The following is a 123143-nucleotide window of genomic DNA, read 5'->3' as shown; positions in this document are numbered from 1 at the left end:
ACTACTAGAGACCATACTCCCGGGCCTCAGGCCCAGGGCTCAGAGCTGGGAGAGCTGCTTTCCAAGCTTGTGTCTGTAGTAAACATGGAGATGACAGGCCCCTGCCTCCTAGGGTTCCCACCTGGCCCAGATTTGACTGGCCTGGCCGGTTTTTTGTGGCTTTGCCACTTGCCAGAAAAATAATTGAATCTGCTGGGTTTTTTAGGGGTGGGTGTACAGATTTGCATTATTCTCCCAGTACACGGAGACGGGGAAAGTTTGTGTGTCCAGCGAGAGCCTCCGCAGTGTTCGCGCTACCGCAGGTTGAGCGAGGACAGCTCAGAACTGTTGAGAACAGGGCGGCTGCCTGCCCCCGCCGCGCCAGCCCGGCCTGGGGGAGAGGGCTTGAGCCACGGGAGCGTGAGGAGCCGGACGATGTTCTCAACCCCCTCTGTCTGGGGGCTTTCGCCAGGTCCTGTCTGGGCGGGGGCGGGTTGTGGCCAGCGCCCCCAGGGAGCGAGCCCGGACCCGGGCAGGACACAGGGGAGCGAGCCCAGGCGGGGCCAGGGGCAGGACCCCCAGGGGAGAGAGCCGCCGGGGGGGGAACCGGGGCGGGGCAGGACCCACAGAGGCTGGGGTGGGGGGAGCCGGGGCGGGGCAGGACCCCCAGGGAAGCGAGCCGGGGCGGGGGGGAGCTGGGGTGGGCAGGACCCCCAGGGGAGCGGGCCGGGGGGGGGAGCCGGGGCGGGACCCCCACGGGAGCCGGGGCAGGCAGGACCCCCAGGGGAGCGGGCCGGGGGGGGGGAGCCGGGGCGGGACCCCCAGGGGAGCGGGCCGGGACCCCCAGGGGAGCGGGCCGGGGTGGGGGGGGCCGGGGCAGGCAGGACCCCCAGGGGAGCGGGGCGGGGGGGGGAGCCGGGGCGGGCAGGACCCCAGGGGAGCGGGCCGGGGGGCAGGGCCCGGCTCTCGGCAGGTGCAGCGCCCCCCGTGAGCGGAGCTTTTTGTCTCCCGCCCGCCCGGCTCATTTCTCGCCCGCCGCACGGACTCCGCGGCCCGAGGCTGCCCCGGCGACTCTGGCCAGGGCTCCTCCGCCTTGCCCCGCCGCGCTCCCCCGCAGGCCCCCCGGCTCGGCTCTGCCCCCCCCGCCCGCAGGGCCCCCCGGCTCGGCTCTGCCCCCCCCCCCGCCCGCAGGGCCCCCCGGCTCGGCTCTGCCCCCCCCCCCGCCCGCAGGGCCCCCCGACTCGGCTCTGCCCCCCCCCCCGCCCGCAGGGCCCCCCGGCTCGGCTCTGCCCCCCACCCAGCCCGCAGGCCCCCCCCCGGCTCTGCCCCCGGGCTCCCCGGCTTTGCTCCCCGGCTCGGCTCGGCTCGGCTCCCCCGCCCGCAGGGCCCCCCGGCTCGGCTCTGCCCGCAGGGCCCCCCAGCTTTGCTCCCCGGCTCGGCTTTGCTCCCCGGCTCTGCTCGGCTCCCCCGCAGGGCTCCGCGGCGGGCCCGCCCCCTGCGTGGGGCGTTTCCCGGCTCCCCCGCCGCCGGCCGCCCTGGGAGCCCGCCTGGTTCGCGGCGGCGGCTGGCCGGGACGCGGGGCTCGCCCGGAGGGGCCGGAACCTGGGATCGCCGCTGCCGAGAGGGGCGCGCCGCCGCGGGAGCGACTCTGCCGGGCGAAGCCGCAGCCAAGGGCCCGGGCTTGGCGGGGTCCGCGGGGCGCTGCGAAGGTAGGAGCCGTCGGCGGGGGCGGGCCGCGCACCTCCGGGCGCCGGGCATCGTGCGAGCCCCGCGGCGCTGCGGGCGATCGGTCCGCGGCAGCCAGCGGCGGCCGTGAATGCTCAGTCTCCCCGCGGCATCCCGCCCTTCCTGTGCCGCCTTCCCGGGGCATCAGCGGCCAGCCTGCGTGCCCTGGGAATGGACCCGCGTTTCCTTTCTCTGTGGATGGAGCTGGCTCCGTAGCTTTGCCTGTCAAGAGCTCAGAGGCTGTTCCGGAGAGGCAGCAGCCAGCCCGCTGGGCACGGTTACAGAGAAGGGGTCAGGCAGACTGCCTTGCTGTGGCTTGGGGCTCAGGGAGGCTGGCGTGGTCTGTCGGGTGGGCTCCCGCCAGAGCGAGGGGAGGCTGCAAGTGCTGGCTATGGCGATGATGCGCTTTACCGGTGAAGCGCAATGATAGGCTTGTGTTCTGCGCTCCTGGGAGAATGGCCCTGCCTTGTGTCTTGTGCCCTGCATGAAGCTGGGCAGCGCCAGGAGTCTGTCAGCCCTCGTGCTGAGTCCCTGCCCTGGGACCCGGGTCTGTGCTGCCCCTCAGAAGAGGGGACTGACTGGGGGGTCTTGCCTCATGTCACTTGTCCTGCCTACCACGCGCTAATTATTCCGGAGGGCCAGAGCCCTGGTCCTTTGTTGACAATGCTGCAAGTAAAGGGCCTAGGAAAAGCTCAGTGACCAGTGCAAGGCTAGAGACTGATTCCCAAAGACCTTGGAAGCCAGCAGCCCTGGGGGGCTTTGTGGCTCCTTTTCTGACAAGTGCCATTTCCTTGCTACATTTGTCGTACCAAATGCAGGGCTTGATGGGGCTGCACACATTTACGCAGCTGAAGACCTGGGCCAATGTATTAGTGGAGAACTGTGTCTGGGGAACACACGCGAGTGTACAGGCATAGGTACGCGCGCACACAAACTGTACACAGACCCGCACATTTGCTCTCTCACTCACACACGCTACACGTACACACACAAGCAGGAACAGAAGACAGTATCTGGTGTATATGGGGGTGGGGTGAGTGGCCTGTATTCTCTGTGGTGCAGTGGCCTGATGTGAGCAATGGGCTCCCCACTTGCTAAATTCAGGACCAGCATTTCACCTTTTTCTAGACGTTGGGCTTTCTCTTTTCTGAATTAATCTCCCAGAGACAAACGCTGTCTGCTCTCTGCTCCTCCAGGGAGGTGACTGGTGCACCTGAGTGAGGAGGTAGACAGCCACTCTTCACTTCTCTGCTGTGACTCCGGCTGCCGGCCCTTTCCATGTAGGGGCCGGGTACAATATTTCTGCACAGAAGAGTCCCTGTCCCCATGGTGTAGCTGCCCTTTGCCCCCGGAGGCGGCTGCTTCTGGATCCTACCCAGCTTTTAGTTGGTCATCTGGGTGGGACTCCAATATCCGGTTCTCTGGGATCGTTAGGTGGGTTTCTCAGGAAGCAGAGCCATGAGCTGCAGTCACCGGTTCAAGCTGGTGGGTCGGCCGTTATTTGTCCACGGTGACAGGTCAGCTGTTACTACTGTCAGTTCAGATTCTTGGCACAGGCTTGTGATAATGTCCTTCGCACTCTTCTGGTCACTTTCCCAAGGGTCTCTACAGACATGGGAACGTTGCCTTCCAGAAGCCCTGGAGGAAGGGGGGGCATAGCGAGTGAGCTGCAGGCAGAGAAACTGGCTGGTCCAAGGTTGTGCAGAGAGTCCCCCACGATTAGGAGCATGCAAAGCTGGCTGTGAACAGCTTCACCAGCCCAGGTCCCATACTGTGTGTAGCTTGGTCCCAGACCCCCCAGATGCTGCCTGTTGGGCTCTGCTTGCTGCTGTTTCTCAGAGGCAGGACACAACTTAATGCTTATTTTAAATCCAGCTCAGAAGCTGCCCAGTGACAGGCAGGGAATCCTAATGTCTAATCAACAGTCACCTCTCTGGGTGAGGGCAGTCATGCCACCCATCCACCTGTTCCAAGGGGTCCAGTGCAGTGGCAGCTAGTGCTGCCTTGTTACCATCAGTGCCAGGCACCAGGGAGATGATTAGCAGAGCTGGGTGAGTGCAGAACACAGGTGTTTCACTAATGCCCCTTCCTGCTTTCTGTAGTCAGTGCCAGGGCATTCCTGCCTCCAGGACAGCTTGGTGGTATGAGGAGGATGGAGGATTTACTGAACCCCTGATCCCGATGCAGCAGGCCACACGCAGCTCAATGTACTGCCCTGAGAAGGATAAAGGAATGAGTTGACCCTGCCAGGATTTGAATCTTTGGCTCCAGGGAATCTCTGTATATGATCCCCAAGGCTTTTGAACGCTAAGCAATCCCCTCTGGCAGAACAGCAGAGACATCGGCGTGCTTGCTGAAGGACCCTGGGCTGTAAGGAGCTCACTCCGAGCTTGACTTTGCAAAGTGCTGCTGAGTAGCTTTTAGAGGGTGCTCATCACTGTGCAGGATCAGGCTCCTGAGGCCGTGTGGAATCGGGGGTGCATCGTGTGGATGGGGTCTGCAAAATGTTCAGTTCAATTAGGTGATGTTTGCTCCTGGAAGACTCGAGACGTCTGTGGGACGCTCTCAGCACTGGGGTCAGTGGAGATGTGCACAGGGGAAGCGGGATTGTGTAGTAAGAATGAAGCAGCTTCTTCTGCATTTCCTGTGCCTGCAAAACCGCTGAGGCAGGTGTGTGGCTCAGTCCATTTTACCATGTGATACTCTTTTGGGATTCTTCCTCCAGTTAATTCCAAGTACCTTTTTACTGTAGCCATTACTGGCCCAAATCCAGTTACATCGGTGTGACCCCATTGACTTCACTGAAGCTGCAGGAGCATGGCTGTGGGCAGAATATGCCCCATGGATTTCATAGCAGACATACAAAGGGCTCCCTGCTGCAGATGCATTTGTAACATAAGGCAGAGCCCCTGCTCTGTCAGCCAAAAGCAATAACTACTGTGAAAACCCTCAGGAAAAGTGCAAATGGCCGAACAAAGTAGTTCTGACCAGCACTGTGCAGCCTGTGTCTTGTTCCATTCTCCCCCTCCATCATACGTGGTGCTGGAGACCCTCCTCGCCCCCCGCCTGCCTTTCTGTGGATGGCAGCAATGGCACTCCCAGCTTTGGGCTGTTGTATCTTTGTGTTGTGTTGTCTCCAATGCACTGACGTTAATGGGAGTTTTGCGACTGACTTCAGTGGAGCCAGGTTTTCATCCATAATTTTTAAAAAATCCCCAAGGAAGTCAGACCTGCTGCTCTGCTCACATTACAGTCACAAGGGCCTAATCTCCCTCCTCCTCACCCAACCCTCCAGGAAAGACAGACTCTACCAGCTGACTCGAAGGCTCTTTCAAATGCACTGGGATGTTCTGAATTCGGAGCATTGCAGCTTTTTGTGGGCCTGAGCTAGGTCCATCCCAGTCTGTGTGAGCTCTCGCACCAGCACTCCTGTATGTGGAGCACACGTGTGCCACTGACTTGTGAATCGTGTGGAGCAGTGGTTCTCAACCAGGGGCACACATATCCCTGGGGGTACGCAGAGGTCTTCCAGGGGGTACATCAACTCATCCAGATATTTACCTAGTTTTACAACAGGCTACGTAAAAAGCACTAGCAAAATCAGTACAAACTAAAATTTCATGCAGACAAAGGACTTGTTTATATTGCTCTATGTACCATACTGAAATGTAAGTACAATATTTTATATTCAAATCCATTTATTTTATAATTATGTGGTCAAAATGAGAAAGTGAGCCATTTTTCAGTACTAGTGTGCTGTGACACTTCTGTATTTTATGTCTGCTTTTGTAAGCAAGTCGTTTTTAAGTGAGGTGAAACTTGGGGGTACGCAAGGCAAATCAGACTCCTGAAAGGGATACAGTAGTCTGGAAAGGTTGAGAGCCACTGCTCTGGAGAATAAGGATGATTGCTGTTCTCCAGGGCACTCTGTGTAACAGTCCATCAGTGAAGGTTTCCGCAGAGCTCTATCCCCTGCACACTCTGCCAGCACGATGCCCTCCCCTCCCCTAGGCCAGGATCACGGTCCAGTCCATGGAACACAGGCACATGGCCATTCTACATCAGACCAGCCCGCCGTCCCGCCCTGAATCCTGTCTCTTATGCCAGCACCAGCTGCTTCGGAGGAAGGTGCAGGTATCCCCATAACGGACCATTAGGCAATAACCCGGCAATCGGTGACATTTCAGCCTGAGCCTAGGCAGTTTGTGTTTGGCTTCTGCCCTGAAGCACAAGGGCTTATATCTGTTCTGTTTTAACCCGCTTAACTCTTGGACATGTGTTAGCGGCTTATTCCTTTACCCACTCACTTCCCTGGTCCTTCTCGCATGAACAAAGAGCAACAATACCCGAAGTCCAAAGGTGCAAACAATTTGATATTTATTGGGGTGAACTTCCAGCAAGCATGATTCCAGTTTCCTTCCTTAGTATCCTCCTTCCCAGCTCTGACACCACAAAGCCTTACACCTGTGTCCCTGTTCCCATTCCTGCCCTTAGCCAAACATGATTCCAATTTCCCCAGCCCCATTCCCTGTTCCCATTTCCCCTTTTAGCAAAACATGATTCCAATTTCCTTACCCCCATTCCCTGTTCCCATCTCCCCTCTTTAGCAAAACATGATTCCAATTTCCTTACCCCCATTCCCTGTTCCCATCTCCCCACCCACACACCCATCCCCTCCCGCCCACGCCCACTCACTTCCTCATTGACTACAGATTATATAGTAAAACTTGAGTTCTGCTTAGCTATACCTTAACCAATCATTTTCCTGAAATTTAACTAACCAATCCTAACATATTGTAACATGATTATGTAACCAATTATATCCCACCACCTTAATTAGTTTACACCCAGCAAAATTAATTATACAGCAGACAGGAACAATCACAGAACCAGACAGAGATTATACAGACAAACAATAGCAAAGTGGGAACTATAATGACAAAACAATACAGAAGTGAGGATTTCACATCCCAGTATTGATAAGTGAGTTCTTGCCAGACAGGATGCTGTTTCCTTGTACATTTTCTAGGCACTTCCCTTTCTCTGGAGGCGATAGGCATTATCAGGACAGGATTGTATTCCTAACAGCCCAATAGCACCTTCTTTCAATGTGACTAGTTTGGAATGTGAGGATGTGACTGTCGCTTCCTAGCTTATGGCTGCCTCTGCTGCTTAGCCAAAGGCCTTAGCCTAAGCACAGGGCCTCAAACTGTCACAGTAAGAGAAGGCCCTTACACCGGCAGACAGTGATTTTGATTCTTTCTTTTGTACCTCTATAACTAGCCAAGTGATAAGAATACACCTAAATTCTTAAAGTACAGGCCTTTGCAGACAGGCCTGAATATCTATATCCTAACAACATGGTTGAGAGATTGTGGCAATGAGTTCCACAGACTGATTAGGCATTTCTATGTATCGGTTTGACACACAAGTTCCCTTTTAGTTTCATTGAATGTCTCTTCTTTTCTGTGTTGGAAAAAGGGTCCGTAGGAGTGGCCCAGTTACCTTTGCTGTCCCATTTGTTATTCTGTCGATCTCAGCACGTCCTCGCTCATTTGTCTCTGCAGCACTATTCAGCCCTCCTCTTTTCAGTCTCCCTTGAGAGGGAAAACGCTCTAAGGGCCTCTGATCGTTTTTGTTGAATATCTTTGGACCCCTTTGATTGTCTCTTGATCTGGGGTGACCATCTCTTGCTACAGGAAGGGGTGAAGGAATCATTGTTTTATCCTTAGCCACCTGGAAGGCCCTATAGCGATGCTTTGGATTTGGAGAAGGGGAAAGGGGACATATTTTAACCCAAATCAAGGTTATTTGCAGCAGGTTCGTTCAGCAAATTAAAATGTTTGCAAAACAAGCTCCAGCTCCATCAATCAAAGTCATTTCAAATTCCTTCAGTCCACTAGGATGTGCCAGCAAATCAATCCATGTCATCCTGCCTATCTAAAGAGTTGCCATGGAACCTGGACAGAAATATCTTGGAAAGGCCCAAGCCCCCATCCATCTGTATGCACAAAGCCTCTGCTCCAGCTAGCTTGTCTGTCTACACTGTGATCCCAGCCTGAATCCCAGTTTCGAGGCAGAAGCATAGCAATCAGGTCCATTTCATCTCAATAACTGGGCTTGCAAGTGCTGTGCTTGTGGGAGCTGCAGGGTGAGCATTGGGAGAACTGCACCCTGGAGCTGCAATGAGCTGCTCCCTAGTCACTGTGGACTCTGAGATACTGCCCCACCCCGCTTAGGTGATGTGCATTTGAAGAACCCCCAGGAACTTCACAGCAGTAAGTCTGTCGCTGTGCAGAGGGAGGCACTAATGGAGACAGGCCAAGGCTGGTACTGAGCACAGCTGGTCAGAAAAGGGGATATGCTTTTCACAGCATGTTCATGTCCAACATCTAGGGATTTGATATTTTTTGACTCACTGTAGTGCTGAGCAGTCAGGTTGGGCTTTCGGTTGGCCTGAGCTGCGGGGCTAGCATGGGGTGAGGCTCAGGAGAAAGCCACCACGGCACCGTGATCATCTTCATTCAAAGGCAAAGTTCTTGCAGTGCCAGAGCCTCCAGGTGTCAGTGTCACAGGGGAAAGGGTGTTAAGGGCCCTAATTGGGTTTGTTAGACTGAGCGGGAGGAGGAAGATTGTGAATCCTGACCAGTGTTTGATGGCAAACTGTACAACTGGAGGGCTTAGAGGGAAGGTGAGTCTGGAGAGATCTGCTCCCGTGTACCAGGAGGACTGGCTGGGTGGCTAAGGGACCTTGGTGCTATGGGGTACCCTTCTTATGTCTGTGCTGCCTTCTTACATGATGAACTCTCTGGAACCTGGATTTTCTCTCATTATGGTGGGTTCAGTGCCTGGCACAATATGGCGTTGCGCTTGGGTGGGGCCTGTAGGTGCTATTGTGATACAAATGAATAATTATTGTTGTAACCAACTCAGCAGCTGTTGGGCTGGGGCGTGCATGTGGGTGGATGCTGATGGGGGCTGCTAATAGTGGGGACAGCTGTGAAACATGCCTCCAGCAAAGGCTGGTTGTGACATACAGTCATCAATGAGTCACGGCTGGTCAGTGGCCCTTGTGCAATGAACTCCTGGGCCTAGCCCTCCTCCTAGCAGACAAGCATCCATATTAGGCTGGTGTCTAGCTGGTACAGTGATAGGTGCAAAAGAACTGCCTACCCAGAGCTCTCAGTCACAGAGATCATTGTCACAAGTGGCAGGAAGTTGGCAGTGTTAGCAGAGGCCAGGCAGATTTCTATATCCTCCTGCCAGTAGAGGTGGTGAGTGGGTTGATGCTCAGCCATGGAGTGAGGTGGAGAGAGCAGGAACTGTATTACTGTCCCTAATGGTGTATGAAGAATTCGTAACACATGGAGACGCCTCCTGCACCTTGATGCTTTTGTGATGAGTTCTGGCATATCTTCGAACACAGTCTGGCTTGTTTTCAAGCAATGTAATCCAGTTGCCTTTGTGCCAAATATACACAACAATCACTGGCTTTGCAGAGTGCGACACATCCGCCTTCTCGAGCAAACAGTGCAAGGTGGGGCTGCGAAGCCCTGGGATGCAGAGAAAAAACAGGATCTGCTCAAAGCTGTGTGAAAGGTGTAGTGGAACTCACTCCTACACAGCAGATTTCAGTCACCATAGCTGTGTGAATCCAACGTCTTTCAGGGCCACTATATTTAGACCAAAATAAAGTGTGGGTTGGTGGGGAGGAGTTTCCTTGTGTTCTCTTCGCACCAGGCATCCTCCAACCAGCTGAGGTGCAGTGCTGCACTCTGGACACTGCGTTCTTGGGCGTAGTAAACTGTGGTGAGCATCTCAAGGACAGGAGGGTGAGCTGGCACTCAGTGAAGTTAAATGGCAGTTAGTTCCAAGCCAACCCATGGAAACTTTCCTTACCTAAGGCCAGGTTCTCAAGAGAGCTCAGGGCCAGATTCCCAAGGGCACAGCACCCACAATTGGGGTCAGGGTCTCAAGATAGCTTACCTCCCATTTGGACCCCCTAAAAGTGGGCACATTGCATGCTGGGAGATGTAGTCTTGGCCATCTTTCCAAAAGAGTCAAGCAGCACCCATTGCGACCCGCATGGGCAGCCCCGACTTGCTGAACTCTTGTGAGAAGCTGTCCCCGACAGCGGTTGCTGAGCCCCTTGGGAAGCGCAGGCCAAAGTGGCACTTGCCAGTCACTGGAGCAGGAAGTCAGGGAGGTAAATATTTGGCTGGATGGTCTTTCAAGATTGACCCATTGAATGCAGGATCAAACCCTTGATGAACATCTGTAATGTGTAATTCTGCAAGTTGAGATGCTAAGATTAGTCAAATTTCATGCTTCAGGGTGTAAACTGCTCACCATAGCTGGGGTCAGGAAGGAATTTCACACATCTACCTACATAACACTTCATAGGCAAATAGGCTTACTGCTGGGGCTGGTCAACAATTCCTCTTTAAAACATCTGCTCTCGGGTGCTGTGTCAGGCAGGATAGCACAGGAAATGGTTTGACCCAGAATGGCAGCTCCTTTTGCTCCCACGACAAGAAGAAAACGGAGTGGTAATAATGAGATGACAGGGCCCTCTAATTACAGTGGTTCTGTGCGTCCTGCCTTGCTCGAGCTAGTGATTGCAGCACCCGCCTGCTCCAGGGCCTTGGGCTTCACAGGGGCAGGTCGGGCGAGCAACACGGCCAGTCATATGTATCTTGAGCGTCTGCCGAACATGCTAGCGATGCCGGAGAGGCTGCGTTGGCTTGGGCTGCACGGCACGGGAAAGGTTTTCAGTTTTGCCGATAGAAGCAACGCAGCCTGGTCTGCACAGGGAATTCCCGTGATAACAGCAGACAAGGCCTAGCTGATTCTCCGCACTGGACATACCCCTGCAGGGCCACACGATGCACAACAATCACATGTACCATCTCCACCGCCCTGAACAACCTTAACGAATCGCCCCTGCCAGCCGCCTTGCGCGGCGGTGTTCGCTTGCAAACCCAGAGCTGCAGCGAGCTGCCTGTTGTCACGCAGCAAGCCAGTGGCAGCCAGCCGCTCCGGCCGTGTTTCCTGTGTGACACTATCTCCCCTCACGTGGAAACCCTTCCCCCCGGGCAGCGGCGGTGGCGGCGGTTGGGTCTGCAGGACAGAAATGGCTGCGTGTCGATTTTACTGTGCCTGGGGATCTTTGCATTGCAAGGAATGAGCTCGGATCTGGGCTTACGCTTCACCCGATCCTGAAAGACCAGGAGAGGCTTGCCAAGGACAGGGATTTTCAGAGAACTCATCTGAAAGCTTCTTGTGTACCTGCCTGGGACAAAGTGACAGAGAAAATGATAAGGAAGAAAAATGAACCGAAAATTCCAATCTTTATTACATTGTATTAATGAACTCACATGCAAAGTCCATGGAAACTGATTAGATAACTGCCAGGGAGGACCTAGGGGCTGCACGCTGCCCTCATCTGTGCACTGAACTCTGAGGGATCAATCAGGGCAGGATTTAACTATGGGGGAGGGTCTCACTAGGTTTTATGACAGGCAAAGCAAGGCGGGCCAGATAACATTAATATCACTGAAACTCAAACACCGAGCCAGCCCTGCCACCCCCACTCGTGTGGAATCAGTGGGGTGGATTGCAGAGCCCGGGTACTGGGACTGGGCTGGAAGCAGAGATTACCATCCTCCTGCCACGGTTATCATTTACACAGCACCGTTGCTGTGCCTGGCTGGGCACAGATTCAAAGACCAGCTGCTGCACTGCGGCCCATGTTAGACATAGCGCAGCCAGAGACTAGAACAGACGCAGAGCCGGCAGGGGGTTGGGAAAAGACGGCGTAGCTCAACCCCAGCAACGCACTGAGAAGGCTGAATCTCTGGGTCCAATGCTGCTGTTAATAGTCACAGGGTGGAGCTCTCTGAAAGCCAGGGGGAGCGTGGATGGAAGAATCCAGCCCATTGCTTTTAGACAGACTGGGTTGCTGACGAGCCTGGTCAGGTTATGGAGCCTCTTAGCACCCTGGCCTGGGCTCCAGTCTAGCCTCGCAACGAGCGTGTGGTTGCGAGTCGGGAGCATCAGCCTTTAGTTCCTGGCCGACAAGCGTCCATTTCACACGCACACCCAGCCTCCCTGCATCGCCACGGGGGCTGTCTTGGTGGCAGGCGAAGCAAAGAGACCAAGGACTGAATGGGTACGGAAACTGGAGTAACCACTCGTCGAAACGAATGGCCTCCTTCCCTTCCCTCTTCTCCTTCAGCTCACTGGTGTCCCTTACTGGCATTACCTGGGAAAGACCTACTAGTGTCGGCCTCTCTGCTAAGGCACAAACTGCAGCCTGCACAATCAATTCCCAAGTGCCCTCCCAGTCCTCTCTGGAATGGACCCAGTGCTGGGCTTTCTCCTACTATCCTGGGCAGGGTATTTCCTGGTCTGACAGATCTCACCGCTGGGAAACTGGTCCTGTCTTCATGTCACATGATGTCCCATCTCTGCAGGCAGTGTTGAGCTTCCAGAACAGCAGCCCCACATGCGGGCTCGTGCTGAATTATTTGCTGGGCCGTACATGGTGCATGTATTATTGGAAGGAAGATGATCACTTATTATTCAAACCAGCATTTCATAGAGCGTACCCTGAGCCAGGCTACAGATCATTTTCTAAAGCACAGATTTCTTCGCTATTTGAAACTTTGGCCCAGCTTGCTTAGGACCTGAAGTCAGAATAGCAGTCAGGAACTCTGAAACACACCCACTGAGTGCTAACCGAGAGCTCTCCTAGGTAACTGTCAGTGACATCGCAGGCCTGGCCAAAGCAGATTTTATAGATTTCATTAATGATACAAATACCGAAAAAAAGGTTCCCATTGGAAACAAGAATGCAAGGCAGCCTAACCAAAGGCCAGCCACCTCTGTAACTACATTAGCCAAATATAACGAATCAGTGTTTATCTTACTGCTTTCTCTTGAAACTTAACCAGCCCATGTCATTAATTCGCTGAGGTTTCATCTAATTTGACTTTAATACAGACTAGACACGTAATCAAAGAAGAACACAAGTAACCAAACACCTTGCTCTGGGGTCCTGATCATGCACACCCTTACCTAAGGGCTTCGATTTACGCCCTGGCTTCAGTGGGGCTACTCACCTGTGCAAGGGTTTGCAGGGCAGGGTGACAGCCTTTGCTCTGAAGTGCAGTGCTCATGATCACCACCATACACTGTCTAGGGTGATTACCTCTGTTGGATGGAAGTAAGGGAAAACCACATGAAAAACAAACACTTTATTTTAAGGGACATTTTTGGGAAACACCATTTCTCTTAGCATATCATGTATTTTTCTCTTAAGTGTACATTTCTACTGGTCTGAAGTATACAGTGCAATTATCAGAAGCTTCAATTTAATGTTTAAAATGGTACTTAATAGTTTTAATACATTTCACAACATCTTTGTTGTTTGAAATCAGTTCATAAAACTCTTTACGTGTACAACTGAAAATAACTTTAATTTGAAGCTCATCCTTAAAAGACTCAGTATGTTGCAGGTTTCTGCAATCTGTCCCAGACTGTTCACTCAAGGAAAATATACCTTCCATGGCTGCATTTGAAATAAGAAAGGACATAAGTTCCACAAGTTTTAAGGAATTGGGAGAACTAGGATTTGAAGATAGAGCATTAGACCATTCCCTAGTACAACCAGACTCCTGCAGCATGCACACGCACTCTACAGAATCTCTCAGTGCACGCTATTCCTTAAACAAACAATCCAACCCTTCAATGATGCTTACAATTTCCTGAAAAGTCAGCATTTTTTTCAGCAAAGGTGGCTGAATCAGATTAAAGTTGTTTTGTTCATTGAAATAAAAACGTGAAGTCAGGTATGTGAGAGCTATTGCCCACCACTGTATGAAAACCCTTCTCATTTTTTCTGCTTTGCGATGATGTGTTTTTAGATAAAAGTTACAGTTATGACCAAAGAATCTGTCACCACTTTGTTGTTGTTACTTTCTCTTTAATGAATCCATTATGTCATAAACTTCAGCACATACGAGATCAGATTTTTAATTTTAAAACTGTATCGTAAAATAACTTTTAGCACACTGTGGAAGAAATATAAGTAGTTTTCAATACTGAAAGTTTTTCTCCATTATCCCCATCTTTGTCATCCTTAAAAAAGTAACAATTGCAGCTGTGCAGTCCTCACCTAATGTACACAAATAACTTGCATAGCTGGAAAATATTTTAAGATCCTTTCAACTGCAGGGTGTAGAGAGACTCATCCTTGGGGAGGTGCCTCAACATTTCCATGTATTCAAGGTTCACCAAATGAAGTATCTCCTGTAACTCTGAAACTTGTTTGGCAGATGAGGAAAGTGATTGAAAACTTTTATTACAAGACCTTCAAGATCAAATGTTGACTTATCTATAGCGTAGTTTGCTGTATTATTGCAGTTTATGAGCTGGGCAATTAGCTGGAAGCAAATAGTCATTCTTATGTTTCATTCATTTGTAGCCTGAGTGGTATCTCCCAAAGTTAATGTTATCATCATCCGCTGCAAAGGATGATCCGTTGTCAAAGGTCAAACCATTTTTGTATGCTTTTCACATTTTCAAACAGTCCTAATTCAGTTTCATTGCTGCCTTGAAAATAATCAGGTAGACAAAGGACTGCTCCCCTTGCAACTGTGCGGTGAAGGACAACTGTCAGAAACATTTCTGATGTTCCCATGGTTTGAGGCACAAGCCCGGGCTTTCAGCTTTCCCCGGGGGTGCTCCAACCTCACTCGGCCCTGAGGCCCCGCCCTTGCTCCGCCTCTTCCCGCTCCTGCTCTGCCCCATCCCCCGAGTGCGCTCCGCCTCTTCCTGCCCCTGCTCCCCACCCTCCCCCTAGCGCCTCCTGCCTGCCACCAAACAGCTGATCAGCTTTTCCCCCCTCCCCCCAGCGCCTCCCGCCCAGCGCCGATCAGTTGGGCCCGCCAAACAGCTAATTGGTGGGTGAGTGGGGAGTGCTGAGTACCCTCTGTTTTTTCCGTGGGTGCTCTAGCCCTGGAGCACTCACGGAGTCAGCATCTATGGTTTGAGGCATCAATGGCCACAGAGAAAATATGCCCTTTTCAGCCACGTCTTTAATTGTTTTCTTAGTTGAAAGAGGAGCTAATATATTGTTGGCAGTACACAAAGTTTCTGTCCTAGCAAGATGTATCAATATTCGGTATGGGCGATTCTTGGAAAAAAACACTATTCAGTTTGCTGTCCCAATCAAGTGATCCATGTGAGTAACTCTGGATAATACTATGGTATGCTTCTGTTGCTTCTGCACCAGCGACATAGTAATTTGCTGTATTTTCACGATTAATTAACAGCTAATAATGAGGTAAGCCTAACTGCAGTACGAAGCCAGTTAGTTGAAACTGTAGTAAAGAACAGAATTATCAGACACAGATGAACACGATTTGTTGGGGGAAGAGTCAACATGGCTTTTGGAAAGGGAAATTGTGCCTTACCAATCTACTAGAATTCTTTGAGGGGGTCAATGTGCATGTGGACAAGGGGGATCCAGTGGATATAGTGTACTTAAATTTTCAGAAAGCCTTTGACAAGGTCCCTCACCAAAGGCTCTTAAGCAAAGTAAGCTCTCATGGGATAAGAAGGAAGGTCCTCTCATGGATCAGTAACTGGTTTAAAAGATAGGAAACAAAGGGTAGATATAAATGGTCAGTTTTCAGAATGGAGAGAGGTAAATGGTGTCCCCCAGGGATCTGTTCTGGAACCAGTCCTATTCAACATATTCATAAATGATCTGGAAAAAGGGGTAAACAGTGAGGTGGCAACGTTTGCAGATGATACAAAACCACTCAAGATAGTTAAGTCCAAAGCTGACTGCGAAGGGCTACAAAGGGCTGTCACAGAACCGGTGACTGGGCACTAAAATGGCACATGAAATTCAGTGTTGATAAATGCAAAGTAATGCACAATTGGAAAACATAATCTGAACTATCCATATAAAATGATGGGATCTAAATTAGCTGTTACCACACAAGAAAGAGATCTTGGAGTCATTGTGGATAGTTTTCTGAAAACATCCACTCAATGTGCAGCAGCAGTCAAAAAGTCAAAAAACCCAACAATGTTGGGAATCATGAAGAAAGGGATAGATAATAAGAGAGAAAATATCATATTGCCTCTGTATAAATCCATGGTACTACCACATCTTGAATACTGCATGCAGATCTGGTCGCTCCATTTCAAAAAAGATATATTGGAATTGGAAAAGGTTCAGAGAAAGGCAACAAAAATGATAAGGCATATGGAACTGATTCTGTATCAGGAGAGATTGATAAGAGAGGGACTTTTCAGCTTGGAAAAGAGATGACTAAAGGGGGATATGATAGAGGTCTATAAAATCATGACTGGTGTGGAGAAAGTAAATAAGGAAGTGTTGTATACGCCTCATAACACAAGAACTAGGGATCACCCAATGAAATTAATAAGCAGCAGGTTTAAAGCAAAGGAAAGGAAGTACCTCTTCACACAACCAGGGCCGTACCTACCCATATGCAAAGTATGTAGCTGTGTAGGGCACCAGGAAATTTGGGGCACCAAATTTCCTGGTGCCCTACGCAGTTGCATGCTGCTCCAACCCCTGCTCCGCCTCTTCCCCATGGCCCCCGCCCCTGCTCTGCCCCAGCCCCACCTGTTCCCATCCCTGCTCTGCCCCAGCTCTGCCCCCACTCCACCCCTTCCCCAAAGCCCCCGCCCCACTCCACCCCTTCCCCTGAGCGCACTCACCGGGCGGTGGTAAGCGGAGTGACCCGGCCCCAGCCCGCCCCGCGCCGCTGGCTCCCAGCCATGCTGCCGGTGTGCGCTGGGGGTCAGTTCCCCTTGTCCCCCAAGCCCCAGGGTTGGGAGCCAGAGGAGCAGAGTGGAGCGGGCTGGGTTTGGGTCACTTCACTTAGCGCTGCCCTGTGAGTGCGGGGTCGGGTCAGGCCTGCCCTGCACTCACCGGGCGGCAGGAAGCGAAGCGACCCGGCCCCAACCCGCTCCGGTCGCTCATGCTGGGGGGCGGTTCCCTCCTGCCCCCCAAGCCAGGTCCTGTCCCCTCTCTGGGGACCTGGGGCCAGCCCCCCCTGCAGGGGCCTAGAGCCACCTTCCCCACCCCCCGCGGGGGGGCTGCGTAGGGCACCAAAATGGCTAGGGATGGCCCTGCACACAACGCACAGTCAACTTATGGACCTTGTTGCCAGACGATTTTGTGAAGGCCAAGACTATAACAGGGTTAAAAAAAGAACTAGGTAAGTTCATGGAGGATCGGTCCATTAATGGCTATTAGCGAGGATGGGCAGGGAGGGTGTTCCTCGTCTCTGTTTGCCAGAAGCTGGGAATGAGCAACAGGGGATGGATCACTGGATGATTCCTGTCTGTTCATTCCCCCTGGGGCACCTGGCACCAGCCACTGTTGGATGACAAGATTCCGGGGTAGACGGACCTTTGGTCTGACTCAGTGCGGCCGGTTTTATGTCCTTATGAACTGTGTATAATAGCAAAGCATATTCAGAAACGCTGTTGACTTCAGTGAGAGCAGGATCAGATCCACAGTGATTGTCTGTACTTGTAACAGGGTGGTGGCCAGGAGGCCCTGAGCCAGGTCCCTGTTAGCCCAGCTTCAATTAAGAAGGATTAATTGGGGCTGGCTGAGTATGACACGCCTAATTGGTGAAAGGGGAGCACCTGCGGGCCTTATTTGCCAGGGGGCTATATAAAGCTGGCAGGAAGGACGTGAAAGGGAGGAGTCACAGGCCGTGCATCTCTGCTGGCTGGAGAAGCGGGCTGTTTACACCTGTCTGGAAATGGAAGGTGGTGGGAGCTGACACTGCTAATAGAAGAAGCACTGGTGACTGCACGTGGAGGAGGTCTCTGACTGATTGGTGCGGAGGCCTCGTTACAGTACTGAAGTAGGAGAAGGAGTCGTGCACTACTTTAGTACAATGTAATGTGCAAAGTGCAATGCCAGTGACAGCAACGTTCACTCAGGAAGCTGTTCTGAGAAAAGCCTGGCTTTGGTCTAGGATGGTGTCACTGCAAAGAACACACAGGGCCAAAGTCTGGGCTGCTTCCCTTCTGGGGTAGACTTAGGGTCACATGGGGGGGGTTAAGCAAAGCTTTAGAGCCCAACAAAGAGGGGGTTTGGTAGGAAGTGGAGGTGGGTGGAATGTAAACTAATATAAGGAAGTGAAAACACAGTCCAGTAATGTGTGTCTGGGCACGTCCCCCTGTGCAGAGAGACAGGATGTTTCTGTGATGTTAAGAGCACCGATGCCATTCTAGAGAACTGCGTCCTAGTCACAGTCTCTGTGGAGCTTTTGTTGATGTCCCTAAGGATTATGATGGTAATTTACAGCATAAAGATGTGTGCGGTTACCTGGGCTGTTTCTGACTAGATCCTTTAGGAATGCTCTCAGATATGTTCAAATTAAGTGAAGGCTCATTCATGAGGTTGTGTTTTAGCCGTGAGATCACCATACAGACAATCAGCAATTCCAAACTATTGGCCACTCGAACTCCAGATAGTTTAGCTGTTTTCAGTCCACATTTTGCTATCAATATTCTCCCTGCTATTCTGTTCTATCAAAAGCAGAGACAATTCAACTGGAATAACAAAAGGCCTCGTGGTCTGTGTTGTGAGCATAAAGATTGCTATGAACACTGAAATTGTCACTGACCCTAACCACAGACATCTGTGAACAGGACAGCACAGCTGATCAAGTACAGGCTTTACTGAAAGCAGATGGAACGGTGGGCCAGTTTCACACCTGCTGTAACTGTGTTTGGGTAGATGCTAGTCTGTTACACAGAGTAAAGCCAGAGTAATTGTTGATTTTAGTGGAGTGTCTCTTGATTCACATTGTTGTGAATGGATGATTGTGCCCAATATAAGAATGAATTTTTTCCTCTTGTAAGGGAAAACCTTTGGGTTTGATTCTCCCCTCACTGAGATTGGTGTAAAAAGAGTAGCTCCACGGGAGTCAGTGGCAAAATGAGTAAGGGAGAGGAGATCAGGCCTCCTGTCTCCATGTTAAATACCAAATTGATTTTCAGACTGGTGAGATGGCTGGTGAAAAAATTGCCCCGTGTATGCGTAGTACCTGCCTGAGCCGTGGTCATGTTCTGAGCCGCTCTAGCATTGATTGGAAGAGGCACTGGAGAGCAACACGGCATTGGACTGGGCCTTTCTACAGAACCAGTTTGGAAGATCAACATCTACAAGAAGATGCAGTGGTATATGTGGGTTGTCAGAGGGCTGATCATCAGTTGTGCAGCATGGCATTTAATAAATAGACTGGAAAGGCATGAAGGAAAACCCTTGGAATAGATCAGACCGCAAAACCCCCTGCTTTTAAAGTGCTATTAAGCTCCGTTATCAGCATCTGCACCTGGGATGGATTGGATTTTTCCAGAGACTAGACCAATGCTGATTTTTTATTTTATCGGCATATCTGAGTGCAAAGCACCCAATGGAATTTTAAAACAATCCCACGGGCAGTGCAGATCCACAGGAGAGAGGGCAAGCACGCTGGCAGCACCCCTGCAGTTCGTGTAGGCCCATAAATACCTCGGTGTTCGGATTCTGCTCTAAAGCAATACTACGGGCTTCAAAGAGCAGGCCTGAGGTAGAGCTGAGAGAATGCAGGAGCTTATGAAGGCCTGGATTTTGCATCTGTTGGAGCTGGTTTGCAGGCTCTCTCTCACAGCTCATGGCTCGCTGTAGGGAAGCTCTGAGCAGATTCGTGGCTCGGCCGTACCAGCAGGTGCCAGGGGCCCTAGCTTTGTCTGCTGTTCCCACATTTAAATATTGCCTCTGGTTGCTTGCCATTTCAGCGCCCAGAAGGCAAAGTGCCCCCGACAGTTCCTGCTGCTCCTTCACAATGTGCATTTTCCTTGTTAAAGTTCAGTGATTCCTGCTGGGGTCCAGGCTCCTGGCCTCAGTCACACCAGTACCTCCACTGATGCAAAGGAATTGGTCCTAAGATTTCCCTACATTATCCCCTACAGCAGCTGTACCTGCCCGGGGCCTGGGTACTGAAACATGATGGGCCACATCCCCAGCTTGTGTAAATCAGTAGTACTCCGCTGGAGTCAATGGGGCCAGACCCTCAGCTGGTGTGAATGGGCCGCAGCTCCGCTGGAGTCAACGGGTTCAGACAGAGAGAGGATGAACAGATAGTTGAAAGTGGCAGGTCCATGTGATTGCCATGCTAACAGGGATGTATCACAGGGACATTGGCTCATGTTCTGGAGAAGCCAGAGCCACCAGAAGCAGGTTGGTGTTGTTAGCACTTCATTCAGTTTCTTTGTTGCTTTACAAAGCACACAGCATGGAAAGTGGCACATTTTGCCACCTTGCATAGCACAGAGCATTTGGCATCTGGCCCAGTTAGGGCTTCCCCTTTGCTAACTGAACAGATGGGAACGGGGGAACCCGACGTCCATTCTTCCTATTGCACCAGTGTCCCCAGCTGGTATTGGTCCATTACTAGATGGAAATGGTAGCACTGTCAATCAGAACAGGCAGAAGTGTTCAATACATTATTTCTGTTATGTATTTGGGGGGAAAAACAGATGTAGTCATATCACATTCTTTCCATTAAAATGGGTAGGTCTGGATAACTTGTATCCAAGAGCTTAAAAAGAGCTGTCTGAGAAGCTCACTGGACCATTAATATTGATTTTTTTTTTTAAAGTCTTGGAACACTGGAGAAATTTCAGAAGACTGGTAGAAAGCTAATGCTGTGCACGTATTTAAAAAGGGTAAACAGGATGACCTGGGTAATTGTAAGCTAGTCAGTCTGACGTTAATCCCAGGTAAGATATTAGAGTGGCTGATAAAGAATGAATAAAGAATTAAAGGAGGGTAATTGAAATTAAGATAGTCCATGACGAGTGACCCAAACAGAAGGGTGTTGTACTAATTCCTGGGACTCAGGTAGAAGCTCAGGGAATGAGTTCCACACGTGAGGGCCTTCTCGGTTCTGGGAACTACCCATGATCTGGTCCATTTGAAACTTCAGTGACCATACTGGACAGACCAACAGTCACGTAAGTACCTGAGGCATGGATAACTGATCAATTGACATCTCCTATTAAAGGGACAGGATTTGGCAAATAACTATAGCTGTCTAAAGGTCTATTATTAAGGGTCAAAGTCTGACCATGGGTGTATTCTTGTTGCACCTATTGAACTCAAAGGGGGAGCACATCAGTAGTCAAGGACAGAAATTGATGCTAAGATACTGTTTTAAAAAGTAATTACTCCTGTGTTCACATAATGGTCAAATGACATGACCGCATTTAGGGACTGAGTCTCACTTCCATTCAGGGCCTTTGGCCCTGCTCGGACTGTGTAACATGAGCCCTTACAGCGGGCATAGACATAATTTCCTTCCAAGTCAAGGCTCCTATATGCTGACTGAGTTGTGTAACGAGGACTTAGAGGAAATGAGAATCAGGCTCTGTAGTTTAAAAAAAAATGTTGCTTTTTACATAAGAATACATAAATTAATTTCTTTTCTTTTTTCATTTACAAAACTGTAAAACCAGATAAAGCCGGGGGGGGTGGGGGTTAAAAACTACAAAAAAATATCATCTGGGCTAAAATTCTTTAATCCAAAAACTCAGCCTGGAGCAAATATCTATGCCTAAAAGATAAGATGCTAATGGCTGAGAGATATAAAATACAACTGTTACAGAGCCTTTAACCATAGCATCACTGTTCTGCAATGAAGCCGAAATAATCCATAGTTCCATGAATTCCCTCTTTCAAAATATGAGACGTGAGAGATAGAATCATAGAATCTCAGGGTTGGAAGGGACCTCAGGAGGGCATCTAGTCCCACCCCCTGCTCAAAGCAGGACCGATCCCCAATTAAATCATCCCAGCCAGGGCTTTGTCAAAAATGTAAAAATAGCTATTGCATTAGTTTTAATTATAAATTAAATGGTTACAGATGTTGGAACTCTTGCAGCCTATCATGTTAACAAGCTGACTATTTAAAGTTCTTAAACATTTACCTAAAACATACTTTAAAAAATGTGTCAATGTGTTTACATAATTCAGTGTAATGGTTCAGCATATAACATTCTATTCTATCAATTCTTTATGAGGATTTATTCCCTAAAAAAATTAAAGTGAAAATAACAAATGTTTTAGACATCTTAAAACTCACAACAGTCCTTAACTCTTGGTTTTCCAGAGATCTCAGGTCAGCGAGCAACAGTATATATCATATGTGCTGCAATAGTCAAAGATAATAGGGCAAGTTTAAGAAAAGTGAATGTTGATTTTAAATTGCGCATTTCAATTGAAATAGCAAGGTAATACTGAAAAAGAATAACACACATTTCTAGTTCATTAAAGTACCCTCTTCCATTAAAGTTAGCTATATGTAATTATCAGACTTAAAAGCAAATATAAATTTAAGCGGAAACAAAGGAGAAGGTGTGGGGGGATACTGACTGGAGTCTTTGTGATTTGGAGTGCCTGGCTATTGCTGGCAACTGGTAAAACATTATTTTTGCCACGGGACTGATTTAAAGCCCGCTGAAGTTAATGGGAGGCTTTATGTTGAAGTCAATTGGCATTGGATCAGACCATTAATGTATATACGTATTTGAACAAACTGTGGCTAGTGGGTCCATTAGACACTGTTGTCGTCTGAAAATCTACTTGAGTTAAACAGTATTTTCCACGATAATCTTGGTCAGCTTTATTGCAATAGTCAGTTACAGTGCCATGGGGAGAGAAGGATAATGTCTGTCACACAATTTATTTACTAATACCCTTTAAGTAAAAGGAATGTTTGGCTATTCCTCATAAATAGTCCCCAGTTTAGGACAATGCACAGAGCTAAAATCATTTGGGGGAACTAACTTTGGTGCTTCTGGCTGGATTGAGTCATATGAAGGTGCAGATAAAGGTACACTCCGCTAAATATACTAACTGTTAATGTCACCAAAGCCCAAGTGTGACGCCACTCTCTGAAGCCACTGCAGTGGAGAAGGAGAAGCTTCCTCTCCCATTAGACACCAGCCCACCCGGCTCTAGCAGAGCTGTTCATCCCCCAGCATTGGAGACCTAACACGTCCTCCCCAACAAAGAATAGGGGCAAGTACTTGCCACTCCGGAACCTGCTGAACAAGGTAGAAGCTGGTTGTTCCTGGCAAAACCTGGCTTTCAGAGAATTGGCAGGAGTCATCGGGGGAGGGGAGAAGTTTAAAAATGGTGGACAAAGTATTAAGTAAAGGGAGGGGGAAACAGCTAGTGGTGCAAGAAGGGACCTGAGGGAACTGGGGAAGCAGACGGGGTGGAGGGTTCTCACCTGAGTGGCGTGAGGCTGGGCGGCTTCAGCATGGGTTTGGTCCCCCTTTTTTAGCTGGTCCCAGTCTGTCCATGCCTTTGGGGTCTCTGCTTCAGGGTTTGTTCCAAGGCTGCTCCAATGGGCCGCACCCCCAGGAGGAACCCAGTGACACCTCCCCTAGCCAACTCTTACCTTGCTGGCAGGGCGCTGCTGCCAGAGAGGCCACGTTTGCAGCGCTGGGAGTTGCATTGCCCAGAGGGAAGCTGCCCTCGGTGGGGGGAGCGCGAGCTGGGGGCTGCTTCCCTTCGGTCCCCTCGACTCCCCCGTGGCCTCCTGCCACACTGGTCAGTGTCTGTGAGCAGCCTGGCCCCACTTTAACCCTGTGCTGGCACCTGGCAGGGTTGGAGCTGCTGGGGCCAAGGTGCCCCCACAAGGCAAAGGCTCCTAGTTGCGGGTCGTGGGGTGGCAGACTTGGGAGGGAAGTGCAGGGAGGGAGCTGCAGCAGGGGCTCTAGGGCACGCTCTTCCACCCTCCCTCGCTGCCCGGCCTCCAGCTACAGGGGGCTAGGGCAATTCTGGGGTGGCTATAGCCCCCACAGGGCTCCCTTCTGGCCTTGGTATCTATGAAACGGAGGTTACAGGCCACTGAGGCAGCAGCCGTGCTGATGCTGAGAGTGGGGTGACAAGGGGTAGCGCCGGCCAACAGAGCTCGCAGCATCTCGTGCTGAACTCGGTTCCTTACCTTGTTGCTCACAGTCCCAGCACTGTGACGATGATCCCGTTTGTACAGCTCCTGTCACACAGCCACCATTGCTGGCATGTCCCCAATCCACTGGACAGAGAACCAGGCCCCTTTCATGCCATTTCCCTGCTTCTGGACCTTGTGCACCCATTCTTATTCTGCTAAGGGCCTGAGTATCCTTCACTGATGCCAAATGCAATCCCAGAGCCTCCCAGCTGTAATTTAGGGTATATCTAGCCCGGAGCCAGAAGGCGTCCTTTCCAATGTAAGGAGACCGGCCGTGCTACCTCTGATCAAGCTAGCATGCTAAAAATACAAGTGTAGTCCTGGCAGCACGAGAAGCGGGAGGGGCTCTCTGCCCTGAGTACTTGTCTCTGCTCTCGGCTGGGATCATACTCCGGGTGGCTAGCCCCTCTCGTGGCAACTACACGTCTCTTTTTAACACCTTGGCTTGCGTGAGCTAGGGCGGGTATGTCTCCTCAAGCTGGCTCCGGTGTCGACGTCCCCGATGCTCGGCGACTGAGCACGTGAAGGACATTGCAACAGGGAGGACGCTGTGAAGGAGAGATGCTGGGTGGATTCCAGCAGGAGTGGCTGTTAGCCAGAGGTGCCGACTTCCCGAGTTCCCGGGTGGGGCTCGACTCCCACTCCACCCAAGACCCTGCTCCGCCTCTTCCTGGCCCCACTTCTCCCCCTCCCCCCAAGCGCCTCCCGCACGCTGCTGACCACTGGAGGCGGGAGGTGCTGGGGGGAGAGGGAGGAGCTGATCCCCAGGGCTGCCGGTGGGTGCTGAGCACCCACTGTTTTTTTCACATGGGTGCTCCAGCCCCGGCGCACCCACAGGGTGCTGAGCCTGTGCTGTCAGCTGGCTGGGAGAATGCAAGCATGGGCCTTGCTTCCGGGCAGATCCAGGCAAGAAAGAGCCCTCAGGCAAGTGCAGTGTGGCGTGTGAGCAGGCTGGCAGGCACGTGCCTCTGGAGAGCTGCCAGTGAGCTGCTCCTGACTGAACCAGGACACACTGCTCGGCCCCATTCTCGCATGGCACCCATGGCAGTGTCACCAGACGTGGCTCCGAAGTGAGCTCGTGGTCTGATGCCCGCACTGCAGCAGGTTCAGCAGCAAAGGTGGCTCGCACAGCCAGTCACCTCTTTGTAGCTGGAAAGAGACGTGTTTCGAAGTGCACCCCAGTGCGAAGGGCCTGCAGTTGTGACCGGGGGGTGTGCGTATGCGTGGAGGCAGCAGAGGACGGGACGTCTTTGGATACCTCCGGCACTGATTTCCCGAGCCAGTCCGAGGCAGTGCCTACTGCCTCTTGAGAGCAGAAGTTTTTCAGTGGAGAGTGGGTGTCTTCTGGGATCCCTATCTCTTCCCCCAGCTTCTAACGTCCTTGTTCCTCACGGTCCCCTATTTCAGTGACCCTTCCTGCTCCCTCCGCTGGAAAGGGCTTGATGTCGCGCCAGGCAGAGCCTGTCCATGATCTTCCACGTCTCCAGCCGAGGGCAGCACTGAAGAGTCTGCCAGTGTAGCGTCTCTCTTTGGCACGCTCAGGCCTTGTCCAGACAGGCGAGTTAAACTAAAATCTAGTTACATTGCCGTGGAAACCCCGCCCTGGGCACGCCGGCCTCCATTTACAACTGCATTGTATCAATTTACTTTAGCTACACTGAAAGTTGGGTACCTATATGCCTTCTGTGCCTTTGAAGATCTCTCCCAACATTATTAGGCTCTAAAGGTGGGCTCCTAAATCTATCCTCAGGCAAGTGCACCAAGGCTGCTTTTGGGCCTGTGTGAATAATGTTCAGGATAAAGGCGCTAGATTCCCGGACCATGGCTTTTTTAACAGCCTTTCTGCCTGGGCCAGGGCTGCTCATAGAGTCAACGTTGGCAGGGTTGCCAACTTTCTAATTGCACAAAACTGAACACCCTAGCCTCACCCCTTCCCTGCCCTGCTCACTACATTACTCCTCCCTCAGTGGCTTGCTCTCCCCAACCCTTACTCATTTTCACTGGGCTGGGGGGTGGGGCCAGAAATGAGGGGTTCAGGGTGCAGGAGGGGGCTCTGGGCTGGGGCAGGGAGTTCGGGTGCGGGAGGAGATGAGGGCTGCGGCCGGGGGTGCAAGCTCTGGGGTGGGGCTGGGGATGAGGGGTTTGGGATGCAAGTGGGGGTTCCAGACTGGGGGGGTGGGGCTGAGGGATTCGGAATGTGGGAAGGGGCTGTGGGTTGAGGCAGGGGGTTGGGGTGAGGGAGGGCATATGGGCTCTGGGGTGGAGCCAGGAATGAGGGGTTTGGGGTGCAGGAGGGGGCTCTAAACTGGGCGGTGGGGCTGAGGGATTCGGAGTGTGGGAGGGGGCTGTGGGTTGAGTCTGGGGGTTGGGGTGCAGGAGTGGGTATGGGCTCTGGGCTAGGGGTCTGGGCTCTGGGGTGGGGCCGGGGATGAGGAGTTCGGGGTGCAGGAAGGGGTTGCTCTCACCCGCAGGCATTACCCCCCCAGCTCCCATTGGCCGTGGTTCCCAGCCAATGGGAGTGCAGGGCTGGTGTGCGGGGAGTGCATGGAGCCCCGTGGCCCCCACCACCTAGGAGCTGGACCTGCTGCGGCTGCTTCTGGGGTGCAGCGTGGTGCCAGGACAGGTAGGGACTAGCCTGCCTTAGACCCGCAGCACCGCTGACTGGAATTCTAATGACCCCGTCGGTGATGACTGGAGCCGCCAGGATCCCTGTTCAACAAGGCGTTCCAGTCAAAAAACGGATGCCTGGCAACCCTAAACATCGGGAGTGAACTCCTGGCCCACTGAAGTCAGCATCAAAGCCCCTGACTTTAGCTAGTTAAAGGCTAGTTAAAAGACACTCTTTTGCTTTTTTTTTTCCCCCTATGAACCCAAACCAAATTGGCAGCATGGCCCAAACCTGCTCTTTCACACAGAGGCACCTTCAGATCTCACCCCAGTCCTTCAGCATCTGCTTTTCATTCACGGAATTAAATTCCTTTATGAGCTTGGGGGGCCTAGGGTTGCCAACCCTCCCGATTTCGCCAGGAGTCTCTTGGAATGAGGCCCTGTCTCCCGGCTGCTACTGAAGCCAAACTGGGAGATTTGAGCTGCTAAAAGTCCAGCAGGGCTAAGGCAGGCTCCCTGCCTGCCCTGCCCCCTGTGCCATTCCCGGAAGCAGCTGGCACGTCCCTGCGGCCCCTGGGGAGGGGCAGGAGGTCTCCGCGCACTGCCCCCACCCTGAGTGCCGACTCCGCAGCTCCCATTAGCCGGGAACTGCAGCCAATGGGAACTGCGGGGACAGCACTTGTGGTTGTGGGCAGTGCGCGGAGACCCCTGCTCCCCGCTTGGGGCCGCAGGGACGTGCCGGTTGCTTCTGGGAACAGTGCAGGGCCAGGGCAGGCAGGGAGCCTTCCTTAGACCCCCTGCACCGCTGACCGGGAGCTGCCCGAGGCAAGCGCCTCCTGGCCATAGCCCACACCCCTCACCCCCTCCTGCACCCCAAACCCCTGCCCAGCCTGAGCCCCCTCCTGCATCCAAACTCCTTCCCAGAGCCTGCACTGCAACCCCCTCGCCCGGAGCCCCGTCCCACACTCCGAAACCCTCGGCCCCAGCCAAGAGGCCGCACCCCAAGCCCCTGCACTAGCCCAGCGAAAGTGAATGGGGGTGGGGGAGAGCAAGTGATGGGGGTAGGGAGGTAGACAATCCAGGACGTTTTTGGAAAGTGTAGGGGACAATTTCCTGGTGCAAGTGCTGGAAGAACCAACTGGGGCAGAGCTCTTCTTGACCTGCTGCTCACAAACCGGGAAGAATTAGTAGGGGAAGCAAAAGTGGATGGGAACCTGGGAGGCAGTGAGATGGTCAAGTTCAGGATCCTGAGACAGGGAAGAAAGGAGAGGAGCAGAATACGGACCCTGGACTTCAGAAAAGCAGACTTTGACTCCCTCAGGGAACTGATGGGCAGGATCCCCTGGGAGAATAACATGAGGGGGAAAGGAGTCCAGGAGAGCAGGCTGAATTTTAAAGAATCCTTATTGAGGTTGCAGGAACAAACCACCCGATATGTAGAAAGAATAGTAATATGGCATGCGACCAGCTTGGCTTAACAGTGAAATCCTTGCTGATCTTAAACGCAAAAAAGAAGCTCACAAGAAGTGGAAGATTGGACAAATGACCAGGGATGAGTATAAAAATATTTCTCAGGCATGCAGGAGCGAAATCAGGAAGGCCAAATCACACCTGGAGTTGCAGCTAGCAAGGGATATGAAGGGTAACAAGAAGGGTTTCTTCAGATATGTTAGCAACAAGAAGAAGGTCAAGGAAAGTGTGGGCCCCTTCCTGAATGAGGGAGGCAACCTAGTGACAGAGGAGGTGGAAAAAGCTAATGTACTCACTGCTTTTTTTGCCTCTGTCTTCACGAACAAGGTCAGCTCCCAGACTGCTGCACTGGGCAGCACAGCATGGGGAGGAGGTGACCAGCCCCTGTGGAGAAAGAAGTGGTTCGGGACTATTTAGAAAAGCTGGACAAGCACAAGTCCATGGGGCTGGATGCGTTGCATCCAAGACTGCTAAAGGAGCGGGCGGATGTGATTGCAGAGCCATTGGCCATTATCTTTGAAAACTCATGGTGATCGGGGGAGGTCCCGGATGACTGGAAAAAGGCTAATGCAGTGCCCATCTTTAAAAAAGGGAAGAAGGAGGATCCTGGGAACTACAGGCCAGTCAGCCTCACCTCAGTCCCTGGAAAAATCATGGAGCTGGTCCTCAAGGAATCAATTCTGAAGCACTTAGAGGAGAGGAAAGTGATCAGGAACAGTCAGCATGGATTCACCCAGGGCAAGTCATGCCCCACTACTGTACAGGTTCATAATCAGAAGGCTAGAAGGAGGAGTTCCCTCTTCAGATGAAATGACATAAAATGGACTCTCAGAAGGTTTCTTGCTTTAATTGGGGGAGGGAGGTATGAGGCAAATAGGGTGACTCCTACATACAACTCAGTCCCTCTGTAGTCCAGTAACCAAGTGTAAGTTGTTGGCAGAATGTAACATTGTATGGACAAGGTGGGGTTTTTGTGTGTGGCTTCTGAATTTCAAAACCCTAAATTCAAAGACATTGCCTGATGACACCGTGTCACTGTTGAGCATTTTGACATATGAGCACTTATTGTCATCCCTCCGGCCCCGATTCACAATCCAGGCGACAATTAAACCACTTTCACTGAAGTCTAATTATTTGTTAATAAAAGTGTCACACTAATATTTTGTTATGGAACCATCTCTTGTTTGATTACAAGCACCATGTGTTATAAAAGAGTGGTGGTTTATGGTAAAACTGGTAAACTGTGGCGCACTGGTCCTTGGGGGTAGAGGATCTGGAATTTCTGTGAGTAGCCAGTGTCAGAGGCTACCTATCACAGAAGATTGCCTCGGGGTGCTTGGTGACTGGAGTGCAGCTCTTGTTAACCTGCTAGGCAAAGACAGGGCTGGTATAGCCCAGAGGAGAGTGCATGAATGGCTAACAGGCTGTTGGTCAGTGATTCTCAAACTTTTGTATTGGTGGGCCCTTTCACACAGCAAGCCTCTGAGTGTGACACCCCCCCCCTTATAAATTAAAAACACTTTAATATTTAAGCCTATTATAAATGCTGAAGGCAAAGTGGTATTTTGGGTGGAGGCTGACAGCTTGCGACCACCAAATAGTAACCTCGCGACTCCCTGAGGGATGACCCCCAGTTTGAGAACCCCTGCTGTTGGTGTTAGGTTTCCTCATTCTGAGACAGTGAGTAACAAGGTGACTCACAGTCCAGGGTAGCCCAAGAACCGTCTCAGTAGACAACACACTCTCAATGGAATTAGTCAAATGCAAGAATTTTAACCCAGCTGGTCCACGTGGTTCAATGGCATCTATTGGTTTTATCTGTTCAAGAGTGATAGGCCTACAAGCAAGAGGTGAGAGGTTGACATCAAGAATATTTTGTCATGTAACTTGGCTCCTATATCAATGTCAACGTTCACTGACTCTGGCGACATGAGGGTTCCCAAAGCTAAGTCTAATCTAAAGAAGCAGCTCCAGATAGAGGTGTCAGCTAGACATACCTCACAATAAGTCACCTGCACGGTCACTGACAGTTCCGCAGTTCTCTGGGTAGTATACTGGCAGTATCGTCAAGACTTCAGCACAAAGAGTGTCACAGCATCTAACAGAGCTATAGAACCAAACCGAGTCCATCAGTTGAGTACAAGCACACAGCTACTTTCACAGAAAGTTGTCTTGATGGTTACTGAAAATAGGAAACAATTGACATCATTGGGACAGAACACATTCAAGGCAAGAAGTTGCACCAACAACAGACACTAAAGCACAAGCTAGTCACCACAGGCAGACAACAATGTACTTGAAATAAACAAGGGAGGCGTGGTGATCAACAGCGAAGATATGGCCACCTCACAGGAGGAAGCTGACAACATCCTTGTACAACAAATGGTGATGGCTGCAAAGGAGGAATATCAGCATTATCAGATGACAGCGACATATTTGTCTTACTCTTGTACCATTACCTTGAACAGAGCAGAATATCTTCAGTGATTATGGAACCCCCAGTCCAAAAGAGGACAGTAATAGTCATCTGTGCTACTGCAGAGAAACATCGGAGCATTGTACCAGGATTGTCAGCTGACCATGCACTCTCAGGCTGTGATACGGTAACTTTTCATCTTGACCCCAGCAAAGACGTGGTGTTGAACATTCTATGAGCTGGATATTCCCTCTGTCTGACAGCAGTTCAGTAGTACCTGGTGTCATTGAACAGGGAACCAAATTCATGGCTGCATGCTATAGACAGTCAAATTGTGCCACCATGACGGAAGCATGGCAGAAATCAGGGGCAGAGAAAATTGGCACCAAACCTCTGCTCCTTACCACTGAAGGATATACAGAAAATGTAAAAATAAGCACATCTCCAAGCATGTGTGTGGGAGAAGTACTTTGGATCCAGACATACCACCACTTGATCCTCTGAAGCATGGATGGGTATGCAATGACAGTGCCAAGTCTGTTTCCAAAAACCGTGCGAGACAATGTTGTGTTGCTTCTCCAAATATTCTGAAGTTAATCAAGCACTCTTGTGAGAGTCATGCACCTTTTAAATCTGTGAGATGCGTATGTAACAGTGCCAAACTGCCATGTACAATATTCTGTGCATGCCAAGGAGGTGTGTTGTGTTGTGTTGCAATGACTTGGCAAAGTCAGCTTTAGTATTTGCGGAGGAAAACAGTGATAACAAGTAGTGACCTGTGTCACTCATATCTGGACACTCAACTACAGTTTGAATGAGAAAGATCACTAGTAATCATTTATAATAAGTCTAAAATGAAGTATATGGTTAAAATTATAATTTATAATTTGAATGAATACATTTATATATTTATAATTTTAATATTTTTCACATTAAAAAGAATGGTCACTGTATCAAAAGAAAATTGTGGTCTGTGCTATGCCCCCACCCCAACCCCCTCCTCATAACCCCGTTATTCAAGTATGTATTGTTATTGATTCATACTGAAAATATTAAATACATGTATTTCATTTATTAGCACTCTTCTGCCTTTATTTTGAATGCCCCAACTCATGCAGATTCTTACTTATTGTGGGTGGGGAGAAGGCAAAGCTGGGATGAGATGTTGATATTTCAAAATGCTCAACAGGGATCAAGTGTCATAAGAGAGATTCTTATAATGTATGGTATTGAGATACAGAATCCACAAAAAAACCTTGTATGGGCCCTAAAGAAAGATTGACCAGACTGCTTGTCAGACTAATCTGAATTATATAGGATAAAATATCCACCTTAAATTAAATATGAAAATCTGACAATGAACTGAAAAAGAACAAGGAAGCAGACACGAAAATTTTTGAGATTATTGGCCTGGGGCCAGATTCTGATCTCATTTACATTGGTGACCATCTGACTTCAGTGGGGTTATTCCAATTTAGTTCCACTTGGCCCACCGTGTTGGTGTAGGTAATCTGTGATTCTAATCTCTTGAAACTGCTCAGGATAAAGGTAACGGCTTGGATCGGAGCCTGATGTGATGGCTATGGGAAAATATATTTTCTTAAACCCTTGTGAACATTGTTTATCTTCAGGGTTCAATCTATGCAGTAGTGAGAGCTAACAGAAAATGTGTATCTCAGATACATAATGATGAACAACAAGCCAGGCCACTATGGTGTATGCAGTCAACCCTGGGGCCTAGGACTCCCTCCCAACTGCTGTACACTCCATGAGCATACCAGCCAGCTAGTGCGGAATAGCAGGGCTGATGGCAAGGGTCTCTTTTCACATTGGTTTCATATGCCCCAGAGCGATGTGAGTGATACACACAGGCAAATACTTGCCAGCAAGTTAAAGAAGTATGGGGGCTGGATGAATGGACTATAAGGTGAATAGAAAGTTGGCTAGATTGTCGGGCTCAACGGGTAGTGATCAATGGCTCCATGTCTAGTTGGCAGCCGGTATCAAGTGGAGTGCCCCAAGGGTCGGTCCTTGGGCCGGTTTTGTTCAATATCTTCATAAATGATCTGGAGGATGGTGTGGATTGCACCCTCAGCAAGTTTGCAGATGACACTAAACTGGGAGGAGAGGTAGATACGCTGGAGGGTAGGGATAGGATACAGAGGGCCCTAGACAAATTAGAGGATTGGGCCAAAAGAAATCTGATGAAGTTCAACAAGGACAAGTGCAGAGTCCTGCACTTAGGACGGAAGAATCCAATGCACCGCTACAGACTAGGGACCGAATGGCGTGGCAGCAGTTCTGCAGAAAAGGACCTAGGGGTTACAGTGGAGGAGAAGCTGGATATGAGTCAACAGCGTGCCCTTGTTGCCAAGAAGGCCAATGGCATTTTGGGCTGTATAAGTAGGGGCATTGCCAGCAGATCGAGGGACGTGATCGTTCCCCTCTATTTGACATTGGTGAGGCCTCATCTGGAGTGCTGTGTCCAGTTTTGGGCCCCACACTACAAGAAGGATGTGGAAAAATTGGAAAGAGTCCAGCGGAGGGCAACAAAAATGATTAGGGGACTGGGGCATATGACTTATGAGCAGAGGCTGAGGGAACTGGGATTGTTTAGTCTGCAGAAGAGAAGAATGAGGGGGGATTTGATAGCTGCTTTCAACTACCTGAAGGGGGGTTCCAAAGAGGATGGATCTAGACTGTTCTCAGTGGTAGCTGATGACAGAACGAGGAGTAATGGTCTCAAGTTGCAGTGGGGGAGGTTTAGTTTGGATATTAGGAAAAACTTTTTCACTAGGAGGATGGTGAAACACTGGAATGGGTTACCTAGGGAGGTGGTGGAATCTCCTTCCTTAGAGGTTTTCAAGGTCAGGCTTGACAAAGCCCTGGCTGGGATGATTTAGTTGGGGTTGGTCCTGCTTTGAGCAGGGGGTTGGACTAGATGACCTCCTGAGGTCCCTTCCAACCCTGACATTCTATGATTTCTGTGATTCTATGAAATACAGATCCCTTTCCAAGCCAGAGCAAACTCCAGTTCAACCTGGCCTGTCCCTGCATCTAATTTGTGGTCTGTAGACTGTACCAGCTCTACGGGAGCCTTTGCTAACTTTATTTGCGCAGATCCTGATCCAAAACCCACTGGAGCTGGTGTGAGTCTTTCCTTGATTTCAGTGGGCACTGGATCAGGCCCTACAACCTCTCCAGCTCGCTACCTGGATTGGAGTCCGACTATTTGACAGGGAACCAATCAGAACTCAGCTTGTGTCAGCAGCTTCCTTGTTGAAATAGCTGCTTTGTTTGTTTTATTGTCTCTTAGTGCGCTGGCACCCCGATTCTGCAGAGCTGCCAGCAGGAATGATGGGAACACTTGACAGGAAGTGGGCAAAATTCTCCTCTCATTTGCACAGATGCAACCCCAGTTAAATCAATGGGATTACACTGATGCCAATGTGAGGAGAATTTGGCCCAGTACAGTAGAACCTCAGAGTTACAAACACCTCAGGAATGGAGGTTGTTCATAACTCTGAACAAAACGTTTGGGTGGTTCTTTCAAAAGTTTACAGCTGAACATTGGCTTAATACAGCTTTGAAACTTTACTGTGCAGAAGAAAAATGCTGCTTTTAACCATCTTAATTTAAATGAAACAAGCACAGTTTCCTTACCTTGTCAAATCTTTTTATAAACTGTTTCATTATTTTTTTAATATCATAGAAATCATAGAATATCAGGGTTGGAAGGGACCTCAGGAGGTCATCTAGTCCCACCCCCTGCTCAAAGCAGGACCAAACCCCAACTAAATCATCCCAGCCAGGGCTTTGTCAACCCTGACCTTAAAAACCTCTAAGGAGGGAGATTCCACCACCTCCCTAGGTAACTCCTTCCAGTGCTTCCCCACCCTCCTAGAGAAATGGTGTTTCCTGATGTCCAGCCTAATCTTCTCATATCCCGTAGTTTATGTGGAGCACAGCACTGTGCTGTATTTGAGTTTTTTGGTCTCTGCTGCTGCCTGATTGCTTACTTCCAGTTCCGAATGAGGAGTGTGGTGGGCGGGTCAGTTCCTAACTCTGGTGTTCCTAACTCTGAGGTTCTACTGTCTCTCTGACTACATTGGTCTTGACTGACCACTGCATTTCTTTGGTTTTACACCAGTCTAACTGTCAAAGTGGTTACTCTGGCATAGGATTGGAGTCAGGCAGTGGTGCCTCTGGCCCAGCGTTTGGCCAGTACCATGCACAAACATATGTCACGTCACTTTTATTACATGTAAGCTCTTGCACCCAGGGTCTGCCCCAGCTCCCGTTGAAGGCAATGAGATCTGGATCAGGCCCATAATGTCATTATGTGCTGAATACACACAGGACTTGGGTAGTATTATCATCAGAACCATTTTCATAGAACATGCTTCTTGCAAAGATGTCAAGTCTCCATGTAGATGTTTGCAAAGACATTTAGGCCCTGTGCTCAGCCATGGAATACGCAGCCCTCCACCTGGCTGGGCTCAGAATAGCTGACTGTTCCCCTTTTCTGCCAGCCTGGTCACACTCATGGTACCTGACCACTGTGGGTAGGATTCCATTTGTATTTTTAGGAGGCTGTTAAAATGGCCTGGGCAGTTTTTCTCTCTAAGATCTGGTCAGCTCCTTTTCACTGTCACTCTACAGGCAGCCCTGGTCCTGTAGTCTCAACGCAGCCACAGTGTTGAAAAGAAAGTTGGCATTGTAAGGACAGGAGTACTCCAGATGCGTAGCTCCAAGGGGAGCTCTGTTTGGCAGGGACCCTCTTTCCTGCTCTGCAGTCTGGTGGGTATAGGAGCATGCCTGGAATGACAGTAGGTCCTTCTAACCAGACCCCTGGAGAAGGCACTGCAGAGTATACCCTGCTATTGCCTAAAGACACTTTCTGTGGCTTTAATAAAATAATAATTAGACCTCCCTAATATTTTGTGGAATACTTTAGGCTGCTCTGCCCAAAGGCCCACCCTGCCCTGCTTCAAATAGGCTGCTTATAATAAAAAATAATCAGAACTGGGCAGCTTGCCCACATGAGCTCAAGAACAAGAGTTTTGCTTTCTTTTAATGGTGTACGCCTTTCTGGAAGGAGTTCATTACAAACCGGAGGCCATTAAGCAGGAGGGGACAGGAGAGAGGGAGAGAATTTGTCTTGATGATCCCTATCCCTGCTGTCTGCCTGATGACATCCTCATTTTACACTGGGAGCCAGAACAGTTGCCCATGTTCGCCCACCTGAGAGCAAGACACTGCTGCTGGTGAAAGATAAACTACGCTGAGGAAGAGCTGGATCAAGCTAGCGCTGGAAGGGCTTTCTAACTGAGGAGTGGCCGTAGTGGCTGGTAGGTAGCAGCAGCCTCTGCGGCCAGCAGGGTTTTGCCAGTGGGAGGCAAGGGCTCTCTGTGCAGGGACACAGACCGTAGTGAGTGAGAGGAGCCAGGGGCTACCTCATGGAAGGCTTTATTCTGCTCTTGTGCCGCTTTCACTCTGTGGATTCAGGGGAATCACTCCAGATCAGGCCTTTACATCTTGAGATCTCCATTAGCTGCTCGTACTAGAAGGGCTTTTCTCTGGGAGCCAGCTGGAGGTGGGCTGGGGCACTCCAGCATGCTTGCCAGTGTCTTACGCGTGCAGGAATGTGTACCGGGGGAGGATATGAGGGGAAGTGGCTGCCATAAGTGTTAATTCAGCAAGTCACTGAAGCACCTGCTTAACTTTAAGCACATGCTTAAGCCTAATTGACTTCAATGACATGAGCTTAGGTGCTTTCCTGACTCAGGGCCCAAGTGCGGAATTTAGCTGGAGGGGGTAAATTATCTCTCTCATATGATTCCTCTTATGATGGGGGCAGCTGGAAGGGAATTGTGAGGACGCACAGGGTGTAGGGAATGACAAGGCTGAAGAAATTTCTGCACCATAATTCTGATTGTAAAATGCTCTGATGCTAATATTTGAAGAGGGATTCGTGAGGACAACACACGGTGTCAAATTCTGCTCAGTTAAGCGCATGCCGCACCATTGATTTCATGGGACTGAATTTGTTCCATGGCCTGCATGAGCCCTTTTTGTGCTATCTTCCAAAAGCCAAAAGGAAAGGACTGGACAGGAAAGAGAGTATATATTCCCTATTGATAACCTTTCTTGATTGCGTATTTGGTTTATGTATTGAAAATTATTTACCCAAGGTAAATTGGCTTTGCTAGTTGAGTGCTATTCATTTTTATGAGAACTGGTGCCAAGCAAGGGCAGAAGAGATAAATAAAAAAACAGCACTGATTACTTTTAACTAGAAGTCATTGCAAGGCAGCTGCCGGGCAGCATAACAAGATAACCCTCTCTCACGGCTTACTGTACTATTGCCATGTTTATATCGTTGTCCTGATTGAGTAAATGATGTGCTCTGTATACATCTGAGCCTCGGTACTGTGTTATATGGACCAGAATCTGTGATGAAAAGTTCATAAAATAGTCTAGGTTTGAGATTTACAAGCAAGTGTGGGGAGTAAGATATAGCTCCTCCATGCATTTCTATGAAAGATGCATGTCTATTTCCTCTAGACTGCCTTGAAAATTCCTCTCTTAATCCCAGGTTCCATACTTACCCCACTGTGTACCAGACGTTGCCAGGTATTTGGGGAAATCTGTAGCCTTAAGGGAGCTGGCCCTTAAGCTTTGCCCTTGTGGGAGAAAAGATAGACATTTCAGAAGAAATTTTAAAAGATTTTTAAAAGTTATTTGTATTGCAGAAATTTTCTGCTTCAACTGACTAAGACTTTAAATCAAAGTAATTATAATCAGGAAGCCTGTGCTCACATTTATCAATATCCTGGCCAAGTTGTGCCCTCACACCCATGTTGTTAGTGGGCTGTGTTGGTGTCGTGAAGTACAGAACTTGGCCCACTCTTTGCCTCCCGGTCCTTTTGTTGGGCAACTATAGCTCATGAACTAGAGCTTGCAGAGATTTTTCTCATGCCTGGAGCTTTGGCCATGTCTGCATGGGCCTGGGAAGTGATGCTAGTGTAAGCCGTGTGCGTACAGTAGTGCCTTTCAGGTGACGTTTGCTTGAACATGGTTTTTGCTAGCAAAGTGCTAACACGCTTTCCCTACCAGTATAGAGACGGGGTTTGCCCCAGTGACCTGTTGTCAGTGCTACACGCCACCAGGAAGAGCTAAAGCCATCCTTTGATCCTCGTTCACTAGGACAGGGAGCGGAGCCCTGGAGAAGGTGCCCCACGCTGCTTTGTTTCTGTCCCTCTGGCCATTTCAGCAGCCACACTGTTTAATGCTGCAGTGAGCTAGCCACATGCAGTTCTCCTTGACAGGAGGGAGTGTCCATTCACATCCTCTTTACAATGGAGACACTTCACAAAGAATCAACATTCTGTGCCAACAGGCAGCTATCAGACTCCCCGGGTATGCTGCTCCTTGCTCCAGAAGAAAACTGACTGTAGGGAACAGTAGAGAAATAGCGGAGAGATAACAATTTGACATGAGTGTTTCAGGCTAGGAGAGTGATTCCTCACAGATTTCACATATGTCATGAGACTTCTGGCATGTGTGGCTAGCTCGCAGACAGAAAACCGTCCACCAGAGACTTTTAATGATATTTTAATTAAAAAAAAAAAGTCCTTTCTGTTTTCCCTCCTCTCTGGTAGTGTTTGGCACAGCAATCCATTCACTCCTTTCTCTGCAGCCTGTGCTCAAGCCGGCATGTCGGTGGGGCGTGGCTGGCTGGGGCTGGAGAGTCCCGTGATTTAAAAAAAAAAAAAAAGAAAGAAAACCTATGCAAAAGCATTTGCTTGGCAAGGAGAACTGTGTGTTATTCTGGAGGGTTGAATCGCAGGAGCACCTGGGCCTTGCACACACCCGGAAAGAGACAGTCCCCGTCCCAAAGAGCTCACGCGGGACACAGACACAACGTTGGATCGTTGGCCCCAGTTCAGAGCTGGGGAGCTGAGGCCCAGAAAGATGACAACCGCCGTTCAGAAAAGCTGATAAGCCTGAAGAGGCGACTGAGCCTGTTAGCAAAGCCGCAGGCCGTAACGGTCCCTGCTGGGCACTGGAGAATCGGTGAAATCTTCCCCTTCTGCTAATTCTGGAAGGTGCGTGAGCCGTACTGGCGCTGCAGCCTCTCCTGGTGGGTTTTTAGGACGGGGAAAGATTCAAGCAGAAGCCTGCATGGCACAAAGGGAATACAGTGCAGTGTGGCCAGCTGGGCTAAATGGTTTGCGCTTGGCATTTAATGCATAAAAACGACATCTGATTTACTCAGACTCTGGGGAAAAGGCTGGAGCAAGGGCTGCTTCTGCAGTTCCTGGCTCTCTGCTCAGCTGATTCCATTAGCAGGGGAGCGGCCCGCTCTGCCATACTCCTGTAATGGAAAGGAAATGCTGCCCTGAGGTCAGAATCTTGATTTTATTGGATTTTATATTATTGCTCTGCACACGGTGACCTTTCCCCTTGGGCAGAACCTGGCTTTGAGTGAAGCACGTAGGAAAGGCTTGAAATGATTGAGGTCTAATAGTCCTTGCAATAGGATCACGCAGGTTCCTCTTGGTTTGTAGCACTTGTGTGAGCACGCAAGCTGCTGCAGCTTCAGATCAGTGGGGCTCTAGTGCTTGTCACAGAAAAGCAAAGAGGCAGATGGCTCACTTCAGAGCCCCAGCCCGACGTGGGGAGTTACACAGAGCGCTCATTCCCCTGGCCGAGAGCGGCCTGTTGCCTGTGCGAGACCCACGGCCGGCAAAAGGGCTCATTACACCACTGAGAACAGGCTCACTCAGGCAGTGCCTTTCACTGTGTCAGCCACTGATGAGTTGCCATGCTGTCCTTTCCTTTCAGTCAGCCACAGCACCAGGTTATAATGTGGGCTGAGGAGACTCTCTGGGCATGTGGGGACGCGGGGACAGAGGATCTGACTGTCCTAGGACAGATGGATGCACAATTGAAAATGTCTGTGAGGTTTGTTTGTCAATTAAAAGACCCACCTTTGCTTGCATTTGAGCAGCTGTCAGACAGTGTTCCTGAGCAGAGAAGCAAGGCTTAAAGGCAATGTGTGAGATACAGGCTAATGAAGATACAGGCTTCTTTCTTTTGCTATTGTTTTGTACTCTCTCACACTCTGGAACCTTTATTTCTGTCTGGCTGCAGAGGCCTGTAGCTTCGAAAGGTCCTATTATTCCGTAATCTTTTAGGCAACAGCAAATCCTGGATTGAGCCATGAACTTCTCAGGGTTTGTCTATGTGGAGATGTTTCAGAGTAGCAGCCGTGTTAGTCTGTATTCGCAAAAAGAAACGGAGTACTTGTGGCACCTTAGAGACTAACCAATGTATCTGAGCATAAGCTATGTGGAGACTTAATGTGTGGCAAGCCAGGATGTGAATCTAGAGCGCCCCAGATGGCTGGGCACTACATGGCTGTGTGAACCCTGCTACCTTGCACTACAGGTTCCCTAGTGCACTTTGACAGGCTGCTAAACAGCAAGAAATCAAAGTGCACAAGGGAACTTGTCATGCATGGCAGCCTGGCCCACACAGACACTTAGGCTGTGTCTGCACTACGCACCTTTTAGCAACACAGCTGTGCCACTAAAAGGCATGCAGTGTAGCCGCTGTTTGCTGGCGGGAGAGAGCCCTCCCGCCGACAAAAAACTTCCACCCCCAATGAGCAGCGGTAGCTTGGTTGGCAGGAGAGAGCCCTCCCGCCAACAAAGCGCTGTTCACACCGGCGCTTTTCGTTGGCAAAACTTTTGTTGTTCCAGGTGTGTGTGTTTTTGTCGTTCCAGGGGTGTGTGTTTTTCACACCCCTGCACGACAAAAGTTTTACTGACAGAAGTCCAGTATAGACAAAGCCTGAGTGCACAGCAGGGTGGCCCAGTAGAGTCACAGCCCTGCTTGCCACACACTAAGTCTCCACATCGACAAGCCCTAAAGTCCTCCCCACCTCTCAGCAGCCCTTGTTCAGCCCTTACAGGGAGCCTAGGAGGCAACTGTAAAACAAGAATTCCATTGTGTGACAATTTTTGAAGTTTTGACATCTGTTTTGCATTGGAACAAAACAAAGATCTGTTAAGCAAGACCCCTCCTGTAACAGACAAGTGGCTTAGGTGCTTACTGGGGGTATCAGAACCTGGCATTGCAGAGTCTGGAGCCGGAGTCGCAGCCAAGTGCCCTAGCCACTGAGCTATCATGCCAGTGTTCCTCAAGTTCTCCTGTTTTATAAATAGTTATTGAGCCCGAGAAACTGACTCTAGCTTGGGGACAAGGCACTCACCCGGGATACGGGTGAACCAGATTCAGGACTGTCTGACCAGAGCAGGAACTTGAATCTGGTTCTCGCACATTCCAGCTGAGTGTCCTAACCACCAGGGTGTTCTCAGGTGGGTCTCTCTCCTTTGTTTTGACCAGAAATTCCATCCTGGACCTGAGAAATCTTCCTGACAACTTGGTATTTTCCAATGAATTTTTTTTAAAAATTCCCAACAGTTCTCCTAGACTTGATCAATGAGACGTAAAATAGATTATCCATCATGTACTGCACATATCTGTGATTAACAGTATTAATTGGTTAGTCTCTAAGGTGCCACAAGTACTCCTTTTCTTTTTACAGTATTAACAGGCACTATTGAACACTTTGGCTTGTAATCCTAGTTAATAGGTTTTAGGGTTTGTCCACATGGGGAATGACACTGGAATCACTCTGTCGGTTGCAATTCATCCCCTCAGTTAGTTCAGTGTAGGTCAGTATATGGACTCTTATTTCAGTATGAAAATGCCTACTCCATTGTAATATAACTGACTTACTCCTCACTGACTTAACAAATTCAGTATAAAGGCACTGTTATCTCAAAATAAAAGCATCCACATTCAGACCTAAACCAAAATAGCGGAGAGGGTGAATCAGAACAGATAGAGTGATTCTGGTGTCCATCACTTGGACAAGTCCCAGACTTTCCTGGCTGAAGAGGGGAAGTGGAAGTTTACTCCACTACAGCTGCTAAATGATCCACTGTCCCGTTTTCTCTTGACTGCGTTATAATATTTCAGCAGATAAGTCTCCGTTAACAGAGTCCTACCAGAAAATGCTGTCTCATGGCCGTTAACAGTGGTTCCAGTCAGGTATACTCCGTTTACAAAATGTATGGAGTTGCATGTTTCTTTTCCTTTGGAAAATTAAATATGGTTTTCTTTCTTTCTTTCTTTCACAAATCCAATCTGCAGCTCTCTAGGGTGTAACATTTTTAAAAGATTGCCACCATCTGCCTTTTTCCAGCCTTGTTCCTTCTCCTGAAGGCACAGCAGAGACTGCCCATGAGCAGGAAGTGTACATTAAAATTATTCAGATGAAACTGACAAACCCTCCCAGTTAATCCGTTAGGCTGTTCTGACAGGTGCTTTTCCAAGGAATGCCCTGTAGTGCTGACCTGGGTTTGACTGAAGAGGAAGTGCTTTGTCCCACTACTGCTAACACATTTGAGTCACTGGAACTACTCCCCTCCAGGCAGTTAGTTACCTGTTTGCAGCAGTGTTTGCTTGGTCAAGGCCTTAGTCTAGAAAGTTGGATATTGCTGCAATGTGCAGAGGTCTGACGAGATGATCATGGTGGAGACATGAAAGGGAAACTCACACAGCTTCCTCATGAGGCCAGCAGCTGTTTGCACCAAGGCTGCTGACCCATGTACCCTACAGCGATTGCAGCTTTTCTTATCACAACAGGCTTCCACTATCGGAGGGATCGTCCTATGCAATATGACGTGATCTGCATGGAGGGGGAGCAGATGGCAAGGGTTTGTCAATTTGTTGGACGATGTAGTCCTTCTGGATGGGTAAAAAGCAGGAGACTGCTGCTTCAAGCAACATGTGTAATAGTGATCCTGGAGAAACGTGAGCCCTCTTCAAATCGTGGTTAGGTTACACACCCATCTGTCTGAATGCCCTTGTAGTGTGAGGGCCTCCCTGGTGTAGCTCCATGGCAGCCAATGAAGTTATCCTAGGAAGGAATTGGACCCTTTGCTTCCTATTCTTCCACTGGGTTTGTAACATTCTTCTCGCAGGTAAACTTCCAGAGGTGCAGTTTGGGTCCTGACAAGCCTCTCCAACGGTGGGTGCTACCTCAGCTCTAGCTTCACCTCCTGAGTCTGCAGAGTGGGGTTGGAATTCGCAGGAGAGCTTGAAAAGAGCCCCTTCTTGGTCTAGCTGGAAATACAATGAGAAAGCATTTCTCCTGGCATTTTGGCACTCCTGTTTCTGTAGTGCGCCTACCCGTCACACTGCCCCAACTCCACTCCTGGGGCAACTAATGCAGCCCTTTACCTCACTGAACGTGGAGGGGAAGAAAGATCTCATTATTCCTGCCTGAGCCAGTGCATCGCTGACTTCCCTGCCACAAATCCTCCCCGAGCCCTTGAAGAGGCAGCTCCCACGTGCTGGATGGATCTCTCTGAGTCCAGGGCCACATACAGGCTGTGAGCCAGTTTTCACTGTAAAAAACCTTTATAGAAAATCTGCAAGGCTGTGGATAGGGTCCTACCAGCCATTCTGACTTGCTTTCTCCTGAGAGCCCGAGGGACAAGGGAAAATCACTCTTGACCTTGAGCTGCTAATGCCTAGTGAGAGTTCTGTTTGCATGCAATAAGTGTCTTCTAGCAGAACTTGCTGCTCTGTGCTCATTCCAGGAAACCGTCAGGGTCCTTGTCTGGCTCACTCTACCCGGGAGCCAATCACCCTTGGAAAGTAAATCTCAGCCGTGCAGGTCTGAGTGGGACTGGAGCCTGCACATTTCAGCTACGTAAAATCCGTTGAGGAGGGGAAGGTTGGGACCCCCAGAGGAATAGTTTATAAAGCTTTGGACTCCCAGCTCACCAGTTTAACTTCAGTTCATGTTAAAAGTCTTGCCCTCTGGTGGAGGAGTTTGAGTTTGTGGGTGGTCTCAGCCAAGCTTGTGGCAGAGAGGTGTCCTCACCGCAAAAAGCACCTTTCCAGCTGTAGCTAACTGTATTGATTTTGGGGGCCTGCCTCTTCTCCCCCACCAGGGCAGGATGAATGTGCTTTCCTGCTTTACGTGAGGGCAACGGGGTCCCCACCAATAGCGTTGAAGGATAAAAGTATTTTACCAGTACGTGACTAAGGTGATCCATTCCCTTGCTCTGCAGAACTGCCCTGCTGTTGTTTTACTCGTGGATCTCCTGGCAGGGTGCTTTATTATATGTGGGATGTAGCTGAAACTTTGGGTTTGGACTAAAGCATTCAAAAGTCATGAGTCAGACCCCCAAATCATGAGATTAGCCTAAAAACTGTAAGATTTTTTAAAGAAAGATTGGATTTGGGTTTTTTTCCTTCTCTTTTGATTTCGAAGCCATTAGGTTACACTTGCATCATCTTTTCAAGCTTTTCACCACAAATACAATGGCTAGAAATGGACTTTTCTTTAATGGAAGCCTAGAGTCTCATTATTTCACTTGACTCCATGAACTGGGGCTTTAAGAGAAATACCAAATATCTCAAGAGCTGGCAACACTGGGTTTTGCTGTGCTGTATTTTTTATTTACCCCAGTTTTTTGTATCCTAGTTCTCCTGACTGGTTCCAATGTATTGTTTCGGAGCCCCCTCCCTTGCGAGCCCCATTTCACAGGCTGACTGGAAAGCCATGTTACAGCTTCTCTTGGGTGACTTGCTTTACAACCCACTACGGACTCTGCCCTGGGGAGCATGTCATGTAAAATGTTCCAAACTCGCACTGTGCAAAGAATTGCTTTAAAGCCCTAAAAAATAGCCTCCCCCCCGCCCCCCATTTCTTTCCAACGATGTTGCTGTATTCTGCGAGACGACTAAGTGAATCACAGGGATGTTGCCCTGAATTATGTTGTTATTAGTAAAGCGCTTTGTGGATGAGAAGTACAGTCTGTGTGCTAACCCTTATTTAATAGGACAAACAAGGAAAGACTTCCTCAGTAACAGGCATTCACCTAGCTTCCATTGAAATGTAGGCACTCCTATTCCCTAGCTGATGCTTTGGCCAAGTCCTGGTTGAATAACCAGATGTTAAATAACCAGGTGCTAAGAGGGTGGGCCCCAAAGGTGCCTGAAGCCCTTGAGACAGGACAGCAGGGTGCAGCTTGTGCAGCAGCAACACTTCACAGGCTTGTGTGTTGTCTGATGCCTCCTCTTGCCACAATCCGCCATGTGTTCCCCCTCCAACAGAGTGATGGGGGGGGGGAAGCGTTTCCATCCCTGCATGCAAATGAAAGGGGCGTGGGGGGGAAATAACCTCTCTTGAAGCTTCAGTTGCATTACTCGTGTGCCATGCACTGCGAAGGAAACAGGCTTATTCTGCTATAGGGAACCACCGGTGTAAATCTTTAGCAGCAGTCTGTGGTAGTAGCAACCCCTGACACTATCCGTGATCCCAGCTGCGGCGAGGCTGCTTAGTCACCGAAGGAGCAGGCAGCCAATCCCTGAGGCCAGAGGGAAACAGGCCAGGGCGCACAGCACAGCCTGGTTACCTGCCTGGCAGGGAGGGAAGGTGCTAGGCCACGCCCGTCCAGCCAGCACGTCAGGTTCCCCTTTCGCGCTTGACTGGCACACAGACACACACACACATGCAGGCTGGTACACACCACAGACACTCAGGTGTGCACGCAGGCTGCCCAGTGCGCTGTCAGGATGGCTTGCTAAGCTCCTTGCTTTTAGATTGGGTTTTTTTATTTTAGCCCATTATATTATTGCCTTCCAGAGACGGACAGAAGGTAAAAGCCAAGATCCATAAACGCTTCCTCCTCGTCCTTCCAGTCGGTCACACCTCCAGGGAGATGGTAAGTGGTTGCATGCTAAGCAGACGGTGTTGTAACATGTGCAGTCCAGCCCATGGTTGATTGATTTTGACAGCAGCATGAGAGAGCAGCCTGAAGGGAATGGTTTCCATTCCCAAGCAGAAGCAAACCGGTAGGGAAAGAGGGCTCCACCACCCGCCCCGCGGGAGAGGTGTGCCCGTGGTGTGTGCGACGAACCCGGCAGCCCGCTCTGAAAGGCAGTCCTGGGACTGCGCTGGCAGACGTGCCGAGGCTGAGGATTGTGCCTGGCCTGGAGCAATTGACTCGCTGGTCTCAGTGCTCACTGCAGGAGCCGGGGTGTAGCTCTGAGATTGGCAGAACTGGAGGCATTTGTGGTGTGGTTTCATTCTCTCTCTTTCTGGGACGCCGAGTTTCAGTTGGCATCGCAGCTGAGAGGGATTGTTTTCTTTGGGTTTTGGTTTTGGTTTTTACACATTGTGGTTTCCTCAGTATCCTGGCAAGGATTTGCTGCCAGAATCTGATGACACCCATTTCAGAAATCCCCTCCACAGCGGATCCTTGCTGATTCACCCCCTAGTTTATCGACAGGGGTGTTTTTACACAGATTTCGTTAAACCGGTGTGAACCCCCATGCGGATTCTCTCAAATGGGTTGAACCCTGGCTAATTACAGGGTCACTGTTACAGATTCATTCCCAGTGACACTGGTGTAAGATACTAAATACGTGAAGCTAAACCCAGTAAGCACACTGTAATGTATTTGCATGTCCACGCTGCACCGTTTTAATGAATTGCTTTGAAACCTGGTGTAAGTTGTACCAGAGCCACTTCTGCATGGAGCCTAGCCCTAGGCATGGTAATTGCTGCTGGTTTCGTCTCCTCGCTCTGCCTGCTAGCCACTGTCAATGAACTCAGACCACTTGCAGAGCTCACTCTCCCATAGCTTGGCTTGATGTGTACATGTCACAAACAGGAGACTAAAATAGGGTTGTCAACTTTCTAATTGCACAAAACGGAACAGTCTAGCCCTGCCCCTTGCCCGAGGCCCCGCCCCCACCCACTACATTCCCCCTCCCTCTGTGGCTCGCTCTTCCCCACCCTCACTCACTTTCACTGGGCTAGGGCAGGGGGTTGGAGTGCAGGGGGGGTGAGGGCTTTGGCTTGGGGTGCGGGCTCTGGAGTGGGGCTGGGGATGAGGGGTTTGGGGTTCAGGAGGGGGCTCCAGGCTGGGGTGTGGGGCCGAGGGATTCGGAGAGTGGGAGGGGGCTGTGGGTTGAGGCAGGGAGTTGGAGTTTGGGAGGGGGTGAGGGCTCTGGGCTGGGGGTGCTTGCTCTGGGGTGGGGGTGGGGATGAGGGGTTTGGGATGCAGGAGGGGGCTCCAGGTTTGGGGGGGCTCAGGGCTTGGGCATGGGGTTGGGGTGCAGGAGGGGGTATAGGCTCTGGGCTGGGGTTGCAGGCTCTGGGATGCGGCCGGGGATGAGGGTTTTGGGGTGCAAGAGGGGACTCCAGGTTTGGGGGGGGGCTCAGGGCTGGGGCAGGGGGTTGGGGCTTGGGGTTGAGGTGCGGGCTTACCTTAGGTGGCTCCCAGTCAGCAGCGCAGCGGGGCTAAGGCAGGCTTCCTGCCTGTCCTGACACTGAGTTGCACGCATCCTGGAAGTGGCCAGCAGGTCCGGTGCTAGTAGGTGGGGGGTGGGGGCAGTGTGCGGAGACCCATAGCTCCCACATCTAGGAGCCGGACCCGCTGGCTGCTTCTGGGGCTCAGCGCAGTGCCAGGACAGGTAGGGAATAGCCTGCCTTAGCACCACTGACCGGACCCGCCAGGGCATAGACGTCGACTTCCCCTCTGCCTGGTGGGTGCTCGACCCCCACCACCCTTGGCCCCATCCCTGCACCACCCTTGCCCTGCCCCATTCCACCCTTTCCCCCAAGTCCCCGCCCCTGCCCCGCCTCTTCTCCGTCTCCTCCCCTGAGCGCACCGCGTCCCTGCTCCTTCGGCTCCCTCCCAGAAAGTCCTAAGCACCGCCAAACAGCTGTTAGGCGGTGGGGGAGCAGGAAGCGCTGGGAGGGAGGGGGAGCAGCAGTGATGCGGCGCGCTCAGGGGGGAAGAAGGAGGCAAGGAGAGGGGAGCTTGGCTGCCGGTGGGTGTGGAGCACCTGCTAATTTTTCCTATGGGTGCTCCAACCCCGGAGCACCCATGGAGTCAGCGCCTATGTACCAGGGTCCCTCTTCAACAGAGTGTTCTGGACAAGCCCTCCCTGAGGTTGTGTTTCCTGTCTTACCTTTGGGGGGGAAGGGACAGCTCAGTGGTTTGAGCATTGGCCTGCTAAACCCAGGGTTGTGAGTTCAATCCTTGAGGGGGCCATTTAGGGATTTGGGGCAAAAATTGGGGATTGGTCCTGCTTTGAGCAGGGGGTTGGACTAGATGACCTCCTGAGGTCCCTTCCAACCCTGATATTCTCTGATTCTATGAAAACTGGACACCTGGTCACCCTAGACTAAAACCAGGTAATCTCTGGCCCTAGGGCAGTTGCATTGCCAGGGGAGCAGAAGGGCAGCCTGTCTCATGCACTGACCCTTGGGAGCTGGATTCGGCTGTATTGAGCTGAAGACCCCCCAGTGTATTGTTGGGATAATTGGTGACACTCTGGGGGTATATGCAGCACTGAGCCAGGGGCAGGAAAAGGCAGGCCTGACTACGTTTTTAATCAGCAAAACTCCCAGTGAGCTAGCGTTTGCCTGAATAAGGATTCAGCAAAAAACTGACTAGTATTCTCAGGATGTAGCCTATAGTCCCTCTTCTGAGATACTTGCAATGAAAGGGGCAGATGCTCATCTGATGTAAATTGTCATAACTCCTTGGAAGTTAACGTTGTATTATTACATTAATATCACATTGCACCCAACGTTGCTTGTCCAGCTTTTCCTTGTTAGCTTATGCCTTCCAATAACTTAACAAGCTCAGTTTGTTGTCAGGAAAACCTTGTCAAGCAACGAAAAGAGAATGTTACAGGAAACCTGCAAACAAGCCAAGACTTCTGGGAAAGCACAGGAAGTAAAAGCATTGTACAAAGCAGTGAAGAAATCCCAAAATTAGGACAAGCCAAAGCTCTGAAAAGAAGAGGCTCAACAACTCCAGGAGGTGTCAAGAAAACAAGATCTGAAAACAATATACAAAAAAGATAAGTTGTATGGAAACACAATCAGGCTAACGATGCAAGCAGCAAGGAAGGTACCGGTGAATGGACTACAAAGGTTGACGAGGTGCTGGAAGTATGGAAGGAGCATTTTGACAAAGGGCTGACTCCTGTAGGTCATCCAGAGGCAACCATTCAAGACATGCTAGATGAACAGGGCAGCTTGCAAGACCGAATGGATATCAGCACTGAACCGTCGCCAGAAGAAGAAATAGAAAGAGCAGTGAAACAGTTAAAAATGGGAAAGCTGCAGGAACAGACTATAGAACAGCAGAGCTGCTAAAAGCTGGTGGGACAAGTGCTCTCAAAGCATTAGGAAAAATAAATAAGATGGTATGAGTGCAAGAGAAGGTACTGGATGACTGGCTAAAGACAATAATTGTATCAATCCTGAAGAAAGGAGATCCTGTCAATCTGAATAACTGGAGAGGTATAGGCTTCTTCTGCTGCTGCTTCTTCACATGCTTGCACATGTCCATTCCAATGGAGGTGTGCGCGTGCCCCAACCACAGTTACTGGAATTTTTTCCCTTAGTGGTATCCCTTGGTTCAGCTCCAGCGCCCTCTGATGCCACATGCCCATAGCACTGGTATAAGGGGCCCTGCTGACCCCATGCCCCTTTAGTTCCTTCTTACTGCCCATGACGGTGGCTGGAACTCCTCTCATTGCTCAGGCAGTTCTTCCCAGTGATTTCCGTCTCTTCTCTAGTTCACATAGTTATTGTCGTTTTCTTTAGTTGATCGTTAGTAGTAGTAGTTAGTGTGTTTGGACACCTTCGCACTTGGTTGGAGAGGCTTGTCTGCCCCCCAGTGCTGGGGTATGCCTCGGTCAGTGGGCTTCAAGCCCTGCACTTCCTGCGGCAGGTCGATGCCATTGAGCGACCTGCACACGAGCTGTCTCAAGTGCTGTGGGGGAGCTCACAGGAAAGACCGCTGGCAGATCTGCAGAGACTTCAAACCCTGCACCAGGAAAGACTGGGCAGCGAGGTTGAAAATCCGCCTCATGGAGGCTGCCCTAAGACCAGCACTGGACCTGCACTCAGACTCGGCACCAAGCACGTCAGCTTTGGTGTTGATTGCTCCTCCGCCGGTCGGGAGTCCTGGCACCGATGATCTTCTCCGGTGCCTAAAAAGAAGCACTGAAAGCACCAGGAGAAAAGTTGATCATTGGTGCCAAAGTCAAGCTGGCAAGAGGGCCGGGATTGGGTCAGGCCTCTCTCCCTCCCCGGCACTGCAGCAGCCGTTCCTTCAGCCTTCAGTTCCTTCAGTGGCAAGTCACTCCTAAGAATGGAGCTGGCAGCGCCTGGGTCCAGGATGCGCTGTCTCAAGCCTGGGCTGTACTTACAACTTAAACTGGCACTGCTCTGTCAGTCAGCAGTGTGAAAACCCCACGTTTCCCAGCAGCACAGCTGTGCCGGCAGCCACCCCGCCCCCCTCCACCTGCCCCATCAGCGTAGAGATAGCTATGCCGACAGAAGACGGCTACTGTTGTTTGGGGAAGTGGGGGCAGAACTCCTCCTTCTGCAGGTGTACACTACCGGGCTAACCCGGCAGAGGCAGTTTAGAGTGTGTGTATGTGTGTGTGTGTGTGTGCGTGTGCGTGCGGGGGGCGGGGGCGGATAGGAGGAACCCAACACCTGGCATCTCTTCCCACTGCAAGGGCTCTCAGGTGGCCAGTCCCATCATCGCGAGTGAGTACTGGAGTGATCTGGCTTCTCTCCAGAGGGAGAGCACAATGCTGTCTTTGCTGAGCTGCCGGCAGTTTGATTTAGGGTGTGGCTGCAGGGCTGGGCTTGGCTGACTGCGCGGGTGGCCTTGGGAGGCGTTTGGGGTGGGGCAAGATAAGATAAAGGGAGAAGGGCCCGTGAGTGGTCTGAAAGGGGAAATTTCGGGGGGGTCACAAAACAGAGGAGAGGGAAATAGCTCCAGGGGTGTGTGTGCACTGCCCCCAGGTCAGGACCCGGCATTCTGGAGACAGGTGTGTACCGGGGCTGATTGCGCTGCAGGTGTAAGCAGGCCTGAGTTAGTGGGAGGCGCTGGGCTGAATTTCAAACCCACGCCAATGTCCGATAGCAAGGGGATGGTCCCGGCCTCACCACCTGTCTTGTGTTTTGACGGCTGCAGATGTCATGGCACCCTCAGTACCGGAGTTCCAAGTTCCGCCACGTGTACGGCAAGCCTGCCAGCAAGGAGAAGTGCTACGACTGCGTCCCCATCACCTGCAGCGTGCACGACAACCACTTCTGCGCTGTCAACCCCCACTTCATTGCTGTCGTGACAGAGTGTGCAGGGGGCGGGGCCTTCCTCGTGATACCCATCCGTCAGGTGAGCAGGGCCCGGGGGGCATGGGCTGCCCCTTCTCCCGATAGCCCGCGCTGGAGTGCGAAGGTGGAGCAGCAGGGATCCAAGGTGGTGGTGATGGCAACGGGAAGGCTTGGGTATTGTTGCTGCGTGTTTTTCAAAATGCCTGGTAGGGCCGGAGGCTCTTCGGGACAGGGACCCTCTGTTACGTGTTTGTACAGCACCCAGCCCAGCAGGGGTCTGCGTATCCATCCCTCCCTCCCAGGGTTTGGTCCTGATGCTCATCACCCTGGCGTCTGGGCGCCTTCCGTGCCTCTGGGAGCAACTGCAAAACAATAATAAATAATAACCATAAACTGTAGAAAGGGAGAGAGCAAATAGCTCTGTAATTACACGGTTCTAGCTTTTGTTCACAGACAAGGAGCCTTTTTGGCCTCTGAACTAATCCCTGATTAAAGAATAGAGGCGACTCGGTGGCCATGCAGAGCACTGTAGGCCCCTGATCCGTCAAAGCACTGAAGCACGTGACTTTAGTGGGACTATTCATGTTCTTAAAGCTAAAGTCTGCTTCCGAGTTCACTGAATCAGGGTCGAGAGCGGGACAACAGAAAGGAGAGGGGTATTTGACATTTATTTATTTAGATCCCACTTCAGGAGAGTTAGGCACATGCTTAAGAGCTGTCCTGCATTCCTGTATTCAACTTGCTTTAGCCTTTAGCACGAGAAGAGAGGGCTCTTGGTGCCTGGACAGCACATCACACTGCCCAGGCAGGGGCACCGGAACAGAGAGGTCCAGGGGGTTGTGGCCCTCCCACTTTTGAAGGTGGATGGGCCTAGACGATCCACTTTTCGCCACAGGCATAACCCCCTGCCCCTCCTCTTCCCCTCGAGGCCCCACCCACCAGACAGGCTGGAAGCTGGAGCCCAGTCCAGGTAAGAGTGTCCTGGGGAGCCACGGACCCTCCACCTGCCTGGGGAGGGGCGGGGGCCCGAGAACAGCCCCCTGCTCATGTCCCCACCCCGCTGGGCTCCTCGCCCAGAGCAGGTGGAGGATCCATGTCTCCCCACGGCTGCCTGCTCACCTTTTACCCTGACCCAGCTCCGGCTTCCAGCTTGGCCTGGAGGTGGGGTCTTGGGGGCCAAAGAGCTGCAGCCAGGCCATGGTAAGAGCTGGGTGGGCAGCTGTGGGGAGCTGTAGACCCTCCACCTGCCCAGGGCAGAGACATGGGCCGGGGGTTGCTCTCAGACCCCCCCATCCCAGGCAGCAGTTTTAAAATAAATATAAGGAAGCACTTCTTCACACAACGCAGTCAAGCTGTGGAAATCCTTGCCAGGGCATGTTGTGAAGGCCGAAAGTATAGCTGTATTCAGAAAAGAACTAGATCGGTTCATGGAGAACAGGTCCATCAATGGCTGTTAGCCAACATGGTCTGGGATAGAAAATCATGCTCTGGGTGTCCCTAAACCTCCGGCTGCCAGAAGCTGGGACTGGACAACTGGGGATGAATGACTTGATAAGTGCCCTGTTCTGTTCATTCCTTCTGCCATAGTCCAGGGTGCAATCCAGACCAGCGAGGGGTTGTCACCACCTGCCCTGCAACCTTGGGTGCCTCACAACGCTTTGCTGCTGTAGCTCCCAATCTGGGAAACGCACAAACTGCCAAACAGCATGCCGGTCACCGCCTGAGTCTCCGTGTACAGCTGCGGTCCTTGGTCCAGCAATTCTGACCTGAGCAGCCTGTCAGCAACACCCCAGCCATACTCCGGCTTCCAGCAGCCTTGGTTACCCGCTTGCAGGGTGACTTCACCACACCCCTCATCCCAGATTTTCCCCAAAACATGTGTTCTGCAGTGTCCAGCCCTTTGCTGGACAGTTCAGATATTAGAGGGCCATGGCTCCTGTAAGGGGTCAATATCCAACTGTTTGCCACTTTAACTGGAATTACCCAAACAGCTCTGTTTAAACGCAGCACTGGATTCGTTTAGATTAAAAAAAATAAAACAAGTTTATTTAACTACAAAGAACTAGATCTTAAGTGAATACAAGTAGAAGGCATTAAATTCAGAAAAGGTTACAAGAGAAATAAAGATAAAATGCTTCCTAGTTTCTAAAACTTAACAAACTAGACTTGGTTCAAGGTAAAATCCTTACCACAGGTTCCCAGTAGCATTGCTGACCAAATTTTCAGGCCAGGCTGTCTCCCAGAGTCCAAGGGCTGCTTCCTTTGTCGTGTTAGGTGAAAGAGAGAGAGGGGTAGAGGGGGATACGTTGGGGTGTTCTTGAAGTTTCAAGGTTCAAGAAGTAAGGAAGGCAATGTGGAGTCTGGGAGTGAAGGTGGCTCCTTGCTCTTTCTTCTCCCCTGTGTATGGCGAAAAGCAGATTTGCCTTGGATCCTGCCACTTCCCCCTCTTGCTGTTTCAAGGACTCTGCTTACTACTTATATGTAAACTGAGGTAAATACACACGCCTTTGTTTAGGATAGACCTGTGCTTTTGCCTAGTCAGGGCTGTGTGGGTTTGAACATTTGCTAACATCATCATACAGGGGAATTCATAACTTTACATATAATGTTGCTACATAAATTCACCATCCAATAATTGACGCGAGTTGTTTTCAAATGATACCTCACGAGGCATATTTTATACAAGGATTTTTACAGTGGTGTGTATGGTGTGCATACAGGAGTGCATTCGGTCTTGGTCTCTGAAGGTTCTGGCACTGGCCACTGTAGGAAGACAAGATCCTGGGCTAGATGGATCAGTGGTCTGACCCAATAGGGCCGTTCTTCTGTTCACTACTGACTCAGTTTCCTGTTTTCCATTAGCAAGGGTTGGCACTGAGCTGTAGAGTTTTCCCGACGCCCTTTGTCTGTCGTCAAATCCATTACAGCCCCCTTGTGATGAGAGCTAGGAATCAGGCTGCTCCTTACTCATTACCACCATTTGGGATGTGGTCAGTGGCTCCAGGATGCTGCCCTGTTCCTTGGCAGGGCTCAATCATCACAAGGCTTTTCTCCTGTAGGCGCTCAGAGGGAGTGTGGCAAGGCAAAGACGAAGAAGCAGGTCTGCATTAGAAACTTGAATTGCACTGACACAGCTGTGCCGCTGTGGGGCTTCTGGTGAAGATGCTCTAAGTTCTCCTGTCAGCTTAATAACTCCAGCTCTGTGAACGGCGGTAGCTATGTCGGCAGGAAAAGCTCTCCCGTCAACGTAGCACTGTCTACACAGGGGTTTAAGGTTGGTATAATTACATCACTCAAGAGTGTGGATTTTTCACATCCCTGAGGGAAGTAGTTATACCGAAGTAAGTATGTAGTGTCAGCCTGTCCTGAGCTTAGGAGGACATGGCTTTAAGGGCAAGCATGGACCCATTTCCAGTAAACTGAGCACTGTGGCTCTTGCTATGTGAGGTGCCAAGGAGCTTAGCTCCAGCCTTGTAGGGCCAGCCTGCATGGAGACCTCCTGCTGTTCTGTGGCCAAATGTAGCCTTTCTGAGCTAACAGAGCCTTGCTGTTCTTTTCAGACAGGCAAGCTTGACCCTCACTACCCCAGGGTGTGCGGGCACAAAGGAAACGTCCTGGACATCAAGTGGAGCCCTTTTGATGACTTTGTAATCGCTTCCTGTTCTGAAGATGCCACTGTAAGTTTCCTGGCTCGTTCTGTGTTACTAATTTGCTAATGCTCTTCCTTGGGAAAGAAACACAAAATACCGTGCAAGAGCCTCAGGGAGAGGGTCTCCTCTACCTGAACAGAGCTAACAAGTGCTGTTCTTCCACGAAGTCACTCGTCATTACACTCAAGCTCATAGGTTTCAGTGGGGGTTTTGCCTGAGCAAGAGGTAATGATCCAGTTGTGAGATATTGAACACATTTACATTTGAAAACAAGCGAGGGGGGAAATCAGCTCCATGTCTGTGCAGAGCTCAGAACCCTGTGTTTCCACACAGATGTGGCCACACACGTTGCAAAATCTGTGGCAGAAGAATGCTCTGCTGTAGATGCATTTGTGGTGTGGTCACCTCTTGAGGATTGTTCCTTCTCTCAGCTATTCTGTGGAATCACTCTGGATTAATACAAGTAGAAGGGAGGTCAGAATCTGGCCCAAGCAAATACATAGGACTAGAGTCTGTCCCCCCCCCTTATTCCCATTGATTTGCACAGTATTCCATGAGGAGCCCCACTGAAATAAATGGAACCACTCAAGGAGTAAGGTGCTACTAGGGACATTCAAAGAAATTAAAAGGGGGTTTGGCAAATTCAAATCCAATACAAGGCAATACTTTTTCACACAACACATAATTAGCCCGTGGAACTCACTGCCACAGAAAGATGTTGAGGCCAAGAATATAGCAAGATTCAAAAGGGACCAGATGCTTATAGGAAGGACAAGAATAGTCAAAGTTACAAGAGTACAATGCTAACACATATTTTGGAAGAGATATTAAACCTGCTGCTTCGGGGTTTAAACCACATTTTAACCATTAGGGATTAGGAAGATTCCTTCATGGTGGGGGTGCAGGTGGTGATGGAGGGGTGGTGGCACTTTTCTCTAAAATATTTGGGACTGACCACTGTCTGAGACAGGGTACTAGGTGGACCTTGTGTCAGATTTACCCTGGCAATTCCTGTGCTTCTTAAACTAAACCCCTTTGAGAAATTAATTTGGTCCATGTTTTCAAATTGATGTGTTGAGTTTTCTTTGAGCAATTAACATAACACACTCATTAAGGTTTTCCATATCCAGTGAACAATCCTGCACTTTCAATACAAATGACTTTTATTTTAGGAGGAAAACAAAACAAGAAGGAACAAAAGTAAAGTTTCCACAAGATGAAAAGGAGTACTTGTGGCACCTTAGAGACTAACCAATTTATTTGAGCATAAGCTTTCGTGAGCTACAGCTCACTTCATCGAAAGCTTATGCTCAAATAAATTGGTTAGTCTCTAAGGTGCCACAAGTACTCCTTTTCTTTTTGCGAATACAGACTAACACGGCTGTTACTCTGAAATCTTTCCACAAGATGGCGCATGTGTGTGTAACAGGCAGCGGATGCCTTGACACACTACGGCCCCTGCGTCTGCGCAAGGGCAGAGGTCTTAGAGATGTAGAAGTAATTGTCCCACTCTACTCAGAACTGGTGAGGCCCCAGAAAGAGGAGAGCAACAAACATGATAAAAGGTTTAAAAAACCTGGTCTACGAGGAAAGGTTGAAAAACTGGGTATATGTAGTCTTGAGAAAAGAAGACCGAGGTGGGACCTGATAATATTCTTCCAGTATGTCAAGGGCTGTATTAAAGAAGACTGATCAGTTGTTCTCCATGTCCACTGAAGGTAGGACAATAAGTAACAGGCTTAATCTGCAGCAAATGGAGATTTAGGTTAGCTATTAGAAAAAACTTTCTAATTCTAAGCGTAGTTAATCTTTGGAAAAGGCTCCCAAGGGAGTTTATGGAGTCCCCATCATTGGAAGCGTTTAAAAAGAATTTGGACAGGGATGGTCTAGCTTTGCTTGGTCCTGCCACAGCACTGGGGGTGGGACTTGATGATATCTCAAGGTCCCATCCTGCCCTACATTTCTATGATTCTGTGTGTTTTACTCACACAACCAAGACATAACAGCTGCATTGGTGCGTGCACTACAGGTCTGTGGAAACGAAAATAGTTTTTCTCAGTCTGGGTGCAATTGACTGAAGGACTGGGGAGAAGAGAGGCGTGAGAGAAAGACCCATGAACCTCGTTTGTCCTGCCAAATACCATCCCTAAGTCATAGAGTCAATGTTGCAGGTTGTGACGTTCCCTTCTGGTGTTATCTGGACCCCAGTGATCTGCTAGGTCACTCCAATCCTTGACTCTGGGAGCCAGCCTGACCCTGCTCTGCTGTGAGAACCCCCAGTCCTGGGCTGTTCACGCACAGCCTCCGGCATGTAAGCTGCTGCTTGGATTGTGCAGCTGAATGACACTAGCCAATATCTCTGGTCCCAGACACAACCCTAGGAACCTCTGTCTTGTGGTGTCCAGTTACGCCTGCTGGACGCTGCAAGTTTATATGAGTTTGTCAATTTACCAAAGAAATTGATATGTACCAGGCTTGTTATCCCAAGGGGAGTCTCTGACACGCTTCAAACCAAACGCACTGCTTCAGGTAGAATAAACAAACAGATTTATTCACTACAAAGATAGATTTTAAGTGATTATAAGTCAAAACATAACAAGTCAGATTTGGTCAAATGCAATAAAAGCAAAACGCATTCTAAGCTGATCTTTCAGTGCCCCTACAAACTTAGATGCTTCTCCCCACAGGCTGGCTGGTTGCCCTTCAGCCAGGCTCTCCCCTTTGATCAGCACTTCAGTTGCTTGGTGTGGTGTCTGTAGATGGAGGTGGAAGAGAGAGAGAGAGCATGGCAAATGTCTCTCCCTTTTATCACGTCCTTTCTTCCCTCTTGGCTTTGCCCCGCTCCCCCCCTTCAGAGTCAGGTGAGCATTACCTTATTGCAATCTCAAACTGACCAAAGGAAGGGGGTGACTCACTCAAGAGTCCAACAGATCCTTTGTAGCTGTCGAGGCCAGCGTCCTTTGTTCCCGTGAGGCTGGGCTGGGTTTGTCCCATACCTGCCCTGGTGAGAGGTGAACTGTCTCTCTGTTCTTGGAGAGTTTTTCCTGTGCTTATTTTAAGCCATGAGGATACATTTTCAGCCTCATAATTATATACATGAAATTATAACCTATAACATTACTGTAACAACAATTACTATAAGATCACTATAACAACAATGCTCAGTGCAGCATGAGCCTTCCGAAGACACCCAACATGACAAACTTTGTATTGGATACCACACAGTCATTTTATAAAGATGAACATGGGGGTGTAGGGTGTTCCCCGCAGGTACAGAACGTCACACAGGTGCTTGGGGCAATGCCCTTGGTTGTGGTGTGTTTGTGCCAGGTTGTTTTTTACTGACAGTTTCAGCAGTGACAATGTTCAGATATCCAGCTCTCCCACATAACAGAGAGGTGAAGTAATTAGAAATGCATTCCACTGGTATCTCTCTCTCACATTAGAGTTCAGGATTCCATAGTGTTTTCCTTCCTATCCCGCACTACACAGTCCACGTTGCGATGGGTCTCTCCCTGACAGCATTCCAAGTGCTCAGCTTCTACTGTCATGGATGACAGCTTTGCACAAAACCTAAAAGCCGGATCTGAGCCTGAATGGACAACCAGGGAATGTTAATGCCTCCTCAGACATTTCAATTTATGCCAAATCTTTGTTTCGTGATTTGGCTAAAAGCTGTCTGGGAGGCCAATTCGAATGCATACAGCTCCAATTCATACTCCTGGGGGAATTCTGCACCAAAATATTAAAAATTCTGCACACAATATTTTAAAATTCTGCATATTTTATTTGTCAAAATAACACTATATAATCACACCAGTTTCAATTATTTTGTAATTTATTTCAGAATACTGATCAGCAACTATGTCTGTAACAATACAGACACAAAATTCCACCAGGAGTAGAGAGTTAAGGAAACCCCTATGGCAACCCAGTTCCTATTTCTCTGCCCCCTATCCACCAGAGCCCAGCAGGGGGGCCAGACACCCACACCCCCTGGGATGCGCCCCAGCCCAGACACTTGCACCCCCCACCAGAGCCCAGCTGTGCCTCCCCAGCTCAGACACCCAAACCCCCTGCCCCCCCAGAGCCCATCTGTGGACCCCCTCAGCCCAGACACTCATGTCTCCTCCCCACCAGAGCCCAGCCACAAGCCCCCCCAGCACGACACCCACACCCCTAGCCCCAGAGCCCAGCTGCGGGGCGCTCCCCAGCCCAGACACTCACACCCGCTCCCCACGAGAGCCCAGGATCCAGAAGGAGAAACAGTCTGATGTTGGGTCCAGGCTTGTACAGAGTTTCCTCCACGCCCCCTCCTTCCTTCAGGGCATGCTGGGTACTGCAGCTGCCAGGAACCCTCCAGCTTCCTCCCCCCTTCTCCCCCCAGCAGTGTCTTCTATTTGCAAGTTGGGCTCTGTGGGTCCTGCACCCCCCGAGTGGCGGCCAGCAGCTCTGCAGCCCATTTCTGTAGGAAGAAATGGAAATTCTGCGCACACAACATTAATTTCTGCGCAAATTATGCATTGTGCAATGGGAGTAAATTGAAATTTACAGAAATAAATGGAATTCATTGATTATTGGATCATCTCTGCAATGAATAGGCAATTTCTGTCAGTGTGGCCTGCCTCTGTACTGCTGGTGAAGAGGAGAATCATGAGAGTTCGTGGTCATGAAAGGGGGTCAATTTTACAAACTTGCTGAGGTGCCAGTTAGATTTTAAAGCTGAAATCTAATAAGCTAGATTTGCCAATTGGATAAATGTTATAACCAATATTAGACTGGAACCTAATATGATAACACCGTTTTACTGAGTCCAGGGGTCATTAGCTTACCAATTTAATGCTAGGTTCTTTTCAGGTCAACTTTTAACTTGAACAGTTTTTAAAATCAGGACACGTGCTTATTCGTAACCAATCAACAATTTATAATTCAACCAGAACCACATCAATATACAATCAGCAGTGCACCAATCAAGTGTGGACAAAACCAATATTCTAGTTATGTACTGCACACAGCAATACAGTCTAACACAGTGGTTTTTCAAACTTTTTTCTGGCGACGCAGTTGAAGACGAAAGCAGTGGCTCAGTGGTTACTCTAAGGAACAATGGAAATCACCAAGCTTTCTTATTATGTTTACTTACGATAATAAGTTCTTTAGTACCCAACACATTGATCGCCTTCCCAGTGTTTCTCCAAGCAGTAAGGATATACTTGTCTTAAAGACACTTTTAAAAATGTGGTTACCTGTTATTGGAATGGATTGGTCCATAAGGGAAAGGTTTAGTATATCAAAAGCAATTGCCTGAAGTTATTGTTCAAGTCTCTGTTAAGCCAGTTTGTGTGGACTTATAAAGGAGGGCATGCATATCACATCATCTAAAATATGGTTACTTGATGTCTCACGAGGGAGTGTAGACTTAATCACTGGAACCTTCAGTTATTTATATTAAATACAGAAGGGGAAATACAGTCTCTGAAATGGAATGTCTCCACTTTGTATCGTCTTACCCTGGGATTGGAAAGAGTCCTTTCCACACAGCTCGTCTGGGTGTTTATGGCACTGGGGAGTCTACAGTTTCTTTGTGGCTTCAGTCAACTCTGGGGTCCCATATGGTGATATCAATTTTATATACCCTGATTTCAGGGCTCATTGGTGAGGGCAACCATCTGGTTTCTATTGGCCATCTGCCAGATTGCTCTCAGCTTTCAGGTTTCTCAGTTTGCTGCTTTTGTTGATATCCAGTAGATGGCATCAATGTGTGACAAATTTCTTTGAGGCATTGTGCCAAAGTGCTAGGTATGAAAGCCTGAGTCATCAAATCGGGCAAAGCAGATTGGAGCTGACTAAGCAGAGCTGTGCCTAATTTGCGAGTGGGGCAGGGCAGAAAGGATAACTAAGCCATTAGCCAGAGCCCACAAATAGGCACAGGAAGGAAGTAAAAAGGGGGGAAGCAGATAGTAAGAGAGGGAGAGAGATTGCTCGCCCCTGCTTGTTAAAGGCATTATGTATTTTGTGAAGGTGGTGGGACTCCTTTATAAATAAACTGCACAGGATGTTGGACCAGCACAAGGGTCTCTGCGTAGTTTGTCAACCAAGACAGAAGCAAGACCAAAGGGGTCCTGTTATAGGCATCCTTTAATTCATTTCATGGATTGCATTTCATAATTTTCCCTAACTATTAATTTGGAATGTCCCCCCTTTAAGCAATTTCTTTAATATTCCAAAGCTATACTCTGGTTTGGTGATTATATCTTCATATATTCCAAGGCCAGAAGGAAACATTGTGGTCATTTAGTCTGATCTCCTGTATAACACAGGTCATAAAACTTCTCCAAAATAATTCCTAGAGCAGATCTTTTAGAAAACCATCCAATTTTGATTTAAAAATGATCAGTGATGGAGAATCCACCATACCCTTGATAATTGTTCCAATGGTTAATTATCCTCACTGTTAAAAATGTGTGCCTTTTTTCCAGTCTGAATTGTCTAGCTTCAACTTCCAGCCACTGATTTGTGATATACCTTACTCTGCTAGAGTGAAGAACCCATTATTAAATATTTGTTCCCCATGTAGATACTTATAAACTGCAATCAAGTTACCTTTAACCTTCTCTTTGCTAAGCTAAACAGATTGAGCTCCTTGAATCTCTCACTATAAGGCAGGTTTTCTAATCCTTTAATAATTTCGTGGCTCTTCCCTGAACCCTCTCCAGTTTATCAACATCCTTTTTGAATTGTGGACACCAGAACTGGACACAGTATTCCAGCAGTGGTTGCACCAGTGCCAAATACAGAGGTAAACTAACATCTGCTCCTACTTGAGATTTCTCTGATTATGCATCCAAAGATCGCATTAGCACTTTTGGCCACAGCTTCTCACTGGGATCTCATGTTCAGCTGATCATCTACCACCCCCCTCACATATTTTTTCAGAGTTACTGCTTTAAACGAGCTGGCTCAGGAGCTTGCTGGACCATTAATGTTGATTTTCAATAATTCTTGGAGCATTGGGGAAGTTCCAGAAGACGGAATAAAGTTTGCCAGATTTTTTAAAATGGTAAATGGATGACCTGGATGTGACATTTTGTACCTCAAAGGAGCACCTTGGAACCCCCATATTCACCACTGTGGAATAATTATGATATGTTTGGTACAAAGTATACCTCATGAGGTATCGTTTTAAAAGTCTTGATCTGTTGAACATTAATATCCTGTTGGATAGTGCTGTCGTTGTAGGTGAAGTTATGAAGTGTTGTTATGTGTTACTGAAATATGCAGTGCAGTTGGGAATGCCCACAGTGAGTCAATCAGCTGCAACAAAGGAGGGCCAGACAGTGGTGGTGGCCCATCAAGAAAAGAACACACTACCCTAGAGGCTCCTTAGGGAAGGCACATACACAATGGAGACTGCTTGACCAATGGGGATTTACTGACCCCCCACGAGGACAAGAAAATCCCCACTTTGGTTGCAAAGTTAACTGGTAAAGCACTGAAATATATTGAATGAAATGCCAATTCAGGATGCTTTAGATTATTATAAATTCAAAGAAACTATTTTGAAACAACTTCAGATTACCCCTGAAACATATAGGGTGAAATTTAAAAATCTTAAAAGAAATGCTGGTATGAGTTGTGACGGGTTCCCCCCAGGGTGCCACCTGGAACTGGGGTACACTGAGCCCCCTGACACACCAGCCTGGTCTCCCTCTCACACTGTACTGCTGTGACAAGCTGCAAAGCACTCCAGCCTGCACTTTCACCCGCTTACATAAAGGTAGGGACACATCCAGCTGCAGTTACATGCAGGCTCTCTGACCAGCCCATGCATAGGAAGGTTACAGCTAAGGCAACTCCCAGCTCCTCAGGCATGCACCCGCTCTGGAGTATAAACCCAAAACTATACTGTCTTGCGCTGCACAGGGAACTGTACAGCATAAGCTCATAAAATTCACCTCCTCCCTCAATGTGGAGAGGAATATGCAACAGCCTTTGCCCCTGAGTTATGATTCCCACACACTTCACTTCAACTCACTGGTTTAGATAAAGCAAAAACAAGTTTATAACTACAAATGATAGATTTTAAGTGATTATAAGTCATAGCAAACACATCAAAGCAGATTACCTAGCAAATAAACAAAAACGCAAACTAAACTTTATACTAGAAAGATGGGATATGAATTAGCAGATTCTCACCCTAAATGCTGATACAAGCAGGCTGTAGATTCTTAAGGGGCAAGATGCACTTGCTTTACAGCTTGGAATCCCCAGGTGTTTCATACACAGGCTAGAAATCCCTTTAGCCTGGGTCTAACACTTCCCCCAGTTCAGTCTTTGTTCCTCAGATGTTTCCAGGTGTCTTCTTGGGTGGGAAGTGAAGAACCACAAATGATGTCACTCCCCACCTCCACCTTATACAGCTTTTGCATATGGCAGGAACCCTTTGTTCCCCAAGCTTGGTTCCCAGACCAGTCTGTGGAAAAATACTGACATCCCAAGATGGAGTCCAGAGACATGTGGTCTCATCACATGACCTTGTAGCATCATAGCAGCCATTACTTGGAGGCTGTCTGTAACATTTTCAGGAAGGCTCCCCAGGTGGGAGTTAAGCTTCTCCTAAGGCCTGTCATTTTTTCCTAATGGCCCATTTCCCTGAATAGGCCCTTCCCCACTCAGCTATCTAGACTGAAAGCATCTTGTCTAGTGGGCATTACCCAGGTGTAACTACATTTGAAATACAGATACATACTAAATACTCATAACTTCAGATACAAAAATGATACATGCATACAAATAGGATAATCATATTCAGCAAATCATAACTTTTCCAATGACCTCTCACATGACTTAGCATGCATAAAATGCATCATAATTATGCTATAACCATATCATAATAATATCACTATGAAGAATATCGGGTGCAGTGCCCCATGAGTAATGGGCAATATGTAAACATGATGAAAAATCTGATGGGAAAATGCGGGCGGGGGGGGGAAAGGGTTTCAAGCTTTGAAGAAATGTTTGACTTTGTTGCTCTGTAGCATTTCCTTAGCGTATATAAAGATGACGTGAAACTGTGTCTATTGGACAAAAATCTGAAAAGTGTGGATGAGATGCCATCTCTAGCTGATGCCTTTGAGTAGATCCAGGCATGTACTGGGAGCAAACCACAGAAAGAAGGGCTTAAACCTGGTGGGAAGCCAAAACTATTCCTCTAATCCCCATCCCAAATCTCTTGTGAAAACCGAAGAACCCAGAAGGGGCTGCCACTGTAATTCCATTGATCACCTGAGGAATAAATGCCCCGTGCTAGGAGGAAGCTGATGATACTCGTTAAAAAAATGATGTTCTCATTAAATTTGTGACTGAACTCCTTAGGGGAGAATTGTACGTCTCCTGCTCCGTGGTTTTACCCGCATTCTGCCATATATTTTGTGTTATAGCAGTCTCAGATGACAACCCAGCATATGTTGTTCGATTTAAGAACACTTTTACTGCAGATCTGACAAAATGCAAAGACGGTACCAATGTGAGATTTCTATAGATAGCTACAGCCCTCAAACCAAGATTTAACAGTCTGAAGTGCGTTTCAAAATCTGAGAGGGATGAGGGTGGAACATGCTGTCAGAAGTCTTAACAGAGCAACACTGTGATGTGGAAACTACAGAACCCAAACCACCAAAAAAGAAAATTAACCTTCTGCTGGAGACATCTGACTCAGATGATGAAAATGTACGTGCATCGGTCTGCGCTGCTTTGGACTATTATCGAGCAGAAGTCATCATCAGCATGGAAGCATGTCCTCTGGAATGGTGGACGAAGCATGAAGGTGCATATGAATATTTAGCATATCTGGCACATAAATACTTTGCAACGCCTACTACAACAGTGCCATGCAAACTCCTGGTCTCACTTTCAGGTGACATTGTAAATAAGAAGCAGGCAGCATTATCACCCATAAATGTAAACAAACTTCTTTGTCTTAGTGATTGGCTGAACAAGAAGTAGGACTGAGTGGACTTGTAGGCTCTAAAGTTTTACATTGTTTTATTTTTGAGTACAGTTATGTTAAAAAAAGTACATTTGTAAGTTGCACTTTCACGATAGGTGGCACTGCAGTACTTGTATGAGGTGAATTGCAAAATATGATTTTTTTCTTTTTTACAGTGCAAATATTTGTAGTAAAAATAATACAAAGTGAGCACTGTACACTTTGTATTCTGTTGTAATTGAAATCAATATTTTTGAAAATGTAGAAAACGCCCCAAAATATTTAAATAAATGGTATTCTATTATTCTTTAACAATGCGATTAAAACTGATATTAGTTACAACTATTTTTTAATCTTGTAATTGTGATTAATTTTTTTAATTGTTTGACAGCCCTATTTAAAATCTCTAGTGTGACAAAGTTCCTCCTCTACCTTGGTGGGTCCTGCACTTATTGGCGGATTTTCTCGCCTCAGAGGTTCACAGCAGCCCTCAGTTTGGCCACTTTCGTGGCTCGAATCTGCCGTTCACTCAGTTAGCCTCATCACTGGCCAGCATGGGGAAAGGAAGAAGAACAATCCCCGCAGTCTCTGCTGATCTACGTAGGGGATCGGGGAACAGGCCAGAGACCTTCTCTCTGGTGGAACCCACAGTCCAGTTCAACTCCTCCGGTATCAAGCAGGGAGTTGGACGGATGGGGGGAACCCGGGCCCACCCTCTACTCCGGGTTCCAGCCCAGGGCCCTGTGGATTGCAGCTGTCTATGGTGTTTCCTGTAACAGCTGCATGACAGCTACAACTCCCTGGGCTATTTCCCCATGGCCTTCTCCCAACATCTTCTTTATTCTCACCACAGGACCTTCCTCCTGATGTCTGATAATACTTGTTCTCCTCAGTCCTCCAATAGTATGCGTTCTCACTCTCAGCTCCTAGCGCCTCTTGCTCCCAGCTCCTCACATGCGCACGACAAACTGAAGTGAGCTGCTTTTTAAGCCCAGGTGCCCTGATTAGCCTGCCTTAATTGATTCTAGCAGCTTCTTGATTGGTGTTCTAATCAACCTGTCTGCCTTAATTGTTTCCAGAAAGTTCCTGATTGTTCTGGAACCTTCCTTGTTACCTTACCCAGGGAAAAGGGACCTACTTAACCTGGGGCTAATATATCTGCCTTCTGTCACTCTCCTGTAGCCATCTGGCCCGACCCTGTCACACTAGTTAATAAATCTGTTTCTCCATCACTGCCAATTTTAAAATCAAGATTGGATGTTTTTCTTTCTGCTCTAGGAATTATTTTGGGGAAGTTCCCTGGCCTGTATTGTAGTCAGATTAGATTATCAGAATGGTCCCTTCTGGCCTTGGAATCTATTACTAAGAGAGATGGAAGGCTCATCCATGAGTAAATTATAGGAGTCTTTGGTTTGAGAAACTAACAATAGTTGGAAAATTCTTGACTCAAGCATCAGAGAGCTTTCCGTTCCTGGGAATTGTGTGTCTTAAGCTTTAGTTTAATAATGCTCCCCAGACAAATGTCTCACCTTTGGGATCACGCTATTGACTCTCGTTGCCTTTAGCTCCTGAGAGGAAGCAAAGGTTTGGAATATGCATAAAGGTCATAGAAGAGCCATATAATTTAGTTTGTTCTCCCCAGATAGTTAAAAGGGCAGAAAAAGAGAGAAGTTGTTAAGAAAATATTTTCAAGGCATATTTTAATGTCTGTGCATTTTACAGTGGAGATATCGCTATGTGCCTGCAAGTCAATGGGCTGCTCCTTGTTTCTCTCCTTTGAGAATAATCCACAACTGTCTGCACTGACAGTGTGCTTGGCCTGGATCTTAGTGATAGGATGGCTCACTGCGGAATAAAGACTTTGCTGCTATTTGCTGTTTAGGTGAAAATCTGGGACATCCCCAGACATTTACTAACAAGGAACATCACCAGTGCGAGGAAGGAGCTTCTGGGTCATGCTCGAAGGGTGGGACTCATTGAATGGCATCCTACGGCCAGCAACATTCTCTTCAGTACTGGTTATGATTATCAGGTGAGTCAGCTTTGCTCTGTGGGACCAGACCCTCCTCTCTGACCTGCTGTAGGGCAGAATGTGTGGCTCAGGCCCAGGGGAGGGACCCAGAGGGTGCATCTGCAGGGAGAGGGTGCCCATACTTGCTTTGTTTCTTCACATTCAGTTTTGTTTGTACTCCTACATATAATTGCTTTCTGTAACAGGCCATTGTATGAGGAGAGCCCTCCTGGAGTCAGCGCTACCCTACTGTGTGGGTCACCCCCACCTGGGACAAAGGATGTAGAGGCTGGGTTTGTACAGATACCTGTGCTGCTGGTCCTGGTTGCAGGGGCAAAAGTTGGGGTTCCCCAAGCAGAGTGGGCTCACCCCAGCCCTCTCGGGGTGAGGGAGTATTCTGGCTCTTGGGCGTTCCAGCCAGTCTCTCTATCAGAAGAGCAGGGCAGACAAGGAAATGTTTTCCCCAGGACAGCCATCTTATAGTTGTAAGCTGGGGCAAAGCATGCTGGGAAATAAGGGGAGTATATAAACACTAGCTTTTCAAGAGATGGAGAGACCGGGAGGCAGGCAGACTGCGTTGCAGGTCTGGTGTAGGGCAGAGAATGGAAATTCCAAGTCATGGCAGATTTCAAGATTTTGAAATTTGTTTTAATTTCAGTTAAGAACAAAACCTGGAAGATTTGAAATATTTCACAAAAGAAAATTCAGAAAAAAATGTTTTCAGATTGATCAGAACGTTTTGTGTCAATTTCAACTTTTTTATTTATGTTCTAATATAACACAATATAATTATAACATCATTACATTGTTGAGAAAGGAAAATGGAAATGTTTCATTCTGAAGATGTCAAAACAGGACATTGCAATGTCATCTGAACTTTTTTCCCCCTTTTTTTCTCCAAACCAAAACTTTTGGCTAAATCAACCCACTTTTGCAAAGTGTTTTGATATCGACAGAACACAGTCCTGTCCGAGTTCCTCCGGCAGCCCGAAAGTGAAGTCACTTTTTGTGTTCTGGCTGCTGCTTTGTATGCCTTTGAGTAGAGGTGGCTTTGAAGTGGTTTGTGTAACCTGTGGGACTGCAGGCCCTGGCTGTGGTTTTAATTAGATACCATGGGCAGAGGGACATGGGTACAAGCTCCAAAAAGGAGCCTTTTGAACTTTCCCGACTTTCAGTGACCCTCTCCTTTCCTCTAAGGGTCTGTCCACACTGCAGTCAGAGAGTTGACTGATGCTCCTGTAGCCATACCTCCATGGGCGATGGACACATGGTTCCAGCATTTGGGGAGACTGGCCTGAGTGCCGGAAGCTCACTGGTGCCTGGACCGTGGCCCCTCCTCCCAGAGGCCCCGCTCCCACTCAGCCCCCTCCCGCAAGGCCCTCCTGCCTGCTGCTCGCCTCGTCCCTCTTCTCCTCCACCCCCTGCCCCCTGAGGCCTCCACCGCCTGCCGATTCCATCCACCACCACCCCCGAGACCCCATCGCCCGCTGAGTCCCCCCTCTTCCCCCCGAGACCCCATCTCCATCCGCTGCCCATTGAGTCCCTCCTCCCCTCCCCCAAGACCCCACCACCTGCCAAGTCCTTCCACCCACCCACCAAACCCCCCCCCACCTACCGCTTGCCAAGTCTCTCCTCTCCTCCACCCCCTCTGCCGTGCCCCCCCTGCCCACTGCTCGCCTACTCCCTCCACCCACCCTGAGACTCCACCGCGAGCCGCTCGGGGGAGGACGCCCTGGGGGTGGGGGAGGGAGGGTGGAGGAGAGGAAGGATTTGGGAGTCAGCAAGTGCTGTGGCAAGTGGGGGGCCCTAAGGAGGGTGGAAGAGGGGAGAGACAGCAAATGGCGAGTGGCAGGGGTCTCTTGGGGGAGGAGAGGAGGGACTCAGCAAGAAGCTGCAAACGGTGGGGACCTTGGGGGAGGGATGGAGCAGGGACAGGGAGGGGTGGAGCGTGGGTGGGGCCACAGAGGGAAACCGGGGGGGCCTCGGGAGCAGAGTGCAGGCAGGGCCACCACAGCCCAGGCATCCGCATACTCAAAGGCGGCAGGTTGGCAGCTGCGCTGCAGGGTAGGCTTACCCACAGCAGTACGGACTTCGCACCGGCCAGCCACTCAAGTACAAGTCCTGGGCGGCCTTGTCCAGCCTGCATTGCTATGGCATCACAGCCCTAGGCACTCGCACTAGCTCCATCAAAACTAGTGGGGGGCATGTCACCCCTCTGATTGCAGTGCAGAAGACCCTCGAGGAGTCACAACCCGCATAACATTCACTTCCCTATCGTCTGGTTGTACGTTTAGTTTTAGTTAATGTTAATGGCTGCTGTTCATTCTACCTGTTTCCCCCTGCAACAGTTCCCCATGCAATAAAAAGTCCCCTGGAAATGAGCATGTCAGCTCTTTGAGGTGGAGAGCGTGTCTCTGACACGCTGCTCTAAGGTACTAAGCATGCTCTTGCAGGCCATAGACAAACAGTTAGTGATCATAATAATTATATGGGTAAAGAAGGGTGCGAGTTCACTGGGGCACACTGTTCCAGCACTTCACTCCCATCTCTCCAGGGGAGCAGTCATTTGGCGTGCAGTGTTGTACTTGCTGACTGTCAAATGGGCTGGTTTGAGGGAAAGGTGCTGAAAATTTGTTTCTTTGCCTCAGATAATGATCTGGAACCTCGACACAAAGGAGCCCGTAATTCAAAATCCGGTGAAGACAATCAGCTGTCATAAGGACGTGATCCTCTCCATGTCATTCAACACAGACGGCAGCCTGTTAGCCACTGCCTGCCGGGACAGGAAGATACGGCTCATTGACCCGCGGTCAGGAGCAGTCCTACAGGTATACAGGCTTAAATAGCTTGATCCACAGTGAGTCTGACTGTAAGGGCTCTTTCTTCTTCGAGTGCTTGTTCATGTCGATTCCAATCAGCTGTGTGTGTGCGCGCATGCACAGTAGCCGGAAGATTTTTCCCACAGTACCATCGGTTGGGTCAGCGCCCCCAGGAGTCGAGACCTTCATGGCGCCTAACATAGAGCCCTGCCGACCTGCCACCCCCTCAGTTCCTTCTTACCACCAATGACGGTAGGCTGGAACTTCCTGTAGCCCTTGCTTAGCAAGCGCGTTCAACTCCAGTTGTTTGTACGTAGTTTATCTTCGGAGTTAGTGATTAGAGTCGTCGTGGGGTCCCCACCCCTGTTCTGACTCCCCGGAGCCGTGGTATGCCGCCGTCCCTGGGGTTTAAAAGCTGTGTGTTCTGCTTGAAGCGCGTGCCAAAGAGCGATCCACACTCCTCGTGTTTATGGTGCCTAGGGGAGGGTCACCAAAAGGATCGCTGTAAGATCTGCCACGAGTTCCGCCCTAGAACTCTTAAAGAAAGGGAGCAGCGGCTAAAAGTGATCCTCATGGAGGCAGCTCTACACCCCCATTCGGACCCGGGCTCAGGGGACCCGCTCTGAAAATGTCCTTGTCAACGCGGAGTGCCCCGGCGCCGTCATTGAGTTCGGTGCCGAGAAAGGACTCGTCCCGGGATGCTCGGCACCGGCACGGCACCTCCCGAGGCCCAGCAGAGAGCAGGCACTGCTCTCACTCGCCGATGCCTCAGAAGAAAAAGAAGCCGGACAGTCGGTCACCTCTGGCTAAATCTAAGGTAGGGAGACCCCAGGCGGGCCACAGCCCGAGATTCCCCATTAGAGCTGCTTCGTCTCCTGCCCAGCCGAGGCAGTTGAGTCAGGCCCCCCCCACGTTCACTGGTCCCTACGGGCCAGCAGCTGCCGCTTCCTTCAATGCTGGAAGCTTTTGAAGCTGCTCGGGATCTGCTGCACCTTATGGCGCCGTTCTCATCCCCTAGGAGGGAGGAACCTCCGGCGCTGGCGATCTCACCCCGCCCCCAGGTGCAGTCGAGGGAAGCCGGCAATGATATCCAGGCATTCCCCCTCTCCACGTCCTTCGACATCGGCCCACTCGGACAGAGAGCCTAGTCACTCCCCAAGCTCTCGACGCTCAATGCACTGAAGCTCGGCTCCTCCGTGGTCTTCAGTCTTGGAAACCTCTGAGTCGGAGTCTGACTCCTACCACTCTCGGGGGAGTAGGAGATGACAATCGAGGTCAAGGTGAGCCAGGCGAAAGCTCCAGACGTGGTTCGGCACCGGCTCCACCGGCGGTTGACTGCCCCGGCCCTGACAGGTGCTCCATCGGCACTGACGTTCCCCTGACTGTCGCGGGACCCCTTGGGAGCTGATGGCAGGGAGCATCTGCTGCTTATAGGGGCTTCCTCTGCCTCGTCTCCGTCCGAGGCATTGGTGGGCGCAGTCATAGCCGTGGCGCTGGAGGACAACAGTTGCTGCGAAGGGTCTGGGCATTAAGGCTGAAGAGGTGGTCAAGGAGGCTGATCCCAAGGTGGATACCCTCGCTCCCTCAGGTCCTTCTCCTGTTTCCCTACCACTTACTAAAACTATTGTGGACACCACCAAGATCCTGTGGCAGACCCCAGCTTCCTTACCACCCACTGCCAAGTGCAACGAGAGGCGTTATTTCGTGCTCTCCAAGGGGTACGAACATTTGTACTCCCACCCACCTCCCAACTCTCTTGTAATGAACGCTGCTAATCAGTGTGAACAGCAGGGTTTCCAGGGGCCCTCCCCTAAAAACAGGGAGGCTAAGTGACTCGACCTTTTTGGGAGAAAAGTCTACTCTACAGGGGGTCTGCAGCTCCGTAGCTCAAACCAGCAGGCCATCGTCAGCAGGTACTCTTATAACACCTGTGCAGCGATGGCCAAATTTGTGGAGCTCCTCCCTTCAGACTCCTGAGTCAAGTTCTCGGCCTTGGTGGAGGAGGGAAAACTAGCCTCCCAGGCTTCCCTCCAGGCCACATTGGACGGTGAGGATGCCGCCACTAGGGTCATGGCTGCTGGGGTGGCCATGAGAAGGGGCTCCTGGCCCCAAGTATCGGGGCTCCCTTACGAGGTCCAGCAAACTATTCAGGACCTCCCATTTGAGAGTGTGACTCTTTTCTCTGAAAAGACAGACAAGAGGCTTCATAGCCTGAAAGACTCATGAGCCACCCTCCGGTCTTTGGCCCTGCACACTCCTACCACACTTTAGGTTGCAACCTCCTCTGAGGTTCTATCAGCAGAACCGCCAGGAAGGTTCCCAGAGGAGGAAAAGGAGTGGCAGGAAAAGACAACACCCATCCTCAGGCCAGGGCTCTGGCCAATCCAAACCACCTTCTGGCCTGAAACAGGCCTTTTGAAGGTGGTCGAGGACAGGCGCACCAGATCTCCAACTGGATCCACCCCACCTTACCTTCTCATCCCGACTGTCCCCTTTCTACTGTGCATGGTCCTGTATCACCTCGGACTGCTGGGTGCTCCACAGTAGAGCGGGGTTACTCCATCCAATTCTGTGCCCTCCCGGCCTTCCACCCTCCTTCCCCGTCCCTCTTCAGGGACCCTTCTCACGAACAGGTCAGGTTCATCAGAGCCACCTTCGACAACCTGAGTCTCCTTCTAAACGAAGCAAAATTGACTCTGTCTCCCGTCCAGAGGTTAGAGTTTATAGGGGCAGTACTGGACTCGACCCAAGACAGGGCGTACCTGCCGGAAGTGAGGTTTCAGGCCATGACCGATACCATTTGAGGCCTCGGACAGTTTCCCACCACCACAGCGAGAAACTGCCTGAAGCTTCTCGGACACACGGCTGCCTGTACCTACATGGTGCAGCATGCCAGACTCAGGCTTCGACCTCTTCCGTCATGGGTTGCGTCAGTATATCACCTAGCCCAGGACAGCTTGGACAGGATTTTGACCCTGCGTTGCAAGATCCTCGACTTCCTCCTGTGGTGGCCCGACCCTCAGGAAGTCTGCTCAGGGGTCCCCTTCGCCACGCTGCAGCCATCTCTGTCGCTAGTGAAGCACACATCAGACTTGGGCTGGGGAGCACATCTGGGAGACCGCAGGACTCAAGGCCTCTGGTCTCAGGCGGATCTAGGTCTCCACCTCAATGTCAGAGAGCTGAAAGCGGTGTGCCTGGCATGCCAGACCTTCTGGGCATACTTAACGGGACAACGTGTATCAGTCAGGATGGACAATACAACAGCAATGTTCTATACGAACAAACGGGGGGTGCACGCTCCTCTCCCCTGTGCCAGGAAGCCCTCATGCTGTGGGACTTCTGTGTAGAACATTCAATACACTTGCAAGCGTCGCACCTCCCCGGGGTGCAGAACGAGCTGGCGGGCCACCTCAGCAAGTCGTTTCACAGCCACAAGCGGTCCCTTCGCCCGGATGTCGCGATTTCAGTCTTCCAGAGGTGGGGCTTTCCCCAGACCTCTTCGCCACGCAACATAACAGGAAGAGCCAGCAGTTCTGCTCCTTCCAGAATCACAGCGCGGACGCATTCCTCCTCCCATGGGGAGGCTGTCTCCTATACACCTTTCCACCCATCCCGCCGGTTCACAAGGTGCTCCTCAAGATCCGGAGAGAACGAGCTCAGGTCGTATTGATAGCACCAGCCTGGCCCCGCCAGCACTGGTGCACGTCTCTCCTAGACATGTCAGTGGAAGCCCCTCTCACCCTGCCGCTCTTCCCGGACCTTCTGACACAAGATCAGTGTCGTCTTCAACATCCGAACCTTGAGACGCTTCACCTCACTGCGTGGAAGCTCCCTAGTTGAACCCAATGGAGCTTTCCTGTACAGACCAGGTTAGACAGGTCCTCCTTGGCAGCAGAAAACCCTCTACGAGAGCCACCTACCTTGCCAAGCAGAAGAGATTTTCAACCTGGTCAGTGCAGCGCCATTTGTCCCCGACGCTAGCCTCAGTGCCGCTCATTCTGGGCTACCTCCTCCATCTGCAGCAGCGGGGCTTTCGTTGTCATCAATAAGGGTGCCACTTAGCAGCCATCTCGGCCTTCCGCCTGGGTGCGGAGGGCCGCTCTGTGTTTGCTAACTCTATGGTCAGCCGGTTCTTAAAAGGGCTCGACAGGCTATACTGTAATGTGCATCAGCCTGTCCCTGCCTGGGACCTCAATCTGGTCTTTTCTAGGCTCATGGGACCCCCCTTTGAACCTTTAAAGACATGCACCCTGCTCTCCCTCTCTTACAAGGTGACGTTCCTGGTAGCGATAACCTCGGCCAGGAGCGTGTCTGAGCTCAGGGCCCTGGTGTCCGACCTTCCCGACGCCGTGTTCTGTAAGGACAAGGTGCAGCTCAGGCCTCATCCTGTTTTCCTCCCGAAGGTTGTGTCACAGTTTCACATCAACCAGGACATCTTTCTCCTGGTATTCCACCCTAAGCCACTTTCCAGCGGCAGGGAGCAGAGGCTCCATTCTCTGGATGTCCGCAGGGCGCTACCCTTTTACGTCGAGAGAACAAAGCCGTTCAGAAAATCGGTCCAGTTATTCATGTCAGTGGCGGACAGAATGAAAGGACTGCCTGTGTCATCACAAGGCATTTCGTCATGGATCACGTCCTGTGTTTGTGAGCGCTACAACCTGGCAGGGGTTCCTGCACCTCCGATCTCTGCACACTCCACCAGGGCATAGGCTTCATCAACAGCGTTCATGGCTCAGGTTCCCACTCAGGAAATCTGTAGGGCAGCGACGCGGTCCTCCATCCACACTTTCGCCACGCGCTATGCGATTACCCAGCAGGCCAGAGACGACGTGGCCTTCAGAAAAGTGCTTCGATCAGTGGAAGACTCCGACCCCATCTCCTGAACTTGGGCTTGTGAGTCCCCTGATTGGAATCAACATGAACAAGCACGTGAAGAAGAAAAAACGGTTACTCACTTCTCGTAACTGTTGTTCTTCAAGATGTGTTGTTCGTGGCCATTCCAATACCCACCCTCCTGCCCCTCTGTCGGAGTAGCCGGCAAGAAAGAACTGAGGGGGTGGTGGGTCAGCAGGGCTCTATATTGAGTGCCATGAAGGCTTCAGGGGGCACCAGACCGGCCCGACGGAGGCTGCTAGGGGAAAAATCTACTGGCTACCCTGCATGTGTGCGAGCGCACACCTGATTGGAATGGACACGAACGACACATCTCGAAGACCAACAGATACGAGAAGGTGAGTCACCGTTTTTTCTCTTCCGCACTGATGTATTCAGGTGGGGATGGCTGCTTCTGTGGGCAGCATTGCACAAGGGGCCAGGTGGAGGCAGGATATGTGACTTGGGCAGATGTGGGGAATTCTGGAGCGGATTATTCAGCGTGCTCCGTCTGAGCCCCAGTCCAGCGCCCTGGTGTTCCAGAGCGGCCGGGCTAAACCCTCCAGTTAAACTGGAGTTCGTCTGTGGAGCCGTGCATGCCAGCCGGAGCGTAGCCCTGTCCATCTGTGAGGAAGAGGGGCAAATTTTTTCAAAAGAGATTAAATTGGAAATGTTTCCATGATGTGTCCCAACGTGGTGCTGCAAGTTCCTCCAGCAGAGGCCTGGATGAAACGGAGCCTGCTTCCAAGAGGAAATCAATTGGATACTGTTGCTCTAATCTCTAGCAGCCATTTCTCAGCCTCTCTCAACACAGCTTGGTGTGACTTGCTCGTCTTGACAGCCTGGCATGTGAAGTAACGTCGTGCTGCCTTACAGCAGCACTCCTTCCCCACTGGCAGAATAAACCTGGAAACCGCAACAGAAACAGAGTGACTGGGGCGAAATGCTGCTCTCCTCTGTGAGCTCGCACATCGCAGGGCCGTGCTTTGTTAGAACGGATCTCATGGTGCCTGTCAAGGGTCTCCAGCAGTAGATCTCCCTCTGCGTGCTAACAGCTACTGGCTGCCACCCAGGAGAGGCAAACAGCACTGTGCTCGGTATCTGAATTTACATCCTGAATTCACTGCTTTACAGCCGTCTACTTCTCAGAAGGGAAAACAAAGATTTCCGTTCTCCTATGCACCCCTGCCTCATCCCCTCACCTGACTGGTCCCCGTAACACCTCATGCCACTCTTGCCTGTCTGCCTTTCTTATGCTCACCCCAACCTCCTGCTTCTTGCCCACCTCATCCCCTCACTCCCCCGTGAAATTCACCATGTTTGGGTTAGTTTCCCACCTAGACACTATGGTGCGTGGTGTCCTGGGAATAGATGGCAAGGGATCCAGGTCTGTGTTGTCCTCTTGCCAGTGTCTGTTTGAATAGTCCTCTCTGACTCTGTGGGGGAGATTGCAGGGCCACGCTCTGCAAGTACACAAAAGCTTCTACATTAAACCCCATAACTAGCCGCAGCCTACGTAACATTTCCGCTGGCAGGGTGGCAGTATTCTGGCATGTGGCTCCTGCAAGCTGCAGCCGCTAGAGGGCCCCACGGTCTCCCTCTTATGCACTCCAACGCAGTGTAAAGCTGATCGCTGGGCTTTTCACAAAGGCCCCAGGGGAGCTGGGCCTCTTGCTGCCCTCTGTGCCACACTGCTGCCATGGCTGCAGCAGGGCAAGCAGCCCAGCCCTGTACGACTAGGGTTGCCAACTTTTTAATTGCAGAAAACTGAACGCCCTTGCCCTGCCCCCTGCCCCACCCCTTCCCCAAGGCCCCACCCCTTCTCCAAGGCCTGCCCCCCGCTCACTCCATCCCCCTCCCTCTGTAGCTTACTTTCCCCCATACTCGCTCATTTTCACCGGGCTGGGGTAGGGGGTTGGGGTGCAGGAGGGGTTTGGAGTGTGGGGCTGAGTGGTTTGGAGTGTGGGAGGGGGCTCTGGGCTGGGGAAGGTGATTGGGGTGTGGGAGGGGGTGAAGGCTCTGGGGTGGGGCTGGGGATGAAGGGCCTGGAGTGCAGGAGGGAGCTCCCAGGTAGAGCCAAGGGGTTCAGAGTATGGGAGAGGGCTCAGGGATGGGGCAGGGTGTTGGGGCGCAGAAGGAGGTTCAGGGTGTGGGCTCCAGGCGGTGCTGACCTCAGGCAGCTCCTGGGAAGTGGCGACATGTCCCTCCAGCTCCTGGGCGGCCAGGGGGTTCCATGTGCCACCAGCCCCCGCAGGCGCCACCCACACAGCTCCCATTGGCTGCAGTTCCTGGCCAATGGGAGCTCTGGAGCCAGCAATCAGGGTGGTGCCCTGGAGCAGGGGGCGGACAGCACGTGGAGCCCCCCTGGCTGCACCTCTGCTTAGGAGCCGGAGGGACATGGCTGTTTCCCAGGAGCTGGGCACGGAGCCTGCTAGCACTGTGGCCAACCAGACTTTTAGCATCCTGATCAGCTGTGCTGACGGGAGCTGCCAGGATCCCTTTTCGACCGGGAGTTCCGGTTGAAAACCAGACACCTGGCAACCCTACGTGCGACCTGCACTCCCGTTGCTGCAGCGGGGCAAGCAACCCAGCCCCATGTGACCTGCGCTGCCGTTGCTGGCAGATGTGCAGTGAGATCCTCATTCGGTGGGGCTTCAGGAGAAGGGGGCAGTTCATGCCTTTTCTGCTCAGCAAACTCAAATAAGCTTTGGACAGCAATGAGAAAAAAAAGGTCTCCCCATGCCTGGATTTCCCATGTGACCATGACAGTAATGTGCTGTGTGTCTCCTTACAGGAAGCCAGCTGCAAGTCTCACAGAGTGAATAAAGTTTTGTTTCTAGGAAACATGAAAAAGCTGCTCTCTACTGGAACATCCCGCTGGAATAGCCGGCAAATTGCACTATGGGAGCAGGTGAGTCAGAGCCAGCAATCCCGCCATAGACTGCCCAGTTTTCCTCACCAGTTGGGATTCCTCATTACTTTCACTTTAACCCTTGTGCCTGCCAAATACCCAAGAATTAATTTGTAGCTAAGTTCCAAGCTGGTCTGTCAAGCTAAAAACTCGTAGGTGGATCCTGGCTTTTGTGTATAAAATGTTATTAAATAGAAACTAATCGGTGAAGAAGCAAGGCGGGCTGAGAGCATGGCAATAATGCAAACAGAAATGGAAGCAATCTTCTAGCATTGGAAGGGGTGCCTCGTATGGGAGGGAGCAGTTTCAAAGGAGCTATGGGCCGGCAGCAGGCGGACGGGAGCAGCATGTCCATACTCCAGACCTGCAATAAGAAGTGTAAAGAGTCTTCTGCGTATCTCTCCCTCCGTGGCCATGGGCCCGCTCAGAACTGCCCTCCCTCCCACAGATCCAGTGGGAGCAGCAGTGAGACTCAGGGTCAGATGCTCTAGGGCATTTTCAGGCATGGCACGAAGGTTCTGAGAGCGGCTGTTTCTCTCTCCTTTGACATGCCCAGGATGATCTTTCTCTGCCTTTAGTTGAGGAGGATCTGGATGGCTCCTCCGGGCTGCTGTTCCCGTTCTATGACTCTGACACTCACATGCTGTATGTGGTGAGCAAGGTAAGTGCTTTTTCTCTGAATTAACGTCAACGCCACCGACTCTGTTCCCAACTACACTGCTTTTATGCCATTGGCTTCAGTGGAGTTACTCCCGATTTACACTGGCTTGAGTGAGATGAGAATCACGCCATTAGGCTTTAACTGAAGGTCCCCAATGAAGCAATAAGACACTTATTGGATAATAGACAGATACTAACTGTGAATCAGGTCTTCAGTATTAACTGCGAAATCACGTATTGCCAGGACATCCCACAGTCTTTGCCAAAGATGAGCAAAAAAGTAGCAGGCAAAGACTTCCCTTGCACTCACTAGAAGTGAGGCTGAAAAGATGGGATTTCACTCTGCTCTTAAAAGCCTTTGGGGCTCACTTGTCCAAGTATGGATCACACATTGCTGTGCATTGTCTAGTCTGGTACGCATTTGGGGTCCACAGGTTCTCCTGTTTGGCTCATTATATGACAGGCAGAAAAAAGTGCTTTCGTGTGTTGATCTGAAAGTTCCCAAAGACCTGATGTGACTAGCTCTTTAATCCTTACCCCATGGCCCTGATCCTGCGCAAACAAGCCTAACACTAACACTAGGCACATGAGCTAGCTGCCTTTGTGGGAGTGAAGTCCAGCATGCTCAGGAGTACTTGCCATGTCAGGGCCCAGGTGAGCAAAGGTCTGTCAGCTTCTGTCCCCTCTCTTTGTAGGGCCTGAAAATCAAATAATAGAGATACGTCTAGCCCCAAACTGAGCTGCACCCCCATGTAGTGGGCTGCCCAGGGCAGAGGCACTGCTGAACACCTAAAATCCAGAATCATAGACATGTAGGGCTGGAAGGGACCTCAAGAAGTCATCGAGTCCAGCCCCTATGCTGAGGCAGGACCAAATATACCTAGGCCATCCCTGACAGGTGTTTTGTCCAACGTGTTCGTAGAAACCTCCAATGAGGGGGATTCCACAACCTCCCTTGGAAGCCTGTTCCAGAGCTTCACTATCCTTAGAGTTAGCAAGTTTTTCCTAATATCGAACCAAAATCTCCCTTGCTGCAGATTAAGCCCATTACTTCTTGTCCTACCTTCAATGGACATGGAGAACAATTAATCAGTCTTCTTTATAACCGCCTTTAACATGTTTGAAGGCTGTGATCAGGTCCTGCCTCAGTCTTTTGCAAGACTAATCATGTCCAGTTTCTTTAACCTTTCCTTATAGGTCAGGTTTTCTAAACGGTTGAGCATTTTTGTTTCTCTCCTCTGGACTCTGGCAACTCAGAGTTTAACAGTTTACTCCAGCTGAGGCCCCACTAGTGCCCCATAGAGGTGGACCGTTACCTCCTGGTATCTTACTTATGACATTCCTGTTAATGCCCCCTGGAATATTAGCCTTTTTCACAACTGCATCACATTGTTGACTCATATTCAATTTGTGATCCACTGTAACCCCCGGATCCTTTTCAGCAATAGCCATTGTTCACCATCTAGCCAGTTATTCCCCATTTTGCAGTTGTGCTTTTGATTTCCCTTCCTAGGTGTCGTACTATAAATCAATGATACACCTTCACCTGGAATACTGGCTTCCATTTTGGTCACTCTCTGACTAAAAGGACATAACAGAAATAAAAGGGGTTCAGAGACCAGTGGAGGAAAAATGTTAGAGGCCAGGAAAATACTTTTATATGGAAGGAGACTGGAAAGATTGGGACGGTTTAGTTTAGAGAGGAAACAAATACAAGGTAATATGATAGCGCTTTAAAAGACCAATGGGCGTTAGAGAAGGTAAACCAGGTGACCACCTTGGGCTCCCCCTCTCCTGCAGGGGCTAAGCAATGCCTTGTGTTCTCTCTTGTCATCTCTAGGGAGATGGGAACATACGATACTATGAGATAAGCTCTGAGAAGCCGCATCTGAACTACCTGATGGAATACCGCTCCCATCTACCACAGAAAGGAATCGGTGAGTTTTTATCATGTAGGTCTCATCTCACTAGGGGCCCAATCCCACACCCTGAGGGAATCCAGTGGGAGTGTAGGACTGGCCCAAAATACCGTGGGTTTTGGTGAGAAGACAGGGGGCCCAGTTCTGCTCTCACTCAGTGTTACACTGTTGTAAATCACAGATCCATAGACTCCTAAAACCAAAAGGGATTGTTATGATCCTCTAATCTGATCCCCACCAGAACCCAGCCAGAAAACCTTGCCCAGTGAGCCCTGCAGTCGTCCCTGTCCCTCCCCTCCCACCCACAGGAGCTCCCAGCTGAGCTAGAGCGGATCTTTTAGAAAGTCACCCAGTCTTGATATAAAGACTGCAAATGATGGAAAATCCCCCATATCGTTGGGAAACTGCTTCAGTGGCTATTTACCCCTGCTGTTAAAATGTGCATCTTATTCCTAGTTTGAACTTTGCTGACTTTGCTTCCAGTCTGGGATCTCCTTTTGCTTTTGCCTGCTACACTAAAGAGCTCTCCAGTATCAGCCATCTTCTCCTCAAGCAGGGACTTACAGACAGTGTTTAAATAGTCTTTTAACCATCTTTTCGATAGGCTAATTAGATTGAACTGATGCCTCTAATGGAAAGCTTGGTTCCCAGTCCTCAGATTATTCCTATGGCTCTTCCCTAAATCTTCCTCAATTTTAAATCTGGGGCAACGGTATCCCCAGTGATGTGTACAGAAGTAACAGCACTGCCCTATTGCTACATGATATTCCCCTGTTACCATGTCTCAGGACTACATTAGCTTTCTAGGCCACATCCTGGCACTTGGAGCACGTGTTCAGTTGGTTTCCAGCATGACCCCTAAGTTCTTTTCAGCATCACTGCTTTCCCGTCCATCTGACTTTGTTCCTAGGTGTAAGACCTTGCTTTTGGTTATATTAAGACACAGTTTACTGCAAGCCAGGTTGGTTTGTAGAACTGCCCTCTCCTTACCGTTATTTACCATTCCACCAATTGTGTCATCTGTAAATTTTACCTGCAAGGATTTTATAACTTCTTCCGGATCATTGTTTAAAATAGTGAATAGAATTGGGCTGAGAACTCATCCCTGTGGAGCCCCACTGGAAGCACCTCACTAGCTGACAATTTTCCATTTGCAATTGCTTTTGAGATCTATCAGTTAGCCAGTTTTTCATCTATTCAATATATGCCATATTGATTTTGTATAGTGCTAGTTTTTAATCGGAATAGCATGTGGTACTAAGTCAGACACCGCTCACGACTTTCAGTACATCAACACAATTACCTTTATCAGCCTAACTTGTAACCTCATCAAGAAATGCTGTCAAATGTATTTGTCAAGAAGACCTTTCCAGTGTTACCAAAATCCAGTCCACTGAATGTAGCGGGGCAAAATATACACTGAGCTGACTTTGGGGTCAAGACAAGGAGCAGCCACCTTTTAAATCAGATCAAATGCGCCTTAGACAGGAGGATTTATTAACATTAAAAGTAAATGAAGCTGCTCTAAACACTCAGCAGTAGTTCAGGACTAAAGAAGGCTCATCAGTGGAGGACTTAGGGCTACATCCAGCCCCAGCCAAACACCTGTACAAAGGTTGCTCCACCTGTACAAAGGCAGAGCCATGCTGCCGAGCAGGTTGCAGCCTTCCCCACCCTGCTTCTTGCTGTTCTCTTGGGTGTGTTTTTCCAGTTACTACTGCAACTGGCTAATTGCCTGGCATGGCTATTGCACCCTGGAGTCTGCGAGCAGGGGTCTGGCCACCCCAGCCACCTCTCCCTTGGATGTGCTCTGAAACAAATGTGGGGACTTGTTGTGTGGGCTAATGCTTGTTCTGCACTGCCATGGAGGTGAGTGGGGCTGCGGGCGCACTGGGCTGCGGGAGCACTGCATTGTTCACCACCTTGCAGACTGGGTAGTCAGGACTGTGCATTTGTTGCAGGATGCAGACTGACAGGGCTGCTCCAATGGCTTCCTTTGATCATCTTCTGCATTGCCCAAACCTCTCTGCTCCCCTGAGGCACAGTGCAGGATCTGCTGCTGGAGACTTTAAGTCTTCTGCAGAGGATGAGGTAGTGGTCTGAGCCTCAGCTCTGCAATACCCACATCTCGGGCAGAGCCAGCTCAGTCCTTCGTCTTTCTGATGCAGACTGAATGAGTCTCCTGCCCGGCAGGAATGTGCAGTGCCAGGCACTGGCTGCTGTGCATGGATGTTAAGGTCATTGGCCTGATGGGCTCTCACATGCAGGGTGCAAATCAGGGTGTAACTCCATTAAGATGAGTGCAGTTACACCAGTATAAAACTGACGAGAGTGAGAGGAGAGTCAACCCCCGCAGTTAGAGAGAGAGAGTTTTGCATTGACGCACTTGGTGAAAATCTGGAGTGGCTGAAAGCTGGGCCAGTCCCAGTTACTCCAATTAAAATATACTTATCTCCTGTTGGACTCTTAGCTCTTAAAATGATCCTTATGCAAGAAGGGGCAATGCTTAAAATTGTAGCACACTGTGGTTACATTTCAAGGCAATTATTCTTAGTAAAATTACAGAACTACCTCCGGATTTGTGCTGTCTGCAGGTAATCTCCACAGGCAAAATAATACCACAGGTCTGTACAGACAGGTTTCTGGCTTCTGCTCCTGCCACCTACTTTGAATTGCTCATTAGCTGCTGTGGCCAGGGCACCTGTTCCATGCTACACTGGATCAACACTTGAGGAAGCCAGCATCTCATCATGGAGTACACATTCATCTTCCCCAAGCACTGCTTTCTGCAGCATCTAGTCAGCATTGCAGGGAATCAGTGGCAGCAGGAGAAGGATGCTGGTTTATATAGTGCGTAGCTCAGACAGCTTTCAAAGTCAGGCAGAGCTGGGGCAAGGACCATGCCCAGAAACACACAGCTGCCATGTTATGCTCAGTAATAGCACACGAAGCCTGGGAGATTAGACTCTTCTTACTGAGAGCTAGATTTTGACTAGCCCTAATGTGCCCATGGAGGGAGGTATAATAACCCTCCCACTCACACACACAGCTCCCCTGCTTGACCAAAGCAGGCTTCATGCAGCTGCTTTCCCCCCAGGAACAAGTGAATGGAGAGGGGCAGGAAGTGGCCAGAGCCTTGACTCCACCCTCCAGAATGTATGGAAGTGCTCCACAGTACCACGTGAGAGAGCTTGCCCACACATAGTCTCTAGTACTCAGAGACTGGCTTCAGCCCTGAAGCAGGAGGTTTAAGAGCCTTGCCAAAATGTGTGTTACCATTAAAACTCGGGAGTTTCTTCTTGGCCATAAAGAAGGCTAGTCCCTCTTGCTAAATTCTGGGTCTCAGTGACTTCCTGTGGCAATGAGTTCCTGTCATGGGGCCCTCACTCCTCGGGGCTGCTTTGGGGATTCACTCTCTTCCAGGTGCAATGCCTTGACCTGTTGTCCCCTCCTTCACTCTGCAGCCCCACTCTCACGCCAGGAGCTGCAGCTTCCTCTCAGTGACTTGGCGCTCCAGCCAGGTTGCTGTGTGCTTTTCCCACCCACTCTGTCAGTGGCTAGTAGGGGAACCTGGGCCCACCCACAAATCCAGGTTCCAAGCCAGGCACCCTACAGCACTCAGCCAAGACCTGCTCAATCCCCAACCTTGATGCTCTCTCCCTGGGCTGCTTCCTACTTGCCTCCCACAGGTTTTTTTCTCCACCTGCCTCTCTTCTGGGAATGCCCTTCCCTCAGGGTCAGGCTCTTGGGGTCTTACTCTTTCCCTGGTGTAATGGGGTTGGCATCCACCTCTCGCCTGCACCCCTCAGTCAATGGTTTGTTCGGCAGGTCTTCAGTGACTCAGTCTTTACCTTCTCCCGGCCCTGGTACAGGGACGTACCCCCAGCAGCCAGCCAGGAGCTCCTTCTTAGCTCCCCTGGTCCCTGCATGCACTGAGCTGTCTGTGGTCCTGCTGCTCTTCCGGCCAGGCCAGGAACCCAGTACTCTCTCTTCCAGGCCCAGACAGCAACTGACTGACCCTGTCTCTGCTGCCCCTCTGATTGGCTGCTTCCACTGCTTCCAAAAATCTCGGAGGACTTTTCTTCTGCTCCTCTCTGGGATTGGGTGTAGCAGGACCCTCAGGCCTCCAACAGGGGGCCTCTGGGCCTAGTCCACCCTGTCCTACCTGGATTCCCTCCTTCCCTCTCTCATGCACAGAGGGTGGCTGTAGCCTTCCTCACTGCAGCCATCTCTGTTGGCTGCTTCCTGGCTTTATACTATACATACCTGCTCAGCTGAGCTTCATGCTGCAGTCAGGGGTTGCTTCTCCAGCCTAACCCCCGCATGCGGAGTCCATCATAACTGGCCTTTTCCAGCTTCCGTAAGCCTTTCAGGGCTGTTGTGGGGTGAACGCAGGGCTAATCACAAGTTGTGGGAAGAAGTGTATCCTTTTTATCGGGTTTGAATTTCCCACTTTTCAGTGCCATTGAATGTCCCCTTGGCCTTGCGTTCTGAGACAGAGAAAACAGGAGCTGCCAGTCGCACATCTCTGGGCCAGTCACTGTTTTATAGACTTCTGTCATGTTCCTCTCCAAGGTAACAAACCCAGTCCGTTCAGTCACTCCTCACAGGGGAGTGTTTCCAGGCCCTTGATCATTCACCCTCATTTCCGTGGAGCGAAAAAGGAAATTCTGCATGCACAACATTAATTTCTGCTCCAAAGCTGCATGGGCAGTAGCTCAGAATTCCCCCAGGAGTATATAATGGTGCTAACCCTTTCCTATCTCTACTGGAAATACTTTGCCTGATGCAACCTAGGAGTGCATCGGCCTTTTTCACAGCTACATCATATTGGCAGCTCATAGTCATCCTGTGATCAACCAATACATGCAGGTCTTCCTCCTCCTCCGTCACTTCCAATGTATACGTCCCCAGCTTATAGCACAAATTCTTGTTGTTAGTCTCTAAGTGCATGACCTTGCAATTTGCACTATTAAATTTCATCCTTTTTCTATTACTCCAGTTTTCAGGGTCCTCTAGATCTTCTTTAATGATATTCTGATCCTCCTCCATACTGGGAGTACCTTCCAACTTTGTGTCATTATGATGGAGTGTACAAATCCCACACTGAGCAACAAGGGCTTATTTTGGGCTCAGCCAGCCCCGCCCTGCCACATCTGCAGCAAATGCTCCATCTGCTGGAGGAATTAAAAGGCAGCGAATTAGCTCAGTTGGGGAGTAGCGCTGAAGGTGAACAGACCTGCAGCCCACAGCTCCAGCAGAGCAGAGCAAAACGAAAGCTAAAGGCTCTGATGCGGCTGCCCAGAGGGGCCCTCCGTGAAGAAAGGGAGGACCCTCTGCAGAGACAAGCAGAGAGGGAAGTATCATGTGGCCCTGGACAGTGGCGACTTCTTCCTGCTTCCTTTTGATTTGATTTTCCCACCAGGCGAAGGCCTTGGACTGAGGTGACCCCAGGGGAGGAGACGAGAGGAAGAGGCCGAGGGAGAACAGCCTTAGGTAGTTTTGGTTGCCAGGTTACTGGTAGCCCAAGGGGCCCTGGGTCAGAGCCCAGTGGAGTGGGAGGGCTCTGATCTAGGGCCCTCCCAACCAGCAGTCTCATGGCTAACCATGGAGGCCTGTTTCTCTTGTGGGCGTCCAGGCCGCCATTATCAGGAATGTCCCTATATGGAGTACAGCTGTGGGCAAGTATGGACGGCAGGGAGCCGTGCCCGGAAGCACGCTCCAGCAAAACTAACAGTTCCTGTACAAATAAATGGGACTGAGGTAATAGGTCTAGTAGACTCGGGGTGTGAGCAAACACTTGGTCCGGGACAACCTGGTCCCCAACCCTGAAGCCCTCGGGGAGACCATCTTCCTGTAGTACATTCATGGGGATATTAAATCCTATCTCAGTGCCTGGGTAGAGGTCACCATAGGGGATTACATGTGGCCCCTTGTAGTAGGGCAAGCCCCAACCCGAGCCTACCCTGTTATCTTGGGTCAGGATTGGGAGCACTTTTCTGACCTATTGAGGGGATGAAGACCTGTTCCCGGGAGCCCGGAGGAAGCGCCCGAGGGAACCAGGGCAGGCAAGGAACCCTTACCCCTGATCCTGGTGGGAGTAGGTGAGGAGCAGGGCCCCGGGGAGGGGGGTTCCCACCGAAAGAGTGCTGCCAGAAGATCCACCAAATCAGAAGACGTTACAAACCCTGCTCCTGGAAGGGAGTCACCGACCCGAGAGATGGATTTTGTGGAGGACCAGAGGGAGGATAAGACCTTGACCCATGCATATGAACAACTCCCAGTGATTAACAGTGAGGTCATAGATCCCCACGGGCTGTGCAGTACCCGCACTTTGAGCTCCAAGAGGAATGCTTATATCGGCTGGAAAAGGACCATCGGACGGGGGAAATCCATTCACAACTCCTTGTCCCTCGGCCGTATCGGCGAGAAGTCATGCGATTGGCCCACGCCGTACCCTCCGCAGGCCACCTTGGACAGGAGAAAACTCTGGCCCAGCTCTTAGACCGCTTCTTCTGGCCTGGCATACCTCAAGAAGTAAAAAAACTTCTGCAACTCCTGCCCGCAATGCCAGCTAGTCAGGCCAAAAGGGGGGATGAAAGCCCCCCCTCGTCCCTCCCCCGGTCATCGATGGACCTTCAGATGAATTGGGAGAGACCTTGTCGGCCCCCTGGAAAAAAGTGCTGCCAGATAGAAACACCGATTGGTGATAGCTGATTCTGCAACTCGCAATCCGGAGGCAATCCAGCTACGTAACACCAATGCAAAGACTATTGCCACGGAACTTTTGAAAGTCTTTGCTCAAGTAGGAATTCCCAAGGAGATTCTCACTGACCAAGACACCAATTTCACATCCCGCTTGATGAAACAGGTCGGTGAGCTTTTAAGAATAAAGAGCCTCCGGACCTCCATTTATCACCCGTGAACGGATAGCCTGGTTGAACGCTTCAACCGAACCCTGAAGCAGATGCTGAAAAGGTTTATGGCAAAAGACGTCCGCCATTGGGATCAACTGATCTCCCCCCTCCTGTTTGCCATTCAGGAAGTCCCGCAATCCTCTACAGGCTTCTACCCATTTGAGCTCTTGTATGGGAGACGGCCCCGGGGAATCCTTGACCTGATCCAGGAGATGTGGGAAGGACAAACTCTGAGAGCCCAGAATGTCCTACAGTACATGTTGAGACTCAGGGGGAGACTGGAGACTGTGGGAGCTGTGGTTAAAGAAAACCTCCTCACCGCCCAACAAACCCAGGAAGGCTCCTATAACAAAGGAGTGCAGGTACGCACTTTCAGGCCAGGCAATCAGGTCCTCCTTCTGCTCCCAAGTATGGAGTCTAAACTATTGGCCAAGTGGCAGGGGCCCTATGAAATTGTGCACCAAGTCAGGCCAGTCAATTACGAGGTTAGATAACCTGACAAACGGAAGCCCACCCAGGTTTATCACATCAACCTTCTGAAGGCATGGAAAGAACAAGAAAGTCTATTCATCAACCCTGTACCCCCCAGAACCAGAACTGGGGCCCCAAGTACCTTACGCCCTGTCCCCAGAGGCTGTACAGAAGGGGGAACAACTTTGCCCTGAACAAGGAGCCCAGGTGCAGTGCCTAGTGAAAGCCTTCCCAATGGTGTTTTCCTCTCTATCACCTCACGCACCACAACATCCAAACCGAACCTGGACAGATCGTCCAGGAGAACCCCCTGCTGCTTCCCCGGAAAGTGCGTGAGGCGGTAAAACAGGAAGTCCAGACCATGTTGGAGCTTGGGGTCATTGAGGAATCCCACAGCGAGTGGCGAAGCCCTGTCATAATAGTCCCAAAGCCGGATGGCACCGTCTGGGTTTGCATTGACTTCAGAAAGGTTAATGTGATCTCCAAATTTGATGCTTACCCCATGCCCCATGTAGATGAATTACTAGACTGGCTGGGCGAAGATCAGTACATCACCACCTTAGAGTTAACAAAGGGGTATTGGCAAATCCCATTCACACCAGAATCGCAAGAAAAAAAAACACTTTTGCCACTCCTCTCGGTCTTTACCAGTTTCGAACGATGCCCTTTGGACTCCATGGGGTATCTGCAACATTCCAGCGCCTTATGGACCAGGTGTTGCAGCCCCATAACTCATACTCTGCAGCCTATTTTGGTGATGTGGTCATTTAAGGCCGAATCTGGGAAGAACATCTGGCCCAAGTGGCGGCCGTGTTCTGCTCCCTGCACAGGCTGGACTAACAGCAAATTCTGGAAAATGTACAATAGGGGAAGAGAAAACCATCTACCTGGGATACATTTTGGGGAAAGGCCAGATCCAGCCTCTTATAGATAAATTCCAAGCCCTCAAGGACACCCCATGACCTACCAACAAGAAACCGGTCAGGAGGTTTTCGGGACTGCTGGCTACTACTGCCAGTTTGTACTGAGGTTCTTGACAATCGTGCTCCTCTCACTGATCTCATCACGAACGACAGCCCCAAGAAAGTACACTGGTCCGAAGCCTTTCAAGAATTGAAAGAACACCTCTGTACAGAACCAGTCTTATTCAGTCCAGACTTCTCCAAAGAATTTATTTTGCCGACAGATGCTTCTGATGTGGGACTCTGTGCTGTTTTATCTCAGGAAATAAAGAGGGAGGAACACCCAGTGCTCTATTTGAGCTGCAAGCTGTTCCCACGAGAACAAGCCTACTCTGTCATAGAAAATGGGACATAGACTCGCTCCGATACTGTCTCCTGGGAAACCCATTCAAGCTCATCACCGACAATGTCCCGTTAAGATGGCTAAACACCATGAAGGACACAACCCCCGGCCTGATACGCTGGTACCTGTCTCTCCAGCCCTACGCGTTCCAAATTCAGCATCGAGATAGGAAAGCTCACCAGAATGCTGACTTCTTTTCCAGAGAAGGGGGGGAGCAATTGGATGGCCCCAACTCCCCTGGCTCCATCTTGAGGGGGAAGGTGTGTGACGGGGTGTACAAACCCCACACTGAGCAACAAGGGCATACGGGTTCATTTCGGGCTCAGCCAGCCCTGCCCCGCCACACCTGCAGCAAATGCTCCATCTGCTGGAGGAATTCAAAGGCGGCGAATTAGCTCAGTTGGGGAGCAGCGCTGAAGGTGAGCAGACCTGCAGCCCGTAGCTCCAGCACAGCAGAGCAAAACGAAACCTAACGGCTCTGATGCGGCTGCCCAGAGGGGCCCTCCATGAAGAAAGGGAGGACCCTCTGCAGAGACAAGCAGAGCGGGACGTATCATGTGGCCCTGGACAGTGGCGACTTCCTCCTGCTTCCTTTTGATTTGATTTTCCCACCAGGCGAAGGCCTTGGACTGAGGTGACTCCAGGGGAGGAGACGAGAGGAAGAGGCCGAGGGAGAACAGCCTTAAGTAGTCTTGGTTGCCAGGTTACTGGTAGCCCAAGGGGCCCTGGGTCGGACCCTGGTGGAGTGGGAGGGCCCAGGCTCCCCTCCCCACAACCCCCTTGGCAGTCCAGGGTTGTGGCTGTGACCACTATGCCATGCTTCCCAACCAGACTCTGAGTGGAGACCATTACAGTTTTTATTATCACACTTCCACTTTATGTGCCAAAGTCATTAATGAAAATGATAAATAAGATTGGTCCCTGAAGTGGGATCACTGGCAGTCGGGGGTGCAGACCCCCCTACCCCTCTCCATGTCTGTGCAGTGAGGTCACTGGCAGCCAAGGTAGCCCATCCTCAGGTGCTTGAAGCCTGTCTGCTTCAGAAGGAATCCAGCTCTCAACCAAACATACCGTATCACTTAGGGAGATGGGAATTCCCCCCAGGGTCCCACAGCCATTTGTCCAGTACAAGCCAGCTGGCTTTTTGTAATGTCACTTGAAAAGAGAAGGGGCTGTACCTGCCCTCTGAGGCATGTGTCCGGCGGGAGGGTCAATACGCCCGCATGGGATGTTTGCTGGTGGAAGGGCGCTCTTACAAACCCCACCTGCCATTTCTTCTGCTCTCCCCTCAGGAATCATGCCAAAGAGGGGCCTTGACGTGTCGGCCTGCGAGATCTTCCGGTTCTACAAACTGATCCCAGGCAAAAGCCTGATTGAGCCCGTCTCTATGATTGTGCCTCGCCGGGTAGGTGTGCGTCAGCAGCCCTCTCACTCACAGCCACCATGCCTGATAGTGCACTGCTGAGCCGGGAGGGGGAGGCACGGGCTGAGCGGGTTTCCTTTGTAAGCTCTGTGGCCTAGAACCCACCAGAGCAGGGAGCTGACGGGGCAAGGCAGCACCTTGTTTATATAGGAACTGTGCATCATTTGGGGACATTGAGGTATAATTGGGGTACGTTTTGTACCCAGGGCTGCTGTTTTGGAGATCAGCCCGTTGGGGACCTCCTGGGCAAAACCTGGACAGTGACTGGGCTCGGGGTCACCCTGATGGAGAGTGATGGTTGGGTAAGAGGACCTGGAGAAAGCCAGGAGTAGGGAAAGAGAGTGCATGCTTCTGGGCTGCTGTACTTCTCTGGGGGGTAGGGCGTCTGTGGAGGGTCATTCGTTTCTAAAAGAGCTGAGCTGAAAGAAGCAGCTGTACCCTGCGGAGGGAGCGGAGCAGCTGTGGGGATCTGGTCCTCAGCGGAGAGCTGGTGTTTACAGGCGGAGTGGAGTAGCTGTCCCAGCATGCTGCGAGCTCTCGATCACACCCAGAGGCTGGAGCAGTGCAGCAGTTTGACCAGCCAGCAGCACTGCAAAGAGCTGGGCTGATGGAGAGCAGCTGTTTGGAGGGGATGGCTCATTCTGCGGGTGGGTTTAGTTTGGGGCTGTGACTCCTGCGCGTTAGGGTAGTGGTGATAGAAATCGGTACGTGATAAGGTTTATACAAGTTCACCCTGTCATTTCCCTTCCCTTTCTTCCGTAAAGTTTTCCTGTTGAAAACCCTCTGGAAATGGGGAATAAATTGCCTATCAAAGGCACCGGAGTGCTATAGATCTACCTAGAGGCTTCCAGGTTACTGGTTTGGGGCTCCAAGTGGAGTAATTTAAGTTTTAGAAAAAAAGCCTTTAAAAGTGCATCCCCAGCCCTTGATTGCTGCCCAGGCCACTGGCAGAAGGGTTGCTCCTTTCTGAGACTGCCTTGGAGCCAGGTGCTCGGCTGAGGTAAAGGGGGAATCTGCATTGAAGTAACAGCCCTGAGCTGATTCTCACCAGCCCGGGGTTTGGCACAGGTTGTTCCCTCCTGACACATCCTCATGGGCCCGTGCTTCAGAATGCAGGAACTGTTCTTCTCCTGCCTGGTGGTCCCCTGTGTCACCTTGTGTGGGGATGGAGTCACTGAAATGAGTGTGAATGGCTTGAGAACTGCCTGGCTGTGAACTTTCTCAAACACAGCCTCCCCAAAGAGAGCCATTTATTAGAAGGGTGGCATGACCTGATCGAGCACGGGTACAACCGGTACCAGGCTGTCTACACCGCGTGTGCTCTGGTGTAGAAGAAGCTGATAAATGTGTCCAGCCTCAGCCCTGGTGCAATGACAGTGCAGGTGAAGCTGGAACCAGGAGCTCCCGTCACGTGCTCCCTGATCAGCTCATGTCCTGGCTCTGTGAGCTACTGAGTCTGACAGTGGAAGCTGCAGCCCCGTTTATAAACTGGTCAGGCTCTAACCAGGCAGGGCAAGAGGTACAGCTCCGGGGTGCAAGGCGAAGGAGGGGCATATGTGCGTATTACCCAGCCAGCCCAGTTCATAAGCCTATGGCAGCACTGTGCAGTTGGTTGGTCCCTCAATGTAGAGAGGACATGCACCAGGCTTTGTAAACTGAGCTGGGGTTTCCCAAGCACTTCACACAAAATACACTGTCTTAGGTAAAGTATAAAACAGATTTATTAACTACAGACATATAAATTTGAAGTGATTACAAGTGGCAGGCATAAAAGATCAGAGAAAGTTCCTGAAGAAAATAAAAGATAAACACACAATCTAAATCTTAAACCTTATTACATTAAGTAGTATTTAGATCAGCAATTTTCTCACCCCACTGGATGTTACAGTTCTTAATGCACAGGCTTCTCTTAAGCCTGGACCAGTCTCCTCAGATGACCATTGTCTTCTCGGCATTCCTGTTGCTTCCAGCGTAGATGGGGGAGGAGAAAGGCAAAGGCATATTGCAGCTGTTTTCTGTTTTATATCCTTAGTCCTGGTGCCGAGAAGACACTTGCCCAGACCTGTCTTGGTGGGCTTTGCTGAGTCACTGGGTGGAGCAATCTCCTGGTGTGGTCTTGTGCAGCTGGTCATAGAGCTGAGCAGTCCCCACTGTGTGGTGCTTGGGCCGCTGTCATGGATTGTAAATCCCTTGATTACAACTCCCCTGCTGATTAATGGTCACTGAGCACCCTCCTGGGCGCGGTTTGCCTTCTCCGTATGTCACTAGCGAACTTACAACATATTTCAGTAACAACCGTACAGCAAAATCTCATAACTTCATACACACTAATGACGATATACATATTTGGACAGAAGAACAGGTTTCAGGAGATCATGACCTTTCATATGATACCTTACATGGCATGCGTTGTATGAAATATCACAGCCATATGTGAATAATGAATATGGGGGTTGCAGGGTGCCATTTTGAGGTACAGTGTATCACACTACTCCAGCACTTTCAAACCATCCAACTCCTTCCTGCTTGTGCTTTGTCTTTAATATCCACCCTGGCTGAAATCCTGACCCTACTGAAGTTAATGGGAACTTTGTCATTAACGCCAGTGGTGGCTGGATTCCCCCTTCATATGGTGCTTGCATAAATAACAGTCTTACTGAAATGAACTAAAAAGTGTCTTGCAAAATTCCCCTCTTCCAATGCAAGTACGTGTTGAGCAAAGGAGAGGAATGTCTCTGGCTATTTTGCTGTCACCCTCTGTCTAGTAGAGGGGAGCCCCATGGATTTGGTGTCAGGGCTAGTAAATTTTCTTGGCAAATTTGAAGGTCATAAACAAAACGGGGCTGTTGGGATGAGTCATTGTGAAATGCTCCCATGGCTATTCTCTCAGGCTGAAAATTCTGCTTCCCAGTGACATGCTGAAGCTGTCCGTAGCTGGCAGGGGCAGCTGTGACTGTGCTGTCTGTGTATTTGCAGTCAGAGCTGTACCAGGAAGACATCTACCCGCTGACAGCTGGAGCCCAGCCAGCACTCTCGGCGCAGGAATGGCTGAATGGAATTAATAAAGGTGAGGCTTGCAGAAAAAGGAGAGTCAAACATTGATTGGATTGTCTGGTGTAGACACACAATGTCATTAGCTATTTTACCTGTTGGCTATTGGAAAACCATGGCAGAGGGAAAAACATGTCAATAACAAATCTCTGCTGTGAGTGGCGCAGAGCCATCTCTGTTGTGTATTGCCTTTGGAAATAACTCCACACTTGAGCCTGATTATTTGAACCTACAGATCTCCTGTGTTTTGTTCAGTGCTGATGTGATGTGTGCTAACCATTCACCTACTTGCTTGCAGGTCCTGTCCTGATATCTTTGAAACCAGGCTCTGAAATCCTGAATTCTAAGAAAGAACCATCACTGCGGTCCACAGAATCAAACTGGTACCAGCACAGGACAGAAAGAATGGCAATGAAGGAAATTCAGAAGCAAAGTGGGATCCAAGAAAAGAGAGGCCAGAAAAAAGTGGAAGAAAGATTGCAGGAAGACAGACAAATGCGGCTTTCAAATGGCTTCGACTTATTCGAGTGTCCTCCACCCAAAACCGAGAACGAGGTCTGGCTGTGGGAAAGCATGTGGGCATGGGGGGAGAATTACATACAGCTGGCAAAGCATGCAAACTGCAGAATGTTTTGAACTGAAAAACAATGCCAAAGGTCTGCAGTGTGGGACTTGGGTGCATTAGCAGAGCTGAAGAAACCCCCCACTTCACTGTCAGCATGCCGGGCACACAACTAGCGCTGGCCAAGACCTGTCCATGTCCCTACCCCCCAGGAGTTCACGATGTACACAGACAAAGGAATGGTTACCATGGCCATTGGACAGATGGGAACTGAGCCCCAGAGAGACTGAGCCCTGGTCTACACTACAGAGTTAGGTCAACATAAGGCAGCTTACGTCGACCTAACTCTCTAAGTGTCCACACTAAAATGTAGCTCACACAGATGTAAAGCGCCCACCACGCTGACTTAATAACTTCACCTCTGTGAGAGGCATAGCCCTTAGGTTGATGTCGTTGTCAGGGTCAGTGTAGACACTGTTATTTCCATTGCCTGTTGGCTGTCAGCCCTGTGCAGGGCTCGCAGCTGGAACCCGCCCTCCCCTGTCAGCCAGTCCCAGGGCTCCCTTTCACAGCAGGGAGCCTACCAGAAGTGAAATTGACATTCTTGTCGGTTTCATGGCTGCTATGATTTCACATTTGGTCTCTGGCTGTCAGCCCCGGGGCGAGAGGGCTCTGGCAGGCAAGCTCTGCACGACTGTCAGTGCCCCACTTCAGTAAGTGCAAGCTCTTCTGGTGAGGACGTACACTGCCAGCAGAAGGAGGGTCGTGTGGATTGCAACAGCCAATTGAATTACTGCAGTGGCTGTAGGTGGGCCTAATGTAAATTGACCTAATTTTGTAGTCTAGACAGGCCCTCAGTGTCTACACTTAAAATGTATCTCCCACCGATGTAACTCACCCACTATACTGATTTAATACTCCACCTCCGCAAGAGGTGTAGTGCTTCGGTCAATGTGGTTAGGTCAGTGCAGCATCAGTGTAGACACCGTGTTGCTTACATTGTGTGTGGATGCCTTTCAGAAGCCATCACACTCACAGTTAAATCAATGCAAGCGTTCCGGGTGAGGGTGCGCACTGCTGACACAAGGAGCATAGTGTGGATGTGTAAAAGCGATTTAATTACTTTGGTGGCTGTACATTGATGTAACTTAGGTCGACTTAATTTTGTAGTGTAGACTTGCCCTGACTGACTTGCCTCAGGGCGCACGGGGAGTCAGTGGCATAGCCTGGAATTGGACCCAGGTGTCCTGAGTGCCAGGGCAGTGTTTTAGCAACCAGCCCATTGGTGGATTGGAGTCACCTTGCCTGGGGGTGGGGCTGGGATGAAAAGAAATGCATATTCTTCTGTCTCGTGTGTTTCGGACGTAGAGCTTTGCTGGGACCTGGCCAGGGCAAGGTACCTAGTCTAAGCTGTCAGGTAGTGGCAGCAGTGCCTAGCTGCTTTGGGAGGCTCTGGGCACCCTGGTTTTTGCTGTGGTGCTGCAGAGCTGCAGTCGAGCAGAGACGTTCATGTGCATTTTGCCTAGACCCAGCTGGGGCACAACAGAAATAAACAGAATGCTGTTTGCTTTACAGCTGCTGCAGATGTTTTACCGCCAGCAGGAAGAAATCCGGAGACTGCGAGAGCTGGTTAGCCAGAGGGACATCCAAGTCAAACAGCTAGAACTGGAGATTAAAAACATCCGCATGGACTCGGGCAGGTACTGAGGCGACAGGCCCACTCTGCAGCCATGGCATGCACTGTGCCTGCAGCAGACACCGCGCTGCCTCACGAGAATGACTCTTTTATGTTTTGCATTGGGAAGAAGGAGGTGAATGCAGTGCAGACTTCCTCTGGCTCCGTAGGACGGCAGGCGGGTGGCTGTGTGCTGCATGGGGATCTGCTTGGCTGCTCTACAGTTCTCTCACGGCAGGTGTTCCCAGGGTAAAGGTGCTTCTAGAGCTGCAGCCAAGTCCGAGGAGACTGAGGCTGGAGCAGTGCAGGGAAGGCTCTGCTCTGCGGCCTCCATGTGACTCCCCTGCGCACCCCAAGGGCGCTGGAGCAGGGCTGGTCAGGCTCCGGGGCTGCAGCCTCCTTGTGACTCCCCTGCGTTCTGCAGGCCTGTGGCTTTACGCATGGGGCCTGCTGTCAGCCTGTGCTTGGACTGCAGTGCAGTGGCCCTGCCCTCCATGGCAGGTGGGGACGGCTGCCAGTGTCAGACAAGTGCGGTATGGAGTGGAGCCCTCGGCGGTAGCCCCTATCTCAGAGGAACCATCACGACACCCAGAGGGGAACTGGCCCCTGCTGCTGCTCTTCCCCTGGCCCCCACAAAAAGAGTGTTTAGCGGGGAGGGTCATGAGAGCAATGAACTCCTGCTGCAGCAGAAAGCCCCCAGGGCAGGCTGGATAGCAGCCCCTGTCCCTACAGGTACTAATCCAGCCCAGGGGCACCGGAACACGGGGGGCCAGAGGCCATGGCTCCCATCACTTTTAAAAGTGGGAGGGCATAGCCACTTTTTTCCTGTCTTAAGGGTGGTGGAGAAGAGCAAGCGGCTGGCAGGGCCTTGGGCGGAAGAGGTGGAGTGAGGGTGGGGCCCTGGGGGAAGGAGTGGGGGTGGGACCGCAGTTCAGGCACCAGCGGCCCTTCCACTTCTAGTGAGCTTCTGGTGCTCCTGCCCCTGCCCCAGGGAGATCAGGCTGCATGCTGGCATGAAGGCCTGTGGGCAAAAGGGGTGATGTCAAAGGACAGCACGCTGCACTAACAAGGGACGGGATTATGTCACACAGTGTTCTCCGTGCTTCCTGGAGGAGGGCAGTGCAGGGGAGCTCTGCCCAGGACATGCCCCCAGGGCACATAGGCAATGAGACTGCCAGCCTCGCTGTTTTAGGCCTTAGCAAGTGGGTGCTGAAAATCCATGTGGCTACTGTGAGAACATCTCTGCCCCCTGCACAAGGGCTGGGTCAGGGAGTGTCCCTGCCATAAAGCCAGTACCAGAGAGCTGGACAGGCTCTGCCTAACGCTGCGGTCTTCTCCTTGGTGTCACCTCAAGCTCCACGACTCTAAAGCTGAGGTTAATATCTCCCCTGATGTTTCCCCTCCTCTGGCTTATTCTTAACAGCTAACTACTCTGCATAGAGCTCTGTAGGCCTGCACTGCACTACCCTGGATGCCACAAGCCTTCAGTGCACCGCACACGGTGTTCTAGGGTGGCCCTGCTGTACAAGGCACTGTAGGCCTGCACTGCACTATACTGGATGCCATAGGTCCACACTGCACGGCACGTGGTGCTCTAAGGCTGCACAGAGCACTGCAGGCCTGCACTGCACTATACTGGATGTCATAGGCCCACGCTGCACTGCACAGAGCACTGTAGGCCTGCACTGCACTATACTGGATGCCATAGGTCCACACTGCACTGCACGTGGTGCTCTAAGGCTGCACAGAGCACTGCAGGCCTGCACTGCACTATACTGGATGCCATAGGTCCACACTGCACGGCACGTGGTGCTCTAAGGCTGCACAGAGCACTGTAGGCCTGCACTGCACTATACTGGATGTCATAGGCCCGCACTGCACTGCACAGGGCACTGTAGGGCTGCACGGCACTGTAGGGCTGCACTGCACACAGGGAGTGACAGCCCAGAGTCATGTTAACTCTGGCACAAATCTCTTGGGCCCAGCTGGAGACTAGGGCCCATTGCTTGCCCCAAACAGCTTGACACTCTCCAACCTTCCCATTAAAGAGGCTTGAAGCCCTTATCTGTCTGTGAGGCTTCCTTCTCCTCCTTGTACATGCAGCCCATTGCCAAACCTGCAGCCATCTCTGCACTATCTCAGCTTTGTCCCATGTCCTCTCCTGCCTAAACACCTGCAACTTCCCCTTCCCTGGCCTCCCCCAGTCCCATCCTGTCCCCCCACCCCCCTCACCACAGGGGCACCCACATCATTTTCCTGACCTGACTTCCCTACCTGCCTGGATGCCCCATTGCTTCCAGCCACTTTTGGCTCAGCCTCTGCCTACTGCTGGGCTCTGCTGCCTCATCTGCTCCTCTCTGTACCATCCAAAGTGCACATCCACCCCCTCTTCTGCCTCCTTCAATCATGCCTCATTGCAGCTCCTTCCACGCTGTCCCACCCACTGTGTCTGCAACAGCTTCCCAGCCACTGCCCTGTACCCAAACACTGCACTGCAGTGTCAGGCTTCTGGCCCTGCAGGGAAGGTGTGGGTCAGTTACAGGCCTGGCCCTGACGGCTCCCACCTCTGATGCTATGTGAACAGAAAGCAAGGGTGTATGCGGGAGCCGGCTTTCACCTGCACTCCGATAAGGGGAGTCCGTCTGCTGGGGAATGGGTGGGAACAGGGCTGCATGCCAGGTCCAGTCTCTGAACTCAGCCATTTCCCAAGTGACAGAAAGAAGAATGGCTGTATCTAAAAGGCACTGCAACAACTGCAAGAGAGAACTGAGGGCTGTGTCCTGCAAAACGCCCACGGGCCCAGAACTTGCTAGCCCTGACTCCCAGCAGAATGCCCGGAAGAGACGTGTTTGCAGGGTTGGGCCCAAACATGCTTAAACTCTGGTACATAGAAGTCAAAGAAGACCTGCAATAGCCTCTCCTTTAGCTGCGTGGCAGGGAGAGTTCACACAGCCTCATGCAGCTCTAAATAAGAGCCAGTGAACGTAGGTGCTTAAACCAGTCACACACTTGCTTGCTTCACTGTAAACTGGTCCCCTTTATTGGCCAAGGGGGAAACTATGTTCTTCTTTGTGCCCTTGTGTGTGCCCCACCACACCTGCATACATGCCTCTCCAGCCCTTGGTCAGAGATTTTCCATTGGCAGCGTCTGTCCAACCACGCGTGTGCTCTACACCAGTGCTTCTCAAGCTAGCTGATGTGGGGGACTGGCAATTTTTTTCCCCCCAATGTGCATGCAGACCGGCAGCTGATAGGTCATGGACCGGCACCGGTCTGCGGACCACCACTGTGAGTAGCACCGCTCTACGTAACCTTGGGGCGCCACCATCCTGCCAACATATAAACAGGCAGATGAGAAATACTATTTTTATCCCAGGGACTCAGAATATTTGTTTTCCTGCTGCCCCTCACCCCAATTCCCTTGTGATGGATGCTGTAAAAGAGTGGGGTAAGTGGTATTACTCCAGGTTTACTCCTTATGGTAAGAACCAGGAAAGGCTTGACCTTTTTGGATGAAAGGCATACTCATCCGCAACCCTCCAATTTTGGACTGCAAACAGCCAATTGTGGCCAAGTATGATTATACAAATTACAACAAGTTTGCATTCTTTATTGAACATCTTCCACAGAAGCACAGAGAACACTTCCAGGCCATCATTAAATAGGGTCAGTTATTAGCCAGAACCTCTCTTCAAGTGTCTTTAGATCAGGGGTGGGCAAACTACAGCCCGTAGGCCACATCCGGCCTGCAGGACCGTCCTGCCCAGCCCTTGAGCTCCCAGCTGGGGAGGCTAGCCCCCCGCCCCTCCACTGTCATCCCTCCTCCCCTGCAGGTGTTGTTTGCCGCGCGGCAGCATGGCTGGCTCCAGCTGGGCCATGTGTCTTCCAGTCCTGCCACTCTGAGTGGCATGGTAAGGGGGCAGGGAGCAGGGGCTTGGATAAGGGGGAAGTCAGGGGACAGGGAGCAGAGGGTGGTTTGATGGGGCAGAGGTTCTGGGGGGGCGGTCAGGGGACGGGAAGCAGGGGGGTTGGATAGGCATGGGAGTCCCAGGGGGCCTGTCAGGGGTGTGGATAGGGGTTGGGGCAGGTGGGGTTGGTTAGGTCAGGGATTCTGAGGGGGGCAGTCAGGGGTGGGAAGCGGGAGATGGCAGAGGCCAGGTTGTTTGGGGAAGTACAGCCTTCCCTACCCGACCCTCCATACAGTTTTGCAACCCCGGTGTGGCCCTTGGGCCAAAAAGTTTGCCCACCCCTACTTTAGATGCTGCTGCTAGATTCATTTGCACGGTGTTTGTCACGTGCAGGGTGTCATGACTCCAGTCATTGGGGTTTCGGAGGGAGGTTCAGAATATGTTGAGGACCTCCCATCTGACAATCAAAAGCTCTTCTTGGGAGCTCCAGAGGAGTCCCTGCACATGCTGGAGGACTCGAGGGCAACATTCCGGTCTCTGGATATATACACCCCTACAAACGAGATTTAGCAGGTCTCAAGCTGCCCAGAGATCACACCCAGCTCAGTTCTCTAGTTTTCACAGAGCCACCAAACCTACTAGAAAAAGACAAGGGTTCCAGAGGAAAGGAGCTTCTCACTCCCCTTTAGTGAGTGCCCAGTTGTCATTAAAACAGCATTTTTGACAGGTTTGACCTCCCTCCACTCCAGTTTGCAAGCTAGCAACCTTTTACCCACCTCTCCTCTTTTGGAGCCCACCTTCCCATTTCAAACAGGCCTGGTGACATGTTACAACAAAACAAGTGGGTGAGCACCATCCACTTCACATCCCCCCACCCTGTCCATCTTCCGGGACCCCTCTCATGAGACTATACTGAGCCATGAGGCACACTCCTGCCTTCATTTAGGAGCAACAGAACACATCCCATCCCCTCACACGGGAAAGGGGTTTTACTCACAGTATTATCTTGTACCAAAGAAGGATGGAAGGTGGGGGTCTGACCTCAGATCTAAAAACAACCGAACAAATTTGTAAAGCCTCAAAAGTTCAGGATGGTGACTGGCAGCTATAATTCCCTCTCTAGAACCAGGAGATTGGTTTTCAACCCTGGACTACAAGGACGCCTATTTCCATATAGCGATACATCCTGCACACAAGAGATACCTGTGTTTTCACCATGGGACAGGTGTATTTCCCTTTGGCTTCTCTTTGGTCCCAAGGGTGTTCTTGAAAGTTCTAGCAGTAGTGGCTGTTTACCTTCGACAAGAAGCGATTTTAGTCTTCCTGTATCTCAACGACTGACGCCTCAAAGGCCAATCTTACAAACTAGTACTAACTTCCACCCAGACAGCTCACTCTTTTCCAGGAGTTGGGTCTCCAGCTAAATGTGAAGCAGTCCAAGATAGCACCTGAACAGAGAATACAATTCATAGGGACATATTTACAGTCGCTGGCAGCCTTTCTTCCCAAGGACAAATTGTTAATTCTGTTGAATCTGTTCAGTATGATTCAAGGAAACCCCTGTACTAAAGTAAGGAACTGTTTGCAGCTCCTGGGTTGTATGGCCGCTTGCATCTTTGTGACTGATTACACAAGATTATGCTGCCTGCTGCTTTCAGGGCTGGTTCAGGAGGAACTATTCCTCAACCAAAGACAGCTTGGACAGACAAGTCCCGTCCAGGTAAATAACTCTCTGGACTGGTGGAAGAATCAACTCATTGTCTGCGCAGATGTCCCTTTCATCCACCCAGCTCTGACAATAACTGTGACAATGGATACATCACTGTTGTGAGGGTATTGAGATGTGCCCCCCCCCCCCCAACTCAGAGCAGTTGGTCATCTCAGGAAGCCAGTCTCCTGTTGGAAGTCAGCGCTGTCAGGAATGCCTGTCTTCCATTCATATGTGTCATCAAGGGCAGATCCATCAGGATCATGACGGATAATGGCAAGATCCCCTCCCTGTGCGCCAAAGCTATAAAATTGTGGAACTGGTGTATAGCCCATCAGATTCAGATCTCGGTCCTCTCCCTTTCTGGAGCCGAGAATGCCACAGCAGATCTGCTCAGCAGGTGCTTCTCCAAGGGCTACGAAAGGGAGTTGGACTCTCAACTTTTTCACAGGACACTCCAGAGGTGGGGACTTCCCAAGGTGGACCTATTTACCACATTCGGCAACAAGAAGTGCTCCCTTTTCTGCTCAAGAGGAAGCTTAGGTTGCCTCTCTTTGGGACACGCTTTTCTCTTTCTCTGGTTGAAGGGCCTGTTGTACGCATTCCTCCGACACCACTAATTCTAATTCTGGCAGATGAATAAAATCAGACAGGACAAGGCCAGGGTTATCCTCATAGTATCAGCTTGGCCTGAGGCAAGCTTGGTATTCTTAATCTGCTTCACCTGTGTGCGCAACTGGGATTCAATCTCCTCTCCCAGGATGCAAGTTGGGTGCTTCACCCCAACCTGGGGGCGTCTGTCTCCAAGCATGGCTCCTAGATGGTTCACTGGGTTAGAATCCATCTGCTCAACAGGAATACATCCAGTATTACTAAAATAGTAGAAGGGAGTCAACTCAAATTACATATCTTCAGAAATGGAAAAAGTTCAGCCACCGATGTCAGCATCACCTCCTTGTGCTTGAATCTTGGCTGCTCTCAGTCATCTTGGGTTATCTGTTGTATTTTAAAATATTGGGTTTATCAATGAGTTATATTAAGATTCATCAGGCTGCTAGATCAGCATTTCATTCCCACTAGAGGGGTTTTCTGTGTTTGCTCCCCCAGTTTTATTAAGGGTTTCAGGAAACTTTACCCCCCAGGTTAAGGATCCTACTCCAACTTGGGACCTCAACCTGGTACTTAGATACTTTATGGGACCTGCATTTGAGCCTGTGGAACCCTGGTTCATCTATCTATTACTCCTGGGGGGATTCTGCGCCCGCACACAAACACACAATTCTGCAAATTTTATTTGTCAAAATAATCTACTATAATCACACCAGTTTCAATTGTTTTGGTAAATTATTTAAACTACCAAACAGAAAAAAAGTCACAACAATTAAGCGTTTCCTAAACACATGAAAGTTACAAATACTTGGTAACTAATACCCTGCATTCCAGTTATAATCCTGGATTTTTCATTTAAATTACATTACAGAACACCAAAACAGGAAAAAAAAATTAGACTGTCATTTTAACTTGCTCAGACTTTCACACATGGAAGTCATACGGTTTTGCTAATCATTGTCCTGGACCTAGCTGGGTACTTTGGGAAGTGCTTGGTTCCGATTATCCTGACATTTTATTGATTACTTGGTAAATGTTTTATTTGCCCTCAAGTTTTTGTTTTTTTTTTTAAAAAAGGGGTAGGTAAAAAAAAATCTAACCCCATTGTGCCACTTTGGCACAGGAAAAAAGGTGAGAAAGCACATAGATCTTCCTAGCTGATTCCCTTACTGTCATTTGTAAGGCTTTACATCACTCTGGCAATGTAGGGGCTTTAAAACTTTTACAGGTTTTTTCCCCTCCTGTGGGCATTGACCGAGAATGGGAGCTGTTAACTAACAATGGAATAATTAACCATGTTACATTTCTGCCTTAGAGAATGAGATAAATTAACCAACAACAGAAACATTAACAAAATGTGTTTTTTTTACAAAAGCTATTTTCTTTAACTTAAAAAGAATTTTTCAGTAACATGATAGTAATATTAACTAAGTGTTTTTTCAATTCTCAAGAAGGTACATTTTACTAGGTAGGCAGGCTGCTGTACTTCTGCCTTGGGGACAGAGCCTTCCTCCTGTGTAAAAAAAAGACCTGCCCTCCTCCATGCCCCTTGGGCTGCAGTATCCAGAGAGAGAGGGACAGAGTTTCTCTTGCTTGTTGGCCAACCCCACCCCTTGAGGTTATCATCTCCCTGCAGGCATGCACACCCAGCCCCCATCCCCTGCAGTGATTTGCGTTTCTGAAGCTGCTCCAGGCATGCAGGAACAGCCGTGCTGCCGGGGAAGAGACGCGTGTCCCCCTGAAGATTTTTTGCGTTTTTCTGCGTGGGGGGCATAGAAATGTGGGCCATATAAACTCTGCGCCCCAACATGGGCGCAGAGTTCTGCCAGGAGTAATCTAGGAAGATGGCCTTTCTAATACCTACCATGTCAGCCTGCAGGGTGTGAGAGATTGGAGCCTTAACGGTATTTTTCAGGGACAAGATCTCCTTATGGTCACATCCAAAGTTCTCACCTACGTGCTGTCAGATTTTCATCTTAAACAAGTATATTCATCTACAAATATATTTTCCTAAACCCCAGAGGCCACATGAGACCTCCTTTCATACCTTAGATGTACGTTGGTCATTTGCCTTTTACCTGCATAGGACCAAGCAGTTTCGGAAATCACCTAGAATGTCTCCATCACAGAAGGATCTAGGGGGTCCATGATTTCTTCACAGAGACTGTCGAGAGGGATCTTTGGGAATCTTGTTGCTTACCATGATCCAGCTGGTACTTTGGCTCCCCGGAGGGCAATAGCACACTCTGCCAGATCACAGACAACTTCCAGCGTGTTACTCAAAAACATGCCAGTATCCAGGCAGAGCTGCTACACAGACATCAGTGCATACCTTTACTGAACACTGCACCTTGGTCCATGCCACCAGCTGGGATGTGGCACTTGGACTGGATTCCAAAGCTCCCTGTGAGGATATTGCTCAGAAATCACCTGAAGTGGGGCACCTAAAGGGCCGTTATCTGCAATAACTGTGGTTTTTTGAGATGTGTCCTCCTATGGGTGCTCCACTACTTGTCTGCTTTGGGCTGTTCTTCGTTGGACAGTGGGATAGAGAAGGAACCAAGGATGATTTGCCCACACAACCCTCAGAGCGTGCCACAAGGTTGTATAGAGCGCATGCGTGGGCAGAACAAACAGTGCTACCAGAAAACCTCAAATCAAGGGCTCAAGTGGTTCATGTGCCCCTGAAATGAGCACCCATACGGGCACCCATCTTGAAGAACCACAGTTAACGTCACAAGGTGAGTAACCCTTTCTTCATAGGCCACACACTGCTTTATACTTGGCTTTCCTCATCGGCCTCGCCACGCTGTGGTGCAAAAGAAACACTAGTTATGCTGGCGGTTGTTTTGTATGGAGACCTCACCTCTCTGCATGGTTCAGCATCATCGTTCATTGCAGGGGTGGCTGCAGGGCTGGACACATGCACCCAAATCATCGTTTCCAAAGGTTAGGCAAATTAGAGTCGGGCATTTTTTTTTTTTTAAAAAACCAGAAATGTGATACTGTGTGCAGCTCTGAAAAGGAACATTTCAACAACAGGTTTTCATGGAAACTTCCAGGCATCCTTTGTGTGATAAATCATTTTCCAACCAGCTCTGATAAAAACTAGACACATCAGAGACAACCTTATTGATAAATGCAGTATCATGTCTTTTCATGCCAGGACAAGGTATATTTTCTTTATTTTTAGTTTTGTTTCACATTCAGAATAAATTTGTCAGGTAAAACAGGAAAATCATCTTTACAAGGCATTTTTGAGTCTTCTTACAGATTGTGTTTTTGTTTATGCATATGACCAGATTGCCTTGAAATTGATCAGGAATCATGGTTTTTAACCAATCATCAATAGACTTGTTGATCTCAATGTTTACTTGAAAAGATAATCGTTGTGTTTATTGTTTACTGTCCACCTTTCAGAGAACAAAAAAAAAAAAAAAAATCTAATCAGCACTTGAATATGATCTTTTAAATAATACCTCTGTGTCAATGTAGACATTGAAATACAATTCATTCTGGAGCTGAAATTAGTCATAAATCTTTTACAGAAAGAAAAGTAACGGCAGCCATTGGTTTATGCTTGATTAACCTGTGCCTAAATGTGTGTGTGAATGATGATTGACATTGTTTCTTAAATTCCTTGTATCTTTGTAAAAAGTAGAAAAAAAAAAGGGAACACACAAAAGGAAAATGGAATTGTGCAATGTGTAAAGCAAATATAACTAAAGAACAAAGAGCTGGCTAGAATTTTACTTTTTAATATATTAAGGGTTTGTTTTGCTAATGGTTAATTTACTTAAAGAACAATTCAACACCAAGGACTACCTGAGCAGGCTCGGCAATGTGTTTCTCTGACTGTTCCCTTTGCTCATGTGGATGGGTGGCCTTATGTTAGTTGGCAGGTACAGTACATTATTGTAAACCCACGTATATCTTCTTATGAACCTTCCCACCTGGGCACCCAGGTAGGGTACTCATCTCAGTGCCCTTTATACTGTATTATATTGGTGTGTTTAGCCAATTTCTAATAAAACTAATATTTAAACATTGAAATCTCTCTTGCTGCTAGGTATTTCCTGCCTTTCAACCATTACACTGTTCTGGGTACTGAAATGTTTATGCTGGACCCTAGACTTGAAGGAACCATAGCTAAGAGCTCAAGCTTTGAATACCTCAGCGAAGGGGTCTGAATTTCCCATAAAGGGAACCACTGAGAGACATTCCTCCTGTCTGAACTGGGGAGTGGATAGAGAGGAATTGCCAGCAAGAGAGAACCCTGCTCCTCCCCCACAAAGTAAGTATGCAGGTCTCTCCTCCTTGGAGACACCCTGTTGTGCCAGGCTGCGGCTGAAGGAGCAATGGTGGCTCCCTGCCTTCGCAGTTGCAGTGTAACCCAACGCTCTGCACAGCACTTTGGGGTACAGTACTGTAATGGGCCAGATGGAACCAAAGTTAGAGCCGGATCTTCAGCAAATGGAAATCAGCGTCACTCTTCATGTGTTAGGGTTGGGTTTAGAGTTTGGGTTTAGGCCTTAGGGTGAGGGGTGAGGTTGGGGTTAGAGGTAGGTTAAGGGATAGGGGTTATGCTTCAGGGATAGGATTTAGGGTTAGAAGTGTTAGGATTAAGGGTTAGGGTTCAGGATTTGGGGTTGGGGTTATGGTCAGGGATTAGGAGTAGGGTTAGGGGTTTGAGTTTAGGGTTAAGGTTAGGGCTCAGGGTTTAGAGTTACGAGTTAGGGTTTAGGATTGGGTTGGGGTTAAGGGTGATGGTTAGAGGTTAGGGTCAGGGTTAGAGGTGAGGGTAGGCTTAGGTTAGGTTTAGGGTGAGGGGTTAGAGTTGGGCTAGGTTTCAGTTAGGGTTGGCGTGAGGGGTAGGGTTAGAGTTAGGGTTTAGTGTAAGGATTCAGGGCTAGGGTTAGATTTGGGCTAGGGTTTAACATTAGGGTTGTGTTTTGGGATAGGGCATGGGGTAGGGTTAAGATTAGGGGTTAGGGTTAAGATTATGGTTTTAGGGTTGGGGTTAGTGTGACAGTGAGGTAGGGGTATGGTTAGGGTTTGGGTTACAGTTAGGGTAGGGGTTAGGGTCCATCATTTAGGTTTAAAGTTTAGGGTTTGGGGTGGAGTTGGGGTTAGGGCTTGGGGTGAGGGTAGGTATTTAGGGTTAGGGGTGTGACGGGTTGGATCTCAGAAACTCCCTTGGGGCTGCCAACTGATGTGCCAGGACTACTTCTGCCCCTGCCTTCCCGGGACTCCAGAACCCTGCCTGGTTGTGTCAGACATGCTTGCTGGCTACAAACACAGACCCAGGTCTGAACCAGGTCCCACAAACTGCAGGCTTAACTGAAAGCAGCTTAAGAAGTGTTCCTGTCTCTAACACTCAGATGCTCAACTCCCAATGGGGTCCAAACCCCAAATAAATCAGTTTTACCCTGTATAAGCTTCATACAGGGTAAACGCACACATTGTTTGCCCTCTATAACACTGATAGAGAGTTATGCACAGCTGTTTGCCCCCCTGGTATTAATACATACTCTAGGCTAATTAATAAGTAAAAAGTGATTAAATACAAAAAGTAGGATTTAAATGGTTCCAAGTGATGACAGACAAAAAGTAAGTTACCAAACAAAACAAAACATACAAGCCTATGCTTAATACAATAAGAAGCTGAATACAGATAAAGTCTCACCCTTAGAGATGTTTCAATAAACCTCTTTTACAGACTAGCTTTCTTCTAGTCTAGGTCCACACCCCTGTGGTTACTGTTCTTTGTCCCAGTTTCTTTCGGGTATCCTTTGGGGTGGAGAGGCTCTCACTTGAGCCAGCTGAAGACAAAATGAAGGGGTCTCCCAAAGGCTTTATATAGTTTGTCCTTGTTGGTCTAAACCCCTCCCTCCGCCTGTGCAGAATTACAGCTACAAAATGGAGTTTTGGAGTCACATGGGCAATTTACATGTCCATGCATGACTCAGAAGCCACATAGCCAGGAAAGCTCAGATGTGGATTGGCGTCTATTAAGGTCTATTGTCAGCTTAAGTGTTTCTTAATTGGGCACTTAAACTTGCACATTCCTCTCTAAAGAAGCTGACTAAATGCCTTACTAAGGCTACTTAAAAACAAACCAGTACACAGCCAATATTCATAACTTCAAATACAGAAATGACACATGCATACAAATAGGATGAATAGATTCAGTAGATCATAAACTTTACAGAGATACATTACATGGCATATGTAGCATAAAACATTCCAGTCATGTCATATATGAAAATATGCTTATAAATGTATAAAGCCTTATGAGGTGCAACGTCACACCCTCCTCTTGAGCTTACTGCCAGAGACTTGGACACTGTCCACGGTGGAGGCAGTATACCTAAAATGTCTGTTTGTCTCTGGTCACACCTCCTTTCTGTACCTTTAAACCGTATAATGTTATTCATAGGTGTTCTAGCAAGGTTTGGGGTGCCTGAAAACAGGTTGGGGTGTAGTATTGCTAACAAAATGCAGACCGCAATATCTGTTAAAGTGTAGGTGTCTTGGTATTTAGCCACCAATGCCATGAGGCGGTGTGCCTCAGTTTCCCCTTTCACACAGCAGCATGGGCCTGTTGTGCTTTTGCTGCTGTGCCAGGCTTTCGGCCTGTTTACAGGTACAAGCTCTCGGTTCCCAAAAGGTTAGCTGGGAGGGAGCTCCCCTCTAGGAGATCCGAGCCCCAGTTTTCCCTTAAACCCTGATCCATGGGAGAGGGGTCTGGCATTTTAAATGCAGATTTTTCACCCTCCTCCTGGGAGGGATCCTCCCTACAAAAGGTGGTCGGACTTTCCGGCTCCCCCGTACCTTCTGTCTGGACTTCCCTTTCTGGGCTCCCCTCTCGTCAGACACTTGTGTCCCCCAAAGGGGAAGGTGACCCTGGTCCGGCTGTGGGCTCACAGCTACCAGTTATGACAGACCCTTCACTGGCCAGCAAAATTCCCTCCCTTTCCATCAGGTTGGGCTTGCTTTTAGCTACAGAGTCCTGGGGGTCTGTTCCCACCACAGCCGTCACCAAGACCCCCAACTTCCACCTTCGGGACACATGTCTCTGTGCACCCCAGGGCAGGCCCTGTCCCCACACCCAACTTCCTGGCAGTGGACAGCTGGGATGGCCTCCCTGCTACAAGGTGGAACATTTCCCTCCACGGGGTAGATGATTAAGGGACAGGAGCTGGCTTCGTCCAGCCCCTCCTTCTGGGACTTGCCTTGAGCCCCGGGGGGCTACAGGAACTGGTTACAACCTTCCCTTCCCCCAATGCTGCATTCCTCACTGCTACAGAGGAATTTAAGGGACACCCTCCTATTCCCCCAGCAGTCCATGTGACTTCACTCCCACCCCACCCCACCCCCGGGGCTTTTAGCACATGATTTCTTCTCACTGCTAACCAACCCTGGGACAGATTCTGCCACATTAAAGAAATCATTCCCCAGTAGAAACGGTGCAAAATTGTTTGCCACTGTTGCAACCATCAGTTAGGCCTGCAAATCACTAGTTTGCATGTGTACCTTAGTTAAAGGGGCAAGGACTTTCTAACCTCCCACCAGTTCTAATTCTGCCATTTCCCCTGGCAATAAATCCTTCTCCTGGATCAGGTCCCTCCCGACCACAGAAATCTTGGCACCCCTATCCCTTGAGTACTTTTCCATTAAGTTTAACAGCATGCATGTGCTCACTGCTGGGTTCTGTAGACGCAAGCTTCACACATCCTGTGTGGAAAGAGGCAGCAGCCTGGCTCTGAGAAGCAGCAGCGTCATGTGTTACTTGTTGCCTGTCTTCACTCAGCGAGGGACACTTATTCCTCAGGTGCTCGGTGGACTTAACGACGAGAGCACCTCTTGGGCTCCTCTGCTTGCACAGGAGATTTGGGACGGGTCACAGGGGAATGGGGAAGGTGAACGCCCCGCCTCCTTTTTCCCCAGGAGTAAAATAGTGATTCTGCTTTCCCCCAACCCTGTGCTCCTCTACCAGTGATTCATGTTAATTGCAGCTTGTGCATAGGAGTCTGCAAACCCAGCTAATTCTCCTACTGCGTCCACCTTTTTGTCCCACAAATACCGTATCACGTCATCACTGCACAAATTCAGGAACTGTTCCTGAGTAACCAAATCACACATTCCTTCAAAGCTTGTAATGCCTTTTCCCCCCCTCACCTATCTACCAAATCTCTCATTTCATTTACATAAGACACATGACTCAGTCCAGATCCCCTCTTAAGACTCCTGAATTTAACCCTATAGGTTTCAGGTGTAATCTGAAACTGTTTCAAAACCAGTTCCTTAAATTTATCATAGTTTGAAGCATCATCAATAGTCATCTTATTGAATATGTCCAGAGCTCTGCCAGTCAATTTTGCTATCAATGTGGTCATTTTTTGATCTTCAGGGATAGCATGGAGGGTGCACACAGTCTCTCAAAGGTGATGAAATATTCGGCAATATCGCTGGATTCATCATAGTGTGGACATAGTTGCTCCCATTTGTGGATTTTTGGGGAAGTGGAGCCAGCAACTGGAGGGTTTTGTCTCTTCCACTCCATAACAGCCAGTTCATGCTTCTGGGCCTCAAACTGGGCCTGTATTTTTCAGTCTCTTAACTCCAGGGCTCTTTTGTCCCTGGCTACTTCTGCTTCCATAACCCTTTTGTAGGCAGCTTCCTCCCTGGCTGCCTCTGCATTAATTTCCATTTGTTTTAATTCCAGAATTCTTTGTTCATTTTCATTCTCAGCCATTTGCAACCCATGCAGTTCTAGCTTTTTCTGAGTGTCACTCATGTTGCTGATTTTTCTGCCTCTATTCCCTTCCCCAAAATAAGCAAACAGAAAATAACAAACCAGTAACCAGTTTGTCTGTTCTCCAGCCACCACACCCAAAACTCACTTAAAATCACTACCAGTATCTCAAAGCAATCAGCTGTGCACATACCCTGCTGACTATGCCACTGTGGCTGGTTGAATCACAGAAACCTGCTTGGGGCTGCCAACTGATGTGCTAAGACTACTTCCACCCTGCCTTCCCTGACAGCTTGGGACTCCAGAACCCTGCCTGGTTGTGCCAGACACACTTGCCAGCTACAAACACAGACCCAGGTCTGAACCACATCTCACAAACTGCAGGAAAGCAGCTCAAGAAGTGTTCCTGTCTCTAACACTCAGATGCCCAAATCCCAAACAAAACAAAACATGCAAGCCTATGCCTAATACAGTAAGAAGCTGAATACAGATAAAGTCTCACCCTTAGAGATGTTTCAGTAAGCGTCTTTTACAGACTAGCCGCCTTCTAGTCTGTATCCAGCAATCACTCACACCACCTGTAGTTACTGTTCTTTGTCCCAGTTTGTTTCAGGTATCCTTTGGGGTGGAAAGGCTATTCCTTAAGCCACCTGAAGACAAAATGGAGGGGTCTCCCAAAGCTTTATATAGTTTCTCCTTGTGGGTCTAAACCCCTCCCACCGCCTATGCAAAATTACAGCCACAAAATGGAGTTTTGGAGTCACATGGGCAAATTACATGTCCATGCATGACTCAGAACTTCACAGGCCAAGCCACATAGCCAGAAAAGCTCGGATATGAATTGGCGTCTATTAAGGTCTATTGTCAGTGTAAGTGTTTCTTGATTGGGCACTTAACTTGCACATTCCTCTCTAAAGAAGCTGACTAAATACCTTACTAAGGCTACTTAAAATCAAACAAGTACACAGCCAATACTCATAACTTCAAATACAAAAATGATACATGTATACAAATAGGATGAATAGATTCAGTAGATCATAAACTTTACAGAGATATGTTACATGGCATATGTAGCATAAAACATATTCCAGTTATATACATTTATAAGCATATTTCCATAAAGCCTTATGGGGTGCATCACAAGGAATTAGGGTTTGGGTTTGGGTTTAGGGTTAGGGTTGGGTTGGGTTAAAGTTTAGGGGTTGGGATAGGGTTACAGTCGGGATAGGGGTTAAGAGTTAAGGGGTAGGCTAGGGATGAGGGTAGGGGTTAGGTTAGAGGGTTAGGGTTGGGGTTAGGGTGAGGATGGGGGTTAGGGTGAAGGGGTTAGGGTTAAGGGTTAGTCAGGGTTAAGGTGTGAGGGTTTGGGTTAGGGTTTAGGGGTTAGCATTTAGGTTTGGGGTTTAGGTTAGGGGCTAGGCATCAGGGTTGGGATTAGGGTTAAGGGCTAGGGTCAGGGTGAGGGTCGGGGTCAGGGTGAGGCGTTTAAGAGGGTTAGGGTTAAGAGGTTGGGTGAGGGGCAGGGGTTAGGTGGAGGGAGGGTAGGGGTGAGGGTAGGGACTAAGGTTGGGGGTTAGGGTCAGGGTCAAGGGATTAGGGTTAGTCAGGGTCAGGATTAAGGTGAAGGGTGAAGGGTTGGATTTAGGGGTAGAGTTAGGGTTGGGGTGGGGTTCAGGTTTAGGGGAAGGGTAGGGGTTTGGGGTAGGGTTAGGTTTCAGGGGTTAGGGTTTGGGTCAGCGTTTAGGGCTGAGGGTTGAGGTTTTGGGTTAGGGTTTAGGGTGAGGGGTTGGGGTTAGGGGCTAGGATTAGTCAGGGTTAGGGTTAAGGGTGAGGGGTTGGGGTTAGGGGCTAGGATTAGTCAGGGTTAGGGTTAAGGGTGAGGGGTTGGGTTTAGAGGTGGAGTAGGGGTTAGGGTTAGGTTAGGGTGAGGGTGGTGGATGTGATATATCTTGACTTTAGTAAAGCTTTTGATACGGTCTCCCACAGTATTCTTGCCAGCAAGTTAATACAGTATGGATTGGATGAATGGACTGTAAGGTGGATAGAAAGCTGGGTAGTTTGTCAGGCTCAACGGATAGTGATCAACAGCTTGATGTCTAGTTGGCAGCCAGTATCAAGTGGAGTGTCCCAGGGGTCGGTTCTGGGGCTGGTTTTGTTCAACATCTTTATGAATTATCTGGATGATGGGATGGATTGCACCCTCAGCAAGTTCGCAGATGACACTAAGCTGTGGGGAGAGGTAGATATGCTGGAGGGTAGGGATAGGGTCCAGAGTGACCTAGACAAATTGGAGAATTGGGCCAAAATAAATCTGGTGGGGTTCAACAAGGACAAGTGCAGAGTCCTGCACTTAGGACGGAAGAATCCCATGCATTGCTACAGGCTGGGGACCGACTGGCTTAGCAGCAGTTCTGCAGGAAATGACCTGGGGATTACAGTGGATGAGAAGCTGGATATGAGTCAACAGTGTGCCCTTGTTGCCAATAAGTCCAACGGCATATTGGGCTGTATTAGTAGGAGCATTGCCAGCAGATTGAGGGAAGTGATTATTCACCTCTATTCGGCACTGGTGAGGCCACACCTGGAGTATTGCATCCAGTTTTGGTCTCCCCACTACAGAAGGGATGTGGACAAATTGGAGAGAGTCCAGCGAAGGGCAATGAAAATGATTAGGGGGCTGGGGCACATGGTTTATGAGGAGAGGCTGAAGGAACTGGGGTTATTTATTCTACAGAAGAGAAGAGTGAGGAGAGGCTGAGGGAACTGGGATTGTTTAGTCTGCGGAAGAGAAGAATGAGGGGGGATTTGATAGCAGCCTTCAACTACCTGAAGGGGGATCCAAAGAGGATGGAGCTCGGCTGTTCTCAGTGGTAGCAGATGACAGAACAAGGAGTAATGGTCTCAAGTTGCAGTGGGGGAGGTTTAGGTTGGATATTAGGAAAAACTTTTTCACTAGGAGGGTGGTGAAGCACTGGAAGGAGTTACTTAGGGAGGTGGAGGAATCTCCATCCTTAAAGGTTTTTAAGGCCTGGCTTGACAAAGCCCTGGCTGGGATGATTTAGTGGGAGTTGGTCCTGCTTTGAGCAGGGGGTTGGACTAGATGACCTCCTGAGGTCTCTTCCAACCCTGATCTTCTGTGATTCTATGATCAGTGCTAGTGATAAATTTCTCATGGAATCTTCCTCTAAAAGTCATTAGGATTCTGTCCTGATCATTTGGTAGAGATTGGTTTGTGAAAATTTCAAAAAAAGAGAAATTAATTACTCTGTGCCCCCAGCCACACACAAGTCGTAGCTGTCCAGGGGCCCCTCAGGTGTATGGCACCCAGCAGCTCAGTCAGGCTGGTCTCTCTCCGGCCGCTCGCTGGTCAGTAAAAAGAAGAAAAAATCACATCCAGGTATCCCCCCCAAAGGGAATGCAGAGTCCCGTGTAAATGTGCCCAGCCCCCTGCAAGCGATGCCACCTACTCCCCCCAGTCGGTCCCCAAAGCCCCAGGCAGCTCCCTGATCACTACACCCAGGGCGGGCAGGGCTGGGGCGGCGTCCTTGGCTGAGCCCAGCGGGTCTCCGGGACGTGCCTCTTGGGGCTCAGTCTGGCTGTCAGCTAGCTACAGAGCCGGCTGGAAAGTGGGGGCTCTTCCATGTCCCCCCAGGCACAGCGCCAACAGGAGCTGAGCCGGCCTGTCTCCAGGACCCCTTCCCCGCGTCTCTCCGGTCCCTGGGGTGGCTTCTCCCGTCTCGGTGGCTGCTCTGCGGGTGACCTGGCACCGCTACTGCTGCAAAGCTCGGGGTTGCTCGGGCCAGCTCGGGACCCCGCCGTGGGGCAGCTGCTGCATGGCCGCTGTGCGGGGCTGGGCGCGCGGGTCTGCCGCTCCATCCCGCGTGCTGGCTCCGTGGGGTCTGTCCCCGGCCCCACTCCTGGTACCAGGGGGTGGGGGTGCCTGGCCACCCCCTGCTCGGCGAGCCCTGGACCAGGCAGTGGCTGAGGCTGGGGACGCAGCCTGCCTGGCTCAGGGAGGCTGGAGAGGTGGGCGCGCCCTCACGCCTGGAGGAGCCAAGCAAGCGCTGTAGCGACCGGGCTGCCACCCACTCCCCCTGCACATGCCCATTGGGGTGGGTGGGGAGGGGAGGGGGCTGCTGCGGCTGCTCTCGCCCTGCCTGGGCAGCACTGGGGGCAGGAAGGGGAGAGAGGAGGCGACTGGCAAGTAGTGGCTCCGAGGGCAGGGGGGAGAAGCAGCAGCGCGGGGAGGGGATGGGGGTTGTTTCAGCGGGACTGAGGAACAGCTGGGGGAGGAGCATGGTGGAATAGTCTAGAGCAGTGGGGTTCATCGTTTTTCACTGGCAGCCTCCTAACAAATTTCCAATGGAGGTGCCAGGTGCAGACTCTTTGAAAATCTTAGACACTCTCAGGAGTCCCAAGACCATCGGCTGAAAACTACTGGTCTAGTCTAGAGCAGGGAGAGCGGGAGCTTCTAATCTCAGTATCTCACCACTCCAGAAGAAGGGGAGTTTCAGTTGCATTGGGAAGTGGCAAATTCAAACCCGATAAGAGGAGCAAAATATGTTTTCACACAAGGTGTGACCAGCCTGTAGAACTCACTTCTCCTCGCAGGATGTCCTGCTGGCCAAGAATTTAGCAAGGTTCAAAGAGAGATGGGACCTCTATGTAGTTAACAAGACTTTCCAGAGTTATAATAAGAAAAGGAGTACTTGTGGCACCTTAGAGACTAACCAATTTATTTGTCTCTAAGGTGCCACAAGTACTCCTTTTCTTTTTGCGAATACAGACTAACACGGCTGTTACTCTGAAACCAGAGTTATAATAGTTAATACTAAGAGAATATAGGACAGGAGATAAACCCTCATGTTTTAAAGGCATCTCTATTAGTGGTTAGGGTAGGACCATCATAGGGAGGGTTTTATTGCCTCCCATCTATATACTGTGGGGGTTCTTGCACTGTCCTCCAAAACATCTGGACATTGTCAGAGACAGGGCTGGATGGTCCATGTGTCTAGTCCATTATGGCAATTCCCACACTTCTATCTGGAGAGCAAGGGGTGGGAGAGCACATGGGTATGAGAGGGGTTAAAGCTACAGCATGTTTAATCTATTTTACATTTATTTTCCCCATTCCTGGGGAGCCTCAGAGCCCTCTTCTGCATTTATTCAATGCAGTTTGTGGGGTATAGGACACAGCTGGTCACTCCTGCCCATTGCTGCACAGCTGTTCCCTATTAATCTGGGCCCAAACCTTCAGAAATGGCTATTTGGAGTGCCCCAGTGTCTGGGTGCTCAAGTTGGAACACTTTAAAGGTGCCTCAAGCACCTTTTCCAAGCATCAGCAGCACCAATGAATTCAGCTATGGTTGTTTTGGACTTCTAAAAATCAGGCCCCTTTAAAGTGCCTCAAGTTGGTCACCCAGAAACTGCAGTTCCCCCAAATCACTAGCTCTAGCTAAGAGTTTTAGCCATAGTGCACAAGGGGAGGTGCTAGCATCACTACTGCGTGCTCTGCACACTGCCTGAGGGGAAGGTCTCCCTTCACATGCCCAGGGCTGCCCAGAGGATTCAGCGGGCCTGGGGTCTTCGGCAGCGGGGGTCCTTCTGCGCCAAATTGCCGCCGAAGACCCGGAGCGGAAGAAGCGGCAGTGGGTCTTCGGCGGCGGGTCCTTCACTCCGGGTGTGTTCGGCAGCACTGAAGGACCTGCCACCAAAGTACTGCAGAAAACTCTCATGGGGGCCCCTGAAAACTCTCGTGGGGGCCGGGGCAAATTGCCCCACTTGCCCCCCCCCTCCCCCCCGGTGGCCCTGCGCATGCCCACAGCAGCAGTCTGAAACAGGCCAGGCCCACCTGCCAAAAGCCCAGATAATTAATTAAGGGGTGAGCAAATAGAGCGGGCCCTGCGCAGCTATTGCCCAGAGGGCTGGGAGGAACTCCCACCCCTCGCGCCCTGTGCTTGGTTGGAGAAAGGGCATGCACTTCTAGAGCGGGAGCTTAGCAATTTTGAAGTGGGGCTGGCTGTAGGCCACTTTATCAGCCAGTGGGCATAGAAGTAGCATTGGAAAGAGGTGCCCTGTGGCTGGGGCTGGAGCAAGCAGGCCCAAAGGTAGCTTGGACACGGGGCTAGGGATAGGCCTAGGGAGAAGGGAGCATAGGTGGCCGCAGCCAGGCTGGGAAGGTGGCCCAGGCCCTGCCGGGGAGCCTGGACTGGAGCGGTAGCCACGGCAATGACGTCCTGTGAGACGGTAGAGCCTGGGAGCTCCCGTTGCACCCAAGCACCAGGGATCACTGTGGGAGGTAAGAGATACCTGCAATAGGCCTGCCGGGCTGAGGCCGAGATGGTGCAGTATGAACTCAGAACGGGTCGGGGTAGCACTCCTCCGTGCATTGTGCTGCTGAGGCAGTGCTGTGTGCGTTGCTGAAAGGTCCCTCGTACTAATCGAGGGTCGTGTCCTTGCCCAGGTAAAGTTGCTGGTGTGATTTCTATGGTAAATTCCTGCCTCTCCAAAACTCGTGGGAGGGAGTCAAGCACCTTGGGCCTAGCAGGAAGCAAGTGGGGCTCTAAACCAGGGGTTCTCAAACTTGGGGACGTGACCCATCAGGGGGTCACAAGGTTATTATGGGGGGGACGTGTTGCGAGCCATCAGCCTCCACTCCCAAGCCATGCTTTGCTGCCAGCATTTATAATAGTGTTAAATATTTTAAAAACTGTTTTGAATTTATGGGGGGGGGTCGCACTCAGACGTTTGCTGTGTGAAAGGGGTCACCAATGAAAAAGTTTGAGAACCACTGCTCTAAACCCTCCTGGGCATGTGGCTTGGGGGCATTTGGGGACCACCCAACAAACTGAGGTGCCCCCTCCCCCACGCTGATCAGGTCCTACTGCTCCATTTTCCAAAGGGCCTGAGCTCTCAAGGCGCTGAGCACCTTACGTACATAAACCACTGCAGTATTGCCAACACCAGGCACTGAAAAATCATGTCAGGCTCCCCAAAATCATGAGATTTTTGTTCTTAAAAATGCACATTGGGTTCTTTTTATTTACCCTTCTGGCATTTGAAGCTGTAGGGTTCGCTCTGGTCATGTTTTCAAGCTTTTCTCCACAACCACAAGGATTAGACACTTAGTTTTTAAAATTAAAGCTGGGATTCTCACCTAACAACATGACTCCAGGAGCTGGAGCTTTAAGAAAAATAGTAAATATTGCAAGACTCACGATGAAGTTACAAGACTTGGCAACAGTGCAGTGGGTGATGTGTGCATGTTACACTCACAGATCCAAAGTGATGCTGAAATGTTAATTTAATTTCGCTTTTTTGTAAAATTTGGAGAACACAGTCCCCCAGGGAGGTGTCTTCAGAAAGGTCAGACCTATGCTGTGACCACGTCCTGCTCACCAGATGGCTGTATGCTTGTCATAAATATAAAGGGAAGGGTAAACACCTTTAAATCCCTCCTGGCCAAAGGAAAAACCCTTTCACCTGTAAAGGGTTAAGAAGCTAAGATAACCTCGCTGGCACCTGACCAAAATGACCAATGAGGAGACAAGATACTTTCAAAGCTGGGTCGGGGGGGACGGACGGGACAAAGGGTTCTCTCTGTCTGTGTGATGCTTTTGCCGGGACCAGAGCAGGAATGCAGGTCAGAATTCCTGTAAAGGGTTAATAAGCAATCTAGTTAGATATGTGTTAGATTCTGTTTTGTTTAAATGGCTGATAAAATACGCTGTGCTGAATGGAATGTATAGTGAGATACAGGTTTCTTGGTCAGTCTCCTTTGTGAATCAGTGGAGTTATGCATTGAAGTCTCTCTCTTTGTATTGACTCTGACACCCATTTTGGCTGCAGATTTTTCTCTTCCTTATTAGAACCTTGAGCTCTTTGAATATCAGGCACTAAATAAATGCAAAATATAGCAGAACCTCATTAATTTCACATGCCAAAAGCATGTGAAAGTCTCTCCCTGCTTCCCAGCAAAGACTTTACCTGTGTACTCAAAAGCATTGTCATGCATAATTAAATTAAAACTAAACTTGCCTTGCAATGCTGGCTACAAAAGTGCCATGTGACCCCTAGGAATCTGACTGGTCATGGTACACAACATCTTCCAAACCTCCTGCTCGAGCTATGCTGGGAACGTCTGCACCTCTTCCAGCAGGTGAGCTGCTCCGAGCTGGAGCCATTCTGGCTGGAGCCAGCTGGGGGAATCCAGGCAGTCCTGTCGCCAGGGCTGATTGAAACCATCTCAGCCACCGCCGTGGTAACAGCGCCGTTCCAGGGAGAACCAAGGCCACGTCTCCATGCATGTCAGCCAGTTTTGCTGATGGAGGCTCTGGCAGGGTCACAACCTGCTGATTAGACCCAAGTCCCGCTGGGGGTTGACGTGGGGTCAGATTGTCAGCCCATGCCCACCTCTCCAGGGGGCCTTTGGAAGGGCTGGGGGGTGCATTTAGGGTTTGTTTGCACCCAGGGCATTGCCAGGGCTGTTAACTGAATGAGAAATGGAGCAGCAGGCTCTCTCCCTGCCTCCTGGCCCTGGGGACCAGCAGCAGAGACGCAGAGGGCCCTGGCCAGCGACCTCCAAGCCTGGACTGCTGCCCTCCTAGAGCAGCCCCAGGACTAAATACACGTTGGGGGTAGCTTGCCCTGCGCAGCCTCACCTGACTCTTCAGGGGCTGTTTGCTTCTAAATTCTCCACCCAGCTGCCCTCTGCTATGGGCCCCTCCTCCTGCTGCAGGGGGGAGACAGAGCAGCCAGCGGCTCAGCTGTTACACCCCCGCCGGGCCAGACGCGCCTGTCTCGTCGCAGTCTGGGAGCCCCTCCAGGAGATGAGCCTGGGGAGTGCCATGGCTAGCTCCCACCTGATGAACTCACCCCTTCGCTCTGCTCTGGAGTCTCCATTCTGCACGGTGGGGACTGCTGCTTCCCTTGTTCCTGTACAGCGCCTAGCACAGCATGGTCCCCAGGCTGACCCCAGGCCACAAGCGAGGGTCCTGCAGCGGGGGCCACAGTGCTGTACTCACTGAACCGTCTCGCTTCGACACCAGGGCAGCCTAGGGGTGCGTGACACATCAGGAGACAGACTATAAACATGGGGTCAGCTTTTCTGACAAGCCTCATGATTTGCGGGGCCAATCTCATGGGGGCTTTCAGAGGGCAGGGGGACGACTCATGATTTTAGATCGTTCAGGGTTGGCAGCGTGTTCAGTGCCCAAACACTGTTCAGCTAGCAGAGTGGGGAGGGGAAATCCCTGTCTCCCCTTCCCCCAGAGCACACTCCCCACAGTCATAGACTCATTGGACTGGAGGGACTTTGAGACTCATGGCAGGACTCTATTATCTAGAGACCATCCCTGACAGGTGTTTGTCTATCCTGCCCTTAAACATCTCCAACAATGCAGGTTCTACCACCTCCCTGGGCAATTTATTTCAGTCCTGTACCACCCTGACGGTTAGGAAGTATTCAAGGGACATTGAGCAGCAACGGGACGAGATCATTCATGCTGCCCGACAGCGCTGAGCGTGGGAGCACAGGACTGGCTCACGGCGCGATCCCACACCTCGTACCAGATACTACATCGGACAGGAGCTCTCCCAGGGCCAGAGCGCAGACGGTCCCCACAGCCAAGCAATGAGTATGTTCCTTAGGCAGCTGAACGTGATTTCACACACCTCTGTTGCCTCAAGGTGAAAAGTATGCCAAAAATACCTCCGTGCTCAGCCGAACCCCTGGTAGCCTGTGCCTGCGGGAGCTTCCCCTCCATGTGTCTCAAGGACAGAGCGAACCGGCTGCCCCACGGCATTCGCTTCCTGTCTGAGGCAGGCCCATGAATTCCGGAGACGTGCTGCATCCGTGTGGTGTGAGCGGGAATTGCGCGTTTTCACACTGCGTTTGAACACTCAGGGTTTACGGTTTCGTTAGCACCCAGCGCCACTGGCTTCCCGGGAGATATAGAGGAAAGGGGTTTGGTACCGGAACATGGTAGGGAGAGAGGCCCAGAGTCTCAAAGGTATTGAGGTGCCTAACTCCATTTGGGGCTGTTGCTGCTTCTGCCCCTTGGGGGGGCCTGCTGGCCCACTCCCCAGAAGAGCAGAGGGAGGGACCCTTGTTCCAGTCCCACCGGTTGCTGCTGCTGTGGACACCACCACCTGTGAGGGGTCCTTTCTGCCTGCCTGGCCACCGGGCTGCCACCTGGAGTTGCTGGAGCTGCTGCTGCCGTCGCTGCCCGGGAGCTGCTGGAGCCTAGAGGAGGAAGACGAAGAGGACCTTCCGCTGTTGGGGGAGCGCGCAGAGACACTGCAGACCACTGTGGAGGGGGCCATCAAGGACTGAGTAACTTTCGAGCTGTGCTTTTGTGGTTGGGGTTTTGACTGTGTTTGTGGGGACATAGGGGGTGTGGTGTGGAGCCTTCTGGTCCATCTCTGTCCCCCCCAACCCCCACCACCACCGCTGCCCCCTCCTGCACCCCCACTGGCTGCTTACCATCTGCCTCGGTTCCTGCCTCTGGGACTCAGCCGCTCGCCTGGCTTGCCATGCCCGTTTGCCACCATTTGGGCCAGAAGCAGCAGCCAGCCCAAACTGACCTTTTGTGCAAGTGGGTGCACGTGCCCCCTGGACTGACCCCTCCTTCCACCCCGCAGCAGGCTCCCAGTTTTGCCCCTTGCTATCTGCCCTTTGCAGCCTTTTAGCCCTCCCCTTTGCCCCAGCCCCTCGCTAGCTCCAGTGTGTTTGCCTGCCTCGCCCTTTTCCCTCTGCAGTTTTTGTTTGTTTGCCCTACCCCAGCCCGAAGCTAGCCCCTTGGTTTCCCTGTCCTACCTCCAGCCTGCTCGTTCCCCTCCCCTTGCGATTCCCCCCTGCCCTGATTAGCCCCTCGCTCTGTGCGCCCATGCCCCCTCCCATGCGCTTGTGCCCCTCCCCGTTCGACTGCATGCCCCCATGCTGTTATATCCCCCACTCCCCTAGTGCAGCTAGAGGAGCCGGAATCCCACCCCGAGTGGCTGACCCCCACCAAGTCCTTAATAGCCCCTGAATCCAGCCCTCCCCTTTTGATGCCCTCCTCCCCTGCCTGCAGCCTAGCGGGGAGGAGTGGTCGACCTCCTTCCCCTTTCCCCTCCTCTCTCTGGTGTTTTCCCCTCCCTCCCCGCTCATTATGGCAGGGGACACGGTAGGTGGGACCCCTCGGGTGGACCCCGCCACCCCTCCCCCGCCTGCCCCCCATCACCTCCACTAGCCTCTACCTCAACCACCGCTGCCGAACCACCTGCTATCGCCCCCACTCGGGCACCGGCAGTGGCGGGCAATGGGGTGACCTCCACTGCTGCCACATCCCTTGCCCCCTCTGATTCTGGGGAAGCCCCCCCAGCTGGCAGGAAAGGCCAGGGCAGAAAGAAGGGGAAGGGTCCCACCAAAAAGACTAGGCAGGGGCTGCCCCCACTGCCACGGCCCCACCACCGGCCGCGGCATCCTTCCCCGCTGTTCCCTCCACCAGCTCTGCGGGTGTCCCTCCCCCGGCCCCCAGGGCCTACACCCAGGTGACAGCAGCCCCCCCACCTGCCGCTCTGTCATCTCTCCCGCCCACCGCCTCCACTACCATCTATAGCGGCCGGGGCCCCTTTCCCACCATGACCAGGAAGCACGGCTTCCGTTGCCTCCTGGTGCCCGCCTCGCCCCACGTGGAGACCTACGCGCGGGCATTGGCGTGGGTGGTGAGGCCCACGGCCATTGTGGCGGCCTCCAAAATGTATGGCAAGGTCATCTTCTTCCTGGCATCGGAGGCTGCCGCCCAGGAGACGGTGGAGAGGGGCCTGGCGGTGGGGGGGGTGTTTGTCCCCCTAGAGTCGCAAGAGGACCTGGGCGTCTGCCTGGTCCTGACCTCTGTCCCTCCCTTTCTTCCCAATGCCGCCCTGTTACCCGCCCTCTCCACCCTGGGGAAACCCGTCTCGGTCATCAGCCCTCTCCCGTTGGGCTGCAAGGACCCCGCCCTCCGTCACGTCCTCTCGTTCCGCCGGCAAGTGCAGCTTCTACTGCCGCCGGCGGCGCGTGGCGGGGTGGCGCTCGAGGGGTCCTTCCTGGTCCCCTACCAGGGGGCCCGTTACCGGGTGCACTATTCCACAGGGGAGGCCCAGTGCTTCTTCTACCAGGCAATGGGGCACGTCCGGGAGCCCTGGCAGGGTGCCGGCCCCGTCATCGCCGGCGCCCCTGGCTGCCCGGCCCCCAGAGCCGCCCCTCCTCCTTCCCAGCCCACCATTGCTCCCGCTCGGGCCCAAGGGGCAGCTTCCCCACTATGCCCAGACGAGCGGGAGAGCCCCGCCCCCGCTGCTTGCCATCTGGCGGGGCCCGTGGAGGAGGGTGCGGCAGGGACACCGCCGGGCATGGGAGAGGGCCCGCCCCAGAGGGAATCCTCCCTCCCTCGTGCTGCCCCACCGTTACCTCCCCGAGTCCCTGAGCCATCGCCCCTGCCCCCCCGACCCGACCCCTGTTAGCCAGCCCCCAGATGATGCCATGGAGGGCTGGGCCCTAGTGCAGGGGAAGAGGGGCAAGAGGAAGGCTCGAGCTCTACTCCTTTCCAACGATGCGGAAGCCCCCCGGAAGACCAGGAAGGGCGGCACAGACACTGAGTCTTCCTCCATGGGTGTACTCCATCCACCGGTGCCGGCTGGGGAAGATGTGGTAGCACCGGAGGGTAGCAGCGCCGCTCCACTAGAGCCCCTCCTTGCGGAGGCCCCCAGTGGAGCCCCTCCTGCCCCTTTGACGCCTAAGGCCCCAGCGAGCCCTGAGGCAAGTGTCGCTTCAGACGCTGGTGGGGTGGACCCCAGGGTGGTGGGTGGTGATCTCCCCTCCATCTATGAGGAGATTGAGGCCTTGGGTCTGACCCCGGTCACCCAGGGGGAGGACGACCCTCTGCCAGCTGGCCTCCATCTAGGCGACCTCACCCCGGCCTCCCTTTCCCCATGCTCCCTCCCCCTAACCACTGCTTCTGCTCCCGCCTCAGAGGGTCCCCTGGGCCCTTCCATCTGCCCGGCCACAGGTGGCTCCCCGCTGGCGGCCGCCGAGTCTATTGAGGCGATGGTCAGTGCCCCGCAGCTGGGACCCGAGTCACCAGGGGTATCCCTCGTTGGTGTGGGGTGACCGACCTCCTTCCCGGGCGGGGACCCCACTGCAGACTGTCCATCTCCCGATGCTGTGGCTGCCACACCAGCCATAGAGCATCACTGAGGGTCCCCTTCCCACCCCCCAGATCCCTTAGCCAGACTGATTGGGGCCACCTCCCAGCAGCCTGGCTACTGGGGCCCAGGATCCCGTCTCTGCCTCTCTCCCCAACCCCGTTCCTGACCCCTGCCCTGCCCCTGATGCTGACCCTGTCCCTGTCCCCTCCACTTCCCGAGATGCTGACCCCTG

General features: G+C 50.6%; 1 protein-coding gene across 3 annotated transcripts; it reads left to right on the top strand.

Moving 5' to 3' along the window:
* The first annotated feature begins 1550 nt into the window (after positions 1-1550).
* On the top strand, positions 1551-105039 carry CORO2A (coronin 2A). 3 transcript variants are annotated; one of them, XM_037902362.2, is made up of 13 exons: positions 1551-1688; positions 45011-45089; positions 50385-50585; positions 54085-54201; positions 66048-66197; positions 68825-69004; positions 76662-76778; positions 77335-77439; positions 79279-79375; positions 89343-89455; positions 92450-92540; positions 92823-93079; positions 94662-105039. In XM_037902362.2, exons 2-13 carry the CDS (start codon positions 45087-45089, stop codon positions 94791-94793), a joined length of 1563 nt encoding a protein of 520 aa, XP_037758290.1. In that variant the 5' UTR covers positions 1551-1688; positions 45011-45086; the 3' UTR covers positions 94794-105039. The 3 variants fall into 3 exon arrangements, with proteins under 3 accessions (XP_037758290.1, XP_043403570.1, XP_027676204.2); XM_027820403.3 differs by lacking the exon at positions 1551-1688 and adding an exon at positions 37580-38381; XM_043547635.1 differs by lacking the exon at positions 45011-45089 and having other exon boundaries at positions 1555-1688.
* The last annotated feature ends 18104 nt before the right edge of the window (positions 105040-123143 follow it).

The sequence above is a fragment of the Chelonia mydas genome, chromosome 5 (assembly GCF_015237465.2).
Source record: "Chelonia mydas isolate rCheMyd1 chromosome 5, rCheMyd1.pri.v2, whole genome shotgun sequence".
Lineage (NCBI taxonomy): Eukaryota > Metazoa > Chordata > Testudines > Cheloniidae > Chelonia > Chelonia mydas.
The sequence above is the reverse complement of the archived record's forward strand: the minus strand, read 5'-3'. Positions and strand labels throughout refer to the sequence as shown.

Excerpts from the sequence above, each read along its gene's own strand:
- CORO2A (XM_037902362.2), top strand. Across the intron at positions 66,198-68,824 it reads GTACTGGTTATGATTATCAG|ATAATGATCTGGAACCTCGA; the intron begins GTGAGTCAGCTT and ends TCTTTGCCTCAG. Across the intron at positions 89,456-92,449 it reads CTATGATTGTGCCTCGCCGG|TCAGAGCTGTACCAGGAAGA; the intron begins GTAGGTGTGCGT and ends GTGTATTTGCAG.